The sequence below is a fragment of the Haliotis rubra genome, unplaced genomic scaffold (assembly GCF_003918875.1).
Source record: "Haliotis rubra isolate DU_JTF1 unplaced genomic scaffold, ASM391887v1 Scf433, whole genome shotgun sequence".
In the NCBI taxonomy this organism is placed as follows: domain Eukaryota; kingdom Metazoa; phylum Mollusca; class Gastropoda; order Lepetellida; family Haliotidae; genus Haliotis; species Haliotis rubra.
Genome location: NW_025767117.1, coordinates 192,953 through 337,131, shown reverse-complemented (window position 1 = coordinate 337,131; position 144,179 = coordinate 192,953). Strand labels below are relative to the sequence as shown.

Here is a 144,179-nt window from a genome sequence, read left to right as displayed (position 1 = left end):
GAAAGTAGTTTTGATTTTCTAACTTGATGAAAACAAACTATAATCTCATTAATTCTAACAGACTTTACGATTTTCAAAAATGGCGGCGCCCTGTCTGGAACATCCTACAGTCTGAGGATAAATGCTATTTAGGTTTGTTTTCACCGAGTTACAAAATCAAAACTACTTTCTACTGGTGGTAAAATATGTATTTGATTGATGGCCAATAGGATTTTGCATGACATAGCGTATAACATAACAATTTCTCTCGTGGCAGCGAGGTGGGTGTCAATATAATACCACTTACAATATTATTGTTACTTCGACCACAAGCTCACTTCCGAGGAAGAAATCGTTATGTTACAAGTTGTGTCATGGAAAATCTTTATGGTCATCAATCATATACATATTTTACTACAACTAGTAAGTAGTTTTGATTCTTTAACTTCCGTAAAGCGATCTGAACACAAGTAAGATATCGTTTCCGGCTTCCACAACGCTCGCTTCGCACTCACAAACATAACCCATTTAGCACGAACTGCGGGGTCCTGTGGAAATCTGTGCATGGTGACACCATCGCCCGACCCCTAGGAGCAATTGACGACAAAGCAACGATTCGGCATGTCGTCGTTGATGTCGAGAAATCATCAAAATGATGAGCGTGCTACACACTTTCTATACAACTAACTGAAAATCGTTCCTCATATGACGTCACTGCAGTGCTCTGGCGACAGAGTTACGTAACCTGTCTGTGGTTTCGTTGGCGGGCGAGAGGGAAGAAGGCGACTTTTTGGCCACTTTTAATCGCTCGGTATTAATTAACCACAAGTTTTTAAAGAATAAATTTGGTGTTCCGCATAAGACTAACCACAAATCTTTCATATGTAATGGTTAAAAGAGTAACAAAAAACAAAGTTTAGTGGTTCTTTAAAGACAATAACACCTTGATACAATTTGGCAATTATAATATTAAAATATGTGTTTTCTACTGGTATGACATTTCCTCAAAAAAAGAAATGTTCATAGATAAAGTCTTCTGTCTAGATAAGGTACATCATATGTACACCCACCTATCTAGGTATCCCATGTGTTAGGCATGCGTGGAGAGCAACCTCTTCGTGGTGAGTGCTGGGTAACACTAAAGTACTGTCGGAAATAGAAACAAAATGTTTTTAGGCTGTTACTCTGTATCCCTAAAATTGACACAATTGCAAATGGCATATGTCGAAATAACCCACATTGGCCTAACTGGGCGTTCATTTGGATGCGTAATACGATATCCAGAAAAGCATGTTTACTCTTAAAATCGGGCAAAACTTAGAAAAAAATACGAATAGCTGCTGAAAACAATAGATCAGACTATAGATGGCAATTAGGTCGCTCAGCCAGGTATGACGACGGACCGTCGACTCACATGGCATGAAATATACGTGCTGCCTACAGGCACAAGGGGTCATCTCAAAGATAGTTTGTGCTTTTTCATGTGTTGACTATGTCTCATCTATTGATTAACATCTTACATGTCTCTCGTTCTTTCATATAGTTTCATATAGGTTATGTTGAGATATGTAAAAGAGTATGATACCCGAAAACCATAGAAACGCATCGTAGTATATAGGTGGCATGACCACCCGAACATTGACAGGACTGGATATTATTTGTAAATTGTTATGACGTGCCGTGTACCTCTAGAGTATAATTGCCCTAAAGGATTATCTTTTCTCCTATACCAACCGTTAGGCAACATAACAACACATTTGACAGTGGGACACGCTGTGCGCTGCACGGAATCCTGGAATCCTACTCGCTGTATAAGACTCTCTGGAAGAAGGCAAATATATCCAAGCTTTAACTTGTGGAATAAACATAGAATTTGAACTTAATAAAGGCCAGAAGCAAGCAGAATGCCACTCGGGGATGACAAGCGTTCCCATCGCACCACACTGTGCCAAATGCTTGATCGTCTGGGGAATCAGACATATAGGGGGCACAATCCAGTTAATTGTTCCTTTCCAGGTCACAGTGAAGCAGTCAACAGCAGCACAACCGGGGCTGCTATAACGAGAATTAAATACCTCTAGTTTGGTATTGTAATAGGTTGCAAACCTATCAACTTCATGAGGGCCCCATTTGGCGTTTACATTATCAAATATGTTTTTGGCAATGCCCTAGTCGTCATAGTCGACCATCCGACTTAGGTAATCTGCTGTTTGGTTCTCATAACGTGGAATCAATTGTAATTGTAGGTTAATCCCATTCTTCACACACAAGTCAAATATTTTCAAAGCTAGAGACTGTAAGTGAACCTTCATGCTACCTTTCTCAATAATTGCAGCAACATTTTTGTTGTCTGTAAACCACTTGACACTTTGGTGTGATAAACTAGTCACAAAACTCTGCAAAACCATAAGCACTGCTTTCAGCTCCCGCCACGTCGAGCTACGCAATGCCTCATCCCTTGACCACAGCCCATGAGAAGGGACATAATCTACTTCCACACAGTAACCACCGAATCCAGTATCACTGGCATCTGAATATACAAGTCTCTTCGATACTGTTGTCTGAACTAGATATCTTGAACAATACTTATTTATGCAATCTGACCAAAACTTCAACTGTTTGATACTCGAATCTGACAACTCAATAAAGCTCTGCCACGACGGAGCTGCAACCACGTCAATACTCAAAAATCTTGTCATCAGCTATGAAATTGGACCCATCACAATTTTCATAGATATTATCTGACCAACAACAGAAGCTATGTATTTAATTGGAAAACGCCTGTGCTTAGACTGCAATAACCCAGTAATGTCCTTCAGTACCTTATTCCTTTTCCCATCTGGAACGCTCATTGTCATAGACAGTGTGTCAATCCTGAAACCTAACCACTCTATTGACTGCAACGGCAACCAAAGAGACTTTTCAACCTTGGGAACGAAACTTGATCTAAGTAAGTCCTGTTTAACAGCTGCACCTGACATGTGAGCTTCGTCCTGGGTAGAACTTGAGAGAATACCATCATCTAAGAAAGTTACTATTCTGTATCCCTCATACCTCCATTTCTTAACCAACTGTCTTGTGACTTTGGTGAACACATATGGAGCCGATGTTAACCCAAACGGGAGTACAAGGAATTTATAGTAGTGAACGACTCCTGTTTGATCAAACCATGCGAATCCGAGATAATCTGTATGAGGGTGGAAAATATCTATGTGGTGATAAGCGGAATGGATATCAAATTTTATGAGCCAATCATTATTTCTGATGTAATTTGCAGCTGTATGCCAGTCCTCATATTTTACACTCTGTTTGTACACATAGCTGTTAAATTCTATGAAGATCAAGCATCAATCTCTTCTTCCCAGAAGACTGGACTGAAACAGACAGTGGACTGACGACAGTGGGAGGAGTATCGCACTCGCATATAAGGCTTTTCTTTTTTAACTCATCAATGGCTTGTGTCACAAAATCTTTGTGTTTGAAAGCTGATTGATTGTTTTTTATAAACACTGGAGGTTGCTGAAAGCAAAATGGGATTTTATAACCTTTAGCAATCAAATCTACAACAAACTGTGAAGAACCAATATTTATCCAAAATTGCAAACTGTTTTTGAGACGCCCTTTAACCACAATTTCCGATGTACCCTGTTCATACTCATAATAATCATCTGTTAGAGTCTTGGAAAAACACAAATCATCGACAACACCATGCCTATACTCAACTGACAAGCCTTGTGAACTATTGATTCCCTTGTGCTGATTCTCCAGCTGTGAACGTCGACAATCTCTGGGTTGACATGTTTTGGGGACAGTCTCTCCTGAAGTGACTGAAGTCACCGCATGTGAAGCAAGCTCCTGTCTTTTGACCTTTGACTCGAAAAAGCTGATTGTTGATTGGTTGAATATGTTGAACAGAAGAAGCAGGCAAAAAAGCAGTTTGCACGGGACGAGTATAGGTTGCCGATCGCCTAGCTGGCCTACTTCCATAGGGCGTTTGACGTGCACGTTTCTGGCGTAATTTACGCACAGCCTTGTTTTTCGGCCCTCGCAATTTTCCGATCGTCGTCGGAATCATCCGCCAGTTCGTTAGAAACATAGTTCCGAACAGTCTCCCAACCGCCCTCAGATGAATCTGCTAATTTTATCAGTTTATTGCGTTTTTGAAGCCTTGTGATTTCTGACGTGATCAACGTTTCACAGTCCTCGATACGTTGGTTTTGAATAGCGGCCAGAATTTGATTTAGTGAATCTATAGTCTCTTCATTGAAATTATGTTGAATTTTGTTACCCTCCCGACTCCAAACATAGTCTTTTTCAGCACGCAGTTTCTTGACCTCTTTGGTAGTCTGCTGAAATTCTTCTCTCAATGCTCCGATGCGGTCATTGAGCGACAGTTCAAATTGAGCTTTGTTAGACTCTAATTGCTGAAGTATTGCATCCAGTTTGGCGTCCGTGTCCATATTATGCATGACGCAATGGCCGTGCTTGCACTAGAGCGAGAATGAACAATTCAAATCTTAATCCCCTTAAATACCCCTGTTTAGCGCCACCTACTGGCGCAGACGTGTCTACTTACATCAAAGCTCCACACCACTAGGAGAAAGTAACTTCCTTCTTAAAACAATAGATCAGACTATAGATGGCAATTAGGTCGCTCAGCCAGGTATGACGACGGACCGTCGACTCACATGGCATGAAATATACGTGCTGCCTACAGGCACAAGGGGTCATCTCAAAGATAGTTTGTGCTTTTTCATGTGTGTTGACTATGTCTCATCTATTGATTAACATCTTACATGTCTTTCTTTCATATAGTTTCATATAGTTTATGTTGAGATATGTAAAAGAGTATGATACGCGAAAACCATAGACACGCATCGTAGTATATAGGTGGCATGACCACCCGAACATCGACAGGACTGGATATTATTTGTAAATTGTTATGACGTGCCGTGTACCTCCCCAGTATATTTGCCCTAAAGGATCATCTTATCTTAGCTGATATCTCTCTACCCCCCGAGGTTTTGCTTTTGAGACGGCACCTCCTATCTGTTTCTTTTTATAGTGTCAGTGAGACTGCATGGTAGCTACATCCTTAATAGTATCGGCATAAAAGTTATTATTTTTTACGTCAGCTATCTTTTATAATGCATCTACGTCTAATTTCAAATTGGGCATTTAAAAAGTGTCCTTTGTAATACAATATCGTCGCACACTAATTTTCATAAAGCCATGGTCTGTTCCCAAAAAACCGCATTGCTCATTTCTGCACTAATTTCCCCTCAGTCAAGTCCTTTTTTCTCCGTTTCCTATCTCTGTACCACCGATACTGTAGTAAGGCCGAACCTAGTTTAACATATATTTCACACTTTCACATCTCAGCTACATAAATTGTAGAGATAAATGAGAAAATACAGGTTTTTTTCTATTTCCGACAGTACTATACTAGCTCTTTCCGGATGACCCGGGGCAGAATAGGTCAACAGCACCCCATTGCTGGTCGCAATTAGCGAATAAATTGGGCAGGCTGTTTCCCCTGTGTCGGTGGAGGAAGGGATTGTGGTGGTTGGGGGCACAGGTGCCCGGGTCATTGTCCCTTAAATTGCCCAACACACAACTTAAGCCATAGCTTCCCCTTGGCGGATGGTAGAATGGGCCTTGTTCTATCAATGGACTGGCCACGTGGTGGCCTGTGTTATGGCCTGTGTAATACAGTTTGCTACTGTAACATATACCCTTCGTTTAAGTCTACGGTAAGGTATCTGGTGGCTCAGAAATGTTTGGTAAACAAGGAACAATACACATTCCTGTTTCGTTCAATACGTCTTTCATGTGTCTTTAACAACTGTCAGGTGTCTTGTCATAGTCAGTATATAATGAGTTATGTGATAGTGAGCATTTTGCAACTATTCTAGAATCTGTTACTACCTTAGCTAACAGAACTTGTAATGTAATCTTAAGAAGGTTGATTGGGATTCGTTCAATACTTTATGTGAGGCTAGCATAAATTTGGAATTACATATTGATGAAACGGACCAAATCAAATCATTTGGGGTGGGGGGCGGGGATAAATTGTTATTGTCATGAAATCTATCCAAAAGACATACCATCTTGGTATCCGACGTGTTAACAAAATTACCTATCTGACATAACGGAGGCCTTTCTATCTACGCATCCCACATGTTAACACAATTACCTATATGACATAACGGAAGTCCGTCTGTCCAGGTACCACATGTGTTAACACATGTACCAATGTCACGTGATGGAACTCTTCCTGTCTGGGTATTCCACATGTTAACACACCTACCTATCTGACATAACAGAAGTCTTTCTGTCTAGGTATTCCACATGTTAACACACCTACCTATCTGACATAACAGAAGTCTTCCTGTCTAGGTATTCCACATGTTAACACACCTACCTATCTGACATAACAGAAGTCTTCCTGTCTAGGTATTCCACATGTTAACACACCTACCTATCTGACATAACAGAAGTCTTCCTGTCTAGGTATTCCACATGTTAACACACCTACCTATATGACATAACAGAAGTCTTTCTGTCTAGGTATTCCACATGTTAACACACCTACCTATCTGACATAACAGAGAGTCTTTCTGTCTAGGTATTCCACATGTTAACACACCTACCTATCTGACATAACAGAAGTCTTTCTGTCTAGGTATTCCACATGTTAACACACCTACCTATCTGACATAACAGAAGTCTTTCTGTCTAGGTATTCCACATGTTAACACACCTACCTATCTGACATAACAGAAGTCTTTCTGTCTAGGTATTCCACATGTTAACACACCTACCTATCTGACATAACAGAAGTCTTTCTGTCTAGGTATTCCACATGTTAACACACCTACCTATCTGACATAACAGAAGTCTTTCTGTCTAGGTATTCCACATGTTAACACACCTACCTATCTGACATAACAGAAGTCTTTTCTGTCTAGGTATTCCACATGTTAACACACCTACCTATCTGACATAACAGAAGTCTTTCTGTCTAGGTATTCCACATGTTAACACACCTACCTATCTGACATAACAGAAGTCTTTCTGTCTAGGTATTCCACATGTTAACACACCTACCTATCTGACATAACAGAAGTCTTTCTGTCTAGGTATTCCACATGTTAACACACCTACCTATCTGACATAACAGAAGTCTTTCTGTCTAGGTATTCCACATGTTAACACACCTACCTATCTGACATAACAGAAGTCTTTCTGTCTAGGTATTCCACATGTTAACACACCTACCTATCTGACATAACAGAAGTCTTTCTGTCTAGGTATTCCACATGTTAACACACCTACCTATCTGACATAACAGAAGTCTTTCTGTCTAGGTATTCCACATGTTAACACACCTACCTATCTGACATAACAGAAGTCTTTCTGTCTAGGTATTCCACATGTTAACACACCTACCTATCTGACATAACAGAAGTCTTTCTGTCTAGGTATTCCACATGTTAACACACCTACCTATCTGACATAACAGAAGTCTTTCTGTCTAGGGTATTCCACATGTTAACACACCTACCTATCTGACATAACAGAAGTCTTTCTGTCTAGGTATTCCACATGTTAACACACCTACCTATCTGACATAACAGAAGTCTTTCTGTCTAGGTATTCCACATGTTAACACACCTACCTATCTGACATAACAGAAGTCTTTCTGTCTAGGTATTCCACATGTTAACACACCTACCTATATGACATAACAGAAGTCTTTCTGTCTAGGTATTCCACATGTTAACACACCTACCTATCTGACATAACAGAAGTCTTTCTGTCTAGGTATTCCACATGTTAACACACCTACCTATCTGACATAACAGAAGTCTTTCTGTCTAGGTATTCCACATGTTAACACACCTACCTATCTGACATAACAGAAGTCTTTCTGTCTAGGTATTCCACATGTTAACACACCTACCTATCTGACATAACAGAAGTCTTTCTGTCTAGGTATTCCACATGTTAACACACCTACCTATCTGACATAACAGAAGTCTTTCTGTCTAGGTATTCCACATGTTAACACACCTACCTATCTGACATAACAGAAGTCTTTCTGTCTAGGTATTCCACATGTTAACACACCTACCTATCTGACATAACAGAAGTCTTTCTGTCTAGGTATTCCACATGTTAACACACCTACCTATCTGACATAACAGAAGTCTTTCTGTCTAGGTATTCCACATGTTAACACACCTACCTATCTGACATAACAGAAGTCTTTCTGTCTAGGTATTCCACATGTTAACACACCTACCTATCTGACATAACAGAAGTCTTTCTGTCTAGGTATTCCACATGTTAACACACCTACCTATCTGACATAACAGAAGTCTTTCTGTCTAGGTATTCCACATGTTAACACACCTACCTATCTGACATAACAGAAGTCTTTCTGTCTAGGTATTCCACATGTTAACACACCTACCTATCTGACATAACAGAAGTCTTTCTGTCTAGGTATTCCACATGTTAACACACCTACCTATCTGACATAACAGAAGTCTTTCTGTCTAGGTATTCCACATGTTAACACACCTACCTATCTGACATAACAGAAGTCTTTCTGTCTAGGTATTCCACATGTTAACACACCTACCTATCTGACATAACAGAAGTCTTTCTGTCTAGGTATTCCACATGTTAACACACCTACCTATCTGACATAACAGAAGTCTTTCTGTCTAGGTATTCCACATGTTAACACACCTACCTATCTGACATAACAGAAGTCTTTCTGTCTAGGTATTCCACATGTTAACACACCTACCTATCTGACATAACAGAAGTCTTTCTGTCTAGGTATTCCACATGTTAACACACCTACTTATCTGACATAACAGAAGTCTTTCTGTCTAGGGTATTCCACATGTTAACACACCTACCTATCTGACATAACAGAAGTCTTTCTGTCTAGGTATTCCACATGTTAACACACCTACCTATCTGACATAACAGAAGTCTTTCTGTCTAGGTATTCCACATTTTAACACACCTACCTATCTGACATAACAGAAGTCTTTCTGTCTAGGTATTCCACATGTTAACACACCTACCTATATGACATAACAGAAGTCTTTCTGTCTAGGTATTCCACATGTTAACACACCTACCTATCTGACATAACAGAAGTCTTTCTGTCTAGGTATTCCACATGTTAACACACCTACCTATCTGACATAACAGAAGTCTTTCTGTCTAGGTATTCCACATGTTAACACACCTACCTATCTGACATAACAGAAGTCTTTCTGTCTAGGTATTCCACATGTTAACACACCTACCTATCTGACATAACAGAAGTCTTTCTGTCTAGGTATTCCACATGTTAACACACCTACCTATCTGACATAACAGAAGTCTTTCTGTCTAGGTATTCCACATGTTAACACACCTACCTATCTGACATAACAGAAGTCTTTCTGTCTAGGTATTCCACATGTTAACACACCTACCTATCTGACATAACAGAAGTCTTTCTGTCTAGGTATTCCACATGTTAACACACCTACCTATCTGACATAACAGAAGTCTTTCTGTCTAGGTATTCCACATGTTAACACACCTACCTATCTGACATAACAGAAGTCTTTCTGTCTAGGTATTCCACATGTTAACACACCTACCTATCTGACATAACAGAAGTCTTTCTGTCTAGGTATTCCACATGTTAACACACCTACCTATCTGACATAACAGAAGTCTTTCTGTCTAGGTATTCCACATGTTAACACACCTACCTATCTGACATAACAGAAGTCTTTCTGTCTAGGTATTCCACATGTTAACACACCTACCTATCTGACATAACAGAAGTCTTTCTGTCTAGGTATTCCACATGTTAACACACCTACCTATCTGACATAACAGAAGTCTTTCTGTCTAGGTATTCCACATGTTAACACACCTACCTATCTGACATAACAGAAGTCTTTCTGTCTAGGTATTCCACATGTTAACACACCTACCTATCTGACATAACAGAAGTCTTTCTGTCTAGGTATTCCACATGTTAACACACCTACCTATCTGACATAACAGAAGTCTTTCTGTCTAGGTATTCCACATGTTAACACACCTACCTATCTGACATAACAGAAGTCTTTCTGTCTAGGTATTCCACATGTTAACACACCTACCTATCTGACATAACAGAAGTCTTTCTGTCTAGGTATTCCACATGTTAACACACCTACCTATCTGACATAACAGAAGTCTTTCTGTCTAGGTATTCCACATGTTAACACACCTACCTATCTGACATAACAGAAGTCTTTCTGTCTAGGTATTCCACATGTTAACACACCTACCTATATGACATAACAGAAGTCTTTCTGTCTAGGTATTCCACATGTTAACACACCTACCTATCTGACATAACAGAAGTCTTTCTGTCTAGGTATTCCACATGTTAACACACCTACCTATCTGACATAACAGAAGTCTTTCTGTCTAGGTATTCCACATGTTAACACACCTACCTATCTGACATAACAGAAGTCTTTCTGTCTAGGTATTCCACATGTTAACACACCTACCTATCTGACATAACAGAAGTCTTTCTGTCTAGGTATTCCACATGTTAACACACCTACCTATCTGACATAACAGAAGTCTTTCTGTCTAGGTATTCCACATGTTAACACACCTACCTATCTGACATAACAGAAGTCTTTCTGTCTAGGTATTCCACATGTTAACACACCTACCTATCTGACATAACAGAAGTCTTTCTGTCTAGGTATTCCACATGTTAACACACCTACCTATCTGACATAACAGAAGTCTTTCTGTCTAGGTATTCCACATGTTAACACACCTACCTATCTGACATAACAGAAGTCTTTCTGTCTAGGTATTCCACATGTTAACACACCTACCTATCTGACATAACAGAAGTCTTTCTGTCTAGGTATTCCACATGTTAACACACCTACCTATCTGACATAACAGAAGTCTTTCTGTCTAGGTATTCCACATGTTAACACACCTACCTATCTGACATAACAGAAGTCTTTCTGTCTAGGTATTCCACATGTTAACACACCTACCTATCTGACATAACAGAAGTCTTTCTGTCTAGGTATTCCACATGTTAACACACCTACCTATCTGACATAACAGAAGTCTTTCTGTCTAGGTATTCCACATGTTAACACACCTACCTATCTGACATAACAGAAGTCTTTCTGTCTAGGTATTCCACATGTTAACACACCTACCTATCTGACATAACAGAAGTCTTTCTGTCTAGGTATTCCACATGTTAACACACCTACCTATCTGACATAACAGAAGTCTTTCTGTCTAGGTATTCCACATGTTAACACACCTACCTATCTGACATAACAGAAGTCTTTCTGTCTAGGTATTCCACATGTTAACACACCTACCTATCTGACATAACAGAAGTCTTTCTGTCTAGGTATTCCACATGTTAACACACCTACCTATCTGACATAACAGAAGTCTTTCTGTCTAGGTATTCCACATGTTAACACACCTACCTATCTGACATAACAGAAGTCTTTCTGTCTAGGTATTCCACATGTTAACACACCTACCTATCTGACATAACAGAAGTCTTTCTGTCTAGGTATTCCACATGTTAACACACCTACCTATCTGACATAACAGAAGTCTTTCTGTCTAGGTATTCCACATGTTAACACACCTACCTATCTGACATAACAGAAGTCTTTCTGTCTAGGTATTCCACATGTTAACACACCTACCTATCTGACATAACAGAAGTCTTTCTGTCTAGGTATTCCACATGTTAACACACCTACCTATCTGACATAACAGAAGTCTTTCTGTCTAGGTATTCCACATGTTAACACACCTACCTATCTGACATAACAGAAGTCTTTCTGTCTAGGTATTCCACATGTTAACACACCTACCTATCTGACATAACAGAAGTCTTTCTGTCTAGGTATTCCACATGTTAACACACCTACCTATCTGACATAACAGAAGTCTTTCTGTCTAGGTATTCCACATGTTAACACACCTACCTATCTGACATAACAGAAGTCTTTCTGTCTAGGTATTCCACATGTTAACACACCTACCTATCTGACATAACAGAAGTCTTTCTGTCTAGGTATTCCACATGTTAACACACCTACCTATCTGACATAACAGAAGTCTTTCTGTCTAGGTATTCCACATGTTAACACACCTACCTATCTGACATAACAGAAGTCTTTCTGTCTAGGTATTCCACATGTTAACACACCTACCTATCTGACATAACAGAAGTCTTTCTGTCTAGGTATTCCACATGTTAACACACCTACCTATCTGACATAACAGAAGTCTTTCTGTCTAGGTATTCCACATGTTAACACACCTACCTATCTGACGTGACAGAAGTCTTTCTGTCTAGGTATTCCACATGTTAACACACCTACCTATCTGACATAACAGAAGTCTTTCTGTCTAGGTATTCCACATGTTAACACACCTACCTATCTGACATAACAGAAGTCTTTCTGTCTAGGTATTCCACATGTTAACACACCTACCTATCTGACATAACAGAAGTCGTTCTGTCTAGGTATTCCACATGTTAACACACCTACCTATATGACATAACAGAAGTCTTTCTGTCTAGGTATTCCACATGTTAACACACCTACCTATCTGACATAACAGAAGTGTTTCTGTCTAGGTATTCCACATGTTAACACACTTACCTATCTGACATAACAGAAGTCTTCCTGTCTAGGTATTCCACATGTTAACACACCTACCTATCTGACATAACAGAAGTCTTTCTGTCTAGGTATTCCACATGTTAACACACCTACCTATCTGACATAACAGAAGTCTTTCTGTCTAGGTATTCCACATGTTAACACACCTACCTATCTGACATAACAGAAGTCTTTCTGTCTAGGTATTCCACATGTTAACACACCTACCTATCTGACATAACAGAAGTGTTTCTGTCTAGGTATTCCACATGTTAACACACCTACCTATCTGACATAACAGAAGTCTTCCTGTCTAGGTATTCCACATGTTAACACACCTACCTATCTGACATAACAGAAGTCTTTCTGTCTAGGTATTCCACATGTTAACACACCTACCTATCTGACATAACAGAAGTCTTTCTGTCTAGGTATTCCACATGTTAACACACCTACCTATCTGACATAACAGAAGTCTTTCTGTCTAGGTATTCCACATGTTAACACACGTACTTATCAGACATAACAGAAGTCTTTCTGTCTAGGTATTCCACATGTTAACACACCTACCTATCTGACATAACAGAAGTCTTTCTGTCTAGGTATTCCACATGTTAACACACCTACCTATCTGACATAACAGAAGTCTTTCTGTCTAGGTATTCCACATGTTAACACACCTACCTATCTGACATAACAGAAGTCTTTCTGTCTAGGTATTCCACATGTTAACACACCTACCTATCTGAAATAACAGAAGTCTTCCTGTCTAGGTATTCCACATGTTAACACACCTACCTATCTGACATAACAGAAGTCTTTCTGTCTAGGTATTCCACATGTTAACACACCTACCTATCTGACATAACAGAAGTCTTTCTGTCTAGGTATTCCACATGTTAACACACCTACCTATCTGACATAACAGAAGTCTTTCTGTCTAGGTATTCCACATGTTAACACACCTACTTATCTGACATAACAGAAGTCTTTCTGTCTAGGTATTCCACATGTTAACACACCTACCTATCTGACATAACAGAAGTCTTTCTGTCTAGGTATTCCACATGTTAACACACCTACCTATCTGACATAACAGAAGTCTTTCTGTCTAGGTATTCCACATTTTAACACACCTACCTATCTGACATAACAGAAGTCTTTCTGTCTAGGTATTCCACATGTTAACACACCTACCTATCTGACATAACAGAAGTCTTTCTGTCTAGGTATTCCACATGTTAACACACCTACCTATATGACATAACAGAAGTCTTTCTGTCTAGGTATTCCACATGTTAACACACCTACCTATCTGACATAACAGAAGTCTTTCTGTCTAGGTATTCCACATGTTAACACACCTACCTATCTGACATAACAGAAGTCTTTCTGTCTAGGTATTCCACATGTTAACACACCTACCTATCTGACATAACAGAAGTCTTTCTGTCTAGGTATTCCACATGTTAACACACCTACCTATCTGACATAACAGAAGTCTTTCTGTCTAGGTATTCCACATGTTAACACACCTACCTATCTGACATAACAGAAGTCTTTCTGTCTAGGTATTCCACATGTTAACACACCTACCTATCTGACATAACAGAAGTCTTTCTGTCTAGGTATTCCACATGTTAACACACCTACCTATCTGACATAACAGAAGTCTTTCTGTCTAGGTATTCCACATGTTAACACACCTACCTATCTGACATAACAGAAGTCTTTCTCGCTAGGTATTCCACATGTTAACACACCTACCTATCTGACATAACAGAAGTCTTTCTGTCTAGGTATTCCACATGTTAACACACCTACCTATCTGACATAACAGAAGTCTTTCTGTCTAGGTATTCCACATGTTAACACACCTACCTATCTGACATAACAGAAGTCTTTCTGTCTAGGTATTCCACATGTTAACACACCTACCTATCTGACATAACAGAAGTCTTTCTGTCTAGGTATTCCACATGTTAACACACCTACCTATCTGACATAACAGAAGTCTTTCTGTCTAGGTATTCCACATGTTAACACACCTACCTATCTGACATAACAGAAGTCTTCCTGTCTAGGTATTCCACATGTTAACACACCTACCTATCTGACATAACAGAAGTCTTTCTGTCTAGGTATTCCACATGTTAACACACCTACCTATCTGACATAACAGAAGTCTTTCTGTCTAGGTATTCCACATGTTAACACACCTACCTATCTGACATAACAGAAGTCTTTCTGTCTAGGTATTCCACATGTTAACACACCTACTTATCTGACATAACAGAAGTCTTTTCCTGTCTAGGTATTCCACATGTTAACACACCTACCTATCTGACATAACAGAAGTCTTTCTGTCTAGGTATTCCACATGTTAACACACCTACCTATCTGACATAACAGAAGTCTTTCTGTCTAGGTATTCCACATGTTAACACACCTACCTATCTGACATAACAGAAGTCTTTCTGTCTAGGTATTCCACATGTTAACACACCTACCTATCTGACATAACAGAAGTCTTTCTGTCTAGGTATTCCACATGTTAACACACCTACCTATCTGACATAACAGAAGTCTTTCTGTCTAGGTATTCCACATGTTAACACACCTACCTATCTGACATAACAGAAGTCTTTCTGTCTAGGTATTCCACATGTTAACACACCTACCTATCTGACATAACAGAAGTCTTTCTGTCTAGGTATTCCACATGTTAACACACCTACCTATCTGACGTAACAGAAGTCTTTCTGTCTAGGTATTCCACATGTTAACACACCTACCTATCTGACATAACAGAAGTCTTTCTGTCTAGGTATTCCACATGTTAACACACCTACCTATCTGACATAACAGAAGTCTTTCTGTCTAGGTATTCCACATGTTAACACACCTACCTATCTGACATAACAGAAGTCTTTCTGTCTAGGTATTCCACATGTTAACACACTTACCTATCTGACATAACAGAAGTCTTCCTGTCTAGGTATTCCACATGTTAACACACCTACCTATCTGACATAACAGAAGTCTTTCTGTCTAGGTATTCCACATGTTAACACACCTACCTATATGACATAACAGAAGTCTTTCTGTCTAGGTATTCCACATGTTAACACACCTACCTATCTGACATAACAGAAGTCTTTCTGACTAGGTATTCCACATGTTAACACACCTACTTATCTGACATAACAGAAGTCTTTCTGTCTAGGTATTCCACATGTTAACACACCTACCTATCTGACATAACAGAAGTCTTTCTGTCTAGGTATTCCACATGTTAACACACCTACCTATCTGACATAACAGAAGTCTTTTTGTCTAGGTATTCCACATTTTAACACACCTACCTATCTGACATAACAGAAGTCTTTCTGTCTAGGTATTCCACATGTTAACACACCTACCTATCTGACATAACAGAAGTCTTTCTGTCTAGGTATTCCACATGTTAACCCACCTACCTATCTGACATAACAGAAGTCTTTCTGTCTAGGTATTCCACATGTTAACACACCTACCTATCTGACATAACAGAAGTCTTTCTGTCTAGGTATTCCACATGTTAACACACCTACCTATCTGACATAACAGAAGTCTTTCTGTCTAGGTATTCCACATGTTAACACACCTACCTATCTGACATGAACAGAAGTCTTTCTGTCTAGGTATTCCACATGTTAACACACCTACCTATCTGACATAACAGAAGTCTTTCTGTCTAGGTATTCCACATGTTAACACACCTACTTATCTGACATAACAGAAGTCTTTCTGTCTAGGTATTCCACATGTTAACACACCTACCTATCTGACATAACAGAAGTCTTTCTGTCTAGGTATTCCACATGTTAACACACCTACCTATATGACATAACAGAAGTCTTTCTGTCTAGGTATTCCACATGTTAACACACCTACCTATCTGACATAACAGAAGTGTTTCTGTCTAGGTATTCCACATGTTAACACACTTACCTATCTGACATAACAGAAGTCTTCCTGTCTGTCTAGGTATTCCACATGTTAACACACCTACCTATCTGACATAACAGAAGTCTTTCTCTCTAGGTATTCCACATGTTAACACACCTACCTATCTGACATAACAGAAGTCTTTCTGTCTAGGTATTCCACATGTTAACACACCTACCTATCTGACATAACAGAAGTCTTTCTGTCTAGGTATTCCACATGTTAACACACCTACCTATCTGACATAACAGAAGTCTTTCTGTCTAGGTATTCAACATGTTAACACACCTACCTATCTGACAGAGCTGAAGTCTTTCTGTCTAAGTATTCCACATGTTAACACACCTACCTATCTGACAAAGCTGAAGTCTTTTTGTCTAGGTATTCCACATGTTAACACACCTACCTATCTGACATAACAGAAGTCTTTCTGTCTAGGTATTCCACATGTTAACACACCTACCTATATGACATAACAGAAGTCTTTCTGTCTAGGTATTCCACATGTTAACACACCTACCTATCTGACATAACAGAAGTCTTTCTGTCTAGGTATTCCACATGTTAACACACCTACCTATCTGACATAACAGAAGTCTTTCTGTCTAGGTATTCCACATTTTAACACACCTACCTATCTGACATAACAGAAGTCTTTCTGTCTAGGTATTCCACATGTTAACACACCTACCTATCTGACATAACAGAAGTCTTTCTGTCTAGGTATTCCACATGTTAACACACCTACCTATCTGACATAACAGAAGTCTTTCTGTCTAGGTATTCCACATGTTAACACACCTACCTATCTGACATAACAGAAGTCTTTCTGTCTAGGTATTCCACATGTTAACACACCTACCTATCTGACATAACAGAAGTCTTTCTGTCTAGGTATTCCACATGTTAACACACCTACCTATCTGACATAACAGAAGTCTTTCTGTCTAGGTATTCCACATGTTAACACACCTACCTATCTGACATAACAGAAGTCTTTCTGTCTAGGTATTCCACATGTTAACACACCTACCTATCTGACATAACAGAAGTCTTTCTGTCTAGGTATTCCACATGTTAACCCACCTACCTATCTGACGTGACAGAAGTCTTTCTGTCTAGGTATTCCACATGTTAACACACCTACCTATCTGACATAACAGAAGTCTTTCTGTCTAGGTATTCCACATGTTAACACACCTACCTATCTGACATAACAGAAGTCTTTCTGTCTAGGTATTCCACATGTTAACACACCTACCTATCTGACATAACAGAAGTCTTTCTGTCTAGGTATTCCACATGTTAACACACCTACCTATCTGACATAGCAGAAGTCTTTCTGTCTAGGTATTCAACATGTTAACACACCTACCTATCTGACAGAGCTGAAGTCTTTCTGTCTAAGTATTCCACATGTTAACACACCTACCTATCTGACAAAGCTGAAGTCTTTTGTCTAGGTATTCCACATGTTAACACACCTACCTATCTGACATAACAGAAGTCTTTCTGTCTAGGTATTCCACATGTTAACACACCTACTTATCTGACATAACAGAAGTCTTTCTGTCTAGGTATTCCACATGTTAACACACCTACCTATCTGACATAACAGAAGTCTTTCTGTCTAGGTATTCCACATGTTAACACACCTACCTATATGACATAACAGAAGTCTTTCTGTCTAGGTATTCCACATGTTAACACACCTACCTATCTGACATAACAGAAGTCTTTCTGTCTAGGTATTCCACATGTTAACACACCTACCTATCTGACATAACAGAAGTCTTCCTGTCTAGGTATTCCACATGTTAACACACCTACCTATCTGACATAACAGAAGTCTTTCTGTCTAGGTATTCCACATGTTAACACACCTACCTATCTGACATAACAGAAGTCTTTCTGTCTAGGTATTCCACATGTTAACACACCTACCTATCTGACATAACAGAAGTCTTTCTGTCTAGGTATTCCACATGTTAACACACCTACCTATCTGACATAGCAGAAGTCTTTCTGTCTAGGTATTCAACATGTTAACACACCTACCTATCTGACATAAGCTGAAGTCTTTCTGTCTAAGGTATTCCACATGTTAACACACCTACCTATCTGACATAAAGCTGAAGTCTTTTTGTCTAGGTATTCCACATGTTAACACACCTACCTATCTGACATAACAGAAGTCTTTCTGTCTAGGTATTCCACATGTTAACACACCTACCTATCTGACATAACAGAAGTCTTTCTGTCTAGGTATTCCACATGTTAACACACCTACCTATCTGACATAACAGAAGTCTTTCTGTCTAGGTATTCCACATGTTAACACACCTACCTATCTGACATAACAGAAGTCTTTCTGTCTAGGTATTCCACATGTTAACACACCTACCTATCTGACATAACAGAAGTCTTTCTGTCTAGGTATTCCACATGTTAACACACCTACCTATCTGACATAACAGAAGTCTTTCTGTCTAGGTATTCCACATGTTAACACACCTACCTATCTGACATAACAGAAGTCTTTCTGTCTAGGTATTCCACATGTTAACACACCTACCTATCTGACATAACAGAAGTCTTTCTGTCTAGGTATTCCACATTTTAACACACCTACCTATCTGACATAACAGAAGTCTTTCTGTCTAGGTATTCCACATGTTAACACACCTACCTATCTGACATAACAGAAGTCTTTCTGTCTAGGTATTCCACATGTTAACACACCTACCTATCTGACATAACAGAAGTCTTTCTGTCTAGGTATTCCACATGTTAACACACCTACCTATCTGACGTGACAGAAGTCTTTCTGTCTAGGTATTCCACATGTTAACACACCTACCTATATGACATAACAGAAGTCTTTCTGTCTAGGTATTCCACATGTTAACCCACCTACCTATCTGACGTGACAGAAGTCTTTCTGTCTAGGTATTCCACATGTTAACACACCTACCTATATGACATAACAGAAGTCTTTCTGTCTAGGTATTCCACATGTTAACACACCTACTTATCTGACATAACAGAAGTCTTTCTGTCTAGGTATTCCACATTTTAACACACCTACCTATCTGACATAACAGAAGTCTTTCTGTCTAGGTATTCCACATGTTAACACACCTACCTATATGACATAACAGAAGTCTTTCTGTCTAGGTATTCCACATGTTAACACACCTACCTATCTGACATAACAGAAGTCTTCCTGTCTAGGTATTCCACATGTTAACACACCTACCTATCTGACATAACAGAAGTCTTTCTGTCTAGGTATTCCACATGTTAACACACCTACCTATCTGACATAACAGAAGTGTTTCTGTCTAGGTATTCCACATGTTAACACACCTACCTATCTGACATAACAGAAGTCTTTCTGTCTAGGTATTCCACATGTTAACACACCTACCTATCGACATAACAGAAGTCTTTCTGTCTAGGTATTCCACATGTTAACACACCTACCTATCTGACATAACAGAAGTCTTTCTGTCTAGGTATTCCACATGTTAACACACCTACCTATCTGACATAACAGAAGTCTTTCTGTCTAGGTATTCCACATGTTAACACACCTACCTATCTGACATAACAGAAGTCTTTCTGTCTAGGTATTCCACATGTTAACACACCTACCTATCTGACATAACAGAAGTCTTTCTGTCTAGGTATTCCACATGTTAACACACCTACCTATCTGACATAACAGAAGTCTTTCTGTCTAGGTATTCCACATGTTAACACACCTACCTATCTGACATAACAGAAGTCTTTCTGTCTAGGTATTCCACATGTTAACACACCTACCTATCTGACATAACAGAAGTCTTTCTGTCTAGGTATTCCACATGTTAACACACCTACCTATCTGACATAACAGAAGTCTTTCTGTCTAGGTATTCCACATGTTAACACACCTACCTATCTGACATAACAGAAGTCTTTCTGTCTAGGTATTCCACATGTTAACACACCTACCTATCTGACATAACAGAAGTCTTTCTGTCTAGGTATTCCACATGTTAACACACCTACCTATCTGACATAACAGAAGTCTTTCTGTCTAGGGTATTCCACATGTTAACACACCTACCTATCTGACATAACAGAAGTCTTTCTGTCTAGGTATTCCACATGTTAACACACCTACCTATCTGACATAACAGAAGTCTTTCTGTCTAGGTATTCCACATGTTAACACACCTACCTATCTGACATAACAGAAGTCTTTCTGTCTAGGTATTCCACATGTTAACACACCTACCTATCTGACATAACAGAAGTCTTTCTGTCTAGGTATTCCACATGTTAACACACCTACCTATCTGACATAACAGAAGTCTTTCTGTCTAGGTATTCCACATGTTAACACACCTACCTATCTGACATAACAGAAGTCTTTCTGTCTAGGTATTCCACATGTTAACACACCTACCTATCTGACATAACAGAAGTCTTTTCTGTCTAGGTATTCCACATGTTAACACACCTACCTATCTGACATAACAGAAGTCTTTCTGTCTAGGTATTCCACATGTTAACACACCTACCTATCTGACATAACAGAAGTCTTTTCTGTCTAGGTATTCCACATGTTAACACACCTACCTATCTGACATAACAGAAGTCTTTCTGTCTAGGTATTCCACATGTTAACACACCTACCTATCTGACATAACAGAAGTCTTTCTGTCTAGGTATTCCACATGTTAACACACCTACCTATCTGACATAACAGAAGTCTTTCTGTCTAGGTATTCCACATGTTAACACACCTACCTATCTGACATAACAGAAGTCTTTCTGTCTAGGTATTCCACATGTTAACACACCTACCTATCTGACATAACAGAAGTCTTTCTGTCTAGGTATTCCACATGTTCACCTACCTATCTGTCTAGGTATTCCACATGTTAACACACCTACCTATCTGACATAACAGAAGTCTTTCTGTCTAGGTATTCCACATGTTAACACACCTACCTATCTGACATAACAGAAGTCTTTCTGTCTAGGTATTCCACATGTTAACACACCTACCTATCTGACATAACAGAAGTCTTTCTGTCTAGGTATTCCACATGTTAACACACCTACCTATCTGACATAACAGAAGTCTTTCTGTCTAGGTATTCCACATGTTAACACACCTACCTATCTGACATAACAGAAGTCTTTCTGTCTAGGTATTCCACATGTTAACACACCTACCTATCTGACATAACAGAAGTCTTTCTGTCTAGGTATTCCACATGTTAACACACCTACCTATCTGACATAACAGAAGTCTTTCTGTCTAGGTATTCCACATGTTAACACACCTACCTATCTGACATAACAGAAGTCTTTCTGTCTAGGTATTCCACATGTTAACACACCTACCTATCTGACATAACAGAAGTCTTTCTGTCTAGGTATTCCACATGTTAAACACCACCTACCTATCTGACATAACAGAAGTCTTTCTGTCTAGGTATTCCACATGTTAACACACCTACCTATCTGACATAACAGAAGTCTTTCTGTCTAGGTATTCACACATGTTAACACACCTACCTATCTGACATAACAGAAGTCTTTCTGTCTAGGTATTCCACATGTTAACACACCTACCTATCTGACATAACAGAAGTCTTTCTGTCTAGGTATTCCACATGTTAACACACCTACCTATCTGACATAACAGAAGTCTTTCTGTCTAGGTATTCCACATGTTAACACACCTACCTATCTGACATAACAGAAGTCTTTCTGTCTAGGTATTCCACATGTTAACACACCTACCTATCTGACATAACAGAAGTCTTTCTGTCTAGGTATTCCACATGTTAACACACCTACCTATCTGACATAACAGAAGTCTTTCTGTCTAGGTATTCCACATGTTAACACACCTACCTATCTGACATAACAGAAGTCTTTCTGTCTAGGTATTCCACATGTTAACACACCTACCTATCTGACATAACAGAAGTCTTTCTGTCTAGGTATTCCACATGTTAACACACCTACCTATCTGACATAACAGAAGTCTTTCTGTCTAGGTATTCCACATGTTAACACACCTACCTATCTGACATAACAGAAGTCTTTCTGTCTAGGTATTCCACATGTTAACACACCTACCTATCTGACATAACAGAAGTCTTTCTGTCTAGGTATTCCACATGTTAACACACCTACCTATCTGACATAACAGAAGTCTTTCTGTCTAGGTATTCCACATGTTAACACACCTACCTATCTGACATAACAGAAGTCTTTCTGTCTAGGTATTCCACATGTTAACACACCTACCTATCTGACATAACAGAAGTCTTTCTGTCTAGGTATTCCACATGTTAACACACCTACCTATCTGACATAACAGAAGTCTTTCTGTCTAGGTATTCCACATGTTAACACACCTACCTATCTGACATAACAGAAGTCTTTCTGTCTAGGTATTCCACATGTTAACACACCTACCTATCTGACATAACAGAAGTCTTTCTGTCTAGGTATTCCACATGTTAACACACCTACCTATCTGACATAACAGAAGTCTTTCTGTCTAGGTATTCCACATGTTAACACACCTACCTATCTGACATAACAGAAGTCTTTCTGTCTAGGTATTCCACATGTTACACACACCTACCTATCTGACATAACAGAAGTCTTTCTGTCTAGGTATTCCACATGTTAACACACCTACCTATCTGACATAACAGAAGTCTTTCTGTCTAGGTATTCCACATGTTAACACACCTACCTATCTGACATAACAGAAGTCTTTCTGTCTAGGTATTCCACATGTTAACACACCTACCTATCTGACATAACAGAAGTCTTTCTGTCTAGGTATTCCACATGTTAACACACCTACCTATCTGACATAACAGAAGTCTTTCTGTCTAGGTATTCCACATGTTAACACACCTACCTATCTGACATAACAGAAGTCTTTCTGTCTAGGTATTCCACATGTTAACACACCTACCTATCTGACATAACAGAAGTCTTTCTGTCTAGGTATTCCACATGTTAACACACCTACCTATCTGACATAACAGAAGTCTTTCTGTCTAGGTATTCCACATGTTAACACACCTACCTATCTGACATAACAGAAGTCTTTCTGTCTAGGTATTCCACATGTTAACACACCTACCTATCTGACATAACAGAAGTCTTTCTGTCTAGGTATTCCACATGTTAACACACCTACCTATCTGACATAACAGAAGTCTTTCTGTCTAGGTATTCCACATGTTAACACACCTACCTATCTGACATAACAGAAGTCTTTCTGTCTAGGTATTCCACATGTTAACACACCTACCTATCTGACATAACAGAAGTCTTTCTGTCTAGGTATTCCACATGTTAACACACCTACCTATCTGACATAACAGAAGTCTTTCTGTCTAGGTATTCCACATGTTAACACACCTACCTATCTGACATAACAGAAGTCTTTCTGTCTAGGTATTCCACATGTTAACACACCTACCTATCTGACATAACAGAAGTCTTTCTGTCTAGGTATTCCACATGTTAACACACCTACCTATCTGACATAACAGAAGTCTTTCTGTCTAGGTATTCCACATGTTAACACACCTACCTATCTGACATAACAGAAGTCTTTCTGTCTAGGTATTCCACATGTTAACACACCTACCTATCTGACATAACAGAAGTCTTTCTGTCTAGGTATTCCACATGTTAACACACCTACCTATCTGACATAACAGAAGTCTTTCTGTCTAGGTATTCCACATGTTAACACACCTACCTATCTGACATAACAGAAGTCTTTCTGTCTAGGTATTCCACATGTTAACACACCTACCTATCTGACATAACAGAAGTCTTTCTGTCTAGGTATTCCACATGTTAACACACACCTACCTATCTGACATAACAGAAGTCTTTCTGTCTAGGTATTCCACATGTTAACACACCTACCTATCTGACATAACAGAAGTCTTTCTGTCTAGGTATTCCACATGTTAACACACCTACCTATCTGACATAACAGAAGTCTTTCTGTCTAGGTATTCCACATGTTAACACACCTACCTATCTGACATAACAGAAGTCTTTCTGTCTAGGTATTCCACATGTTAACACACCTACCTATCTGACATAACAGAAGTCTTTCTGTCTAGGTATTCCACATGTTAACACACCTACCTATCTGACATAACAGAAGTCTTTCTGTCTAGGTATTCCACATGTTAACACACCTACCTATCTGACATAACAGAAGTCTTTCTGTCTAGGTATTCCACATGTTAACACACCTACCTATCTGACATAACAGAAGTCTTTCTGTCTAGGTATTCCACATGTTAACACACCTACCTATCTGACATAACAGAAGTCTTTCTGTCTAGGTATTCCACATGTTAACACACCTACCTATCTGACATAACAGAAGTCTTTCTGTCTAGGTATTCCACATGTTAACACACCTACCTATCTGACATAACAGAAGTCTTTCTGTCTAGGTATTCCACATGTTAACACACCTACCTATCTGACATAACAGAAGTCTTTCTGTCTAGGTATTCCACATGTTAACACACCTACCTATCTGACATAACAGAAGTCTTTCTGTCTAGGTATTCCACATGTTAACACACCTACCTATCTGACATAACAGAAGTCTTTCTGTCTAGGTATTCCACATGTTAACACACCTACCTATCTGACATAACAGAAGTCTTTCTGTCTAGGTATTCCACATGTTAACACACCTACCTATCTGACATAACAGAAGTCTTTCTGTCTAGGTATTCCACATGTTAACACACCTACCTATCTGACATAACAGAAGTCTTTCTGTCTAGGTATTCCACATGTTAACACACCTACCTATCTGACATAACAGAAGTCTTTCTGTCTAGGTATTCCACATGTTAACACACCTACCTATCTGACATAACAGAAGTCTTTCTGTCTAGGTATTCCACATGTTAACACACCTACCTATCTGACATAACAGAAGTCTTTCTGTCTAGGTATTCCACATGTTAACACACCTACCTATCTGACATAACAGAAGTCTTTCTGTCTAGGTATTCCACATGTTAACACACCTACCTATCTGACATAACAGAAGTCTTTCTGTCTAGGTATTCCACATGTTAACACACCTACCTATCTGACATAACAGAAGTCTTTCTGTCTAGGTATTCCACATGTTAACACACCTACCTATCTGACATAACAGAAGTCTTTCTGTCTAGGTATTCCACATGTTAACACACCTACCTATCTGACATAACAGAAGTCTTTCTGTCTAGGTATTCCACATGTTAACACACCTACCTATCTGACATAACAGAAGTCTTTCTGTCTAGGTATTCCACATGTTAACACACCTACCTATCTGACATAACAGAAGTCTTTCTGTCTAGGTATTCCACATGTTAACACACCTACCTATCTGACATAACAGAAGTCTTTCTGTCTAGGTATTCCACATGTTAACACACCTACCTATCTGACATAACAGAAGTCTTTCTGTCTAGGTATTCCACATGTTAACACACCTACCTATCTGACATAACAGAAGTCTTTCTGTCTAGGTATTCCACATGTTAACACACCTACCTATCTGACATAACAGAAGTCTTTCTGTCTAGGTATTCCACATGTTAACACACCTACCTATCTGAGGTATTCCACATGTTAACACACCTACCTATCTGACATAACAGAAGTCTTTCTGTCTAGGTATTCCACATGTTAACACACCTACCTATCTGACATAACAGAAGTCTTTCTGTCTAGGTATTCCACATGTTAACACACCTACCTATCTGACATAACAGAAGTCTTTCTGTCTAGGTATTCCACATGTTAACACACCTACCTATCTGACATAACAGAAGTCTTTCTGTCTAGGTATTCCACATGTTAACACACCTACCTATCTGACATAACAGAAGTCTTTCTGTCTATTCCACATGGTATTGACATAACAGAAGTCTTTCTGTGTTATTCCACATGTTAACACACCTACCTATCTGACATAACAGAAGTCTTTCTGTCTAGGTATTCCACATGTTAACACACCTACCTATCTGACATAACAGAAGTCTTTCTGTCTAGGTATTCCACATGTTAACACACCTACCTATCTGACATAACAGAAGTCTTTCTGTCTAGGTATTCCACATGTTAACACACCTACCTATCTGACATAACAGAAGTCTTTCTGTCTAGGTAGTCCACATGTTAACACACCTACCTATCTAACAGAAGTCTTTCTGTCTAGGTATTCCACATGTTAACACACCTACCTATCTGACATAACAGAAGTCTTTCTGTCTAGGTATTCCACATGTTAACACACCTACCTATCTGACATAACAGAAGTCTTTCTGTCTAGGTATTCCACATGTTAACACACCTACCTATCTGACATAACAGAAGTCTTTCTGTCTAGGTATTCCACATGTTAACACACCTACCTATCTGACATAACAGAAGTCTTTCTGTCTAGGTATTCCACATGTTAACACACCTACCTATCTGACATAACAGAAGTCTTTCTGTCTAGGTATTCCACATGTTAACACACCTACCTATCTGACATAACAGAAGTCTTTCTGTCTAGGTATTCCACATGTTAACACACCTACCTATCTGACATAACAGAAGTCTTTCTGTCTAGGTATTCCACATGTTAACACACCTACCTATCTGACATAACAGAAGTCTTTCTGTCTAGGTATTCCACATGTTAACACACCTACCTATCTGACATAACAGAAGTCTTTCTGTCTAGGTATTCCACATGGTATTCCACATGTTAACACACACCTACCTATCTGACATAACAGAAGTCTTTCTGTCTAGGTATTCCACATGTTAACACACCTACCTATCTGACATAACAGAAGTCTTTCTGTCTAGGTATTCCACATGTTAACACACCTACCTATCTGACATAACAGAAGTCTTTCTGTCTAGGTATTCCACATGTTAACACACCTACCTATCTGACATAACACAGAGAAGTCTTTCTGTCTAGGTATTCCACATGTTAACACACCTACCTATCTGACATAACAGAAGTCTTTCTGTCTAGGTATTCCACATGTTAACACACCTACCTATCTGACATAACAGAAGTCTTTCTGTCTAGGTATTCCACATGTTAACACACCTACCTATCTGACATAACAGAAGTCTTTCTGTCTAGGTATTCCACATGTTAACACACCTACCTATCTGACATAACAGAAGTCTTTCTGTCTAGGTATTCCACATGTTAACACACCTACCTATCTGACATAACAGAAGTCTTTCTGTCTAGGTATTCCACATGTTAACACACCTACCTATCTGACATAACAGAAGTCTTTCTGTCTAGGTATTCCACATGTTAACACACCTACCTATCTGACATAACAGAAGTCTTTCTGTCTAGGTATTCCACATGTTAACACACCTACCTATCTGACATAACAGAAGTCTTTCTGTCTAGGTATTCCACATGTTAACACACCTACCTATCTGACATAACAGAAGTCTTTCTGTCTAGGTATTCCACATGTTAACACACCTACCTATCTGACATAACAGAAGTCTTTCTGTCTAGGTATTCCACATGTTAACACACCTACCTATCTGACATAACAGAAGTCTTTCTGTCTAGGTATTCCACATGTTAACACACCTACCTATCTGACATAACAGAAGTCTTTCTGTCTAGGTATTCCACATGTTAACACACCTACCTATCTGACATAACAGAAGTCTTTCTGTCTAGGTATTCCACATGTTAACACACCTACCTATCTGACATAACAGAAGTCTTTCTGTCTAGGTATTCCACATGTTAACACACCTACCTATCTGACATAACAGAAGTCTTTCTGTCTAGGTATTCCACATGTTAACACACCTACCTATCTGACATAACAGAAGTCTTTCTGTCTAGGTATTCCACATGTTAACACACCTACCTATCTGACATAACAGAAGTCTTTCTGTCTAGGTATTCCACATGTTAACACACCTACCTATCTGACATAACAGAAGTCTTTCTGTCTAGGTATTCCACATGTTAACACACCTACCTATCTGACATAACAGAAGTCTTTCTGTCTAGGTATTCCACATGTTAACACACCTACCTATCTGACATAACAGAAGTCTTTCTGTCTAGGTATTCCACATGTTAACACACCTACCTATCTGACATAACAGAAGTCTTTCTGTCTAGGTATTCCACATGTTAACACACCTACCTATCTGACATAACAGAAGTCTTTCTGTCTAGGTCCACATTCCACATGTTAAACTTTCTGTCTAGGTATTCCACATGTTAACACACCTACCTATCTGACATAACAGAAGTCTTTCTGTCTAGGTATTCCACATGTTAACACACCTACCTATCTGACATAACAGAAGTCTTTCTGTCTAGGTATTCCACATGTTAACACACCTACCTATCTGACATAACAGAAGTCTTTCTGTCTAGGTATTCCACATGTTAACACACCACCTACCTATCTGACATAACAGAAGTCTTTCTGTCTAGGTATTCCACATGTTTAACACACCTACCTATCTGACATAACAGAAGTCTTTCTGTCTAGGTATTCCACATGTTAACACACCTACCTATCTGACATAACAGAAGTCTTTCTGTCTAGGTATTCCACATGTTAACACACCTACCTATCTGACATAACAGAAGTCTTTCTGTCTAGGTATTCCACATGTTAACACACCTACCTATCTGACATAACAGAAGTCTTTCTGTCTAGGTATTCCACATGTTAACACACCTACCTATCTGACATAACAGAAGTCTTTCTGTCTAGGTATTCCACATGTTAACACACCTACCTATCTGACATAACAGAAGTCTTTCTGTCTAGGTATTCCACATGTTAACACACCTACCTATCTGACATAACAGAAGTCTTTCTGTCTAGGTATTCCACATGTTAACACACCTACCTATCTGACATAACAGAAGTCTTTCTGTCTAGGTATTCCACATGTTAACACACCTACCTATCTGACATAACAGAAGTCTTTCTGTCTAGGTATTCCACATGTTAACACACCTACCTATCTGACATAACAGAAGTCTTTCTGTCTAGGTATTCCACATGTTAACACACCTACCTATCTGACATAACAGAAGTCTTTCTGTCTAGGTATTCCACATGTTAACACACCTACCTATCTGACATAACAGAAGTCTTTCTGTCTAGGTATTCCACATGTTAACACACCTACCTATCTGACATAACAGAAGTCTTTCTGTCTAGGTATTCCACATGTTAACACACCTACCTATCTGACATAACAGAAGTCTCTTTCTGTCTAGGTATTCCACATGTTAACACACCTACCTATCTGACATAACAGAAGTCTTTCTGTCTAGGTATTCCACATGTTAACACACCTACCTATCTGACATAACAGAAGTCTTTCTGTCTAGGTATTCCACATGTTAACACACCTGTTAACACACCTACCTATCTGACATAACAGAAGTCTTTCTGTCTAGGTATTCCACATGTTAACACACCTACCTATCTGACATAACAGAAGTCTTTCTGTCTAGGTATTCCACATGTTAACACACCTACCTATCTGACATAACACACCTACCTAGTCTTTCTGTCTAGGTATTCCACATGTTAACACACCTACCCTATCTGCAATAACATGGCAATCAAGAAGAGCTCAGTCTGACAGCATTCTGTAATCATGACCATGATTATAATCATCATCGCAATCGTCCTGGCAATTCAGTTCAAATTCCGCCAAACAACGATTGGTGATACGGGATATATCGTGATCTTATGTTATAAAAACGAACATTTCAATAAATAATTGAACTCGACGGCTATCGCCGGTGAATTACAATGGTTACAATTTCTTGGTATATTTCGCCAGCGTTCAGTCTCTACTGGTAAATTGATGATTCGATGTCCGAAATAACATAATGGGCCGAGAGGCGTAGGCAGGTAATAGGAGGTATTTTGAAAACGGCGGCAGATCTTTGAACAGTTTATAATAATTACCCTTTTAACCTTTATTAATATCTTCCCTCCATTGCTGTATAACATAATCTTTAAGAGTTGATTCGACCATTGAGACTAGCCACTGTTTACAAACACAGATAGGATAATCAAATCCATAAGTTAAGCGACAACCGTTTAAAATACCTTTTATGTGAGATATCCACACATTGTTATAACAGAGATTGAGGGTGTGCAATTTGAAAAGTTGAAGGATACGCCATGATAAAATACGGGAAAGATGCGGTTTCCAAAATGTGATCATCGTTTTATCTATTGTAATGTTCACAGAGAAACGACCCAGTTCGCCATTAACCATACATTTGATAATTGTAAACCAGTTGCAAACGTAAGAAATTTAGGGTGATTTCTTTTTCAATTTATACAATATTTTCATAACCCTATATTTCGCTCCCATGTAAGGCAATAGGTAGTATTCAAATATCGAACAGATTGATTACAGTTATTACTGAATACCAAGTGCCAAATTGAGGTTTCTTGATTTTTTCAGTGGAGCGAACATGGCGATATTATCTATTTTGTTAGCTAAAAACTATGTTTTTCCCCTGAAAGGCTCTAAGAAACTGTGGCTGCTTTTCATCCACAAAACATTTTTCAACTTCCAATCTGTCCAGATAACGAGGTTTTTATGGTTAATTGGTGGTCATCTGATGTTGCATTGCATTCGCCCTGTCATTGAACGTAGCCCCACAAGTGAACCGCTTACCTTATTCATGACGGGCGACATCAACATTCTGACTTCAACCTGATGTTAACAGCTCATATTCCGGACGCCAAGCTGTCTAGGTTAGAAAACCACACTTGACCGGATAGCGTTTCTTAATTTAATTTGCTATATTTCCGCCAGTAGTGGTATTTGCTATATATTGACCGTTCTGACTATACAGTCTATTTACAGAAGTAATGTATGTGTAATCAATGGATCAATGGTTTTCACATTGTAATGGCGTTTAGTGTGGATAGGAGCCATGAAGGTTTGTGGACAAATCAAGAGTAAATACTGTAATAAATAGTAATACTAATGGCTATATATGAAGCGGATGTTTCCACGCAGAATATGTGTATTTCAACAGCGCATGCTTGGTTAAAGGTTATTAAAGAGCAAATGCATAATTTTCCCGGATACGCCAAGCTGCTTGTGAAACGCAAGAAGGCTAACAGTCATATGACTTATCCCACCGGGTACCCATTTACTGCTGGGCAATTCAAGGCCTAAGGCGAAACCACATGTGTCACGTGTGCTTCGTTGTAGGGAGGACAACTCCTGGAAACTCTCAGGGGTCAAGCTACCAAAACACGGTCACCCATCCAAGGACTGTCTGCTACCAATGTTGTTTAACTTCAACCTACTCTATGCACAGGACCACATATCACAAATGGTCATAATCAATTTTCTATATCAGCAGTAGATATTATATATGTAGAATCTGAGTAAAATAGCCCTTAAACGAGCATGGCCCTTAAATACCAAACACATACTGTGCGTGCCATTGTAGTTCGTCCCAACAAAAACGTTAAATAATAAAAGACGGGTCGCGAGGAAAAGTGGGTTGGGGAGGTGAGAAACTAGGAACAAGGTTGAGGGAGGGCGGTGAGGTAGGATTAAAGTCTAACACATCGAGAGGTTGTGTTGAGGCGGTAGTGTAAGTAGAGCATCAGGTGGTGTTAAGGCAGTGGTATAGGTAGGCCATCAAGTTGTTCTGAGGCAGTGGTGTAAGTATACATCAAGTTGTTCTGAGGCAGTGGTGTAAGTATACATCAAGTTGTTCTGAGGCAGTGGTGTAAGTATACATCAAGTTGTTCTGAGGCAGTGGTGTAAGTATACATCAAGTTGTTCTGAGGCAGTGGTGTAAGTATACATCAAGTTGTTCTGAGGCAGTGGTGTAAGTATACATCAAGTTGTTCTGAGGCAGTGGTGTAAGTATACATCAAGTTGTTCTGAGGCAGTGGTGTAAGTATACATCAAGTTGTTTTGAGGCAGTGGTGTAAGTATACATCGAGTTGTTTTAAGGCAATGGTGTAAGTATACATCAAGTTGTTCTGAGGCAGTGGTGTAAGTATACATCAAGTTGTTCTGAGGCAGTGGTGTAAGTATACATCAAGTTGTTCTGAGGCAGTGGTGTAAGTATACATCAAGTTGTTTTGAGGCAGTGGTGTAAGTATACATCGAGTTGTTTTAAGGCAATGGTGTAAGTATACATCAAGTTGCTTTGAACCAGTGGTGTAGGTAGGGTATCAAGTCGTTTTGAAGCAGTAGTGTAAGTATGGCATCAAGTTGTTTTGAGGCAGTGGTGTAGGTTGGGCATCAAGTTGTTTTGAGGCAGTAGTGTAAGTATGACATCAAGTTGTTTTGAAGCAGTGGTGTAGGTTGGGCATCAAGTTGTTTTGAGGCAGTGGTGTAAGTATACATCAAGTTGTTTTGAGGCAGTGGTGTAAGTATACATCAAGTTGTTTTGAGGCAGTGGTGTAAGTATACATCAAGTTGTTTTGAAGCAGTGGTGTAAGTATACATCAAGTTGTTTTGAGGCAGTGGTGTAAGTATCCATCGAGTTGTTTTAAGGCAATGGTGTAAGTATACATCAAGTTGCTTTGAACCAGTGGTGTAGGTAGGGTATCAAGTCGTTTTGAAGCAGTAGTGTAAGTATGGCATCAAGTTGTTTTGAGGCAGTGGTGTAGGTTGGGCATCAAGTTGTTTTGAGGCAGTAGTGTAAGTATGACATCAAGTTGTTTTGAAGCAGTGGTGTAGGTTGGGCATCAAGTTGTTTTGAGGCAGTGGTGTAAGTATGACATTGAGTTGTTTTGAAGCAGTGGTGTAGGTTGGGCATCAAGTTGTTTTGAGACAGTAGCGTAAGTATGTCATCGAGTTGTTTTGAAGCAGTGGTGTAAGTATACATCAAGTAGTTTTGAGGCAGTGGTGTAAGTATACATCGAGTTGTTTTAAGGCAATGGTGTAAGTATACATCAAGTTGCTTTGAACCAGTGGTGTAGGTAGGGTATCAAGTCGTTTTGAAGCAGTAGTGTAAGTATGGCATCAAGTTGTTTTGAGGCAGTGGTGTAGGTTGGGCATCAAGTTGTTTTGAGGCAGTAGTGTAAGTATGACATCAAGTTGTTTTGAAGCAGTGGTGTAGGTTGGGCATCAAGTTGTTTTGAGGCAGTAGCATAAGTATGGCATCAAGTTGTTTTGAAGCAGTGGTGTAGGTTGGGCATCAAGTTGTTTTAAGGTAGTGGTGTAAGTATGGCATCAAGTTGATTTGAAGCAGCGGTGTAAGTACGGCATCAAGTTGCTTTAGGGCACTGGCATAGGTTGGGCATCAAGTTGTTTTGAGGCAGTGGTGTAGGTTGGGCATCAAGTTGTTTTGAGACAGTAGCGTAAGTATGACATTGAGTTGTTTTGAAGCAGTGGTGTAGGTTGGGCATCAAGTTGTTTTGAAGCAGTAGTGTAAGTATACATCAAGTTGTTTTAAGAGAGTGATGTAGGTTAAGCATCAAGTTGTTTTGAGGCAGCGGTGTAGGTAGGAAATCAGGGGTTTTTTTAGGTAGCAGTGTAAGTATACATCAAGTAGTTTTGAGGAAGTGGAGTAGGTTGGGTATCAAGTTGTTTTGAGGCAGTGGTATAGGTAGGAAATCAGGGGGTTTTTTAGGTAGCAGTGTAAGTATACATCAAGTTGTATTGAGGAAGTGGAGTAGGTTGGGTATCAAGTTGTTTTGAGGCACTGGTATAGATAGGTCATCACGTTGTTTTTAGGCAGTAGTGTAAGTATACATCAAGTTGTTTCAAGAGATTGATGTAGGTTAAGCATCAAGTTGTTTTGAGGTAGTAGTGTAGGTTGGGCATCAAGTTGTTTTGAGACAGTAGCGTAAGTATGTCATCGAGTTGTTTTGAAGCAGTGGTGTAAGTATACATCACGTAGTTTTGAGGCAGTGGTGTAGGTAGGGTATCCAGTCGTTTTGAAGCAGTAGTGTAAGTATGACATTGAGTTGTTTTGAAGCAGTGGTGTAGGTTGGGCATCAAGTTGTTTTGAGACAGTAGCGTAAGTATGTCATCGAGTTGTTTTGAAGCAGTGGTGTAAGTATACATCAAGTAGTTTTGAGGCAGTGGTGTAGGTAGAGTATCCAGTCGTTTTGAGGCAGTAGTGTAAGTATGACATTGAGTTGTTTTGAAGCAGTGGTGTAGGTTGGGCATCAAGTTGTTTTGAGGCAGTGGTGTAGGTATGACATTGAGTTGTTTTGAAGCAGTGGTGTAGGTTGGGCTTCAAGTTGTTTTGAGGCAGTAGTGTAAGTATGACATTGAGTTGTTTTGAAGCAGTGGTGTAGGCTGGGCTTCAAGTTGTTTTGAGGCAGTGGTGTAGGTTGGGCATCAAGTTGTTTTGAGGTAGTAGTGTAAGCATGTCATCGAGTTGTTTTGAGGCAGTGGTGTAAGTATACATCAAGTAGTTTTGAGGCAGTGGTGTAGGTAGGGTATCAAGTCGTTTTGAAGCAGTAGTGTAAGTATGACATTGAGTTGTTTTGAGGCAGTGGTGTAGGTTGGGCATCAAGTTGTTTTGAGGCAGTGGTGTAGGTTGGGCATCAAGTTGTTTTGAGGTAGTAGTGTAAGCATGTCATCGAGTTGTTTTGAGGCAGTGGTGTAAGTATACATCAAGTAGTTTCGAGGCAGTGGTGTAGGTAGGGTATCAAGTCGTTTTGAAGCAGTAGTGTAAGTATGACATTGAGTTGTTTTGAGGCAGTGGTGTAGGTTGGGCATCAAGTTGTTTTGAGACAGTAGCGTAAGTATGTCATCGAGTTGTTTTGAAGCAGTGGTGTAAGTATACATCAAGTAGTTTTGAGGCAGTGGTGTAAGTATACATCGAGTTGTTTTAAGGCAATGGTGTAAGTATACATCAAGTTGCTTTGAACCAGTGGTGTAGGTAGGGTATCAAGTCGTTTTGAAGCAGTAGTGTAAGTATGGCATCAAGTTGTTTTGAGGCAGTGGTGTAGGTTGGGCATCAAGTTGTTTTGAGGCAGTAGTGTAAGTATGACATCAAGTTGTTTTGAAGCAGTGGTGTAGGTTGGGCATCAAGTTGTTTTGAGGCAGTGGTGTAAGTATGACATTGAGTTGTTTTGAAGCAGTGGTGTAGGTTGGGCATCAAGTTGTTTTGAGACAGTAGCGTAAGTATGTCATCGAGTTGTTTTGAAGCAGTGGTGTAAGTATACATCAAGTAGTTTTGAGGCAGTGGTGTAAGTATACATCGAGTTGTTTTAAGGCAATGGTGTAAGTATACATCAAGTTGCTTTGAACCAGTGGTGTAGGTAGGGTATCAAGTCGTTTTGAAGCAGTAGTGTAAGTATGGCATCAAGTTGTTTTGAGGCAGTGGTGTAGGTTGGGCATCAAGTTGTTTTGAGGCAGTAGTGTAAGTATGACATCAAGTTGTTTTGAAGCAGTGGTGTAGGTTGGGCATCAAGTTGTTTTGAGGCAGTAGCATAAGTATGGCATCAAGTTGTTTTGAAGCAGTGGTGTAGGTTGGGCTTCAAGTTGTTTTGAGGGAGATGTATAGGTAGGGTATCAAAATATTTTGAGGCAGTGGTGTAGGTTGTGCATCAAGTTGTTTTAAGGTAGTGGTGTAAGTATGGCATCAAGTTGATTTGAAGCAGCGGTGTAAGTACGGCATCAAGTTGCTTTAGGGCAGTGGTATAGGTTGGGCATCAAGTTGTTTTGAGACAGTAGCGTAAGTATGACATTGAGTTGATTTGAAGCAGTGGTGTAGGTTGGGCATCAAGTTGTTTTGAAGCAGTAGTGTAAGTATACATCAAGTTGTTTTAAGAGAGTGATGTAGGTTAAGCATCAAGTTGTTTTGAGGCAGCGGTGTAGGTAGGAAATCAGGGGTTTTTTTAGGTAGCAGTGTAAGTATACATCAAGTAGTTTTGAGGAAGTTGAGTAGGTTGGGTATCAAGTTGTTTTGAGGCAGTGGTATAGGTAGGAAATCAGGGTTTTTTTTAGGTAGCAGTGTAAGTATACATCAAGTTGTATTGAGGAAGTGGAGTAGGTTGGGTATCAAGTTGTTTTGAGGCACTGGTATAGATAGGTCATCACGTTGTTTTTAGGCAGTAGTGTAAGTATACATCAAGTTGTTTCAAGAGATTGATGTAGGTTAAGCATCAAGTTGTTTTGAGGTAGTAGTGTAGGTTGGGCATCAAGTTGTTTTGAGACAGTAGCGTAAGTATGTCATCGAGTTGTTTTGAAGCAGTGGTGTAAGTATACATCACGTAGTTTTGAGGCAGTGGTGTAGGTAGGGTATCCAGTCGTTTTGAAGCAGTAGTGTAAGTATGACATTGAGTTGTTTTGAAGCAGTGGTGTAGGTTGGGCATCAAGTTGTTTTGAGACAGTAGCGTAAGTATGTCATCGAGTTGTTTTGAGGCAGTGGTGTAGGTATACATCAAGTTGTTTTTTAGGCAGTGGTGTAGGTAGAGTATCAAGTTGTTTTGTAGGCATGTGGTTGTAGGTAGAGCATCAAGTCGTTTTGAAGCAGTAGTGTAAGTATGACATTGAGTTGTTTTGAAGGCATCAGTTGTTTTGTGGTAGTAGGTACAGGTAGAACATCAAGTTGTTTTGAGGCAGCAGTAGGTGTAGGTTGAAGCAGTAGTGTAAGTATTGAGTTGTTTTGAAGCAGTGATGTAGGTTGGGCATCAAGTTGTTTTGAGGCAGTAGTGTGAGTATACATCAGGTTGTTTGTTTTGACATTGAGTTGTTTTGAAGCAGTGGTGTAGGCTGGGCATCAAGTTGTTTTGAGGCAGTAGTGTAGGTTGGGCATCAAGTTGTTTTGAAGCAGTAGTGTAAGTAAGTATGGCATCAAGTTGTTTTGAAGCAGTGGTGTAGGTTGGGCATCAAGTTGTTTTGAGGCAGTAGCGTAAGTATGACATCAAGTTGTTTTGAAGCAGTGGTGTAGGTTTGGCTTCAAGTTGTTTTGAGGAGTGGTATAGGTATCATCAAAATCTTTTGAGGCAGTTAGTGAGTAGGTTGGGCATGAAGTTGTTTTGTGGCAGTAGTGTAAGCATACATCCAGTTGTTTTAAGGCAGTGATGTAAGTTGAGCATCAAGTTGTTTTGAGGCAGTCGTATAGATAGGACATCAAGTTTTTTTGAGACTGTAGTGTAAGTATATATCAAGTTGTTTTAAGAGAGTGATGTAGGTTAAGCATCAAGTTGTTTTGAGGCAGTAACGTAAGTATACATCAAGTTGTTTTGAAGCAGTAGTGTAAGTATGGCATGAAGTTGTTTCAAACCAGTGGTGTAGGTTGGGCATCAAGTTATTTTAAGGCAGTAGTGTAAGTATGGCATCAAGTTGTTTTGAACCAGTGGTCTAGGTTGGGCTTCAAGTTGTTTTGAGGTTGTGGTATAGGTAGGGCATCAAAATGTTTTGAGGCAGTGGTGTAGGTTGGGCGTCAAGCTGTTATAAGGTAGTGGTGTAAGTATGGCATCAAGTTGATTTAAAGCAGTGGTGTAGGTAGGGCTTCAAGTTGTTTTAAGGCAGTAATGGAAGTATGACACCAAGTTGTTTAAAAGCAGCGGTGTAGGTACGGCTTCGAGTTGTTTTCAGGCAGTGGTATAGGTAGGAAATCAGGTGGGTTTTTTGGGTAGTAGTGTAGGTATACATCAAGTTCTTTTGAGGCAGTGGAGTAGGTTGGGCATCAAGTTGTTTTGAGGCAGTAGTGTAAGTATACATCAAGTTGTTTTGAGGCAGTGGTGTAGGTTGGCATCAAGTTGTTTCAGAGGCAGTGTTATAGATAGGACATCACGTTGTTTTTAGGTAGTGGTATAGATAGGACATCAAGTTATTTTGAGGCAGCAGTGTAAGTATACATCAAGCTGTTTTAAGATAGTGATGTAGGTTAAGCATCAAGTTGTTTTGAGGCAATGGTGTAAGTATACATCAAGGTGTTTTGAAGCAGTGGTGTAGGTTGGGCATGAAGTTGTTTTGAGGCAGTAGTATAAGTATGACATCAAGTTGTTTTGAAGCAGTGGTGTAGGTTGGGCATCAAGTTGTTTTAAGGCAGAAGTGTAAGTATGGCATCAAGTTGTTTTGAAGCAGCGGTGTAGGTTGAACATCAAATTGTTTTGAGGCAGTAGCGTAAGTATGGCATCAAGTTGTTTTGAGGCAGTGGTGTAGATTGGGCATCAAGTTGCTTTTGAGGCAGTAGTGTAAGTATACATCAAGTTATTTTGAAGCAGTGGTGTAGGTTGGGCATCAAGTTGTTTTAAGGCAGTAGCGCAAGTATGGCATCAAGTTGATTTGAAGCAGCGGTGTAGGTACGGCTTCAAGTTTTTTTTAATGCAGTAATGTAAGTATGGCATCAAGTTGTTTTGAAACAGTGGTGTAGCTAGGGCATCACCTTGTATTGAGGCAGTAGTTTAAGTATACATCAAGTTGTTTTGACGTAGTAGTGTAGCTTGGGCATCAAGTTGTTTTGAGGCAGTTATATAAGTATGCATAAAGTTGTTTTGAAGCAGTGGTTTAGGTTGGGCATTAAATTGTTTTGAGGCAGTAGTGTAAGTATGCATCGAGTTGTTTGGAAGCAGTGGTGTAGGTTTTCAGGCAGTAGTGTAGGTTGGACATCAAGTTGTTTAGAAGTAGTTCTTTAGGTTGGGCATCAAGTTGTTTTGAGGCAGTAGTGTAAGTATGCATCGAGTTGTTTGGAAGCAGTGGTGTAGCTTGGGGATCACCCTGTTTTGAGGCAGTAGTTTAAGTATACATCAAGTTGTTTTGACGTAGTAGTGTAGCTTGGGCATCAAGTTGTTTTGAGGCAGTTATATAAGTATGCATAAAGTTGTTTTGAAGCAGTGGAGTAGGTTGGGCATTAAATTGTTTTGAGGCAGTAGTGTAAGTATACATCAAGTTGTTTTAAGGCAGTGGTATAGGTAGGCCATCAAGTTGGTTTGAGGCAGTGGTGTAAGTATACATCAAGTTGTTTTGAGGCTGTAGTGTAGCTTGGGCATCAAGTTGTTTTGAAGCAGTAGTGTAAGTATGGCATCAAGTTGTTTTAGGGCAGTGGTATAGGTAGGCCATCAAGTTGTTGTGAGGCAGTGGTATAAGTATACATCAAGTTGTTTTGAGGCAGTAGCGTAAGTATGTCATCGAGTTGTTTTAAGGCAGTGGTGTAAGTATACATCAAGTTGCTTTGAACCAGTGGTGTAGGTAGGGTATCAAGTCGTTTTGAAGCAGTAGTGTAAGTATGGCATCAAGTTGTTTTGAACCGGTGGTGTAGGTTGGGCATCAAGTTATTTGAAGGCAGTAGTGTAAGTATGGCATCAAGTTGCTTTGAAGCAGTGGTGTAGGTAGGGTATCAAGTCGTTTTGAAGCAGTAGTGTAAGTATGGCATCAAGTTGTTTTGAACCGGTGGTGTAGGTTGGGCATCGAGTTATTTGAAGGCAGTAGTGTAAGTATACATCAAGTTGTTTTAAGGCAGTGGTATAGGTAGGCCATCAAGTTGGTTTGAGGCAGTGGTGTAAGTATACATCAAGTTGTTTTGAGGCTGTAGTGTAGCTTGGGCATCAAGTTGTTTTGAAGCAGTAGTGTAAGTATGGCATCAAGTTGTTTTAGGGCAGTGGTATAGGTAGGCCATCAAGTTGTTGTGGGGCAGTGGTATAAGTATACATCAAGTTGTTTTGAAGCAGTAGCGTAAGTATGTCATCGAGTTGTTTTAAGGCAGTGGTGTAAGTATACATCAAGTTATTTTGAACCGGTGTTGTAGGTTTGGTATCAAGTTGATTTGAGGCAGTGGTATAGGTTGTGCATCAAGCTGTTATAAGGTAGTTGTGTAAGTATGGCATCAAGTTGATTTAAAGCAGTGATGTAGGTAGGGCTTCAAGTTGTTTTAAGGCAGTAGTGTAAGTATGACATCAAGTGGTTTAAAAGCAGCGGTGTAGGTACGGCTTCGAGTTGTTTTGAGGCACTGGTATAGGTAGGAAATCAGGGGGTTTCTTTGGGTAGTAGTGTAGGTATACATCATGTTGTTTTGGGGCAGTGGTGTAGGTTGGTATCAAGTTGTTTCGAGGCAGTGTTATAGATAGGACATCACGTTGTTTTTAGGTAGTGGTATAGATAGGACATCAAGTTATTTTGAGGCAGCAGTGTAAGTATACATCAAGCTGTTTTAAGAGAGTGATGTAGGTTAAGCATCAAGTTGTTTTGAGGCAGTAGCGTAAGTATACATCAAGTTGTTTTGAAGCAGTGGTGTAGGTTGGGCATCAAGGTGTTTTGAGGCAGTAGTGTAAGTATGACATCAAGTTGTTTTGAAGCAGTGGTGTAGGTTGGGCATCAAGTTGTTTTGAGGCAGTAGTGTAAGTATGACATCAAGTCGTTTTTGAAGCAGTGTAGTAGGTTGGGCATCAAGTTGTTTTAAGGCAGTCATGTAAGTATGGCATCAAGTTGCATTGAAGCAGCTGTGTAGGTACGGCTTCGAGTTGTTTTGAGGCAGTGGTATAGGTAGGAAATCAGGGTTTTTTTTAGGTAGTTGTGTAAGTATACATCAAGTTGTTTTGAGGCCGTGGAGTAGGTTTGGCATGAAGTTTTTTTGAGGCAGGAGTGTAAGTATATATCAAGTTGATTTGAGGCAGTGGTGTAGGTTGGTATCAAGTTGTTTCGAAGTAGTGGTACAGATAGAACCTCACGTTGTTTTGAGGCAGTGGTATAGATAGGACATCAAGTTATTTTGAAGCAGTAGTGTAAGTATACATCAAGTTGTTTTAAGAGAGTGATGTAGGTTAAGCATCAAGTTGTTTTGAGGCAGTAGCCTAAGTATACATCAGGTTGTTTGTTTTGAAGCAGTGGTGTAAGTATGGCACCAAGTTGTTTTGAAGCAGTGGTGTAGGTTGGGCATCAAGTTGTTTTGAAGCAGTAGCGTAAGTATGGCATCAAGTTGTTTTGAAGCAGTGGTGTAAGTATGGCATCAAGTCGTTTTGAAGCAGTGGTGTAGGTTGGGCATCAAGTTGTTTTGAGGCAGTAGCGTAAGTATGACATCAAGTTGTTTTGAAGCAGTGGTGTAGGTTTGGCTTCAAGTTGTTTTGAGGGAGTGGTATAGGTAGGGTATCAAAATCTTTTGAGGCAGTTGAGTAGGTTGGGCATGAAGTTGTTTTGTGGCAGTAGTGTAAGCATACATCCAGTTGTTTTAAGGCAGTGATGTAAGTTGAGCATCAAGTTGTTTTGAGGCAGTCGTATAGATAGGACATCAAGTTTTTTTGAGACTGTAGTGTAAGTATATATCAAGTTGTTTTAAGAGAGTGATGTAGGTTAAGCATCAAGTTGTTTTGAGGCAGTAACGTAAGTATACATCAAGTTGTTTTGAAGCAGTAGTGTAAGTATGGCATGAAGTTGTTTCAAACCAGTGGTGTAGGTTGGGCATCAAGTTATTTTAAGGCAGTAGTGTAAGTATGGCATCAAGTTGTTTTGAACCAGTGGTCTAGGTTGGGCTTCAAGTTGTTTTGAGGTTGTGGTATAGGTAGGGCATCAAAATGTTTTGAGGCAGTGGTGTAGGTTGGGCGTCAAGCTGTTATAAGGTAGTGGTGTAAGTATGGCATCAAGTTGATTTAAAGCAGTGGTGTAGGTAGGGCTTCAAGTTGTTTTAAGGCAGTAATGGAAGTATGACACCAAGTTGTTTAAAAGCAGCGGTGTAGGTACGGCTTCGAGTTGTTTTAAGGCAGTGGTATAGGTAGGAAATCAGGTGGGTTTTTTATGTAGTAGTGTAGGTATACATCAAGTTCTTTTGAGGCAGTGGAGTAGGTTGGGCATCAAGTTGTTTTGAGGCAGTAGTGTAAGTATACATCAAGTTGTTTTGAGGCAGTGGTGTAGGTTGGCATCAAGTTGTTTCGAGGCAGTGTTATAGATAGGACATCACGTTGTTTTTAGGTAGTGGTATAGATAGGACATCAAGTTATTTTGAGGCAGCAGTGTAAGTATACATCAAGCTGTTTTAAGATAGTGATGTAGGTTAAGCATCAAGTTGTTTTGAGGCAGTAGCGTAAGTATACATCAAGGTGTTTTGAAGCAGTGGTGTAGGTTGGGCATGAAGTTGTTTTGAGGCAGTAGTATAAGTATGACATCAAGTTGTTTTGAAGCAGTGGTGTAGGTTGGGCATCAAGTTGTTTTAAGGCAGAAGTGTAAGTATGGCATCAAGTTGTTTTGAAGCAGCGGTGTAGGTTGAACATCAAATTGTTTTGAGGCAGTAGCGTAAGTATGGCATCAAGTTGTTTTGAGGCAGTGGTGTAGATTGGGCATCAAGTTGCTTTTGAGGCAGTAGTGTAAGTATACATCAAGTTATTTTGAAGCAGTGGTGTAGGTTGGGCATCAAGTTGTTTTAAGGCAGTAGCGCAAGTATGGCATCAAGTTGATTTGAAGCAGCGGTGTAGGTACGGCTTCAAGTTTTTTTTAATGCAGTAATGTAAGTATGGCATCAAGTTGTTTTGAGGCAGTGGTATAGGCAGGAAATTAGGGGTTTGTTTTAGGTAGTAGTGTAAGTATACATCAAGTTGTTTTGAGGCAGTGGAGTAGGTTGGGCATGAAGTTGTTTTCAGTCAGTAGTGTAAGTATGACATCAAGTTGTGTTAAAGAAGTGATGTAGGTTGGGCATCAAATTGTTTTGAGGCAGTAGTGTAAGTATGACATCAAGTTGTTTTGATGCAGTGGTGTAAGCATGACATCAAGTTGTTTTGATGCAGTGGTGTAAGTATGACATCAAGTTGTTTTAAAGAAGTGATGTAGGTTGGGCATCAAGTTGTTTTGAGGCAGTAGTGTGGATTGGACATCAAGTTGTTTTGAAGTAGTTGTTTAGGTTGGGCATCAAGTTGTTTTGAGGCAGTACTGTAAGTATACATCAAGTTGTTTTGAGGCAGTAGTGTAAGTATACATCAAGTTGTTTTAAGGCGGTATAGTAAGTATGGCACCAAGTTCTTTTGAAACAGTGGTGTAGCTTGGGCACGACGTTGGTTTGAGGCAGTAGTGTAAGTATAACATAAAGTTGTTTTGAAGGAGTGATGTAGGTTGGGCATCAAGTTGTTTTGAAGCAGTTTTGTAAGTATGGCATCAAGTTGTTTTGAAGCCGTGATGTAGGTTGGGCATCAGGTTGTTTTGAAGCATTGGTATAGGTATGGCATCAAGTTGTTTTGAAGCAGTGGTATAGGTAGGGCATCAAATAGTTTTGGGGAAATGGTGTAGGTAAGGCATCAGGAGGTGTTGAGGCAGTGGTGTAGGTAGGGCATGAAATTGTTTAGGGGAAGTGGTGTAGGTATGGCTTCAGGAGGTGTTGAGGCAGTGGTATAGGTAGGGCATCAAAATGGTTTGAGGCAGTGATGTAGGCAGGGCATCAAATTGTTTTGAGGCTGTCGTGTATGTAGGGCATCAAAATGTTTTGAGGCAGTGTTGTAGGTAGGGCATCAAAATGTTTTGAGGCAGTAGTGTAGGTAGGGCATCAGGAGGTGTTGGATCTTCACAGGCAATTGCAGAGGGTACCTTCTTCTTTGCCTTTGCTCGCTACTGGTTTAGCTTTGAAAAGGTAATCTTTGCATTATAGGGAAATTTTAACCAAAATAATAATTACCCTCATAGTAATACTACTAATAATAATCAATTTATATAGCACCGAAAATCCATCTTGAATGTGCTCAGTGGCGCTGTACATGTGTGAGAGTTATTGAAAGGCTTGCAGAAAGAGATGAGTTTTCGAACAGATTTGAACTTTGTTGTTGTCATAGGCATCCTGAGTGATAGTGAAGACTGTTCGTCAGATGGGGAGCTGCGATAGAGAACACTCTATCACCCACTCCTGTTTTGCTGAGTGGAGCGGAGAGAAGGAACTGGTCGCCAGAGCGAAGACATCGCCTGGGTTTGTGGAGAGGGACAAGGTCCTTGAGATAAGAACAGGAATTGTCATCAAAGATGCAGTTATGGGTGAGGAGGAGAATCTTGAAGCTGATACGTTGTTTGATGGGAAGCCAGTGGAGAGATTTGAGAACTGGGGAGATATGGTCAGATCGTTTCGTTCTTGAGATTACTCGTGCTGCTGCATTTTGAATTCTCTAGTTTTGACATGAGTGAAGATGAGATGTTGAAACAGAGAGCGTTGGAGTAGTCAAGACGTGAAGTGACGAGAGTTTGCATCATGAGTTTAGTTGTGGCTGTGTCCAGGAGGTATTGTACCTTGCAGATGTTGCGAATTTGGAAGAAACAGGCCTTTGAGAGTTGGTTAACATGCCATTCCATGGACATGTTGCTCTGAAATGGTACCCCTAGGTTTCTGGTTAAATGTCTACAAAAAAGGTACATTTAAGTGAGGACTGTTTGTACTTGCATATGTTGTTACACCCCTTTCTGCAGCCACAAGAGACCATCTCCTGACAAGTGAGTGAGTGAGTGAATATGGTTTTACGCCGCTTTTAGCAATATTCCAGCAATATCACGGCGGGGGACACCAGAAATGGGCTTAACACATTGTACCCATGTGGGGAATCGAACCCGTGTCTTCGGCGTGACGAGCGAACGCTTTAACCACTAGGCTACCCCACCGCCCCTCTCCTGACAAGACGTTGATGCGTTATGAAGTGTCGTCCATTAGGAAACACAGTTACCACTTACCTGTTGTATCCAGAGTTACGGCTCTGAAAGAAGTGATTTACCCCAAATGTCCTGCACCGTAAGCTGTTTTTTACATGCGTTGGTGGGATGGCATGTGGAATGTTTGAGCGTTACTGCAAGGACTACCACATCAGTATGATCAATATGAAGTATGATGTGAATACTGGTTTCCTGATAGCTTCAAGGACAAATGAAGACATATTCGTCAAATGTTTTGACAGAGCCAGGTTTCAACTTTAGAACAGTGACAGTTGGCTCTTCTGATATTGCTGTAACATGTGCTTCTATATGTGCCAACAGGTCACGTTTTTGTACCAGTGCGAAAGCATCCATTTTCTAATAGGGATGGTGTCTGCATGTCATGCTGATCAGAATCATGTAAATTTCCACACGTGACTGACGCCTAAAGACTCACACTCTGATAAGAGTTCTACGTCACTCGTCATTGTTCCCAGCTCTTCTTGACCCATTTTCCGGCTCTTTTAATCAATCAAAGTTAAAATAGTAGGTACAAGGTACATACTGTTACTCGGCTTTGTTCTGTCCACAAACTTTCCTTTGTAAAGGTCTCAAACTGCTCTTTTCCTATTGGTCCCATTTTCACATGATGCAGTGGTCCCCAGCAAAGTGGGATATACATTTCGAACTTGGAGTATGTACGCTACAAGTTCCTGAAATGATTTAAAAGTAATTGACAAGATAAGACAAATACATAATGGCAAGCTATTGGCTTGCATGCTGCAGGGATGTCCTGTCGTAACATCGGTGCTTTAACCACATGTATGTTAGTCCACTTACGAGGAATCTTGTGGCCTACGAGGAACTACGTGTCGTCCAAGTCCTGGTAGACTGAAGAACACCAATGACCATGATGAACGGGTTTAAATTCGTCTGGCAAGACATCAGTATGATAAGCCATGCCGAAGAACTGCAATGGGGAGTGAGAGTCTCTCAGAAATCCATCAATGCCATCTGAAGGAGGCTGCGACGTCCCTTCCACACAGGTATTAACAGGCAGAAACGCCTGGTGTGGTGCAAACTCTAAGAACTGCAACTTGAGGAAATGGCGTTGGGTTCCATTGGTCTCTACACGTTGCCCACGGCCATTGTCGCTATACTGACGTCGTATCAGGAGATGAGCCCATCAGTGATGGCGTGGAGTTGCGTTTCGTATGGCTGCAAGTTGGATCTCATTATAGTACCAGGGAAACACAAGCGTCAACGTTTGCGACAGGAAATACTGATACGGCCATGGGGTCACATTTTGTTAACTTTGCCAATCGTCAGATATTCATGGATGACAACGCAAGGCCGTCTCGTGCCGTCATCGCCCTTGTTAGAGAGTGATTCAATCGAAACAATGCCATGGCCCGCAAGGAGTATGTAAGAGGCAACATTAAAAACAGAACGCCATTTTATGTCTACTGCACATGCTAAAACGGACATACACATATGTGCCTCCATATCTGATATTATTTGAGAAAATATTCTTGAAACTGATGACCAACTTTCTGCTTTTATCATTAAATGCACATGTTTAATGTAAACTTCATCTTAGCTACTTCACTAAAAAATGTGATCGACAGAACTCCAGTCAAGTAGTGTGATGGGGACTACTCCTGTCAAGTGGTGCGATGAGGACTACTCCTGTCAAGTAGTGTTATGGGGACTACTCCTGTCAAGTTGTGTGATGGGGACTACTCCTATCAAGAAGTGTGATGGGGGCTACTCCTGTCAAGCAGTGTGATAAGGACTACTCCTGTCAAGTAGTGTGATGGGGGCTACTCCTGTCAAGTAGTGTGATGGAGACTACTCCTGTCAAGTAGTGTGATGGAGACTACTCCTGTCAAGTAGTGTGATGGAGACTACTCCTGTCAAGTAGTGTGATGGAGACTACTCTTGTCAAGTAGTGTGATGGAGACTACTCCTGTTAAGTAGTTTGATGGAGACTACTCCTGTCAAGTAGTGTGATAAGGACTACTCCTGTCAAGTAGTGTGATGGGGCTACTCCTCTCAAGTAGTGTGATGGGGACTACTCCTGTCAAGTGGTGTGATGGAGACTACTCCTGTCAAGTAGTGTGATGGGGGCTACTCCTGTCAAGCAGTGTGATAAGGGCTACTCCTGTCAAGTTGTGTGATAAGGGCTACTCCTGCCAAGTAGTGTGATGGAGACTACTCCTGTCAAGTAGTGTGATGGGGACTACTCCTGTCAAGTAGTGTGATAAGGACTACTCCTGTCAAGTAGTGTGATGGGGCTACTCCTGTCAAGTAGTGTGATGGGGACTACTCCTGTCAAGTAGTGTGATGGGGACTACTCCTGTGTAGTGTGATACTACCCTGTCAAAGTAGTGTGGATTGGGGACTACTCCTGTCAAGTAGTGTGATGGAGACTACTCCTGTCAAGTAGTGTGATGGAGACTACTCCTGTCAAGTAGTGTGATGTCCTGTCAAGTATGATGGGACTACTCCTGTCAAGTAGTGTGATGGGGACTACTCCTGTCAAGTAGTGTGATGGGGACTACTCCTGTCAAGTAGTGTGATGGGGACTACAAGTAGTGTCAAGATGGATGGGACTACTCCTGTCAAGTAGTGTGTCAAGAGTGGATGGACTACTCCTGTCAAGTAGTGTGATGGAGACTACTCCTGTCAAGTAGTGTGATGGACACTACTCCTGTCAAGTAGTGTTTGGGGACTACTCCTGTCAAGTAGTGTCATGGGGACTACTCCTGTCAAGTAGTGTCATGGGGACTACTCCTGTCAAATAGTGTGATGGAGACTACTCCTGTCAAGTAGTGTGATGGAGACTACTCCTGTCAAGTAGTGTGATGGGGCTTACTCCTGTCAAGTAGTGTGATGGGGCTTACTCCTGTCAAGTATTGTGATGGAGAATACTCCTGTCAAGTAGTGTTATGGGGACTACTCCTGTCAATTAGTGTTATGGGGACTACTCCTGTCAAGTGGTGTGATTGGGACTACTCCTGTTAAGTAGTGTGATGGGGCTTACTCCTGTCAAGTAGTGTGATGGGGACTACTACTGTCAATTAGTGTTATGGGGACTACTCCTGTCAAGTGGTGTGACTGGGACTACTCCTGTCAAGTAGTGTGATGGGGGCTACTCCTGTCAAGCAGTGTGATAAGGGCTACTCCTGTGTAGTTGTGTGATGGAGACTACTCCTGTCAAGTAGTGTGGTGGAGACTACTCCTGTCAAGTAGTGTGATGGAGACTACTCCTGTCAAGTAGTGTGATGGAGACTACTCCTGTCAAGTAGTGTGATGGGAACTACTCCTGTCATGTAGAGTGATGGGGGCTACTCCTGTCAAGAAGTGTGATGGGGACTACCCCTGTCAAGTGGTGTCATGGGGACTACTCCTGTCAAGTGGTGTGATGGAGACTACTCCTGTCAAGTAGTGTGATGGAGACTACTCCTGTCAAGTAGTGTGATGGAGACTACTCCTGTCAAGTAGTGTGATGGAGACTACTCCTGTCAAGTAGTGTGATGGAGACTACTCCTGTCAAGTTGTGTGATGGAGACTACTCCTGTCAAGTATTGTGATAAGGACTACTCCTGTCAAGTAGTGTGATGGGGGTTACTCCTGTCAAGTAGTGTGATGGGGACTACTCCTGTCAAGTGGTGTGATGGAGACTACTCCTGTCAAGTAGTGTGATGGGGCTACTCCTGTCAAGCAGTGTGATAAGGGCTACTCCTGTCAAGTTGTGTGATAAGGGCTACTCCTGTCAAGTAGTGTGATGGAGACTACTCCTGTCAAGTAGTGTGATGGGGGCTACTCCTGTCAAGTAGTGTGATGGAGACTACTCCTGTCAAGTAGTGTGATGGAGACTACTCATGTCAAGTAGTGTGATGGAGACTACTCCTGTTAAGTAGTGTGATGGGGACTACTCCTGTCAAGTAGTGTGATGGGGACTACTCCTGTCAAGTAGTGTGATGGAGACTACTCCTGTCAAGTAGTGTGATGGGAACTACTACCTGTCAAGTAGTGTGATAAGGACTACTCCTGTCAAGTAGTGTGATGGGGTTACTCCTGTCAAGTAGTGTGATGGGGACTACTCCTGTCAAGTGGTGTGATGGAGACTACTCCTGTCAAGTAGTGTGATGGGGCTACTCCTGTCAAGCAGTGTGATAAGGGCTACTCCTGTCAAGTTGTGTGATAAGGGCTACTCCTGTCAAGTAGTGTGATGGAGACTACTCCTGTCAAGTAGTGTGATGGGGCTACTCCTGTCAAGTAGTGTGATGGAGACTACTCCTGTCAAGTAGTGTGATGGAGACTACTCCTGTCAAGTAGTGTGATGGGACTACTCCTGTCAAGTAGTGTGATGGGGACTACTCCTGTCAAGTAGTGTGATGGAGACTACTCCTGTCAAGTAGTGTGATGGGGACTACTCCTGTCAAGTAGTGTGATGGAGACTACTCCTGTCAAGTAGTGTGATGATGGGATGGGGACTACCTGTCAAGTAGTGTCTACTCCTGTCAAGTAGTGTAATAAGGACTACTCCTGTCAAGTAGTGTGATTGGGGCTACTCCTGTCAAGTAGTGTGATGGGGACTACTCCTGACAAGTGGTGTGATGGAGACTACTCCTGTCAAGTAGTGTGATGTCAAGTAGTGTGGGGGCTACTCCTGTCAAGCAGTGTGATGGGGGCTACTCCTGTCAAGCAGTGTGATGGAGACTACTCCTGTCAAGTAGTGTGATGGAGACTACTCCTGTCAAGTAGTGTGATGGGAACTACTCCTGTCAAGTAGTGTGATAAGGACTACTCCTGTCAAGTAGTGTGATGGGGGCTCCTCCTGTCAAGTAGTGTGATGGGGACTACTCCTGTCCAGTGGTGTGATGGAGACTACTCCTGTCAAGTAGTGTGATGGGGCTACTCCTGTCAAGTAGTGTGATGGAGACTACTCCTGTCAAGTAGTGTGATGGAGACTACTCCTGTCAAGTAGTGTGATGGGGACTACTCCTGTCAAGCAGTGTGATAAGGACTACTCCTGTCAAGCAGTGTGATAAGGACTACTCCTGTCAAGTTGTGTGATGGAGACTACTCCTGTCAAGTAGTGTGATAAGGACTACTCCTGTCAAGCAGTGTGATAAGGACTACTCCTGTCAAGTAGTGTGATGGAGACTACTCCTGTCAAGTAGTGTGATAAGGACTACTCCTGTCAAGCAGTGTGATAAGGACTACTCCTGTCAAGCAGTGTGATAAGGACTACTCCTGTCAAGTTGTGTTTTGGGGACTACTCCTGTCAAGTAGTGTGATGGGGACTACTCCTGTCAAGTAGTGTGATGGGGCTTACTCCTGTCAAGTATTGTGATGGGGACTACTCCTGTCAAGTAGTGTGATGGGGCTTACTCCTGTCAAGTAGTGTGATGGAGACTACTCCTGTCAAGTAGTGTGATGGGGGCTACTCCTGTCAAGTAGTGTGATGGAGACAACTCCTGCCAAGTAGTGTGATAAGGACTACTCCTGTCAAGCAGTGTGATAAGGACTACTCCTGTCAAGTATTGTGATGGAGACTACTCCTGTCAAGTAGTGTTATGGAGACAACTCCTGCCAAGTAGTGTGATAAGGACTACTCCTGTCAAGCAGTGTGATAAGGACTACTCCTGTCAAGTATTGTGATGGAGACTACTCCTGTCAAGTAGTGTTATGGGGACTACTCCTGTCAGTTAGTGTTATGGGGACTACTCCTGTCAAGTGGTGTGATTGGGACTACTCCTGTCAAGTAGTGTGATGGGGTTTACTCCTGTCAAGTAGTGTGATGGAGACTACTCCTGTCAAGTAGTGTGATGGGGACTATTCCCATCAAGCGGTGTTATGGGGACTACTCCTGTCAAGTAGTGTGATGGGGACTACTCCCATCAAGTAGTGTGATGAGGCTTAGTGCAGTACTTTCAAACATAAGAATTTGTTCAGGAAAAGCATAAAATTAGCTGTATCTGAAAATCAACCAATATCGCAGAAGACAAACTTCCATGGCTGGAAGCTGGAAAAGGCTGTTCACCATAAACAATAGGACCACGTAATCTTCCTCATGCAATATGTTTGTTTACCAGAAAACAACAAAATCATTTTGTAAATATTTTCAAGTGTTTTATTCTAATGACAGTTCTCTTAGTGTATAATGCATAGGCTCATATATTCTTCATCCTGTCCAGCACTATTTTTATTTGGTAATCTATATTAGCACCCTTTGTCAGTAGTTTCTGGACCAATGTCAAATACATATTTGTGGTGAGTTGAGTACAAGCTCTGTGAACCTACTACTGCATGGCAATACACTTATAGCATCCAGCTATTTAAGTACATAAATATGCCCACAAATACAATTATGCTGGTACAATGTGATATCAAGTAGAATTGGTGGGATTGTCTATTATTACAATGAAGTATACAAAACAGGTGTATACAAGTGTACCAACGCATCTTCATGTAGCCAACACTTTCATGCCAAACCATAACATACAAAGTCACTCCTATTCCTGAAGTACTGAACATTACGATCAGTATTTATCACTTAGGACCATACACCAGTCCCAGGAAAACACTCCATGAGCTATCTCTGGCAAGTCATGTTTACCCTTGTTTTACTGGATATATTGGTCAATATGCCAAAATTCCGAAAACAAAATGTTTTCTTTGGGGATATAAGGTTAATATGTAGTCTTGAAATATGTAACCACCAAAATTTAAAATTCCATCCACCAAAATTGTATTATACCAATACAAAGTTCTGGGAGGGACAATGGTTTAGGCCAATATGGCCAGTGATAGGAGAAAAATGAAAAAAACATCTCACATTATTGTTGATTTGGAAGTTTATTTCCTAAACTTTATCCTACCTCAACTGTCACTAAGTACAATTTTAAGGTAAAATAATTGAAAATAACTATTTCATTATGACTTCCAACTGACTTACACAGCTCTGTAAGTTAAGAGTGCTATGACACACACCTAAACTATAGGCACACACAATTTGATACAAGCTAGTCATTCTAGCTAGTGACGTTGTAATGTCCCCAGTACCATAATAGCTGCACTCTGTTAGAGAATGCCTGCATGTTACACTATTTCAGCTCAGTGTGAGTGAAAACCCACAGTGATACAGTTTTCTCTAACATTGAGGAAACAGACGATCGGTGGTGCTCCAGATCCAAGCTAGCAGTCAATGGCACAAGGCAACACCCTGAGCCAACTAACTTGTTCAGAATGAATGTGGGAAAGTAACGAACATCTAATTTGATGCCAGAGGCATTAATGTCTTCCCTTGAAAACCTTCCCATGGCCTGTGCCACACAAACCAGTGATTTGCCTAAAAACTAGCAATCAAAGACAACTGGGCAAATAATATTATAAATTAGACAATCAATGTTTACATACATGTATACAAATAAATATATTAAATAATCTAAATGAAAGACTACATAGGTTCTTCAAAGAAAACAAATGCATTTGCTCAGGTCTTACTTGAGTCACAACATATCAGAAAACAATCAAAGATGAGATTGCTTTAACTTTCCTGAATTGCACCTAGGTAATCCCACTATGAGGTGAGCTTCCAATAGTTTACCTATAGAGTGTTTCCACCAGTGATGGGTCTTCTGTGACAAACGTACCACACATGTATCAACAGTCAAACATCATAATCTCAAGGATACATGCCAGGAGAAAGTGTGTGGGAGAAGTGTCTTATTCAGCAACCATCATGGCGGTCAGCTTCAAACAGGAAGAAACTGTAGTGAATGAGTGAGTTTAGTTTTACGCTGCACTCAGCATTATTGCAACAATATGGTGGGAATCTGTAAATAATCAAGTCTGGACCAGACAATCCAGTGATCAACAGCATGAACATCGATCGACGCAATTGGGATACAATGACATGTGTCAACCAAGTCAGCGAGCCTGACCACCCGAACCTGTTAGTCACCTCTTACGATAAGCATGGGTTACTGAAGACCAATTCTAACCTGGATCTTCACGGGTGGAAGAAAATGGAAGTGCTGGAGATAGGGAGCCAACAGTCCTAGGACCAATAGCCAGGAGGTTACTCAGTTGAAAGACCAACAGATCCTGCTTCTATAAAGAGGCACAACTCTTAGATGACATGTCAATTGTTGGCTTACAACAAACATTAAATGAACAATCAGACATAAATGATCTGACCTGTCAGTACTTAGATAGACAAGGAATTCACTTTAACTAACATCAACTTTCTACGGTTATAATGAATTTTCTACTGGATGAGTGGCACAGGTGCAAGTGTGACAGAGACGTGAATCTGAAGAGAAAGGGAAAAGATTTGGAGAGCAATACATCCTTTGTGACAATACCATTGAGATATTTCTCTATTTTCTTTCACATATGTTGTATGCAAGATTAATACAGTATTGGAACGAAAATATGTAGATAACTTAGTTTTTAAAAGAATCCAATCTTTTAAATAAACACAATCTCACAAACATCAGATCTTTCACTGAGATACAATGTCTCTCTGCATGGTGTCACACTGGAGTGAAATATCTGATAAGAATCACATTATACTAAACATGTTATTGGTCACTAAAATATATAAGCTATGTGTTTACTCAAATTTGCAAACTTTGTCACCATGCCGACTCATCAGAAGAGACAAGCTATGTGAAGTAGCATATTATATTGTCATGCCAGTGGAGTAATATTTAAGAAATATTACTTAAAGCCATATCAGCAATTTAGCAGCTATTTGTGACAAAGTGGAGTATGAACATACAGTTATGTTGGTGGGTATCACCACAACTGTATCAAGACTGTCAGGATGCCACAGAAGGCCAACATTCATTAGCATAGTAGACATAACAACAACCCTCAGATACATGTAGTAATATCATTGTTGCCTACGTGCTACATATCTATACAGTAAACCTGCTAAATAAACCATTCCCTTCAAAACAAATGAATAACTCATACTGTCAAATCGGACTATTCTAATCCTTTCTTCACTATCTTTAAATCATAGGTTAAAGCCGACTAGAGTATCATATTGCATTATCCTCAGTAGGGGCCACTGGTTCCTTGCATTTGGACCTGTTCAGGAATCTTAACATGGCATCTCATCGCTGCAAAGACACATTTCTAATTAACCTGTTTTTGTTTCAAACATACTACCCATCAAAAGTTTAGACTCACTTAAAGCACTCACTATATGTTATGTATATATACATGGTAACATCGAAGATGAATTTCTCCACTAACTTGGGGGAACCAACTGCAAACCTTATGCAGATGAATTGCACGACGATCATGCATCAAATTGCTGAAAAGCTTGTACAAATATCGTGCATGTGAACAGCTGCATTTTGGTGTAACATTTTGTTAAGAATTCGCCAATTAGTTTCATCATTTATTTTTTTTAACTCATGACAATAATCTTTTCAACGTTACGAATTGGTTTTACGATACATCAGTTCATGTGTAAACAGTTCCTTTAAAAGTATGGAAATCTAGTTTCGTGTGAGTTGACTGAAGTATGTGTCTACATTACATGTCTACATGTCTACACTAGTGAGTCTCAACTTTTGATGGGTAGTATAATTTAGAAACTACTACATTTGAAAGCCTCACTTGATTCATATATATGATAAGAATAACAGCAAGGACATATCTCTGTTACCATGGAAACCATGAACCAGTCACATCATCATTACCAGTGTTCAAACTGATGCATCTCGTTGAAAGTGTTCCACTCCACTGGAAGTAATTTATGATCAATTCAGATCATATTACCCACTGTTTAAATCTAGCGAATAATTTGAGGTGCTTTCACCTGATGGAATCTGTAACTATAACTATTACTATAGATACTATTTTTCATATTTAAGGAATATGCAACAAGCAATAATGTTTTTTGATGGATTCAAAACAAGACAACTTTTCACAGTAACCATGGTAATCAAATAACATGTGAAAGAAAGGGCAAAGAGCAAAGAATTTTAGCAGAAAATTGAACCAGGATGATAGAGAATAACACTGTTAATATTTTCCACTTCCAACACCGAAAAAGATGATGCTCGATAATGTAACATTATGATCACATAAAACATGAACACTAACATCTCAAAGTAAACCACAGGAAAGTTCTTCCAAAAAGCAAACATTTCTCTCAGAACACAACAAACAGAGGATGCAATAGGTAAACCACAAAATTCATTTTACTTTGAAGTCTTGTTCAAAATGTCATTGAAATACTTCAACATTTCAACTGATGATGCAGACTTATGGATGAGGGTCTTTGCCTCTGTATCAGCCATGTTATAAATAAAATACAAGTCACCTCTACAGAGTCATTTCATTCTTTAAAATATGTTTTAAAACAATACACACAACAAATTCACACAGATTAGAACAAAAGAAGAAGAATTCAAATTTCAACTTCATCAATCAAGCAGCAACAATATTAGGGAAGATATTTCAGAAGCATGCTAAATGTTGACAGGTCTTATTACTGCAAACAGACATGTTGAGTGTCTAGAGGTTACATTATCATGTAATCAGTCGTAAGAGAGAGATCCTCTCTGTAGAGCTGTAGGTCCCCAGACCTTGATTGGACTGCAGAAAGCAACGGCTGTTTTGGCACTGGCTAGCCCAGGAGCGACCTATACACCAGTCAAACTGGCTAAAACACTGGCCTGCTTGTTGACCAGTTTGAACATGTTCCCATATTTTCTGGTTGTGAAAGTTAGCCAAGAACATCCTACCAACAGTGTCTCCAAAACTTACTGGAAACATGTGTTTGAAGTCAAATTTGGTTTCCATGGCACTAATGAGCACAGGCATGCAAAATGATCAGCATACATTATTTTGCAATCTCTCTATGCCTGTGGACTAGAGTCATCAAGAAATAACAAGGGCTCCTGGCTCAAACAAGTACCATGGAACTGGGACACGGCAACACACCAACATGAGTCAAAGTCAAATATGTTGTCATGGAAACAAAAAAATATATATTCTAAAAATGCCTAAATGGCAAAAGGCAGCAGTCAACAACATGGTCTTGTGTGTGCAGTTTCATGAAAGGATACCTACCACCACATTGGTTGTGGAGAAATGGTCTGGTGCAAATTCTTTTCATTGAAATCGAGATAGAAAAAATGCAAAATATCCAGAAACATAATGATCATGGATCGACGGAAGGACGGACTAACAGACCAGGTGTCTGCTATATCAACCATAAAATATTCCCAGGGAATAATAAGTTTGGTGGGATTCAAGATATGTTTTTTAAATTGTGCATGTACACTGACTTCTCCTCATGACAACATGGTCACGACCTGTGACAACAATTATTAAGTTGTAAAGGTTTGATCAAGGTCAACATTTAGAATATTGCTAAAAATGGAACATATAGCTTAGGACCAACTACACATATGCCAGTTTAAATACATTTTGAAAAGAAAACAACAAATATAGGCATCACAGTAACTGTTTTCTAACTGTGCAAAAAGTGACTGCCACTGGGGCAATGTTTCACATTAGATCAAAATCTTTGAACAATTTCTAGAAAGACCATAGCTAAGACCATTCCTGGGAATGTTTGTTTTAAATCCTTAGGCCTTGTAGTTTTACATGAAAAGTAAAAAATCCAACACTAGAAAAACAGGGGCCATAATAGTTTTTACATATTTGAATAATGTAAATGTGGTGAATCATTATAAGATATTATAGCAACATAGCAACACAACTGCCATAATCAACTCCATAGCCCTTGTAGTTTCAGAGATATTGCAAATGGAAATGTTGTGCAATAGACAATGCATCACAACACAAACATTAAAACATTCAAACCCAGCCTGTCAAACCAAACCTCAGACTGTTCACGTTGTATAAATATATATAAGAAACAGTTTCAGACTTTCCAATTTGTGACTTTCAGACTTTCCACACTGACTTTTGTGAAATACATGGTATTCTAAAACATCACAAATATGTCCATGTAAGCTTAATAATGATTGATCTATGTAATGAGGGCCTGAAATAACCACTCAAGCATCAGTAGACATAAGCCCATTTCCATAACATGTATCAACATTACATTTTAAAGCATCAGTTTCAGTCTTGCTTTCAGTAAAATTTTTGGTTACAAATTAACTTCAAAGAAAAAACATCCTCCAAAGTTGTTCTAGATCAGTTCTCCATGACATGTTCATTGTTGCCTCGCCCGCCTTCTGGCACATCCTGAAACTGCTGATACCACTGATGAAGTTCACGCAGCTTCACCGACACAGACTCACGCTGCCGTTCCGCCAACAGTGACCGCAGCTCGTGGTCCATGGGAGCATCACCGGGAGGGTACACAAAGAAGGGTTTGTCTCTTATGATTCGGTTCTGGTTGAAGGCACAAGTTTTGAGATGTTCCCCGATGGGATTATGGCCAGAAAACTGCCACTGTTCCACTGGGCTGAAGGCTGTGCTGAAGCGCCACCTCTGATATGAATAAGAGTGAAAGTTGTTTACCATTAATGAGTCACATCACAGAAGATTGGTATACCAGACAAACCAGTAGTGGATAATATGAACATGATGAGTAACCATTCCTGCCATCAAACAAACATTTCTTAATGAGTCAACTCTTCCTATACTGACCAGAATTCCAAAGGAACAATAACTAAATATTTATCAACACCAACCATTCAAAAATGAAATTGTTTGAAACTGGTTTGAAGAATTCTTGAGTTTTATCATGGCCACTGTCACATGGTTCTTAGGGACACTGAGGCACAGTAAGGGCACAGACACAGACAACTTCCTTGAGTAGCATTAGAAGTTGCTGCGATGAACAACGGGGAGAATTCTATGGATATACCATGTATACAACTTCTTTATTATTAATATGAGCGACGTTTCGGTGTAGCTATAGTCTGTTTGCAGTGAAAGCGTACCGATGAATTTCACTTTACACCAAAAAGTAAAACAAATAAAGTGAAATTAAGACTGCGAATCCTCATGATTTTAACTTGCCATTGTAATACAAACCAGTAATATTTTTTGCTTTAAGTGAAATTCATCAGTATGTTTTCACTGCAAACAGACTATACTTAAACTGTTAGAGATCACTTGCTTGATAATGGTGCTAGTAGCTACACAGAAACGTCGCTCATATTAATAATAAGGAACTCTCCCCTTTGTTCATAGACACAGACCACTGAACCTCACAAACAAGAGGATCTTTACATAAACAGGGAGTATTGTGATGGGGACAGTCAGGGAGAGAGAATACATCACAGTCACAATTTCCAGATTGTATTATTGAGTCTGAGCTGAGAACCGGTCATCTTCCAAGGGCAAGGGAGGCAACTGACTATATAAGTCCAGTTTAAGACCTGAATAAGGCTCACATTTTGGAGGCATGTTTTTGTGTAAGATAAACAAATTCAATCAAAATTGTGTACAGAAACCAACATCTGGGTCCTAAAGTACATGCAACTATCATGAAGATTCTGGTCATTTGCAGGATTTACAAAAATATGTCAACTTTCAACAGGGCATCAACAGAAACATCTTTCTGTGTTTATAATGACCTTGTTTAAGTGGTGTGCTACAATCTACATGCACTGGGTGTAGGCAGGGAATGTGAAATTTTCTTTCATTAACTTCATCTTGACATGGCACCACATTTTGTTTGAAGTAAATGTAAGTGATATGAAAGGTGGAATCTGGTCAATAGGTGTGGAAGGAACATAACCATGATAACTGATAATAACATTGTTACCACGGGTACCATGGGTACCACAACGTTTGAGCCTAGTTTCAATTCCAGTCAAGTTAGGTAATGGTGGAAACTAGACTTTTAACTCTCTTGCCTCAGGAAGAAAGGAACCCCAGAGGTTGACAGGAGGAGGACAAATCAAGTTAAGAGCTAGAACTGTAACATTAGTGGCCGTCTATAAAACCGTGAACAAGTAAATTACATGGTTTCTACATCCCCCCATCCTTGCCATGGTTTTAATTGTAAAACTCTTACATAAAGCATAATACAAAGTATTTCTCTAAATTTTCGGAACTCTTGGATATTCATAAAACGGCTATGTACACACAAAATATTGACATTTTCTGTAAAGCCTAAACTCATCAGAAGAGGACGTAACATGCATGTGAGACGGTTCCCCGTTACGTGTACAAGTGACTACCTGAGAGGGGGTCAGTCATTCGAGGTCACTGAGAGGGGGGACTGCCTGACCACAGGGAAATTCTGCATGTCACACAAAAATGTGTCTATAAGTGTTATTTATGCTCATGTTAAGCTATTATGGACATACAGTCTTGACTTACATTACAATATGACTGCCAAGTGACCTTCTGCTCTGCATCCTTGACCTTCTCCCAGACCTGTATGACTATGCCACGTTCATCCAGCAGACTGCAGCAGATGTCACGAAGCAGTTTACAAGTGAGGGCCAGGTTACACAGGCTGAACGAGTCTAAGTGTCTGGCAATGTGCTGCAGCACCTCGAAGGGAAGCTTCAGAAACTCCATACCTGTAACCATGACAACAAACCTCTGATACATACAGGTATTTCAAGTCAAAATCCATAAATTCATATCTTTAAATACACAATACAAATTATCAAAAAATGAATGAATGAGTGAGTGAATGGTGTTTATTGCTGCAGTCTGTATAGTTACCATGGTTACACTCATATATCAGTAATCAAATCAGGATCAGGCAAACCAGAGGCTGATTGTATGAGTAAAACTATATATATATATATATATAAAATATGAGTCAGATATTTCTTCTTGCCAAATATAAAGGAGATTTGGCAAGAAGAAATATCTGACTCATATTTTATATATCCATTGCTTATACACCTGCAGAAATCACTAGTTTTATATTATATATATATATATATATATATATATCAGCCAGCTCCAGTGAAATGACACATTTAAGTATTTTGTACAGAACGTAGAAATTGGTACATATGCTTATATCTTATACATCATAACATGCTGAACAAATCAAATGTACATTTAATCATTCACATATGGCTCAGATATATAAGTCCTAATCCTACACAAAGTTCCCAATAGATGTTATCAATCAGTCAAGCTGAAGCTATCATTATTCATGGCAGTATGATCAGTAGAGGACGTAACGTGTACGCGAGACGGTCCCCCGTTATGCGTACAAGTGACTACCTGAGAGGGGGTCACTAATTCGCGTGACTGCCTCATCACAGACAGTGAAATTCTGCATGTCACACAAAAACACGTCTAATAGTGTTATTTATGAAAATAATAAAACAAAATTTGCTACAGGCATTGATAGGTGTTCAAGTTATTGATTGACACAAATGAAAACGTAAAAAGAAAATACTGGAAATTTTAATATAAATTGTATATTTATATACTTATCCTATCTCACAACTTGCACCCCTCTCTCTTTTGCTTCGACTTTTAGTGGAACGACTGTAAACTTTTTTCCATAGGCCTCCTTGTCCATTCGCCCGTGCACTCCATGCTGCTCACCTTAATTAGCTTCCTAGTTTCTAATTAAGCTTGCAGCATGCTCCACTAATTGCCCACATGACTACCTTGAATGATCATTCTCATATTGGAGCCAACGTTGTAATCTGAGTTGTGGGGAGGCCTGGCGGGCATCCATCGCGTGAGATAGGATAAGTATATAAATATACAATTTATATTAAAATTTCCAAATATTTAAACTTATCCTATCTCACGACTTGCACTTATCCCACGGTTGGACGGCAGGCTGCAGATTACCCTTCTGTCTGGATAGTGCGAACAGCTGGTCTTGGAGCTGTGTGGACTGACCGTAGACAACCATAGATAGCAACGTACAAGGGAGGCCTGTTACGCATGCACGCAACTCCTATACTTGTAGTGGGTTCTCCGGAACCCCTTGTCTTACTAAGCACAACGACTCCCAGGGAGATGGGTGCTCCCGAGCGATGTGGTGTTCCGCCGCAACCTTGTACAAGACAAGGGACGCAACTCGGAAAGTAGGCCCCGCCTCGCCACGATTTACAAGGTACCCCCGTAATTAATGTCTTGCGACTAGAATCGGGCCAGCATCTGCTTCAAGAAGGCCCCAATTGTAGCAGATTTGCCGAGCCTGTCGAGCCTAGATGATTTATATACCAAACCACTGTCGAGGAAGCTCATTATGGGCTTTGTAATTCGGGTAAAAAGCCACGAGGCCGTGGAAATTCCAAATGGTAGTACTTTCCATTGGTAGTGATTCCCGTTGAACACGAAGCGAAGGTACTTCCGGTGCTCTGGATGTATCGGAACTTGAAGATAAGCATCCTGAAGATCTAGGCTGATGAGGAAGTCTCCCTTCTTCAGGATGGTGCGTAAAAGGTTGATCGACACCATCCTGAAGTGAGGCGGTGGAAGTAGGAATCGGGCATTGAACAACTTCATATTGAAGATGAGCTGGAGTTTGTTGGAATTTTTCTTTGGAACCAAGAAGATGGGGGAGTAGAATCCTGGAGTGACGGGCGTTGGACCTAGGAGCTCTATCGTGAGTTTGTCCGGTTCAGTGAACTGTGGGAAGACAGTTGGCTGGTTGAACGCGGTTGGCCAGGCTCCAAACAAACTGAGACAGTCGAGGGGATATGTACCGATGATCTGGATGATGATAGTGTCGATCTAAGGTCCACTGGTAGTGTAGATGGGACAGGCAACGAAGAATTGTCGATCACAACCACCCGCGAGTGATCTGACTCTATGGAAGGAGGTGATTGATCCGTAGGTAATAGGTGCTGAACGTCCTCAGATAAGTAAGAATCTAATAAAGCGTCCATAAAATCCTCTTGAACCACAGACGTCGCTCTCTTCGTGAAGGTACGATTTTCTGTCGCTGTAAGTTAGTGTAACTTGATACGCTTGGCAAGAGTGGGATCAGATTCTGTTGACTTCCTGTCCCTATCGGCAAACACGAAGGTAGGCCTTAAAAGCCTCATCTTTTAGTGAATTACACTTGCCACATCGTTTGTTCCTGTTACATTGTCCAATACAGTCACTGCAAGACGAGTGAGGATCGAGGGACGAATAATTCGTCTTGCATTGAGCACAAACTTTCCTTTTCCTTGACTGACTATCAGTTTTCCCCATGATGTTAGGGTGAAATAATGTCCCTAATATACAGCACGTCCACACAGTCGTGCGACAAGAAAGAGAATGATCATTCAAGGTAGTCACGTGGGCAATTAGTGGAGCATGCTGCAAGCTTTATTAGGAACTAGGAAGCTAATTAAGGAGAGCAGCATGGAGTGCACGGGCGAATGGACAAGGAAGCCTATGGAAAAAAGTTTACAGTCGTTCCACTAAAAGTCGAAGTAAGAGAGAGAGGGGTGCAAGTCGTGAGATAGGATAAGTTTAAAAATTGAAATAGTCAAATTTTGAATTTTCAAATTAATTAGGGTCAAGCGCTTCAGTTAGTACGGAGGAGTGCACCCGTCTCGCGTACAAGAGACGATAGACCGTCTTGCGTACATGTTATGTCTCTGACTGATGATAATAGATGTTTTAGCTTATAGTGACACATGCGGCTCTACTATGATGACCAGCCAAAATAACATGTAAGTCTATTACAGTGCTATAAAGATCTTCATAATATTGGATTGACTTCTCTGAGCATCATCACTGGTTTCAGTAAGAAGATAATTGGAAAGAACATCTAAAGATCACTCAATCACTTTACTTATGTGATGTAGTAAAGTAGTAGTAGTAAATATCTTAGCAAGTGTATCGCCTTGTACTGAAACAGAAAAATTGCATTGTGCATCCTATCGTTGCATGAAATCTCATGAAGGATTGGTACCTCAGTATTTAGTTTCACCATTATATACACACCTGTATCATTCCAAGCAGGAGCATCTGGTTTAGAGAGGCGGGACTGCACAGATATTGGAGAGTAGGCTCGGTATGAGGTGAATACTTCCATATCCAGGTGATCACCGGCAGGCTTGGGAGCACAGTCCGAGGTAGACTCCGACTCCACACTGTGCTGTGAGGTCGTGGTGGTCTTGTATTGCACACGGGGTAACAAATGATGATCATAATCATATTCATTGACAGGTGTCTGATTATTGTGTTCACAATCTGGGCTGACATTTTGAGTTAGACAGTTTGTGTCCATATCATCGGATTCGGGCTTGTCACATTGAACTTTGGTGGTAATTGAAACATTGCTCTCAACTGTTTCTGCTAAACCATAGCTTTCTAATAATGCACTATGTACAATAGACACACCATGTTTACTAGGCTGAAAGCGCCGAAAGGAAAATGTACACCCAAGATATGCCAGAGGACATCTTTGTTCCATCCATCCATTCAAGCAACTTTGGATATCATTGTGAACATTCTTAAAGTGCCATGCGTACTCATCTCGACGGAATTCCTGAGCACATAAAAACGTGAACATTTCAGGAGGTTTGGGTTGGTACTTTGTGATGCAGTCTATGTTGATGTCCACACCAAGGACATCACAGAGCCGTGTATCATTGTCTAGTTTCCTTGTCAGGTGCTTGTTGTTGTTGTTTGTTGTGGCTGTTTCATCCACATCTTGAGCAGGTGGAAGGCTATCAGTGTCAACAGGTTCTTCAGTATTATCACACCTGGAGACATCTGGCATCGGATTAGACTGTTCACTGGGCACTTGGTTGGTCTTCTTGTTTCCTTGCTCACTAGTCTCATTAATATTCTTCAGAGAATGGCTTGAATTAGCCATATGGTTGGAAGCGAGATCGAGTGTTGTTGAAAGACATTCGGCAGTTTGTTTGGTGGCTCTGATAAGTCGACTACACACGCTACGTTGCAGCCCTGGGGGATAGTTCCCCAGGTTCCATGGCGTATTACCACCTTCGTCATCAGACACATTTCTTGAAGTTTCTTCTGATGTGAGCATGTCAGATTCCATTGAGCTACTTCGATGACTGAAAGGGGCTGCTGGGTATCTAGTGGTGAGGCGATTTCGCAATATTCTCTTTGTCTTTTTGGGAGCATTCAGTGTTTCAACCAACATCCTTTGGTCCCGCATTGCCAATGCAACATCCAGCTGCCCACAATGAACTTTCAGAATATTGGAAGGCAGTGGCATCTTTTTCTTATCTTCCACAGAATACATTGGCCATCGGTTCCATTCAATGGGACAACACAGAACACTAGCAGGACACACTTCAAGATGAATTCCTAGTTTCTTCCGCTGCATAACAAGAGGGCAACCATAGAGGAAGTTGATGCATGCAACTCGTTCGTCTGGACACAGGCTGGAGTGTTCTGACTGTAGACATTGATGAAACCTGGCTCCACAACCAACTTCACAGACAGCCATTGGGCAGCTTGTGGTGTAGTCAGCCTTGACCGCACAATGGCGACTGACACAACCTTCACAGTGGACGTGAGACATGGTTACACACACTATTCACACACTATATCTCCCGTGGTATATGACCCATACTGACCAGTCAGTTATCTTCAGTCACAGCAGTGGACCGTCTGGGTTAAAAAAATAAAACAGAATTTCAGAATTGGTACAGATTATAAAATGTATAGTTCCATCATGTCAGGGTATGATTGTATACAAATAGTGACAGTGCCAACAAGGAGAATATCACAATACTTAACCAAAAGTTTACCATGTGTTGCCTGTCATCAGCCCAAAGTTTGCCAACAGAACTGCTTCTTCTGGCACTTTACCAAAATACAGAAAAGCTAAGTGAGTGAGTGAGCCCAACAAGCTAACTGAACAACATCAACTCACACTGTTGAATTTAGTGCACATGTACCCACTCATACCAAAAGGTTATGGAAACAAACAGATTGGGGTAAAATGGTAATAGATACTTACAAAGATTACACTTAGCCATGGTGCCATATGATTTTAGTTCACTAGGGACACCTACATGTGGTCATATTGTCATTTGGCATACTCATCATGCTCATACCACCAGATCCTGGTCAGAATTGGTTTTTTGCTTGTCATCAGTTCCGGGTATTGATGCTCATGATGTCAATCGTTGAAGTGTCTTGTTGTTCAGAAACAATTACTTACGGATCAATGTCATTTAGGAGGACAATTGCTAAGTGCAACGTTATCGTGGTTGCACAACAAACAGACAAAACCAACCAGATATTGAAGCTTACTAAATGAAATGAGTGCGTGCAAACATAAAAACAGATCCACACATCAGAAGTTTAGTTCTTATGCATAAATGACAGGGTATTTCATAATTTGTTGAGGTTGATTCTATGAACGAAAAGCAAAAGAGGGAACAATGAAGGAATAAAAGCATCACAATAAGGAACTAAGAAGGCTCAGGCTTTGTTACAGGTATCTCAAGGATGAGTCAGCTTTTGAATCATATCTCAGAAAATGTGAAAGTTCCATAACAGTTTCCTCTAGCCAATATATTCAACAACAATCTGCACCCTAGGACTCAGTCAACTTTTTTATGTGAAAAATAAAAATATATGAAGAATTTTAACACAATAAAATGTAGAAGAATACCCTGACATGTGCTGAAAATGTGGGGCACAACACACTAAGACCTGGTCACATTAACCTTCCTTATTGTTACATACCAACTCACTCTTTGCAGAAGGGCATTGTTCCAATAGTGTACCCAGCAACAAAATGTCACAAATTAAGTCACAGATAAACTCTGTGCTGATTAATTCTACAAGCCCTCAAAGAAAGCTAGCTGTACCCAAAGTGAATGATAATGAGTTTGTTAATACTCAGTGACCATTTATTCTTTCATTCTGGAACCTAAATAACTATAATCTATCAAGCTATCCTGTTAATGTCATATGAAATTACATTATCAAAATAATAAGTTTTGCACTAACATTGTGCAGCTCTGTTGTGGATGATCAAAGTAAATACAATACAAACAAAGAGAGGTGCAAAAAGAGTAATCAACAAAGTTCCTTCAGTTACTTCCGTGCAGAAAATGTTACCGCCTGGCCTAGAAGTATGATGATACCAGAAATCGCCATATAAAGTATGACAGTGCAAAGTCATGTTTGGTTATGTACTTTCGCTAAAAATGTGTTTCCTTCAGGTTTTCATTTAGACTTTTCCATTTATTTTCAGGTCAAGTATATTCTGGATCCCGAAGTAAGCAATTCTACATCGAAATGAAAACATCTTGATTACCTTGAGTCATCGTAAAATCTTTCGTTGCATTTTTGTTTGATGTGGAAGAGGACACAGCTGATGAACACGCGATGTCCCACATAAAGATAACAAATGTCTTTTTTAAAACCTAAGTTACACCTAAAACCAAGGAGGCATAGTCTCTTTCAATCATAAGTCTGAGTCTTATTCAACGATTATCTGTACCTAAATTGCTTTCCTCCGTTATCGTTGAGGACATCGATAAATATTTATAAGGACATTACGAAAACAACGCTCAGCAGACAAAAATAAATAATTTGATTACCAGAGCTGTATAACTGCATTAACACTACTAAGACAGCATTAAAGACGCATGCAACGTAGGTGTTTGAAAATTACTCTACATGTACACATTTAAACTTTAGGAATATATTTATCCAATGGAAAATGTTTTATCATTCATTTCCTCATAACCGGAAATAGTCATTTGTCATGAGCAGCTTCCGTGTTTAAACAACAAGGTGCTTTTAAGTGGAAAACATTGACTGATAACTTGGATATTTGCTCGTTTTGAGTAGGTACCACAGACAATTTATCTGTAAACCAATAGGCGTAATTGGATTTATGAAACTCTTTCACAAGTTGAACGTAGATAAACTCGAATGTGGGCTATAGGCGAGTCACAGAACAGCGACAGGAAATGATATTTATTTTAGGAAATGATATTTTCTCCTGTCACTTTTAAATTAACATGAAATAATCAATTTTTTAATGAAATTATTTAGTAATGTTTCCACTGCCCTACTCATATTGTATTGACTAAATTTCAGAGTCTGCATTGTTCCATACGCATTTTGAGACAATGAAATCAAGAAAAGTGCAAACTAATAGAATGTCGCTGTGGTAGGAGACAGTAAATAACAATAATCAATGAAGCAGCAGGAACACAACAACTGGCACAAGCCCAGCCAGCAAAGCCTGCTCGTCATGGAACAATGCTTAGAGTAAAACAACCCTTGGCCTCCCAACCCTTTACGATGATTAGGGTTAGGTTAAACTTTACCTTAGGTCACTGTAATCCAATGATATCCAGGAAGTAAAGAATTCCTCCCCCATCCCAAATAATATGTATCAGTTAATATATCCTAAAATTATTAACAAAACCTAGCACAACAATCAATAGAGAACTCACAAAACTACCTAAAAACCCAAAATTAATTACAATATATAGGATGGAACCACATTGTATGATACGGGCCCCAGGGACGGTGATGTCACAAAACAAATATTGGGGAACGGAAGGAACTCTTTCCTCCAGAAACAATGGTGCGAAAAAGATGCACAATTGTGCATTGTTTCTTGTGCTTGCATGTCATTGTCAGTGCAGTGCTAATGACCCGTTAAATAAACACTTATCAACAGGTGATGGTGCTCATGGTTCTGAGGTAGAGTGTCCACTAATTGCATGGTTATGGCCCGGGAAAGCGAAATCTGAACCAAACCTCCTCAATTTAGGTGTCGCTTTCGTGGGAACGGTCAAGCTACAGTGAACACTGAATTTAGCATTCCCGGGACTCTCAATACACAAGATAAACAAAGAAATGTGAGTCGTCGTCTGATACTGTAGTCATGGTAGAAATAAATAAATAAATAAAAGTTGATAAAAAATTATAACAGTTGACAGAACTTTGACAAATTCACCCAGGAACAATAAGGTTCTTTTAACAATGATCATAATTCATTACATGAATTACTAAAACTATAGTTAAGTAGGGTCATGTATGTGCTGAAACTTGAAACAACTGAAACTTCATCTCAGTTAAGAGGCTCACAGAATGAGCATTGGGGGCGCACGCTAATCTGAAGTACCGTAATCCAATGTTTTCATAGGAATTCGCTTTCGCGGCACTTCTAGCACAACTTTGGTTTTCGCTTTACCGGGAATAGGGAATATTGAAATTTCGCTTTCCCGGCCGACACCAATTGCATCACTATTTATCTTTTATGAGTCAGTAATCTGGCAAAGCGTGTTCAGCGCTAATTAATATGAAAAATTATGTTCATTCATAACCCATTGTTTTTCACAGGGATATCTGTCAAGATGACTTTAATGGAATTCTTCGGGTGTACATTCATTGCCTTTGGTCCCCCATTGGCAATGTTTGTATTCACTATTGCCAGAGATCCCCTCAGAGTGATTGTACTGATAGCAGGGTAAGTGTATTGACAACATTCAACCAGAATAGCCAGGTAAGCGACTTTACAGTCAAGTAGGGTGCAAGGTAAATGTTGACAATATATTAAACCAGGATAGCAGGGTAAATGGCCAGACAACATTCAACCAGGATAGCAGTTTGAATGATTTGACAACATTCAAATGGATAACAGGGTAAATGATTTTAACAGCATTCTACCAGGATAGTAGTTTGAATGATTTATCAACATTCAACCAGGATAACAGGGAGGGGTAGATGATTTTAACAACATTCCACCAGAATAGCAGGGTAAATGATTTTAACAACATTCAACCTATCAACCAGGATAGCAGTGTAAATGATTTAACAACATTCAATCAGGATAGCAAGGTTAGTTACCTGATAATATCTTGTATAATTTTTGTCTACCAGATTATTGGCATTGTGACATATTTCTTTCAGAGCATTCTTCTGGTTACTAGCACTGCTGATATCCTCCATACTGTGGTATGCTGTAGTTCCTCTCCAGAATGATCTGGCCTTTGGACTGGTTTTCTCAGTCATTTTCCAAGAGCTGTTCAGGTTCCTCTTCTACAAACTTTTAAGGTAAATATTGCTTTTGGAAGATTTCCTATAGTAATCAAACCAGTACAGATACAGCCTTGTGTCCTGAGCCAGGGTTTGTGCTGATATTGGGTAGAAGAAATATTTGGAAAGTTAGCAAGTTGTCTGGTCTAATTTGATTTCAACAATAGCATGTTTTAGATTTATTAAAACACCAAAGTGAACTGTGGTTGTGAATTCATTTACAAGAAGATGCTAACGATACAAAACCCTACCCGATTCCTCTAAAGTATCCTTGACTCACTTGGGTATACAGGTTATCATATGGTAAGATGTTATCAATGTTAAGATGTTATCATATGGTAAGATGTTATCAATGTTAAGATGTTATCATATGGTAAGATGTTATCAATGTTAAGATCCATGAAGTCTGGTGCCCCCTCTATGAGTGAGTGAGGTTAGTTTTACGCTGCACTCAGCAATATTCCAGCTATATGGCGCCAGTCTGTAAATAATCAAGTCTGGACCAGACAATCTAGTGATCAACAGCATGGGCAGCGATCTACGCAATTGGGATATCATTACACATGTTAACCAAGTCAGCAAGCCTGACCACTCGACCCCATTAATTGCCTCTTACGACAAGCATGGGTTACTGAAGATCAATTCTAACCCGGATCTTCACAGGTGCCCCCTCTATGATCTCACTCACCTGGTGTGATGAAAGCAGAGGCAGGATATAGAACCTTTGTCTTACCTTGATATTTTCTGTGAATGTTATGTATTTATTTGATCTTATTTAACCACTTGTTACTTACATTCTGTGTTTCCAGGAGAGCTGATGAAGGCCTACAGAAAGTTAGTCAGACAGCTCAAACTGAAAACGTCACTCCAAAAGACATATCCAATAAACACATTATGGCCTATGGTAAGACTCATGATCTCTGAGGATCATTGAAGTGATGTGGATGTGACTGGGGAGACTCAGTATCAAGAATACTGGTGTATATTGAGTACTGATACTATAAGTTGGTCCCTCGGGGCCTTCTATGTTTGTTCTATGTTTGTTTATGTTCTCTGACCCCTTCAGGCTCAGGGAACATAAACAAACATAGAGGGTACATCAGCCCATGGGCCCCAAGGGATCAGTGAACAACATATTTATCTTACCACACACCTCAATGTTAATTTTGAACTGTTTGAAGCACGGCTATCGGATCATAATAAGGAGTTGCTGAGTTAGGCAATACTAGAATCTAGCAGACATAAAGAAAAACAAATTTAGAGTTATCTGCCTTCCATCGATTTGCATTTGCAACACATTGGTAATTTCCGTACATCATGTGACTCAATTATTTGAGATAAAGAATTACTAACACGAAGTACCAAACGAATTCCCACAGTTCAGCATTCCCAGCGGGTAACAACAGAAAATGTTGTAAGTGAGGTACATTGAAAAGAATAGAAGAGCACTCAGCCCATCAGAAAACGACATTTATGTGTGAGGTAAGATAAATATAGATGGCACAATAGTCAGCAGTACTAAACACACTATGTACGTATCTGTAACTATCTTTGTGTGGAACACTTGGTATATCCCACTGGATAACGGCATACTAGACCTACATCGCTACATGTTTCACGTTGTCAACATTTTAAGGAGACATGAACATGAAACAATTCTGTATTAATGGATGTTTATAATAATTTTGGAGTATATGCTTTCTATGCAAATCATCATATGCAGTACAATAATTGAAATATATTATTCATGTTCTAAAGAGCCATAAGAACACACTTATCCAATGTTTTCTCTGCCCGGTATGTTCACAGATCCACCTGTTTCTATATGTTTAGCAATGAGTCACTCACTCCAAGGCAGTCCTGAAGGTATTGCCAGGAATAATATTCATATATGCTTCAATGAAATGATGTCTTAATTACACAGAGAATAAGTACCGGTACATGTTTTTGAGGCACTATGCACTATCCCAGTCCTGTTCATGCACAGATTCTGTGCATGATATCTAATGATACTGGTATGCTGTTGAACCTTTCCAACCCAAGTTACCCTTCCATTACTGAAAGGAAAGGATCATTATGACATTTCCCTGGGTGACAAGTAGAGCGCATAAATACAAGTTTTATCCAAAACAGTCAGGCCACGTTAGTCCGGAACATCCTCTGGTATGTTGGTACACTGTTACACCATATCCTCCATCCTCTGGTATGTTGGTACACTGTTACACCATATCCCCCATCCTGTGGTATGTTGGTACACTGTTACACCATATCCCCCATCCTCTGGTATGTTGGTACACTGTTACACCATATCCCCCATCCTCTGGTATGTTGGTACACTGTTACACCATATCCCCCATCCTCTGGTATGTTGGTACACTGTTACACCATATCCCCATCCTGGTATGGTATGTTGGTACACTGTTACACCATATCCCCCATCCTCTGGTATGTTGGGTTACACCATACTGTTCCACCATATCATCACCATCCCCCATCCTGTGGTATGTTGGTACACTGTTACACCATATCCCCATCCTGTGGTATGTTGGTACACTGTTACACCATATCCCCCATCCTGTGGTATGTTGGTACACTGTTACACCATATCCCCATCCTGTGGTATGTTGGTACACTGTTACACCATATCCCCCATCTTGTGGTATGTTGGTACACTGTTACACCATCCTGTGGTATGTTGGTACACTGTTACACCATACTGTTACACCATATCCCCCATCCTGTGGTATGTTGGTACACTGTTACACCATATCCCCCATCCTGGTGTGTTGTTGTTGGTACACTGTTACACCATATCCCCCATCCTGTGGTATGTTGGTACACTGTTACACCATATCCCCCATCCTGTGGTATGTTGGTACACTGTTACACCATATCCCCCATCCTGTGGTATGTTGGTACACTGTTACACCATATCCCCCATCCTGTGGTATGTTGGTACACTGTTACACCATATCCCCCATCCTGTGGTATGTTGGTACACTGTTACACCATATCCCCCATCCTGTGGTATGTTGGTACTGTTACACCATATCCCCATCCTGTGGTATGTTGGTACACTGTTACACCATATCCCCCATCCTGTGGTATGTTGGTACACTGTTACACCATATCCCCCATCCTGTGGTATGTTGGTACACTGTTACACCATATCCCCCATCCTGTGGTATGTTGGTACACTGTTACACCATATCCCCATCCTGTGGTATGTTGGTACACTGTTACACCATATCCTCCATCCTGTGGTATGTTGGTACACTGTTACACCATATCCCCCATCCTGTGGTATGTTGGTCCCCCACTGTTACACCATATCCCCCATCCTGTGGTATGTTGGTACACTGTTACACCATATCCCCCATCCTGTGGTATGTTGGTACACTGTTACACCATATCCCCCATCCTGTGGTATGTTGGTACACTGTTACACCATATCCCCCATCCTGTGGTATGTTGGTACACTGTTACACCATATCCCCCATCCTGTGGTATGTTGGTACACTGTTACACCATATCCCCATCCTGTGGTATGTTGGTACACTGTTACACCATATCCCCATCCTGTGGTATGTTGGTACACTGTTACACCATATCCCCCATCCTGTGGTATGTTGGTACACTGTTACACCATATCCCCCATCCTGTGGTATGTTGGTACACTGTTACACCATATCACCCCATCCTGTGGTATGTTGGTACACTGTTGGTATCCCCCATCCTGTGGTATGTTGGTACACTGTTACATCCCCCCATCCTGTGGTATGTTGGTACACTGTTACACCATATCCCCCATCCTGTGGTATGTTGGTACACTGTTACACCATATCCCCCATCCTGTGGTATGTTGGTACACTGTTACACCATATCCCCCATCCTGTGGTATGTTGGTACACTGTTACACATAATAGATTCCTAACTGTTGTTGCTATGTTGATTTCAGTGTCAGGTTTAGGGTTTGGCATCATGTGTGGGGCGTTCTCCCTGATCAACGTGTTAGCAGACATGGTGGGTCCAGGCACAATTGGTATCCATGGAGATTCTCACCTCTTCTTCCTCACATCAGGTAAATATTTACTAACCTTTTACCCTGTGTGATTTCCATTTGACGTAGGTCTCAAATAATTAATGTATTCTTGTGTTCTTTCTAATTCCTACATAGACTAATTGGTTACTAGTTATTGGATTCACTTCTCAGTGTGTGGAAAATGTTAAGCCACTTATACCAAATGGGACTACATTCACCATGTGACTGTCAGGGAATTTCAGTCAAGTGAATTCTTTGTCTGCTCACCTTCTTGATCATGAGCGGACTGTAGTGAAAGTTGTGCAGGATCTCTTGCCTTTGAGTGAGTGAATGAGTGAGTTACAATTTTAAGTAACATCGGCAGTAACTAATGTTTGAGTGAGTGAATAAGTGAGTTACGATTTTAAGTCACATCGGCAGTAACTAATGTTTGAGTGAGTGAATAAGTGAGTTACGATTTTAAGTCACATCGGCAGTAACTAATGTTTGAGTGAGTGAATGAGTGAGTTACGATTTTAAGTCACATCCGCAGTAACTAATGTTTCAATATAGTCGTTACTGACCATGTCATTTGAAAGCTATTTCTTTCCAATTCATTACAATCTGGTTCACACACAAACTACTTTCACTCATTCCCATACACAAGAACTTTCACTCATTCCCATACACAAGAACTTTCACTCATTCACATACACAAAGAACTTTCACTCATTCACATACACATGCAGAACTTTCACTCATTCACATATACACAAACAACTTTCACTCATTCACATACACACAAAGAACTTTCACCCATTCACATACACAAGCAGAACTTTCACTCATTCACATACACATGTAGAACTTTCACTCATTCACATATACAAAGAACTTTCACCCATTCACATACACATGTAGAACTTTCATTCATTCACATACACATGTAGAACTTTCACTCATTCACATACACATGTAGAACTTTTCACTCATTTCATATACACATGTAGAACTTCTCACTCATTCACTTTCCATACACACATTGCAGAAGAACTTTCACTCATTCACATTCCACTTTCACTCCATTCATTCACATGCAGAACTTTCACTCATTCACATACACATGCAGAACTTTCACCCATTCACATACACAAAGAACTTTTTCATTCCATTCACATTCCATTCACTCCATTCCATTTCTTCTCATTCATTCACATTCCATGTCCATTCCAGAACTTTCTTCCTCATTCACATACACACAAAGAACTTTCACTCATCCATTATTCCACACCAGAACTTTCACTCATTCACATACACATTCCAGAACTTTTCCATCCATCCATTTCACATTCCTTTCTCCATTCTCATTCACACACACAAAGAACTTCCATTCACATTCACATGCAGAACTTTCACTCATTCACATACACATCCAGAACTTTCATTCCTCATTCACATACACATGCAGAACTTTTCACTCATTCACATTACACAAACAACTTTCACTCATTCACATACACACAAAGAACTTTCACTCATTCACATACACATGCAGAACTTTCATTACACTGCAGAACATTCTCATTCACATACACATGCAGAACTTTCACTCATTCACATACACACAAAGAACTTTCTCATTACTCATTCACATATACATGCAGAACTTTTCACTCATTCACATACACATTAGAACATATTCACACACACATGCAGAACTTTCACTCATTCACACTTACACATGCAGAACTTTCACTCATTCACATACACACAAAGAACTTTCACTCATTCACATATACACATGAAGAACTTTCACTCATTTTACACAAAGAACTTTCACTCATTCATTCACATACACACATGTAGAACTTTCATTCACATACACACAAAGAACTTTCATTCACATACACACATGCAGAACTTTCACTCATTCACATACACATGCAGAACTTTCACTCATTCACACTTTCACTCATACACACACAGAGAACTTTTACCTCATTCACATACACACAAAGAACTTTCACTCATTCACATACACATGTAGAACTTTCACTCATTCACATATACAAAGAACTTTCACTCATTCACATACACATGCATAGAACTTTCACTCATTCACTTACACATGCAGAACTTTCACTCATTCACATACACATTAGAACTTTCACTCATTCACATACACATGCAGAACTTTCCATTCACTCATTCATACACATGTAGAACTTTCACTCATTCACATACACATGCAGAACTTTCACTCATTCACATACACATGCAGAACTTTCACTCATTCACATACACAAAGAACTTTCACTCATTCACATACACATTCACTCACTCATTCACATACACATGTAGAACTTTCACTCATTCACATACACATGTAGAACTTTCTACTCATTCACATACACATAAAGAACTTTCACTATCTCATTCACACACATGTAGAACTTTCACTCAGAACTTTCACACATCAGAATTCACACTTACATTCACATACACATGCAGAACTTTCACTCATTCACATATACACACAAAGAACTTTTCACTCATTCACATCACATACATACAATGTAGAACTTTCACTCATTCACATACACATGCAGAACTTTCACTCATTCACATACACATGAAGAACTTTCACTCATTCACATACACATGTAGAACTTTCACTCATTCACATACACATACAGAACTTTCACTCATTCACATACACAAAGAACTTTCACTCATTCACATACACATGCAGAACTTTCACTCATTCACATACACACAAGAACTTTCACTCATTCACATACACATGCAGAACTTTCACTCATTCAGAACTTTCACTCATTCACATACACATGCAGAACTTTCACTCATTCACATACACACAAAGAACTTTCACTCATTCACATACACACAAAGAACTTTCACTCTCATTCAAAGAACATCACATACACAAAGAACTTTCACTCATTCACATACACAAAGAACTTTCACTCATTCACATACACACAAAGAACTTTCACTCATTCACATACACATGCAGAACTTTCACTCATTCACATACACACACATCATTCACATACACAAAGAACTTTCACTCATTCACATACACACAAAGAACTTTCACTCATTCACATACACACAAAGAACTTTCACTCATTCACATACACACACAAGAACTTTCACTCATTCACATACACACAAAGAACTTTCACTCATTCACATACACATGTAGAACTTTCACTCATTCACATATACAAATCTGCCTTTTTTCATGTAGGAAATGGTCATTATACTTGTAGTACAGAGGGTCAGTGGCCTCTTACTGAAGTAAATTATCTGTCTGTCTATCTGGCCACCCTTTGTCACAGTGTTGCCAAAGAACGGTTTCGCATACTGATTTGATGATGTTCTTGTATTTCAGTCTCTACTGAACGAGAGGACAAAGCACCGCCCAGAACCTCTCTACCTCGCCAGCACCGTGCCAGCTTACTTCATTATGATCCTGATGGCCGTTGTGGCCTTCTTCATGGCTGGAGGATCCCTCAAGAATGTACAGAATGCCTTCAAGTGCAGGAAAGGGCGATATGAAATGGAGTGAAGGGTAAACAGAGTCCACAAAGCATTGTAACGTCATCATGTGAGGTGAACTGTCTGAAACTAGCCTCTCCACCATCACTAGACACCATTACCCTTTTTGACAAGTTTATTGTACACTAAGAACATTTGTGTATCTGTGGAAACACATAGGCTATGTTTACTTACAGAGGATGTGTCTGTGATGATGCCCAGGAATATCGGTAGACTTGAACATATATTATTTCTTTTAATTTCAGGTTTGAAATTATGATTTTAGATGGTGTTATGAAAAATCTTTGTGACATTCTTATATTGTCATCACTAATAACTCGTGCTTTGAAAAATCCAGAAACCACCTGAAGACCTCGATATTGTGTGGAGTGTGCACAGTTTGTCCACTTCGCTAAATCTTCTAATCCTGTGCAGAGTGGCATTCATTAGCCAAACCTGAATCTTCTTGTCATGGGTTAGAATTTTAAGGTCATCCTGTTTGTGATCCTTGGTTTGCGTAGATTGATGCTCATGCCATTGGTCACTGGATTGTCTGATCCACACTTGATTATTTACAGAGCTGGAATATTGCAGAGTGTGGCGTGAAACTAAACTCACTCACTCACTGAGACCTTAATCAGCCTGGTTCCATTGTTCGTGGCTTTCAGAGAAATAATCAATTCCGCAATTTGACCTTGTTCCCAGCTTTAATTCTCCCCCCTTATGACTTATGATTGGAAATACTGTTTACTGCGGTGTTAAACCAATACAACCAAGAATAGTTTGCTGTGCATTAAATTATTACCTCCATTGCATTCAAACCAGTTACAACTCTGTGTCAGGAAGGTCTGACATCATTACTCATTCAGTCTAAAGCTGTAGAGAACTCTTCGTCATCTGAGATTTCCACAGCTGGATTTGACAAGGTGTTACTGTATTTTTGTTCCACAAAAAAAGAGATATATTTGTCTAATCTTATGTTCACATCTTTACTCTTATTGTATATATTCCATTTTAATTATGTTTTACACAACTGTTGTACAGAATTGTATATTGTATGTTGGTGATTGTTTGTACAGTGCCTGGTAATATGTTCCTACATTTACATAGACATGCTAGATGTCACTTCAAGCCACTGCCAGAACTGACAGCAGGATAATCTATCGTTGCCTGTATTGTCAGCCTCCTAATGGTATGTAGCAGTAGGTTGTAAGTGACTTGACAATATTTGCTCATTCATTGTCATGTCTTATCCCCTTTTTGCTAGACATTTTAAAAATTTCAACCTGTATCAGACCCTCTGTCAAGTTCTGTTCACTTGGTTTCTGCCATCATTATCCCTATGAGATGAGTCTGTTTGACTTGGACAATCTGCTTATGAAGCCAAATGCTATGAGCAGTTTATCGTCAACAATAGAAATCAAATCTTTCCTCATCTGGGATGACCAGCTCTTGCTCTGTAGATGTTGGATTTCTTTCTTCCATGGACAGGGGAGATCAGTGCTGAACAGTGTGGGGTCACACACCAGGATGACCACTGTTCTTGACAAGGTCAAGCCTGTAGTAACGTCTTGCTTGATGTTAATTTGGGGACATGATGGCTTCTGAGTAGGAACAGTGCATGTGCTTGATTGGGTAGACATTTTGAAAACTCTCATATCTGATCTTTATGCTTTATACATTAGGGATGGATATGCTCTCAACCAACACTCAGATCATGTGATCAGATTTAGGTGAAGGTGTATCTGTTAAACAGTGCAAATCATTTTGTGTAGCATTTTGCATTGACATGACACTTTTGTCATCTATTTCATGATTGTATCTTCTTGAAAGGTTTGGAAGAATGCCTTGTGTGATCCACTGTATTCTTACCGATGTACCAGATTACATACTTCCTTAGTTATGTTCTTTCCTGCATTGCATGCAAGGTTCTCTCCCTTACTTAGTTACAGGATCTCCTAGTAATCCCACAGTTACCCCAACTGTCAGCCGAGTGTTTGTCAGCATGGAACACAGTGTGTATTTTTTTTTTAGCCGAGTGGTACCATCACCGATCGGCATCACTTTGAGTGTTTTCCCACAGTTAATCATTCACAGCAGCAGGATGACTGACATACTGTCTAAATCTGCTGTGAAATTCTACAACCCTGACCGACTTGTGTGTGATGAGAAGATGTTATTTCATGGACATTTTCACTGTGTTAATGTTAATCATAGAAAGACGTTGTCAAGGTGACATGAAGTTTCATCAATGAGAATGGGATCAATATTTCCTGAAGTTTTACCATGTCTGTCACAGATATGTTGGCCATAAGCTAAATCTAGTCAGTCTTAATATTTGGGTTTATTTCATAATTGGGGAGACATATCAGAATGACACATATTGTGTGTAGGGAACTTCTTGAAATGGTGGGGAGAACAGTTACACAACAACGATACTCAAGTTTTCATTCAGTGTTTTGAAAATACAGTTATGACCATGATGAATATAAGCAGAAAGAACAAGTCTAGAAATTGTTATTAAACATTTTTATTTTTTGTGAATACTTATGTTGATGAAGTGCTAAAGAAGGTAGGCATCCAAGATATCTGCATGGTATGCCTTGTTAATTTGACAAACATAAACATTGAGTGCAAGTAACTTGACCACTGTCATACAGTAACAGCTAAGAGTATCAAAACATGTTTTTAAAGAAATAGTTTTGCTTGATAAACGTCTGGTGTATACTTGCCAATGCTTATTCAGTCATGACCATTTTCTAATAATTATGTTTGTAATGTGATAAATATTTTGTTTTATGTAGTGAGAACATGTTGACTGGATAGTGTGATACATTCCATAAGAATGCTGTATTGTATTTTGTTAATAACATGAATTTCTGACAAAAATAAAGTGCTGTACAACTTACTATATATTGTTATAATGTTGTCATTACCAAAGTCGTAACAGTAAGAGATAGGTTTGTCAATTATTTTGCCCTTAGAGCTGGATTTCCTACACAAAATGTTACTGACATTGCTGAATCACGTCGGCACCGAGCCCGCCGCACCTGGTTTAGTAGTGTACAAAAACAGATATACAACCACTGTGTGATGATTCTGTACAATAAATATAATATGGCTTAACCATAAGCAGACTGCTGCGATGACTCTTTAATACTTCAACTGCTTGTATCTTATCTACTATTACACAGTTCATTTCCTGCGTACCAGCTCGTATATAGCCCTTCCAAATGATGCTAAGACATTTATTTCAAGGTACTCTAAGGCATTCCTATACTAAATGTGGATGAAACGTCATTAAAATCACACCAATGAAGCAACTATCTATAAAGAGGGTTTTAATTTGAACAATTTTCAAAAACACGAATTTTACACGTAGCAAATTAGCCCATCATATTAGTTAACGAGAATGGACAGATCAGCAGCTATAGACAGCTGAATAGGTGCTGGATCTCCTTGCAGTATGTGTATGTTAGTTTAGCCGATGAAGATGGAACAAAAATGTCAACATACAAAGACGACATAACGGGACTATCGTGACTTCCTGGACAGTGCTGCGTGTGTATTTACAAAACAAAACTCGCTGATAATAGCGTATCCTCGCCTCAAAGCGCTTTCGAATGTTTATGAGAATTAGAAATAGTCTAAAAGCAACAAATCATATGTAATTAAACACGATCCGGTTCAGCGCGACCATGGCGGCAGCCAGTATGACGTCAAGACGTATACGATCTTGTTTGTTTTTTTCCACGTAGTCTATCCCTCCAGCTGCAAGACAAGTATATACAGCTTGTTAGTAATGAGCAGGATAACACACTTGTGTGTAAGGGGGCACATCTCAACCGTCCATTTTGGGCAATCATATTAATTTGTTATGAATCTGGGACGCCCTAGCCTATCTCAATACCTTGTAAACCATCACCAGTACCTCCTAGGTAACCATAGTTGCCATTTATATAAGAAGTGTTGAACCACACAGATAACTATTGTTACCACTAATATAGAACGTGTTGAACCTCATAGGTAACCATGGTTACCACTAATATAGAAAGCGTTGAACCTCACAGGTAACCATAGTTACCACTTACTTGGAAAGTGTTGAACCTCACAGGTAACCATAGTTACCACATACTTTGGAAAGTGTTGAACCTCACAGGGATAGTTATCACAAGGAATATGTTTCAAGTAGATAACGTAATAGGAGCAGATGATTTACGCCCCAGGATCCAGGGCCTAGATTTTCGAAGCTCTCTTAGCGTTAAGATGGTCGTAAGTGCCATACATTCACATTAACTTACGACTGTCTTAGCGCTAAGAGAGCTTCTAAAATCTAGGCTTTCTCAAAGCGATCGTAGCGCTACGACTGTCGTAACTCCCATACTTTAACATAGACTTACGAATGTCGTAGCGCTACGATCGCTTTGAGGAACGGGGCCCCGATCCACAAAGCGTTCGTAATGTTACGACCTGTCGTAACCCTATTGTTTATCACAGGCTTACGAATGTAGCGCTACGAACGTTTTGTGGATCGAGACCCAGTCCCTTATGTAAAGCGATTCATTAGCTGCCTGTAAGTATCGGACTCAAAGTGGTTGTAAGAACAACGATCTTCGTTGTACGTTGATAAACTATCAGCCAAATCTACTTTGTAAACGCCTGATCCGCTTGTGATTCTATTAGACAAGACAAGCATGAACGCTCTGACCCAAGGTGTACACGTGTATGAATGTGACTGAGATCCTTACCTGGACACACCTGGCACAGATTGGGACACGTGGTTGCATAAGCAGGGCAGTCAGACGCCCCAGCACCGTCACATGCAGCAGGATCCTTGTCCTCACATTTAACTGTAAACAAACAATTATTATCATTATGTTTTACATGAATGCAGCAGAAGGGGATTGGGTGGTCCTGGCACAGTCAGGCTCGTTAGCCTCTTTATTCGATCAGGCATTCTTGCCTACTCTACACACAGCCTAGACAGCCCTGCCTGGAAGTGCTGCCTAGTCGATCCCAACAAGAACATTCGAAGAACGTATAGATCTCCCAACACTGCCCCCTTCTGAAATGCCCAGAGTGCCAAACTGGCTGTGCTACCGGTGGAGAACCCAATTATTCTCCTTTCCTGAATCTTGCCAATCACATTGGCTGTCACAAGTGACAGAAAAATTTAATAACATAAATAATTTCATTAGTTCTATAAAACAGAACAAGATCAGGTTTGCCTCTTCGGCTGTATGTGGGCGTTTTAAAAATAATAATGTATTATTTCTCATGCCGCCCTAGACATGTTCAATGTCGTTATTATATATTTACCGTACTTATCCAAATGCTAGTTTCTGCTCAAATACGCATTATTTGTTTCCCGACTAGTGGATCCGTATGCTTTCCAATTATCGCTCTGAACGCCCTGGGGAGTACACAGTTTATTGGTTAATTGATTTGTAAATTACGCATACCTATCACATTCTATTCAGCGAAACTACTATGGCTAACGAACGGTTATACAAGGGACGGGAGGTACATTTTATGTAGTGAATAAGTGACGCCGGTTTGGACGTTTCATCATAGTGTATGCCGGTTTGGACGTTTCATCACAGTTTACGCCGGTTTCGACGTTTCATCATAGTGTATTTCGGTTTGGTCGTTTCATCATAGTGTGCGCCGGTTTGGTCGTTTCATCACAGTTTACCCCGGTTTGGACGCTTCATCATAATGTATTCCGGTTTCGATGTTTCATCATTGTGTGCGCCGGTTTCGACGTTTCATCACAGTTTACGCCGGTTTGGACGTTTCATCATAATGTACGCCGGTTTCGACGTTCCATCATAGTCTATGCCGGTTTGGTCGTTTCATCACAGTTTACGCCGGTTTGGTCGTTTCATCATAGTGTGCGCCGGTTTGGTCTTTTCATCATAGTCTATGCCGGTTTGGACGTTTCATCACAGTTTACGCCGGTTTGGACGTTTCATCATAGTCTATGCCGGTTTGGTCGTTTCATCACAGTTTACGCCGGTTTGGACGTTTCATCACAGTGTGCGCCGGTTTGGATGTTTCATCATAGTCTATGCTGGTTTGGACGTTTCATCACAGTTTACGCCGGTTTGGTCGTTTCATCATAGTATATGCCGGTTTGGACGTTTCATCATAGTGTATGCCGGTTTGGACGTTTCATCATAGTGTATGCCGGTTTGGACGTTTCATCACAGTTTAAGCCGTTTGGTCGTTTCATCATAGTGTGTGCCGGTTTGGTCATTTCATCATACTGTGCGCCGGTTTGGACGTTTCAACATAGTGTGCGCCGGTTTGGTCGTTTCATCATAGTGTGCGCCGGTTTGGACGTTTCATCATAGTGTGCGCCGGTTTGGTCGTTTCATCATAGTGTGCGCCGGTTTGGACGTTTCAACATAGTGTGCGCCGGTTTGGACGTTTCATCATAGTGTGCGCCGGTTTGGACGTTTTTCAACGCCGGTTTGGACGTGTGCGCCGGTTTGGTCGTTTCATCATAGTGTGCGCCGGTTTGGTCGTTTCAACATAGTGTGCGCCGGTTTGGACGTTTCATCATAGTGTGCGCCGGTTTGGTCGTTTCATCATAGTGTGCGCCGGTTTGGTCCTTTCATCATAGTGTGCGCCGGTTTGGACGTTTCATCATAGTTTATGCCGGTTTGGTCATTTCATCACAGTTTACCCCGGTTTTGACGTTTCATCATAGTGTGCGCCGGTTTGGTCGTTTCATCATAGTCTATGCCGGTTTGGTCGTTTCATCATAGTGTACGCCGGTTTGGACGTTTCATCATAGTGTACGATGGTTTGGAGGTTTCATCATAGTGTGCGCCGGTTTGGACGTTTCAAGATAGTGTGCGCCGGTTTGGTCGTTTCATCATTGTGTGCGCCGGTTTGGACGTTTCAAGATAGTGTGCGCCGGTTTGGTCGTTTCAACATAGTGTGCGCCGGTTTGGACGTTTCAACATAGTGTGCGCCGGTTTGGTCATTTCATCATAGTGTGCGCCGGTTTGGACGTTTCAACATAGTGTGCGCCGGTTTGGTCGTTTCATCATAGTGTGCGCCGGTTTGGTCATTTCATCATAGTGTGCGCCGGTTTGGACGTTTCAACATAGTGCGCGCCGGTTTGGTCATTTCATCATAGTGTGCGCCGGTTTGGACGTTTCATCATAGTGTGCGCCGGTGTGGTCGTTTCATCATAGTCTATGCCGGTTCTGACGTTTCATCATAGTATGCGCCGGTTTGGACGTTTCATCATAGTGTGCGCCGGTTTGAGCCGGTTTGGACGGTGGGGTGGTTCGTACCCCCTGAATCCGCTCTCTGGATCCGCCAATGCCACCGGATCGTGACAAGACCTAGACAAGCCACTCCTTGCTCCTGTTCCTCCGCTTGATTTGATTGCACTGGAATTGTATATCAGACATACGGTGCTTGTGTAATTGCCGTTTGACTGCTGCATTGGATGCAATTTTTGGGAAATAAATTTGATAATATTGGCTTTTTATATTGCGCTGTCTCCAGGCCACGAAGGTATGCTCATACCGCTAACACATTATTACCCAAGACAACCCAAACTGCCTGTTGGGCGCTAGAAGGTTATAGTCACATGAATTTTCCCACCGAGTACCCATCTTCTGTTGGGTGAACAGAGGCAATTTTGAACAAACTCACATGCCTTTGGTGAGACCACATGTATTACATGTGCTTCGTTGTGGGGCAGGACTGAAGCCCTAGAAACTCTCAGGAGTTAAGCTGCCAAATACGGTCACCCATCCAAGACTCCCTGATTTGTGACCTGAGCTCTATGCACAGGGCCATACACCACCACACCGATTTATCAATGTAATCCTAAACGAACCTTTGCAAAGTAAGAATATGTTTGATTATTGACCAATATGTATTTCATTTCTATTCCATCACTTCAATCAGTTTGCTTTCTTTGTTATTCACCATTGTTACGTCCTGTTAGTCGCATCTTTCTGCTTAACAGGAAATACATTTTGTCTAGTCTGTCAGTCACATGTTTAACCACAACGGTAACCGGCATCGCGGTCTTTCATGTTACCATGGAGATTTTAAAGCTTACGTTGGCACTCATCTCCGACATAGAAAGGATACGGCTTGCACGTGCATGTACAGTTGGCTCGTTGAACCGTGGCGGCGTTTAGGCATGTTTTGTTGCAATCTGAAAAGAAAAACGACAGTAGTTTCATCCAACACATTCAGGAATTTTTATTTTTATTATGTAATTTAATCATGGCATCTATGACATCCACAGCGGTCGTTGGGTTTGTTGTTTCCTCCGCTGTATCGACAGGATACCGTCAGTAAAATACCATATTTCCTCTAATAAGCGCCGGGCCTCTAATAAGCGCCTGGGGTAAAGCAGCTCACTAACAATTACGGTAATTACGGAAAGAGCGCCGGGTCTGGAAGTCTGTTGAAAGAATATTAGAGAAAATACGATAGTTGGACACTATGTCTGTATACGTTTTGATCGTATTCTACTGGTAGTAACTATTCACAATGTCGAAAGTATTGTTAATGATGGTCCAAGTCATGTAGTATGAAACATTGAGCCATGACCGCAGAAGAAGACCCTACAACGTTTATTTATCGTGTTATATATTTTCACGTAATATATACTAGATAAATGTTCTTGAAAAGGCTTGCTCACTGCACAATCTGTCTTGTAAATGTTCGTCGCCACACTCCATGCCGGAATCATTTTTTTTATATGGAAGATTGAATCCTCCAATATTACCACTGAAAACAAACCAGAATAGTGTTATGTTAAGTGTGTACCACACTCTCGAAATAGGATTCAGTGTTAAATTATGTGTTCACTCTCGAAGTAGGATTCAGTGTTAAATTATGCGTTCACTCTCGAAATAGGATTCAGTGTTAAATTATGCGTTCACTCTCGAAATAGGATTCAGTGTTAAATTATGTGTTCACTATGGTATTAAACTGGATTTAAGTTTAGTTCTAAACTAAACTGACGGGCAACAGAAAACACACATCCGTATTTGTTTGCAGCTGCAATCGAAACAAGATTATGTTTCACATCTTTGACATTAATTTTATGATAATCTGAGGACCAAAATGTATGTTTTCTCACTCATAAATGGTGTACATTATAATATTGTGAAATAATTCTGCTAAGTTCATGCTGGTGGATCTAGAACGATTAAATACGCCTTGTGTTTTGTAAAGAATAATACGATTCAATGCAACATATTTTTAATCGGTATCAGGCAAAGCGTGACGTTTGGTAATATTTACTTTATATTTGAGTACTGGCATTTAGCCAGAGTTCCTGTGATGCCAACACACAAGAAATGGTTATTGGATGGTGATATATTTGACAGGTACTTGGTTTGGACTTTGTGGTTTGGACCTGCAGTCAACATAGTAATGGTTTGAATGTTTGTAGGTTTTTGTCAAATCCAAGCGTACACTATCTTTAACCCTGTAATTGACTCAAGTAAACATGAATCTGCTCAAGGGTGAGTCCTGATTGTTTCCAATACCATGACGAATTAGACCACAACTTTCCTCCAAATAGAAATGTAACTCATCGTAGGCGGTAAGGTAATAGTCAATGTTGAATTCAACTGATTCTCATTGGACACTGATAGAAACCATTCACACACACCCACTTTCATCTTCAGTGTATTCTACCTTTATACATCGGTTTCAGAAAAAATGTCATCATCGCATTATATACCGTAATATATATAGGTAATATTATAATCTTAGGAAGCTGAGTTAAATTTTTGTCATTAATCTTCTTTGGCATTGTGATGTGTATATATCATACAGACCAAGCCTCATTTACAAAAGAAACTACATGTATATACGATTCATGTCTCCATGTACAGTGATAGTAATGTAGGTGACGATTATCACTCTTAATGGTAATGTTGATCTGGTAAAAGGAAATGTTATGGTGCTGAGGTAATACGCAAGATTAAGGTGTTAGTCAAGCGTTCAACTTCAAGAACATTTGATTACTACGAGAAAAACGATAGAATATAGAGATTAAGTTGCATTCTACTTACGCTGGTCCGTAGTTGCACACATAGAATTTGCTCGAGTCACACATGGTATACCCGCATCCTATCTTCTGGGTGTCAGCCCAAACTACCTGGAACATAGTACATGTATTCACTGTAATGATAATTATGTATTGCATATTCTTCATAGTATACTATGATAGTATTCATAGAAGCAAGAGTTTTGATTTACTAGGGGTAAGGTATGACTGGTTCCATTTTCTTGTTGAATTAAATTTGGAAAACAAATTGCAAAGATGATTAACCTTCTTTACAGACATCACATACTTTTCTTCAAGAGCGGAAATCAAATCAAGAAATGGGTGAACACAGTGTATGTTTGTATGCGTCAGCCTTTGTCTCAATATTCAGTTGACTGCAGCATGAACTTCAAGTGATGCATTTTATGCATGGTCACCGTTTGGCTCAATCATGAAATTTGTATTTTAGCAATTTTTGTGCAGAATAATGTACTTTGTAACTCAATTACTTTTTCATCTTAAAGATACTTTAAAATACAAACTGGTCCCTTAGTAAGTAACGCGAAATCAAAGCTACAAAACGCTTGCCACATCCATAAGAAATTACTGCTAAAAGTAAAATCGATAGTACAGTTGTAACAATGTTATGAGTGTGTGTTTATGAATTACTGTCAAATACTGATGACACCAGGTGTTCACAAAAAGGTTTGCATATCCTGTCCCATCGGTGGCACACGTCTTAAATATGCAAATGTTAGGCGAGTGTTCTTCTGTAAGACACGAGATGGAGGGTACAAATCAAAACAGGGAATTGCATGACACATCATTCTTGTCACTGATGTGTCAAAGTTGTCCTCCTGTTGTCTGACATGAAACGTTTTGAAACTTTCACCCAGGCTTTGAAACCTTAATTGGACGCCTTTAATTATATGATGCTTTTGAAATGTTTACTGAGGCTTTGAATGTTGTAATCTTAATTGGACGCCTTTAATTATATGATGCTTTTGAAAGGTTTACTGAGGCTTTGAATGTTGAAACCTTAATCGAACATGCTAGATTTAAAAGAAATGTAAACACCAAAGGCTGGAGTTATTGGTATACATACATACTATATATACCTTTGTAAAAAGTCTGTGGCTTCCTGTACATACTTTATATACCTCTGTAAGTATTGACTGTCATTCACCTGATGAAAGGGCAAGTATTAGCCCAGAAACGTCGTGTATAAATGTTGTACATCCAGATCAAGTGTTTTATATTATTGGTAAAGTGTTCAACATAAAAAGAAAGCTGACTATTGGAAAGATGAAGTCATCCCCTTTGTCATACAGCCTTGAGGAGAGGTCTTTTTCACCCTTTTCCCATGGATCTGGATATGAAACACTGGTCTTTATTTCTTAACTGTTCGGTTAAAACAAAAGAAAACAGCTCGTCAAACCCAACCTATAGTTGTATCTGATTTTGCTATAACCTGGTTTTGACTTCAGCTGCGAACGCAGAAACAGGTAACTTATGACAACGGAGAATTCAATGTTTAAGAATGATGTGCCATGCAATCCCTGCAAAACATGAAACTGCTACTATACATTTATTTAGATATTGCACCTGGGTGTAGTGTCCGATGTTTCCGAAGACGTTCCCTGGGCCTCCATATGTGAAGTCCTTCTCCTCTTCATACCACAGGTCCACTGCACGCTTCCAGGACGTGGGGTTTGTGGCAAGGTTCTGACCCAGGTTCATAGAACCTATAGATGGTAACGGACTTGGGTGAGTATAATAAAGGACAATTATATATGCAGTTCAAGTAACACGAGGACGCCAATGCAGATTTGTGTGGGGTTTGTACTGTTTATGATCACACTGCGTCACATGGTTACATTTCAGTGTCACTCTATAGATAAACCTTCAACTAAAGTTCAGTTTTCCTGTCGGTTTTCCGCTCATACATTGAATGGATACACTAGATTACCATTGCCATGGTCAATCTTGTAAATGAGGTTAATATTAACTTTTGTAAATCATGAGATCAACAGGCTTTCCTCAAAGGAATAACCATTGTCATTTGGCTTATCTCCACGTTTCAGATTATGGAACTCTAGTTGTCAAATAATCTATTCACTCATAAGAGAAAGGCTAATGGTGTATAGTTTCTGTTAAACGCAATCCCTTTCCTCAAATCTCCATCATTGTTGCTGCCTAACATTCGGTTTCACACCAATATATATTCTGTTAACCTTCATGCCCTGGGTTGTTCAGAGAATGAGCCACACTATCATGTCTCTTAAGATAAATCTCTGCCAATGCTGGATATCTACAAGGTGTTGGACAGTCTCACTACATTCATTACGGAATCTACATTTCATTGTTAGTTATATTTGACGTAGCATGTCACATTGATGGTTAAGTAGGAAGTGACTGGTCCTGAGCAGTAAACAGAAAGCCTAATGTTTCTCTTTTCAGTTCTATTAAACCTATTGGACAATATAGTTTACCGGTGCAATATATAAGAGAAGTATGTTTATTCAGGAGCTTACTCGCATGCAATACGGGGGAGATGTCTAATGTATTATCAACTCCTTGAAAAGACTTCAGTTATTTCATATATAAGTGCTACTAGCTACAGGAAATGTATTAGAAGCGTTAGGGCACGCAGCTGTTACTGAAATAGTAACAGTACAAACAAAGCATTAAGGGAAAACATTTCGCACCTGCTTCTTTCTGCACGGCCATTTTTGTTGGTTTGTTTATTACATGACTTACCACATAGAGCACCGGATTACAATGCGCGCTGACAAGTTCAAACAAACACATGCATCACTCTTTGCCATGCTTGGGCAACTAGTATATATTAGTGTACTGTTTTAACACTTTGAGGGGAAGGCTGAAGGTAACACAGTCTAGTGCCGCAAGACCAAATGTCTAAACTACAAGTTTGGCTCTCGGAGTCATAGTCTGTAGTTATAGAAGTAGTAGACACATGCAGACGGAGCCCAAGCAATCTGTCGAGAGTGTTCTGCATTGTACCTGGTATTGACCTCTGTAGGTTTTCGTCGTGATTCAAGGTGCAGACGTCTGCCCAGCGTTGAGCTATCTCTGCAATCTGGTCATCCCAGGACTAGGAGAAAGTCATATTTAGAAACAATTATCAGAAACAACAGGCAATGACATCGTGCGATAAACGCCTTCCTCAGATCAGTATGCCGACCAGACAGCACCATTAAACATTACTTCCTGTCAACACAGGCACAGTCTCAAACACAAACAAATATGGTTATCAGTTACTTAATATCTATTTTCATGTTTGTTTCAACACCAAGCTTTTCTATCAAATTCATGACATCAGCGTGTACTAATATTAAACTGTTGCCAGACTAAACAGAATGTTTTGTGAACAACAAAATACAGACCATATATTTCAAACAATATTAATAGGTTACATGCTGTTTCTATCGATATTTCTGTGCTGTTTATTGTGGTTTTACTTTACAGCTGTGTTGCCAGCGGCCACGTACCAACTTGAGCATGTTTGAAGCGGGGGGTGTGACGTTGTTCCTGTAGCCGTTGTGTAGATCAACTATTTGCATTTTCTCGTCTGCGGATACTCCTGAAATGAAATTGTTCTTTGCAATGTCCCTTTTGCACGTACTGGCTTTCTTGGTTTCGTATGATATCAAACACTGTCTTCCAAATTGAGACGATTATGTAATATAAGTGTATACAGCTTCCTTCGTCTGATGTTGTTTTTTTTGGTGGTTTTTGTTGTTGTTTTTGTTGTTTTTTTCTATCCATAATATCTTTAAATGACTTGTATTATAGCTAACAATTTGGTACTTGATGGTAGCTAACAAAGCTCTTGATGAGGCAAACTACCCGCCGAGTGTCACGTTGCCATGACCTGTACTTCAGAGAGATCGTGGTTTCATGTCGTCATGACCTGAACTTCAGGAACATCTTCCTTTCACGTCGACATGACCTGAGCTTCAGGTACATCTTCCTTTCACGTCGACATGACCTGAGCTTCAGGTACATCTTACTTTCATGTCGACATGACCTGAACTTCAGGTACATCTCGGTTTCACGTCGACATGACCTGAACTTCAAGTACATCTCGGTTTCATGTCGTCATGACCTGAACTTCAAGTATATCCTGGTTTCATGTCGACATGACCTGTACTTCAGGTATATCCTGGTTTCATGTCGACATGACCCGAACTTCAGGTACATCTCGGTTTCATGTCGACATGACCTATACTTCAGGTTCATCTCGGTTTCATGTCGACATGACCTATACTTCAGGTACATCTCGGTTTCATGTCGACATGACCGATACTTCAGGTACATCTCGGTTTCATGTCGTCATGACCTGAACTTCAGGTACATCTCGGTTTCATGTCGTCATGACCTGTACTTAAAGGCATATCCTGGTTTCACGTGGACATGACCTGTACTTCAGGTACATCTTGGTTTCACGTCGACATGACCTGAACTTCAGGTACATCTTGGTTTCACGTCGACATGACCTGAACTTCAGGTACATCTCGGTTTCACGTCGACATGATCTGTACTTCAGGTACATCTCGGTTTCATGTCGTCATGACCTGTACTTCAGGTGCATCTCGGTTTCATGTCGTCATGACCGATACTTCAGGTACATCTCGGTTTCATGTCGTCATGACCTGTACTAAAGGCATATCCTGGTTTCACGTGGACATGACCTGTACTTCAGGTACATCTTGGTTTCACGTCGACATGACCTGAACTTCAGGTACATCTCGGTTTCACGTCGACATGACCTGTACTTAAGGCACAGGTTTCACGTGGACATGACCGGTACTTCATGTACATCTCGGTTTCACGTCGACATGACCTGAACTTCAGGTACATCTCGGTTTCATGTCGTCATGACCTGAACTTCAGGTACATCTCGGTTTCACGTCGACATGACCTGAACTTCAGGTACATCTCGGTTTCATGTCGACATGACCTGTACTTCATGTACATCTCGGTTTCATGCCGACATGACCTGAACTTCAGGTACATCTCGGTCTCATGTCGACATGACCTGTACTTCATGTACATCTCGGTTTCATGTCGTCATGACCTGTACTTAAGGCATATCCTGGTTTCATGTGGACATGACCTGTACTTAAAGCATATCTTGGTTTCATGTCGACATGACCTGTACTTAAGGCATATCTATACGTAATGGCCTATGTGACGAAAGCAGAGGATATTACCCTTTTTGAGTACCTATAAATTAATGGAGATTTAGGATTCAAACCTATGGTTAGCATCTCCTGTGTGTGTGTGTGTGTACGTGTGTGTATTTGTGTGCCTGTGTGTGTATGTGAGTGAGTGAGTTTTACGCAGCTCTTTGCAGTATTCCAGCAATATCACAGCGGGGGACACCAGAAATGGGCTTCACATATTTCACCCATGAGGGTAATCGAACCCGGGTCTTCGGAGTGACGAGCCAACGCTTTAACCATTAGGCTACCCCACCGCCCTGTGTTAGTATGTGTGTGGCTGTGTGTGTATGTATGTGTGCCTGTGTGTGTTGCTGTGTGTGCCTGTGTGTGCGTGTATTTGTGAGTATGTGTACCCTATAATACCTCAGTCAAAACTATGATTGCGAACTAATAATTTATAATAATGGCAGGCTGTCAACCATGCAAGTCACCGAGCGTGACCGCAACATCCATCGCGTCGCCTCTTACGGCTAGCATACGTAACTTGGGACCATTCAAAATACTTATTACCGTACATGTATATTACACATAGGAAACAAGAAATCAAATATTCTGTGTTGATCCCTATTATAAGATCAATGTACCTACCTGAATGAGATGCCTTGCTTGACTTCGTTCTGCAAGCCGAGTGGTTTGGTATTTGTTTGAACTTATCCTTGCAGGTGACCTATGACGAATAATCGAAATATATTACATATTTAACGACACCTGCATGAAAACTATTACCTAGGGTTTGCAAACATTTCCTTCGTCATACAAGCGTCAATGTATGGTAAATGTTTATTCGTATATAAAGTACAGTTCAGTTAAATCTACTGACCTCAAAAGCTGACGGTATTCAACACAGATGCATCTACCGTGTCTACAGATTGTTACAAGATACATTAACGCCCTGACAATTGTTACCCAAAATAGTATCATCAAGAATATCTAATTTAGTTCAAATAGCTATTCGAATATAATTTCAATAACTAAAGTTCTTCGATTTTCAGGCTCCTACAACGGAATTGCTAACAACATATTGTGTATTGTGCATTGCCTATGATAGAAGCTTATACAAGCAGGGGCGCTTTTACCACATAACTGGAAACTAGGTCTGAAGGGTGGTATTCAAATTAAACAATTTACAGGTATTATAAGTGCCTCACACTGCCTCCGTGGTGTAGTGGTTATAGCCCGTCCGCCCGGAGAGCGGAAGGTCGCGGGTTCGAACCCCGGCCGCGTCATACCAAAAGACGTTAAAATATGGTACTTGTTATTCCGTGCCTGGCGCTTGGCATTAATGGGTACAACAAGGACTGGTCGGCTCGGAGTCAATATAATGTGTCTGAGTGGGGTATTCGTGCTTAACTGCGGCATGGTATCTCAGTGGGCTAGCACTATAAAACCAGCTGGGCTAGTACAAGCAGCCGCACATACATACGCATGCACGTCGTCATATGTGCGAAATATTCTGAAGTGCGACGTTAAACCCCATTTCACCTAACCTCACCTATAAGTGCCTCAGCGACTGAACATCCGACGTTCACGAGAACATGTCAGGAAAGTATTTGGCAATGACAATCTAGGAAACATCATCTACGGCAGAATTATCATTCAAATGGTGGCCCGCTACCTGAGAGAAATAAAGCGTTCTGGGTCGCATGCACATGTTCTAACATCACAGAACGTGATGGAGTGGCGCCAAATGTACTCTCTTAGTCGTTATTCCTTGAGATTCCTGTCTGAGATGTATTGCCCCACTTGAACAAAAGCAATGTTTATCAACTGAAGTCATTTTCGAGTCCGATACCGTATGGATTTGCAAAATGGAAAATTTGCAAAGTTTTCACAGGTGATGCGGCCATCGGCAAAGTTGTGTCCTAACGGCACTGCTGGTCCGCCAATCAGAATACAAGCTTCAAAAGAACGCTATGGTAGGATAACCTGTACTCTTCGTTGTAGTATATGTATTGGGTATTGAATTGTCAAATGTTTAATCCCTACTCACACTTCTCTTGCTTCTGTGACCATGGATGTAGCCGACATCTGTATCCGGACGAACACCTCCCAACAAAGCTGATAGAAAATACAGAAGATTGCATCCTTGCACATTTAAGGTCAATATTTTCACATGATGAAAGAGAGAGAATTGTTTATCTACAGATAAAAAGGCATTTAACAGGGTGTCAATAAGAGGTACAAGTACACATGCACGCACGCACGCACGCACGCACACACGCATAGACAGACAGCCATCACTATCAGTGTCTGATGTTTGCGTGGAAGGTGAGCGTCGGGCGGCACTTGTCATAAACCCATACACAGGTTAGTCAATTGGTCACCTGCAAAAATACACGTGAACGTATAATACAGTCAAAACAGGGAATTGCATTGGACATTAATTTGTTTCACCGATGCGTCAGATTTGGACACGTCCTCAACAAACCAGTGTAAACTATTTGTGAATGCTTTACTGGGTCTTGGAATGCTGTAACTTTGATCGGACAACTTCTCAGTAACAGTCGTATGACGCTCTTGGAAATGTTGATGAAAAGAGCATGCTCGATTTGAACGTCAAACGTTGTGAAATGTAAACAAGGCTGGAGCTGTCGGAATAGTGCTCGTCATAAAATACAGGTTGACTATTTGAAAGATGAAGTCATCCTTCTTGTCTGTCTTGTGGAGAGTTTTTTATAACGAGACAGATCCGCAAGGAGGGGAGCACTAATGCTGGCCATAGGAATGCATAACTCTAAATGTTTTTGCCCTATATTATTAGATGTTATCAATGCAGAAGTCCAGCATTTCACATTCTGTTTTCTCATTAAAATTCAGATGACACTGGCTTTCATTCTCTACTTAATCCTGAACAAAAGACAGATGTGTAACTATATCTGTGCTCGCAGGTGTATTTACAAATGCCCCATATATCAAGATGGAATTTTTCTTTTGACAATACACTTGGGAAAACATTCAAAGTTGAAGGAAGAGTTAACCTTAACGCATCAAATTACACACCACTAGTACTATATATACATAAATACGTACACACAATTTCGCATTTACTTGCAATAATAATAATAAATAATAGCAATAAAGCCATTTCCTCGTCCATAAGAAATCTCTGGTGAAAGTAGATTCGATTGTACAATTGTGACCATATCATGAGCATGTGTTGAGGAATCATGCAGGTACTGATGATGGCAGGTGTACCACGATACTGGTGCTACACTTTTACATGAATGAGCATTAGAACCCTGGATATATATGTACGCCTTTGAGAAACTGATAATACATTTATATTGTCATATATGATATGAAACATAACTGTACAGGATTTATAAATATATCATTTACAAGCAATGTACAGAGAAGTGTCTTCAGTCTCAGATTACAATGGTCATTACCACAGGGCTTTGTTCACCTAAACAATCACACCATTGTTCTATTATTCAAACAACTTTTTAATACTTACCGCAAACACTCCGAAACAAGAGTGAGAAATAAGTTGGTAATCTGCAACTAACTTCCAAATAATCTAAGCTTTAATACATTAAAACTTATTATTTTGTTGAAAAAGAACATGATATATCCAAACTCTCGGCATGGCCATACACATAATATTATAGTCCTGGAATACATTCATCAAACTCCATTCAGTTACAGGTAATAGACATTAGCAAACATTTCCTACCCGTTAATGTTATTGCAACAATCAGATATCGTAGTGTTGTCATCGTCGCGATGGTCCTCGGCACTGCGTCGCACCAACAACACCGAATACTCCCGTGTCTCCAGAGAAGGTGTCTCTTTATAGCGTTGTCCAATCTGTGCTAAACTTTACTGACATCTAACGAGTTTCGTTGGCTGGAACATTATCATGTGATTTTGGTTACCCCGCGATGTTTATCTGGCAACAATACACACATCCAAACAAAACCTCTATCCCACATCACCTTGTAATAACAATTGCGAGTTCTCTATCGACCACTCCAGCTTTTTACTACTCACCTTAATACTCCATTGACTTCCACCGTGAATGTAGTCTGTTATAACTATTTATGGAGCATACTCTATAATCAAAGAAGTTAAAAGCAGGTTCCTTGGTGACGATACATTTTTAAACTAGTGGCAGGGTAATGAGAATGTCAAAGTGAGTATTTTGATAATATTACTGAGCTAAATGATTAGCTGTGGAAACTAAGGTTTCTGGTGTACCCTGACGATAGATATCCCCATAGATGAAAAACATGGATGATAGATTAACAGCTCCAGGTTAATATTAACAGTGGTGATTAATATCCATTGACACACCCTTCAATGCACAGGGCCTGTGCTTCTCAGTGATAAGCTAGAACCTATACACGCAGGCAACCTGAACTCAAGATAAACTACATGGAGAAATATTCCGTCACTAGGGGAACATTACTGTCACCAAATATACTATTACTAGAAGTTACTCTGCATCCAGCAAAATAGTCATGGTGGAGGTGACTTTACATTAACCAAAGTACAGATACTAAACTTGACAACGCGGATCCTAAACCTTACTTTACATTCGAAAAAGCACACATCCTAAACCAACTTTACATTCACCAAAACACGGATCCTGAGGCAAAATACCTATGTTATACATAACTTAACATCTACTAAAATACTGACGCAAGACGTAACTTAACATATACCGAAATACTGCTTCAAGACGTAACTTTACATCCACCAAAATAGTGGCACAAGACGTAACTTTACATCCACCAAAATAGTGATACAAGACGTAACTTTACATCCACCAAAATAGTGATACTAAATGTAGCATTACATCCACCAAAATACTGACGCAAGACGTAACTTAACATATACCAAAATACTGCTTCAAGACGTAACTTTACATCCACCAAAATAGTGGCACAAGACATAACTTTACATCCACCAAAATAGTGATACAAGACGTAACTTTACATCCACCAAAATAGTGATACTAGATGTAACTTTACATCCACCAAAATAGTGATACAAGACGTAACTTTACATCCACCAAAATAGTGATACAAAATAGTGATACAAGACGTAACTTTACATCCACCAAAATAGTGATACTAGATACATCTTTACACACCAAAATAGACGTAACTTTACATCCACCAAAATAATGATACAAGACGTAACTTTACATCCACCAATAATGATACAAGACGTAACTACATCCACCAAAAATAGTGATACTAGATGTAACTTTACATCCACCAAAATAGTGATACTAGACATCCACCAAAATAGTGATACAAGACGTAACGTAACTTTACATCCACCAAAATAGTGATACAAGACGTAACTTTACATCCACCAAAATAGTGATACAAAATAGACGTAACTTTACATCCACCAAAATAGTGATACTAGAGATCCACCAAAATAGTGATACAAGTAACTTTACATCCACAACCAAAATAGTGATACTAGATGTAACTTTACATCCAACAAAATAGTGATACAAGATAATACAAGACGTAACTTTACATCCACCAAAATAGTGATACAAGTGTAACTTTACATCCACCAAAATAGTGATACTAGATGTAACTTTACATCCACCAAAATAGTGATACAAGACGTAACTTTACATCCACCAAAATAGTGATACTAGACGTAACTTTACATCCACCAAAATAGTGATACTAGACGTAACTTTACATCCACCAAAATAGTGATACAAGACGTAACTTTACATCCACCAAAATAGTGATACTAGATGTAACTTTACATCCACCAAAATAGTGATACAAGACGTAACTTTTACATCCACATCCACCAAAATAGTGATACAAGACGTAACTTTACATCCACCAAAATAGTGATACAAGACGTAACTTTACATCCACCAAAATAGTGATACAAGACGTAACTTTACATCCACCAAAATAGTGATACAAGACGTAACTTTACATCCACCAAAATAGTGATACTAGACGTAACTTTACATCCACCAAAATAGTGATACTAGACGTAACTTTACATCCACCAAAATAGTGATACTAGATGTAACTTTACATCCACCAAAATAGTGATACAAGACGTAACTTTACATCCACCAAAATAGTGATACAAGACGTAACTTTACATCCACCAAAATAGTGATACTAGATGTAACTTTACATCCACCAAAATAGTGATACTAGATGTAACTTTACATCCACCAAAATAGTGATACAAGACGTAAAATCCACCAAAATAGTGATACTAGACGTAACTTTACATCCACCAAAATAGTGATACAAGACGTAACTTTACATCCACCAAAATAGTGATGTAACTTTACATCCACCAAAATAGTGACGTAGACTTTACATCCACCAAAATAGTGATACAAGACGTAACTTTACATCCACCAAAATAGTGATACTAGATGTAACTTACATCCACATCCACCTTTACATCCACCAAAATAGTGATACTAGACGTAACTTTACATCCACCAAAATAGTGATGTAACTTTACATCCACCAAAATAGTGATACTAGATGTAACTTTACATCCACCAAAATAGTGATACAAGACGTAACTTTACATCCACCAAAAAATACTAGAGTGATACTGAGATGTAACATCCACCAAAAATAGTGATACAAGACGTAACTTTACATCCACCAAAATAGTGTAGATGTAACTTACATCCACCAAAATAGTGATACTAGATGTAACTTTACATCCACCAAAAATACAAGTGATACATCCACCAAAATGTGAACTAGATGTAACTTTACATCCACCAAAATAGTGATACAAGACGTAACTTTACATCCACCAAAATAGTGATACTAGACGTAACTTTACATCCACCAAAATAGTGATACTAGATGTAACTTTACATCCACCAAAATAGTGATACAAGACGTAACTTTACATCCACCAAAATAGTGATACTAGACGTAACTTTACATCCACCAAAATAGTGATACAAGACGTAACTTTACATCCACCAAAATAATGATACTAGATGTAACTTTACATCCACCAAAATAGTGATACTATGCGTAACATTACACCCACGAAAATAGTGATACAAGACGTAACTTTACATCCGCTAAAATACTGAATATAAGATTACATCTTTGTGAAGACAGCCTTCTTAGGTGTAACTTTGTATACCCACAACGGGACAAGTTTACATTCCCCTGAAGTCTGCATTTCTAACTGTAAAATTAGGTCCTTCCTTTTCAGACAGACAGACAGAAATATTTATTCAGTAATGTGGGCTTAACGGCCTATAATACAATTGAAAGATACAATATTTTTCAATGCCACGTGATAATTTCAAGTATTAAGTTTAAACAGATGTTTCAAAAACAGAGCGACTGATTTAATAACATTAGAATCTATAGAGTGCAATACTCTTATCATGCTTTGTGTACATTGAGACATGGCATTCAGCAAGTACTTTTGCCGAATTTCATTATATTTTGTACACAATATTTTGTGCATAAAAACATAGTATTCATCTTCAATCGCTCCAAAATTACAATTTATACAGATACAACTAGTTACACATTGTCTATATTTCACCACTATATTTTCACCATGTGACGAGGCCTTCGTATAGGTAACCTTACACCGCCATAGCTATAGTAACAGTAAAGGCTACAAGTAAAGTAACACGATATTGGTTTATATTATTCCTGATATAATAATAATGATCTCAGATAGAATATATTCCTACCACTGCCTCAAAATGCCATGGAATTATGTTCATGGGTACTTCTTAGTAAGAGAAACCGCGTGCACAATTGATTCTATTTCCGGCTTAGTTTACGAGACAATATACACGGTATTCTTAATCCCAGCACATAAAACAACAAAGAGCATAACTGAAAAGATAATTTAAAAGTTAATTCATTGTGTATAGTGAGGTTTATTCGCAAGTCTATTTTTGCATTAACCAAATTTGTTGGCAACTTTCGTTCATTTAAATTCTCTGGAGGGATAGATTTTCACTTCCCAAAATACTCTTACGTAAAATGTGGTTAAGGTGGGTGAATGACGAATTTCGGATACACGGACACTCGTTGATCCGTACAATCCTAGAAAGATGTCCGGATAAGCGAGGTTCGACTTTAATAGTTATTATTTATTTAATAGTTAGGAGTTATTTAACGCCCTTACGAAGACAGGAAAGTTTTCTTTACCTGCAGATAGAGAAGAGAAGTGCATTTCGTGCATTTTTCTAACCGCTATATACACCGTGTTCTGTCAAGGCATTATCAAGGCTATCTCTATATACATTTGTTCTGTCGTCGAAAATATCGAGGCAATTTATAACGTATTCAAATTTGATTAATTGACTGCCATCCCCATATGACAATGACAATTTCTTGTTGATATTTAATCTGCAGAGACAGGAATGTGTTTGCTGATGATCACTTATTCAGATATATAGGCTTTAGCCGGAACATATCGCAGACAGACATATGTACATTAACAGCAGGACGAGCCCCTATGTGCAGAATATGTTGTCTGGAAGATCGAAACCTGCTGTTATTACGTATCTGATTTACCTGATGTGTCTTTCAAAGGATGACTCATGTTTGCAAAGATCAGAAAGGCCACAATGCTATCAATGGTATCTAAGGAATATATTTGAAATGTCCTCGATAGAACCGTTTGTTTATTTGTTACAAACGTATATTAAATTGTAGAAACCACATTACGGTAAAGTCCAAACAGACAAAGCCAGACAAGACTAACTGGTTGCCGTTAAGGCGGATAGCTTTATAAGGGGATGATATATGTTTATTTGATTAGTGATCGCGTGGAAGACCTGTACAAGCAAATGTTTGAAGTTGACGTCTGCCATTCCTCTGTGTGTCATGTCCTCGCCTATTTCGGGGATCTTTTTCTCCTTAACACCTGCTTGAAGTGCAGATATTAAAATAAAAGCATGTTGGTATTTTCAAGTTTTTTTCAAAGACATGTTGTTTGTTGCCCGGTAAAGGAACATTTCTTGTGACACACAGAACCATCTATAACAAACACACTAAATTAACCCCACAGAACTATTAAATGATTTTGTGATCCCGTTGTTACATCTGTCTGTTTTGTTTGTTCGTACGAGTGAGACACTGAATATTGCTTCCAGGTAGAACAACCATGCTGGTGTTTGTCCTGAGGCGACTTGGCTCAGTCCCAAAGGCGAACCAACTCTGACTGTCTTCTCAAAACTGCGCTCTTGCAGTACATTACGTTTCATCTTAAGTGAGTTGTTAATACATCCCAGACACTACATTTCTTGAATGAGAAGTAGAGCAATACTATTTCATCGTGCATAGGTTAACTCCTACAATGTTACCGCTCCATCGTACCCTTTGTTTATTGATATATATTTGACGATATCTTACCTTTACCTGATCCTGTCATTTATGTCATAGTATAATCTAACAATACGCGGACTCTCGCTTCAAAATAACCACCACTAACTTTCAGTGACCAGCTAACCATTATCATATGAAAAGAGAATCGTTCACCTTAAAAATCCAGTGTTCCTTATATATATTATGTACTAATGGACCCTTTTAAACAATGTCTGTTCTATAAGGAACTCAGCTTGAGTGATGGATATATTGTCACAGAGTCTCTTCTGTAACAAGCTCCGCCTGTACTGGTGGATATATTGTCACAGAGTCTCTTCTGTAAGAAGCTCCGCCTGTACTGATGGATATATTGTCACAGAGTCTCTTCTGTAACAAACTCCGCCTGTACTGGTGGATATATTGTCACAGAGTCTCTTCTGTAACAAGCTCCGCCTGTACTGATGGATCTATTGTCACAGAGTCTCTTCTGTAACAAGCTCCGCCTGTACTGGTGGATATATTGTCACAGAGTCTCTTCTGTAACAAGCTCCGCCTGTACTGGTGGATATATTGTCACAGAGTCTCTTCTGTAAGAAGCTCCGCCTGTACTGATGGATATATTGTCACAGTCTGTTCTATGAGTAACTCCTCCTATACTGCTCGATATATTGTCACAGAGTCTCTTCTGTGAGGAGCTCAGCTTGTATACTGTGGTATACTGTTGTCTCTGTCTGTACTGATGTCACTGAGGCTCTATTGTCATAACCTGTCCCTGTAAACTGTGGTATATTTTCACTTTGTTCTGTGAGTAACTCTACATGTACGGATGGATATATTGTCACAGAGTCTCTTCTGTAAGAAGCTCCGCCTGTACTGATGGATATATTGTCACAGAGTCTCTTCTGTGAGAAGCTCCGCCCATACTCCTGGATATATACTGGGGGCGAGCTGGGCGAGCTGGCTAAGGCGCCAGGCTAGTGATCCAGCGAGGTTGAGGTGGCAGGAGCGAGCCCATCTATGACAGGGTGTTAAAACCTTGGAGTCAGCTTTGTGTGCAGACTCTTTCCGTGTTGTCACAACCCCTAGTGTACAGAACACAACATTGTGCATTTAAGAGAAAGCACGAATCCGTTGGTATATGACCAGATGGTGGCCACATGAATACGTGCAAACACCCAGTTGCGGGTACAGCAACGCGCAGTGAACCTGGACAAATTACTGTGACTATCTGTCCCAGTACACCCAGCTGTGAATGGGTACGTCGTTAGGATGAGAAAGCCACAATAACTCGCTTGCGCCTAGTGGCTGCAAGAGTTGTATACTCCCCAGGAAGTTGAGATTGATAATGCGATGTGCCGTTGAGACTGACATCCAATGATCGAGGGAAAAAACACCAGCGCCTTGAGCATGTACTAGTTGCGTGGATATGTGCGCTATATAAATATCTATACTAATATTGTCACAGAGTTTCTTCTGTAACAAGCTCCGCCTGTACTGATGGATATATTGTCACAGAGTCTCTTCTGTAACAAACTCCGCCTGTACTGGTGGATATATTGTCACAGAGTCTCTTCTGTAACAAGCTCCGCCTGTACTGGTGGATATATTGTCACAGAGTTTCTTCTGTAACAAACTCCGCCTGTACTGAAGGATATATTGTCACAGAGTCTCTTCTGTAACAAGCTCCGCCTGTACTGGTGGATATATTGTCACAGAGTCTCTTCTGTAAGAAGCTCCGCCTGTACTGATGGATATATTGTCACAGAGTCTCTTCTGTAACAAGCTCCGCCTGTACTGGTGGATATATTGTCACAGAGTCTCTTCTGTAACAAGCTCCGCCTGTACTGGTGGATATATTGTCACAGAGTCTCTTCTGTAACAAGCTCCGCCTGTACTGGTGGATATATTGTCACAGAGTTTCTTCTGTAACAAACTCCGCCTGTACTGATGGATATATTGTCACAGAGTCTCTTCTGTAACAAGCTCCGCCTGTACTGGTGGATATATTGTCACAGAGTCTCTTCTGTAACAAGCTCCGCCTGTACTGATGGATATATTGTCACAGAGTCTCTTCTGTAACAAGCTCCGCCTGTACTGGTGGATATATTGTCACAGAGTCTCTTCTGTAACAAGCTCCGCCTGTACTGGTGGATATATTGTCACAGAGTCTCTTCTGTAACAAGCTCCGCCTGTACTGGTGGATATATTGTCACAGAGTTTCTTCTGTAACAAACTCCGCCTGTACTGAAGGATATATTGTCACAGAGTCTCTTCTGTAACAAGCTCCGCCTGTACTGGTGGATATATTGTCACAGAGTCTCTTCTGTAACAAGCTCCGCCTGTACTGATGGATCTATTGCCACAAAGTTTTTTCTGTAACAAGCTCCGCCTGTACTGGTGGATACATTGTCACAGAGTCTCTTCTGTAAGAAGCTCCGCCTGTACTGGTGGATATATTGTCACAGAGTCTCTTCTGAAACAAGCTCCGCCTGTACTGGTGGATATATTGTCACAGAGTCTCTTCTGAAACAAGCTCCGCCTGTACTGGTGGATATATTGTCACAGAGTCTCTTCTGAAATAAGCTCCGCCTGTACTTGTGTTAAAGTTTAATAATTCATATTCGACGATTCATATTGAAGTCTATAGCATGTTGTCAGATATGTATACATGTACTTAGTTAAATAAGGATAACTTTACACTAAATGCCATAGGCGTTTGATAAATGTCCACATAAGGTTTGTCATAGTAAGGGTAAAACTGTGATTTCGTAACTAGGCAGATTGTAAAAAGATATTGCTTGTGCCTCGTGACGACCCAATCTGCACGGTGATTGAGTGCATAAGTGAGTATTGTTTTAGGGCACTATGTAAGGCATATCGCCCCTGTGACATCGGAAACAGAACAGTATACTGGCAAATTTCACGGTACATGTGTTAAATACATACGAAAGAATTTCTAACACTTTTAGTGATGAGTTGTACGATAGTAAAATGAAAACGAGGTTCTCTGATCAAGGCTTTGTTGCTTGTACAGCTGTTGAAATAGTTTCTGAAAGATAACGTGGCTAGTTAGCTGTAACCAACAACATAACTTTGTGTTTTACACGAGGTCTGCGTTTATCGACACACGTATTTCGGGGACTAATCTCCTTCTGGCTTCGTCACATACAGACGCACACGTTGTTCCTATGACGACCAGTCAACACGACTTCGTGCCTGATGAGGTGCTATCAGTCCTGTACATGATTTATCATGTGAGTCATTAATAATTTTCTCCATTGTACAAATATTCCTCCGCGTTATCAAGGTCGACGTGACTTTGGCTGGGGTAGGGGCAGAGGAGATTCTCAAAATACTAATATCCAAAGAATTAAATCCATTCGATTTGTGATCAGTCTGTTTGGGACTTGCTTTTACTATCAAAGTAATTGCACGAATATATTGTGGTGACCGAATATGTATGCTGATATATAATGGCTGAATATACAAGCTGATACGTCACATCTGAAAAACAATCTGATATACTTACTATATAAGTTGAAATATCACGTCTGAATAAAGAAACCGAAATACATTATTGATATTGATACGTACGAGCTGATATACAATTGCGGAACAGAAAAAGCTGATATATCATGGATTCATATACAACCTGATAAACAACAACTGAATATGTAAATCTGATATATCATGGATGCATATACAACCCGATAAACAACAACTGAATATGTAAAACTGATATATCATGGATGCATATACAACCTGATAAACAACAACTGAATATGTAAATCAGATATATCATGGATGCATATACAACCTGATAAACAATACCTGAATATGTAAACTGATATATCATGGATGATATACAACCCGATCTGAATATGTAAAACTGATATATCATGGATGCATATATAACCAACCTGATGATAAACAAACTGATATAACATACAACTGAACAATGTAAAACTGATATATCATGGATGCATATACAACCTGATAAACAACAACTGAATATGTAAAACTGATATATCATGGAATATGTAAAACTGATATATCATGGATGCATATACAACCTGATAAACAACAACTGAATATGTAAAACTGATATATCATGGATGCATATACAACCTGATAAACAACAACTGAATATGTAAAACTGATATATCATGGATGCATACGACACCTGAATATTTAAAACCATGGATGATAAACAACAAAACAACAACTGAATATGTAAAACTGATATATCATGGATGCATATACAACCTGATAAATAAACAACAACTGAATATGTAAAACTGATATATCATGGATGCATATACAACCTGATGAACAAAAACTGATATATCATACAACCTGATAAACAACAACTATATGTAACCTGCATATACAACCTGATAAACAACAACTGAATATGTAAAACTGATATATCATGGATGCATATACAACCTGATAAACAACAACTGAATATGTAAAACTGATATATCATGGATGCATATACAACCTGATAAACAACAACTGAATATGTAAATCTGATATATCATGGATGCATATACAACCTGATAAACAACAACTGAATATGTAAAAGTGATATATCATGGATGCATATACAATCCGATATGCCATAACTGAACATAAAGATTATACACGTATATATGATTATACAATAGATTGATGACCAAATATAAAAGCTTGTTATATGCTACGGCTGAATATTACAAGCTGGTATATCGTGGCTGAATAGACAAACTCATATAGTATGGCTGAACATAAAAGCTGACATACCATTGCTGAATATAACAGATGATACATTACAACTGAATATACAAGCTGAAGTATAACAGCTGAATGTACAAGCTGCTATCATTGGAAATTCATATCCACGCACTAGTGCATGCTCAGGGCGCTGGTATTTCCCCCCCTCGATCATTGAATGTCAATCTCAACGGCACATCTTATTTATTATCAATCTCAAGTCCCTAGGCAGCATACAACTCGTGCTGTCACAAGGCGCACCGAGTTATTGCGGTTTTCTCATCCTAACGAGGAACCCATTCACAGCTGGTTGGACTGGGACAGATAGTCCAAGTTTACGGCACGTTGCTGTACCCGCAACTAGGTGTTTGCACATTTTCATGTGGCCACCCTCTGGTCATATACCAACGGATTCGTGGATTCTTTTAAGTGCACAGGGTTGTGTACTGTACACCAGGGTTGTGACAACACTGAAAGAGCCTGCACAAAGTTTGATCATGAACATTAGTTGAGAACTTCAAGTTCTCTATATAACACCTGAGCTAGCACATTAATTATTCAAACTGCTAAACCATGGTTGATTTTCAAAACTGGTGTAACAAAGCAGAAACAACTATGTTTGATCGCAGATATACGATGTCTCATACTTGAGTATAAAGGATGACATACCTATCTGAATATACCCTCTCACATGACATTATGACATTAGACAATTATGACAGACAAAGTTGAGTATAAAGGATGACATACCTATCTGAATATATCATCTCACATGCCATTATGACATTAGACAAAGTTGAGTATAAAGGATGACATACCTATCTGAATATATCATCTCACATGCAATTATGACATTAGACAAAGTTGAGTATAAAGGATGACATACCTATCTGAATATATCATCTCACACATGAATATATCATCTCACATGCAATTATGACATTAGACAAAGTTGAGTATAAAGGATGACATACCTATCATCTCACATGCCAATTATGACATTAGACAAAGTTGAGTATAAAGGATGACATACCTATCTGAATATATCATCTCACATGCCATTATGACATTAGACAAAGTTGAGTATAAAGGATGACATACCTATCTGAATATATCATCTCACATGCCATTATGACATTAGACAAAGTTGAGTATAAAGGATGACATACCTATCTGAATATATCATCTCACATGCCATTATGACATTAGACAAAGTTGAATATAAAGGATGACATACCTATCTGAATATATCATCTCACATGCAATTATGACATTAGACAAAGTTGAATATAAAGGATGACATACCTATCTGGATATATCATCTCACATGCCATTATGACATTAGACAAAGTTGAATATAAAGGATGACATACCTATCTGAATATATCATCTCACATGCCATTATGACATTAGACAAAGTTGAATATAAAGGATGACATACCTATCTGAATATATCATCTCACATGCCATTATGACATTAGACAAAGTTGAATATAAAGGATGACATACCTATCTGAATATATCATCTCACATGCCATTATGACATTAGACAAAGTTGAGTATAAAGGATGACATACCTATCTGAATATATCATCTCACATGCCATTATGGAGTGTTGTATTTGCTTTTACTAACATATAACATCACGGCAATGGATATGTGTGTGTCTGCTGCACTCTCTGCCTTAAGTAACTGTAAACGTTAATATATTGATGTTTTGTGTGTGTGTGTGTGTGTGTGTGTGTGTGTGTGTGTGTGTGTGTGTGTGTGTGTGTGTGTGTGTGTGTGTGTGTGTTCGTTCGGTCGTGTGTGTGTGTTCGTTCGTTCGTGTGTGTGTTTGTGTGTGTGTGTTCGTGTGTGTGTTCGTGCGTGCTAGATGAAGGCCAATTCTAGCACGGGTCTTCACTGGCCAATACTAGCTCACATGTAGCACATGCAGTGTCTCCTTTGGCAAGTGTCTGTATTCGAAATATGCCCATGTTCCCATCAGTGAACAGGTAACCGACAGGGTGAGATGGCCATGTGTCGCCTGTTACCCTTCTAGCCACTTGCAGGCAACTTCGGTTGTATATGTCTTAGGGAGCTGAGCATGAAAACTGACAACGAACCGATTGCGTCATGTCCATTCATTATGAATGGTGCAGTATTAATGAAGAAATAAATAAATAAGTGCAATGATAAGGGACAAGAATGTTTGATGTATCTGCCTCAACTAACTATGGATATTATTAAGATTGAAAGACATGTATGCTCTCCAAGTACATATTGGAATCTGAAATGGACTCAAATTGAGCAGATGGTCTGACGATATTGTTATCGAGTTTTAAGAGTACGGATAGTTATTTTAACCCGGCGCGCTGAGTCACTAACTGGGAAAGTAAGTGATTTCAGTTTTACTCCGCTTTTAGCAATATTCCAGCAATATGACGGCGGGGGATGGGCTTCACACATTGTATCCATGTGGGGAAGAGAACACTTTACCCACTGGGCTACCCAACCGCCACCCTAACTGAGATAACATATTACAACCACACTCAGCAAATAAATACATGCATGTGAATGAGTGCAGGTTGTGTGACACCGCAGTAACCCAGCAGGCTGTGGACATTTAATAGTCGAACTAGAGCCACACAAACCAGTGACACAAATCTTTCGCATGAATCAACTCTAGCGGCTTAGATGGAACCATTCAGCAAGACATACTGCAGTCGCCTCTTTACACCAGGATCAGCTTGTAAGGACCTACTCTGACCACAAGGAACATCAATACAGGAGTTGCTAAACCTATTGTCATCCGGTGCGTTGGGAAAATATCACCAGGCACAAATACTTTAATATTTTATATATATCAACGTTGAACTTCGATTCAACACACACATTTGTACCCTACGTATAACATTGTTCATGTGTGATAGACATCTCTGTTAATGTTGCGTTGGTAAAAATGACAATTCCCAGTATTATCTCAGCTTGACACTAAGGGACCACCTTCATAGTTAACTCCTCAACAATTGATCCAAACCTTCCAACTAAGTCAGATAATCTCTCGGCTATATCCGACGTCAATGGTTCACAATTGCCTTACCTGATATGGAGCTTAATGTCAGAAACACAGCAAGTGGCCGCCTTGGAAACGGAGACATCCTCCTTATTTGGAGAAAACTGTCTGATCTGCAAGTCTTCACTTTATCCAGTCTTTAGACAGTAACGCGATGCAATATTAAACGCCGATACAGTATGTCAAATTGCAGCTGAGCGGATTTAGATAATTATGCACCTCCTGAATGATATTTCGATCTGCAGGTTATCATTTGTTTGATGTGGAAATCACCTTCTGCTCATGCATTTGTAACAAAGTAAATGTTGTTTCCCATTGCACGACACCGCGTCGTTCACTTTACAAGATAAGGTCTCACAAAAGAAAAACTGCGGTAGCGACAGTCTCTATGTTTGCGGTAGCGACTAAGTATCTATCTTTGCGGTAACAGCCGCGTATCTTTGCTGTAATGTAATATTAGATACGACACATAACTAAACTTTCCTCGTCGTGGGGAATTTCCTCAGCTTTCAGATAAGGATCATGTGTCTTAAACGTTTATGCCATGGAGAAAGGAACCAAATCAGGGCGTTGGCGGCCAAGTATAATCCTCACGAAGAGTGCAACGTAAGATCAATAACACTGATAAAGGTTGAGTTCGTCAACCACGTCACACACAGATATCTTGTAAATGTACGATATTGTGAGCATTGCGGATATTGATATGCATGTACAGCACGAGCTCCTTACACTGATTATTCTCTGCGATATTGATATACATGTACAGCACGAGCTCCTAACACTGATTATTCTCTGCGATATTGATATACATGTACAGCACGAGCTCCTTACACTGATTATTCTCTGCGATATTGATATGCATGTACAGCACGAGCTCCTCACACTAATTATTATCTGCGGTATTGATATACATGTACAGCACGAGCTCCTTACACTGAATTATTATCTGCGATATTGATATACATGTACAGCACGAGCTCCTTACACTGATTATTCTCTGCGATATTAATATACATGTAGTACGAGGTCTTGTGGGAGTTCAGTCATCCAGATGAACATTTTTATACAAGATGCAGGATGTGAGATACAATGATGCACATCCTCAATAGCGAACGTTTCTATCTATACCACAGTATCCTCTGGGAACTAACACACAGCGGATGTTCACAATAGTGCTTAGCAGCCTCTGCAACTGTTTTTAAAGTGAGTGAGAGAGTTTGATTTGTATCAGTGTTCATGGTTTTATCACAATGCGGAAGCTTATGTCGGAGGAAAGCCCAAAGTGATGCGGTCACAGACGCACTGATACGCCTGGAGTCAAACACAGCCCACAGTGTAAGGTTTGTGGCGTGTCTAAGTGGTGCAACAGGTTTGACTCGACATCAGCATGTCGATATAGTCCTGGGGCTCCTTTCACGAAGCAACCTTTACTAAGGTTAACCTTAACTCCCATTCTTTAACTTTGCACTAAGGTTACCTTAGTGACTTAAGACAACCTTAGTGCTTTGAGAAAGGAGGCCCTGAACTGTTCAGCTGTATAGTTATCATAGTGGCAACGCCAGACTTTCAACTCAACAGGAGTGGTCCCTCTGTCTCCCCTGTCTGTCCATGGTACTGTTTGTATTACACATAATGGGTATGGTCCTGTATGGTGTTCCAGGTCAGGGTCTACACTGTCCTGTATGGTGTTCTAGATCAAGGTCTACACTGTCCTGTATGGTGTTCCAGGTCAGGGTCTACACTGTCCTGTATGGTGTTGTAGATCAAGGTCTACACTGTCCTGTATGGTGTTCCAGGCCACGGTCTACACTGTCCGGTATGGTGTTCCAGGTCAAGGTCTACACTGTCATGTATGGTGTTCCAGGTCAAGGTCTACACTGTCCCGTATGGTGTTCCAGGTCAAGGTCTACAGTGTCCTGTAAGGTGTTCCAGGTCAAGGTCTACACTGTCATGTATGGTGTTCCAGGTCAAGGTCTACACTGTCCTGTATGGTGTTCCAGGTCAAGGTCTACAGTGTCCTGTAAGGTGTTCCAGGTCAAGGTCTACACTGTCCTGTATGGTGTTCCAAGTCAAGGTCTACACTGACCTGTATGGTGTTCCAGGCCACGGTCTACACTGTCCGGTATGGTGTTCCAGGTCAAGGTCTACACTGTCATGTATGGTGTTCCAGGTCAAGGTCTACACTGTCCTGTATGGTGTTCCAGGTCAAGGTCTACAGTGTCCTGTACGGTGTTCCAGGTCAAGGTCTACACTGTCCTGTATGGTGTTCCAGGTCAAGGTCAACACAGTCCTGTATGGTGGACCAGGTCAGGATCTACAGTGTCCTGTATGGTGTTCCAGGTCAAGGTATACACTGTCATGAGTGATGTTCCAGATCAAGCTCTACACTGTCCTGTATGGTGTTCCAAGTCAAGTTCTACACTGTCCTGTATGTTGTTCCAGGTCAAGGCTTACACTGTCCTGAATGGTGTTCCAGGTCAAGGTATACACAGTCCTGTATGGTGTTCTAGATCAAGGTCTACACTGTCCTGTATGGTGTTCCAGGTCAGGATCTACACTGTCCTGTATTGTGTTACAGGTCACGGTCTACACTGTCCTGTATGGTGTTCTAGATCAAGGTCTACACTGTCCTGTATGGTGTTCTGGGTCAGGATCTACACTGTCCTATATGGTGTTCTAGATCAAGGTCTACACTGTCCTGTATGGTGTTCCAGATCAGGATCTACACTGTTCTGTATGGTGTATTAGATCAAGGTCTACACTGCCCTGTATGGTGTTCCAGATCAAGGTCTACACTGTCCTGTATGGTGTTCGCGGTCAGGATCTACACTGTCCTGTATGCTGTTTCAGCTCACGGTCTACACTGTCCTGTATGGTGTTCCAGGTCAGGATCTACACTGTCCTGTATGGTGTTCGAGGTCAGGATCTACACTGTCATGTATGGTGTTCGAGGTCAGGATCTACACAGTCCTGTATGATATTCCAGGTCACGGTCTACACTGTCCTGTATGGTGTTCCAGGTCAAAGTCGACACTATTCTGCATGTTGTTCCAGGTCACGGCCTGCACTGTCCTGTATGGTGTTCCAGGTCAAGGTCTACACTGTCCTGTATGGTGTTTCAGGTCACGGCCTGCACTGTCCTGTGTGTTGTTACAGGTCACGACCTGCACTGTCCTGTATGGTGTTCCAGGTCACGGTCTACACTGTCCTGTATGGTGTTCCAGGTCAAAGTCTACATTGTCCTGTATGGTGTTCCACGTCACTGTCTACACTGTCCTGTATGGTGTTCCAGGTCTGGGTCTACACTGTCCTGTATGGTGTTTCAGGTCAGGATCTACACTGTCATGTATGGTGTTCCAGGTCAAGGTCTACAGTGTCCTGTATGTTGTTCCAGGTCAAGGTCTACACTGCCCTGTATGGTGTTCCAGGTCACCGTCTGCACTGTCCTGTATGGTGTTCATGGTCAGGATCTACACTGTCCTGTATGGTGTTCGAGGTGAGGATCTACACAGTCCTGTATGATGTTCCAGGTCACGGTCTACACTGACCTGTATGGTGTTCCAGGTCACGGTCTACACTGTCCTGTATGGTGTTCCAGGTCACGGTCTACACTGTCCTGTATGGTGTTCCAGGTCACGGTCAACACTTTTCTGTACAGTGTTCCAGGTCAAGGTCTACACTGTCCTGTATGGTGTTCCTGGTCAGCATCTACACTGTCATGTATGGTGTTTCAGGTCACGGTCTACACTGTCCTGTATGGTGTTCCAGGTCAAGCTCTACAGAGTCCTGTATCGTGTTCCAGGTCACGGTGTACATTGTCTTGAATGGTGTTCCAGGTCACGGAGTACATTGTCCTGTATGGTGTTCCACGACAGGATCTACACTGTCCTGTATGGTGTTCCAGGTCACGGTCTACACTGCCATGTATGTTGTTCCAGGTCAGGATCTACAGTCCTGTATGGTGTTCGAGGTCACGGTCTACACTCTCCTGTATGGTGTTCCAGGTCAAGGTCTACAATGTCTTGTATGGAGTTCCAGGCCAGGGTCTACACTGCTCTGTATGGTGTTCCAGGTCATGGTCTGCACTGTCCTGTATGGTGTTCCAGGTCACGGTCAACACTGTCCTGTATGGTGTTCCAGGTAAGGATCTACACTTTCCAGTATGGTCTTCTAGATCAAGGTCTACACTGTCCTATATGGTGTTCAATGTCAGGATCTACACTGTCCTGTATGGTGTTCCAGGTCAGGATCAACACTGTCCTGAATGGTGTTCTAGGTCTGGATCTACACAGTCCTGTATGATATTCCAGGTCACGGTCTACACGGTCCTGTATGGTGTCCCAGATCACAGTCTACACTGTCCTGCATGGTGTGCCAGGTCACGGCCTGCACTGTCCTGTATGGTGTTCCAGGTCAAGGTCTACAGAGTCCTGTATGGTGTTCCAAGTCACGGTCTACACTGTCCTGTATGGTGTTCCAGGGCACGACCTGCACAGTCCTGTATGTTGGTCCAGGTCACGGCCTGCACTGTCCTGTATGGTGTTCCTGGTCAAGGTCTACACTGTCCTGTATGGTGTTCCAAGTCCTGGTCTACACTGTCCTGTATGGTGTTCCAGGTCACGGTCTACAGTGTCATGTATGGTGTTCCAGGTCAAGGTCTACACTGTCCTGTATGGTGTTCCAGGTCAAGGTCTACACTGTTCTGTATGGTGTTCCAGGTCAAGGTCTACACTGTACTGTATGGTGTTCCAGGACAAGCTTTACACTGTCCTGTATGGTGTCCCAGGTCAAGGTCTACACAGTCCTGTATGGTGTTCCAGGTCAGGGACTACACTGTCCTGTATGGTGTTCCAGGTGAGGATCTACACTTTCCTGTACGGTGTTCCAGGTCAAGGTCTACACTGTCCTATATGGTGTTCCAAGTCAGCATCTACACTGTCCTGTATGGTGTTCCAGGTCACGGTGTACATTGTCCTGTATGGTGTTCGACGACAGGGTTTACACTGTCCTGTATGTTGTTCCAGGTCACGGTGTACACTGTCATGTATGTTGTTCAAGGTCAGGATAAACAGTCCTGCATGGTGTTCCAGGTTACGGTCTACACTGTCCTGTATGGTGTTCTAGATCAATGTCTACACTGTCCTGTATGGTGTTGCAGGTCAAGGTGTACACTTTCCTGTATGGTGTTCGAGGTCAGGATCTACACTGTCCTGTATGGTGTTCCAGGTCACGGCCTGCACTGTCCTGTGTGTTGTTCCAGGTCACGGAATGCACTGTCCTGTATGGTGTCCCAGATCACAGTCTACACTGTCCTGCATGGTGTGCCAGGTCACGGCCTGCACTGTCCTGTATGGTGTTCCAGGTCAAGGTCTACAGAGTCCTGTATGGTGTTCCAGGGCACGACCTGCACAGTCCTGTATGTTGGTCCAGGTCACGGCCTGCACTGTCCTGTATGGTGTTCCTGGTCAAGGTCTACACTGTCCTGTATGGTGTTCCAAGTCCTGGTCTACACTGTCCTGTATGGTGTTCCAGGTCACGGTCTACAGTGTCATGTATGGTGTTCCAGGTCAAGGTCTACACTGTCCTGTATGGTGTTCCAGGTCAAGGTCTACACTGTTCTGTATGGTGTTCCAGGTCAAGGTCTACACTGTATTGTATGGTGTTCCAGGACAAGCTTTACACTGTCCTGTATGGTGTCCCAGGTCAAGGTCTACACAGTCCTGTATGGTGTTCCAGGTCTGGGACTACACTGTCCTGTATGGTGTTCCAGGTGAGGATCTACACTTTCCTGTACGGTGTTCCAGGTCAAGGTCTACACTGTCCTATATGGTGTTCCAAGTCAGCATCTACACTGTCCTGTATGGTGTTCCAGGTCACGGTGTACATTGTCCTGTATGGTGTTCGACGACAGGGTTTACACTGTCCTGTATGTTGTTCCAGGTCACGGTGTACACTGCCAAGTATGGTGTTCCAGGTCACGGTCTGAATTGTCCTGTATGGAGTTCCAGGTCAGGGTCTACACTACCCTGTATGGTGTCCCAGGTCAAGGTCTACACTGTCCTGTATCGTGTTTCAGGTCAGGGTCTACACTGTCCTGAATGGTGTTCTACATCAGGGTCTACCCTGTCCTCTCTGGTGTTCCAGATCACGGTCTACACTGTCCTCTATGGTGTTCTAGATCACCGTCTATACTGTCCTCTATGGTGTTCGAGGTCAGGATCTACACTGTCCTGTATGGTGTTCAAGTTCAGGATCTACACTGTCATGTATGGTGTTCGAGGTCAGGATCAACACTGTCCTGTATGATATTCCAGGTCACGGTCTACACTGTCCTGTATGGTGTTCCAGGTCAAGGTCTACACTGTTCTGTATGGTGTCCCTGGTCAGGATCTACACTGTTCTGTATGGTGTTCCAGGTCAGGATCTACACTGTCCTGTATGGTGTTCCAGGTCAAGGTCTACACTGTCCTGTATGGTGTCCCTGGTCAGGTTCTACACTGTCCTGTATGGTGTTCTACATCACGGTCTACACTGTCGTGTATGGTGTTCTAGGTCAGGATCTACAACGTCCTCTATGGTGTTCCAGGTGAGGATCCACAGTGTCCTGTATGGTGTTCCAGGTCAAGGTCTACACTGTCCTCTATGGTGTTCCAGGTCAGGGTCTACACTGCCCTGTATGGTGTTCCAGGTCACGGTCTACTGTCCTGTATTGTGTTACAGGTCACGGTCTACACTGTCCTGTATGGTGTTCTAGATCAAGGTCTATACAGTCCTGTATGGTGTTCGAGGTCAGGATCTACACAGTCCTGTATGGTGTTCCAGATCAAGGTCTACACTGTCCTGTATGGTGTTCCAGGTCAAGGTCTACACTGTCCTGTGTGTTGTTCCAGGTCACGGAATGCACGGTCCTGTATAGTGTTCCAGGTCACAGTCTACACTGTCATGTATGGTGTTCCAGGTCAAGGTCTACACATTCCTGTATGGTGTTCCAGGTCACGGTCGACACTGTCCTGTATGGTGTTCCAGGTCTGGGTCTACACTGTCCTGTATGGTGTTCCAGGTCACGGTTTACACTGTCCTGTATGGTGTACCAGGTCAAGATCTACACTGTCCTGTATGGTGTTCTACATCAGGGTCTACACTGTCCTCTCTGGTGTTCCAGGTCACGGTCTACACTGTCCTCTATGGTGTTCTAGATCACGGTCTATACTGTCCTCTATGGTGTTCGAGGTCAGGATCTACAACGTCCTCTATGGTGTTCCAGGTGAGGATCCACAGTGTCCTGTATGGTGTTCCAGGTCAAGGTCTACACTGTCCTCTATGGTGTTCCAGGTCAGGGTCTACACTGCCCTGTATGGTGTTCCAGGTCACGGTCTACTGTCCTGTATTGTGTTACAGGTCACGGTCTACACTGTCCTGTATGGTGTTCTAGATCAAGGTCTATACAGTCCTGTATGGTGTTCGAGGTCAGGATCTACACAGTCCTGTATGGTGTTCCAGATCAAGGTCTACACTGTCCTGTATGGTGTTCCAGGTCAAGGTCTACACTGTCCTGTGTGTTGTTCCAGGTCACGGAATGCACTGTCCTGTATGGTGTTCCAGGTCACAGTCTACACTGTCATGTATGGTGTTCCAGGTCAAGGTCTACACATTCCTGTATGGTGTTCCAGGTCACGGTCGACACTGTCCTGTATGGTGTTCCAGGTCTGGGTCTACACTGTCCTGTATGGTGTTCCAGGTCACGGTTTACACTGTCCTGTATGGTGTACCAGGTCAAGATCTACACTGTCCTGTATGGTGTTCTACATCAGGGTCTACACTGTCCTCTCTGGTGTTCCAGGTCACGGTCTACACTGTCCTCTATGGTGTTCTAGATCACGGTCTATACTGTCCTCTATGGTGTTCGAGGTCAGGATCTACACAGTCCTGTATGGTGTTCCAGATCAAGGTCTACACTGTCCTGTATGGTGTTCCAGGTCAAGGTCTACACTGTCCTGTGTGTTGTTCCAGGTCACGGAATGCACTGTCCTGTATGGTGTTCCAGGTCACAGTCTACACTGTCATGTATAGTGTTCCAGGTCAAGGTCTACACATTCCTGTATGGTGTTCCAGGTCACGGTCGACACTGTCCTGTATGGTGTTCCAGGTCTGGGTCTACACTGTCCTGTATGGTGTTCCAGGTCACGGTTTACACTGTCCTGTATGGTGTACCAGGTCAAGATCTACACTGTCCTGTATGGTGTTCTACATCAGGGTCTACACTGTCCTCTCTGGTGTTCCAGGTCACGGTCTACACTGTCCTCTATGGTGTTCTAGATCACGGTCTATACTGTCCTCTATGGTGTTCGAGGTCAGGATCTACACTGTCCTGTATGGTGTTCCAGTTCAGGATCTACACTGTCATGTATGGTGTTCGAGGTCAGGATCTACACTGTCCTGTATGATATTCCAGGTCACGGTCTACACTGTCCTGTATGGTGTTCCAGGTCAAGGTCTACACTGTCCTGTATGGTGTCCCTGGTCAGGATCTGCACTGTCCTGTATGGTGTTCCAGGTCAAGGTCTACACTGTCCTGAATGAAGTTTCAGGTCAGGGTCTACACTGCCAAGTATGGTGTTCCAGGTCACGGTCTGAATTGTCCTGTATGGAGTTCCAGGTCAGGGTCTACACTACCCTGTATGGTGTCCCAGGTCAAGGTCTACACTGTCCTGTATCGTGTTTCAGGTCACGGTCTACACTGTCCTGAATGGTGTTCTACATCAGGGTCTACACTGTCCTCTCTGGTGTTCCAGGTCACGGTCTACACTGTCCTCTATGGTGTTCTAGATCACGGTCTATACTGTCCTCTATGGTGTTCGAGGTCAGGATCTACACTGTCCTGTATGGTGTTCCAGTTCAGGATCTACACTGTCATGTATGGTGTTCGAGGTCAGGATCAACACTGTCCTGTATGATATTCCAGGTCACGGTCTACACTGTCCTGTATGGTGTTCCAGGTCAAGGTCTACACTGACCTGTATGGTGTTCCAGGTCAACCTTTACACTGTCCTGTATGGTGTTCCAGGTCAAGGTCTACACAGTCCTGTATGGTGTTCCAGGTCAGGATCTACAGTGTCCTGTATGGTGTTCCAGGTCAAGGTCTTCACTCTCCTCTATGGTGTTCCAGGTCAAGGTCTACACTGTCCTGTATGGTGTTCCAGGTCACGGTCTACACTGTCCTGTATGGTGTCCCTGGTCAGGTTCTACACTGTCCTGTATGGTGTTCTACATCACGGTCTACACTGTCGTGTATGGTGTTCTAGGTCAGGATCTACAACGTCCTCTATGGTGTTCCAGGTGAGGATCCACAGTGTCCTGTATGGTGTTCCAGGTCAAGGTCTACACTGTCCTCTATGGTGTTCCAGGTCAGGGTCTACACTGCCCTGTATGGTGTTCCAGGTCCAGGTCTACACTGTCCTGTATGGTGTTCCAGGTCACGGTCTACTGTCCTGTATTGTGTTACAGGTCACGGTCTACACTGTCCTGTATGGTGTTCTAGATCAAGGTCTATACAGTCCTGTATGGTGTTCGAGGTCAGGATCTACACAGTCCTGTATGGTGTTCCAGATCAAGGTCTACACTGTCCTGTATGGTGTTCCAGGTCAAGGTCTACACTGTCCTGTGTGTTGTTCCAGGTCACGGAATGCACTGTCCTGTATGGTGTTCCAGGTCACAGTCTACACTGTCATGTATGGTGTTCCAGGTCAAGGTCTACACATTCCTGTATGGTGTTCCAGGTCACGGTCGACACTGTCCTGTATGGTGTTCCAGGTCTGGGTCTACACTGTCCTGTATGGTGTTCCAGGTCACGGTTTACACTGTCCTGTATGGTGTACCAGGTCAAGATCTACACTGTCCTGTATGGTGTTCTACATCGGGGTCTACACTGTCCTCTCTGGTGTTCCAGGTCACGGTCTACACTGTCCTCTATGGTGTTCTAGATCACGGTCTATACTGTCCTGTATGGTGTTCGAGGTCAGGATCTACACTGTCCTGTATGGTGTTCCAGATCAAGGTCTACACTGTCCTGTATGGTGTTCCAGGTCAAGGTCTACACTGTCCTGTGTGTTGTTCCAGGTCACGGAATGCACTGTCCTGTATGGTGTGTTCCAGGTCACAGTCTACACTGTCCTGTATGGTGTTCCAGGTCAAGGTCTACACATTCCTCTATGGTGTTTCCAGGTCACGGTCGACACTGTCCTGTATGGTGTTCCAGGTCTGGGGTCTACACTGTCCTGTATGGTGTTCAGGTCACGGTTTACACTGTCCTGTATGGTGTACCAGGTCAAGATCTACACTGTCCTGTATGGTGTTCTACATCAGGGTCTACACTGTCCTCTCTGGTGTTCCAGGTCACGGTCTACACTGTCCTCTATGGTGTTCTAGATCACGGTCTATACTGTCCTCTATGGTGTTCGAGGTCAGGATCTACACTGTCCTGTATGGTGTTCCAGTTCAGGATCTACACTGTCATGTATGGTGTTCGAGGTCAGGATCTACACTGTCCTGTATGATATTCCAGGTCACGGTCTACACTGTCCTGTATGGTGTTCCAGGTCTGGGTTTACACTGTCCTGTATGGTGTCCCTGGTCAGGATCTACACTGTCCTGTATGGTGTTCCAGGTCAAGGTCTACACTGTCCTGAATGAAGTTTCAGGTCAGGGTCTACACTGCCAGGTATGGTGTTCCAGGTCACGGTCTGAATTGTCCTGTATGGAGTTCCAGGTCAGGGTCTACACTACCCTGTATGGTGTCCCAGGTCAAGGTCTACACTGTCCTGTATCGTGTTTCAGGTCAGGGTCTACACTGTCCTGAATGGTGTTCTACATCAGGGTCTACACTGTCCTCTCTGGTGTTCCAGGTCACGGTCTACACTGTCCTCTATGGTGTTCTAGATCACGGTCTATACTGTCCTCTATGGTGTTCGAGGTCAGGATCTACACTGTCCTGTATGGTGTTCCAGTTCAGGATCTACACTGTCATGTATGGTGTTCGAGGTCAGGATCAACACTGTCCTGTATGATATTCCAGGTCACGGTCTACACTGTCCTGTATGGTGTTCCAGGTCAAGGTCTACACTGTTCTGTATGGTGTCCCTGGTCAGGATCTACACTGTTCTGTATGGTGTTCCAGGTCAGGATCTACACTGTCCTGTATGGTGTTCCAGGTCAAGGTCTACACTGACCTGTATGGTGTTCCAGGTCAACCTTTACACTGTCCTGTATGGTGTTCCAGGTCAAGGTCTACACAGTCCTGTATGGTGTTCCAGGTCAGGATCTACAGTGTCCTGTATGGTGTTCCAGGTCAAGGTCTTCACTCTCCTCTATGGTGTTCCAGGTCAAGGTCTACACTGTCCTGTATGGTGTTCCAGGTCACGGTCTACACTGTCCTGTATGGTGTCCCTGGTCAGGTTTTACACTGTCCTGTATGGTGTTCTACATCACGGTCTACACTGTCGTGTATGGTGTTCTAGGTCAGTATCTACAACGTCCTCTATGGTGTTCCAGGTGAGGATCCACAGTGTCCTGTATGGTGTTCCAGGTCAAGGTCTACACTGTCCTCTATGGTGTTCCAGGTCAGGGTCTACACTGCCCTGTATGGTGTTCCAGGTCCAGGTCTACACTGTCCTGTATTGTGTTACAGGTCACGGTCTACACTGTCCTGTATGGTGTTCTAGATCAAGGTCTATACAGTCCTGTATGGTGTTCGAGGTCAGGATCTACACAGTCCTGTATGGTGTTCCAGATCAAGGTCTACACTGTCCTGTATGGTGTTCCAGGTCAAGGTCTACACTGTCCTGTGTGTTGTTCCAGGTCACGGAATGCACTGTCCTGTATGGTGTTCCAGGTCACAGTCTACACTGTCATGTATGGTGTTCCAGGTCAAGGTCTACACATTCCTGTATGGTGTTCCAGGTCACGGTCGACACTGTCCTGTATGGTGTTCCAGGTCTGGGTCTACACTGTCCTGTATGGTGTTCCAGGTCACGGTTTACACTGTCCTGTATGGTGTACCAGGTCAAGATCTACACTGTCCTGTATGGTGTTCTACATCAGGGTCTACACTGTCCTCTCTGGTGTTCCAGGTCACGGTCTACACTGTCCTCTATGGTGTTCTAGATCACGGTCTATACTGTCCTCTATGGTGTTCGAGGTCAGGATCTACACAGTCCTGTATGGTGTTCCAGATCAAGGTCTACACTGTCCTGTATGGTGTTCCAGGTCAAGGTCTACACTGTCCTGTGTGTTGTTCCAGGTCACGGAATGCACTGTCCTGTATGGTGTTCCAGGTCACAGTCTACACTGTCATGTATAGTGTTCCAGGTCAAGGTCTACACATTCCTGTATGGTGTTCCAGGTCACGGTCGACACTGTCCTGTATGGTGTTCCAGGTCTGGGTCTACACTGTCCTGTATGGTGTTCCAGGTCACGGTTTACACTGTCCTGTATGGTGTACCAGGTCAGGATCTACACTGTCCCTGTATGGTGTTCTACATCAGGGTCTACACTGTCCTCTCTGGTGTTCCAGGTCACGGTCTACACTGTCCTCTATGGTGTTCTAGATCACGGTCTATACTGTCCTCTATGGTGTTCGAGGTCAGGATCTACACTGTCCTGTATGGTGTTCCAGTTCAGGATCTACACTGTCATGTATGGTGTTCGAGGTCAGGATCTACACTGTCCTGTATGATATTCCAGGTCACGGTCTACACTGTCCTGTATGGTGTTCCAGGTCAAGGTCTACACTGTCCTGTATGGTGTCCCTGGTCAGGATCTACACTGTTCTGTATGGTGTTCCAGGTCAGGATCTACACTGTCCTGTATGGTGTTCCAGGTCAAGGTCTACACTGACCTGTATGGTGTTCCAGGTCAAGCTTTACACTGTCCTGTATGGTGTTCCAGGTCAAGGTCTACACAGTCCTGTATGGTGTTCCAGGTCAGGATCTACAGTGTCCTGTATGGTGTTCCAGGTCAAGGTCTTCACTCTCCTCTATGGTGTTCCAGGTCAAGGTCTACACTGTCCTGTATGGTGTTCCAGGTCACGGTCTACACTGTCCTGTATGGTGTCCCTGGTCAGGTTCTACACTGTCCTGTATGGTGTTCTACATCACGGTCTACACTGTCATGTATGGTGTTCTAGGTCAGGATCTACAACGTCCTCTATGGTGTTCCAGGTGAGGATCCACAGTGTCCTGTATGGTGTTCCAGGTCAAGGTCTACACTGTCCTCTATGGTGTTCCAGGTCAGGGTCTACACTGCCCTGTATGGTGTTCCAGGTCACGGTCTACACTGTCCTGTATTGTGTTACAGGTCACGGTCTACACTGTCCTGTATGGTGTTCTAGATCAAGGTCTATACAGTCCTGTATGGTGTTCGAGGTCAGGATCTACACTGTCCTGTATGGTGTTCGAGGTCAGGATCTACACTGTCATGTATGGTGTTCGAGGTCACGATCTACACAGTCCTGTATAATATTCCAGGTCACCGTCTACACTGTCCTCTATGGTGTTCCAGGTCACAGTCTACACTGTCCTGCATGGTGTTCCAGGTCACTGCCTGCCCTGTCCTATATGTTGTTCCAGATCAAGGTCTGCACTGTCATGTATGGTGTTCCAGGTCACGGTCTACACACTCCTGTATGGTGTTCCAGGTCAAGATCTACACTGTCATGTATGGTGTACCAGGTCAAGATCTACACTGTCCTGTATGGTGTTCCTGGTCAAGGTCTACACTGTCCTGTATGGAGTTTCAGGTCAGGGTCTACACTGCCAAGTATGGTGTTCCAGGTCACGGTCTCAACTGTCCTGTATGGAGTTCCAGGTCAGGGTCTACACTGCCCTGTATGGTGTCCCAGGTCACGGTCTGCACCGTCCTGCATGGCGTTCCAGGTCACGGTCTACACTGTCCTGTATCGTGTTTCAGGTCAGAGTCTACACTGTCCTGTATGGTGTTCTAGCTCAAGGTCTACACTGTCCTCTATGGTGTTCCAGGTCACGGTCTACACTGTCCTTGTATGGTGTTCTGGATCAAGGTCTATACTGTCCTGTATGGTGTTCGAGGTCAGGATCTACACTGTCCTGTATGGTGTTCGAGGTCACGGTCTACACTGTCCTGTATGGTGTTCCAGGTCAAGGTCTACTCTGTCCAGTATGGTGTTCCAGGTCAAGGTCTACACTGTCCTGTATGGTGTCCCAGGTCAGGTTCTACACTGTCCAGTATGGTGTTCTAGATCAAGGTCTACACTGTCCTGTATGGTGTTCCAGGTCAGGATATGCACTGTCCTGTATGGTGTTCCAGGTCAGGATCTACTCTGTCCTGTGTGGTGTTCCAGGTCAAGGTCTACACTGTCCTCTGTGGTGTTCCAGGTCACGGTCTACACTGTCCTGAATGGTGTTCCAGGTCACGGTCTACACTGTCATGTATGGTGTTCCAGGTCAGGATCTACACTGTCCTGTATTGTGTTCCAGGTCACGGATTACACTGTCCTGTATGGTGTTCTAGTTCAAGGTCTACACTGTCCTGTATGGTGTTCCAGGTCAGGATCTACACTGTCCTGTATGGTGTTCCAGGTCAGGATCTACACTGTCTTGTATGGTGTTCCAGGTCAGGATCTACTCTGTCATGTATGGTGTTCGAGGTCAGGATCTAAACAGTCCTGTATGATATTCCAGGTCAAGGTCTACACTGTCCTCTATGGTGTTTCAGGTCAAGGTCTACACTGTCCTCTATGGTGTCCCAGGTCAGGTTCTACAGTGTCCTGTATGGTGTTCTAGATCAAGGTCTACACTGTCCTGTATGGTGTTCCAGGTCAGGATCTACACTGTCCTGTATAGTGTTCCAGGTCAGGATCTACAATGTCCTGTATGGTGTTCCAGGTCAAGGTTTACACTGTCCTGTATGGTGTTCCAGGTCACGGCGTACATTGTCCTGTATGGTGTTCACGACACGGTTTACACTGTCCTGTATGGTGTTCCAGGTCACGGCCTGCACTGTCCTGTATGGTGTTCCAGGTAACGACCTGCACTGTCCTGTGTGTTGTTCCAGGTCACGGAATGCACTGTCATGTATGGTGTTCCAGGTCACAGTCTACACTGTCCTGTATGGTGTTCCAGGTCACGGTCTACAGTGTCCTGTATGGTGTTCCAGGTAACGACCTGCACTGTCCTGTGTGTTGTTCCAGGTCACGGAATGCAGACTGCGACCTGGAACATCATACAGGACTGTGTAGATCCTGACCTCGAACACCATACAGGACAGTGTAGACCGTGACCTGGAACACCACACAGGACATTGTAGATCCTGACCTAGAACACCATACAGGACAGTGTAGACCTTGATCTAGAACACCATACAGGACAGTGTAGACCGTGACCTGGAACACCATACAGGACAGTGTAGACCGTGACCTAGAACACCATAAATGACAGTGTAGATCCTGACCTGGCGCACCATACAGGACAGTGTAGACCGTGACCTGGAACACCATACATGACAGTGTAGACCTGATCTAGAACACCATACAGGACAGTGTAAACCCTGACCTGGAACACCCTACAGGAGAGTGTAGACCCTGACCTGGAACACCATACAGGACAGTGCAGGCCGTGACCTGGAACAACATACAGGACAGTGCAGGCCGTGACCTGGAACACCACACAGGACAGCGCAGGTCGTGACCTGGAAAACCATACAGGACAGTGTAGATCCTGACCTGGCACACCATACAGGACAGTGTAGACCGTGATATGGAACACCATACAGGGCAGTGTAAACCCAGACCTGGAACACCATTCAGGACAATGTAGACCTTGACCAAGAACACTATACAGGACAATGTAGACCTTGATCTAGAACACCATTCAGAACAGTGTAGACCCTGACCTGGAACACCATACAGGACAGTGTAGACCGTGACCTGGAACACCATACAGGACAGTGCAGACCGTGACCAGGAACACCATACAGGACAGTATAGATCTTGACCTGTAACATCATACAGGACAGTTCAGACCGTGACCAGTAACACCATACAGGGCAGTGTAGACCCTGACCTGGAACTCCTTACAGGACAGTGTTGACCTTCACCTGGAGCACAATACAGGACTGTGTAGATCCTGACCTGGAACACCATACATGACAGTGTAGATCCTGATCTGGAACACCATACAGGACAGTGTAGACCGTGACCTGGAACACCATACAGGACAGTGTAGATCCTGACCTCGAACACCATACAGGACAGTGTAGACCGTGACCTGGAACAACATACAGGACAGTGCAGGCCGTGACCTGGAAAACCATACAGGACAGTGAAGGCCCAGATCAAGGTCTACACTGTCCTGTATGGTGTTCCGGGTCACGGCCTGCACTGTCCTGTGTGTTGTTCCAGGTCACGGTCGGCACTGTCCTGTATGATGTTCAAGGTCACAGTCTACACTGTCCTGTATGGTGTTCCAGGTCACGTTCTACACTGTCCTGCATGGTGTTCCAGGTCACGGCTTGCACTGTCCTGTATGGTGTTCCAGTTCTGGGCCTTCACTGTCCAGTATGGTGTTCCAGGTCACGGTCTGAACTGTCCTGTATGAAGTTTCAGGTCAGGGTCTACACTGCCCTGAATGGTGTTCTAGATCAAGGTCTACATTGTCCTGTATGGTGTTCTTGGTCAAGGTCTACAATGTCCTGTATGGTGTTCCAGGTCTGGAACAACACACAGGACAGTGCATTCCGTGACATGGAACACCATACAGGACAGTGTAGACCGTGTCGTCGAACACCATACAGGACAATGTACACCATGACCTGGATCACCATACAGGACAATGCATGCCGTGACCTGGAACACCATACAGGACAGTGTAGATCCTGACCTGGAACACCATACAGGACAGTGTTGACCGTGACCTGGAACACCATACAGGACAGTGTAAACCTTGACCTGGAACACCATACAGGACAGTGTAGATTCTGACCTGGAACACTATACAGGACAGTGTAGATCCTGATTCTGAACACATACAGGATGACAGTGTAGAATCTAGAACACCTACAGGACGGGAATGACCTGGGACACCGACACAGGACAGTGTAGACCTTGACCTGGAACATTATATAGGACAGTAGACCGTGACCTGGAACACCATACAGGACAGTGTAGACCGTGACCTGGAACACCATACATGGCAGTGTAAACCGGGACCTTGAATATCATACAGGACTGTGTAGATCCTGATCTCGAACACTATACAGGACTGTATAGACCTTGATCTAGAACACCATACAGGACAGTGTAGACCGTGACCTCGAACACCATAGAAGACAGTGTAGACCGTGACCTGGAACACCGTTCATGACAGTGTAGTCCTTGACCTGGAACACCATACAGGGCAGTGTAGACCGTGAATTAGAACACCATACAGGACAGTGTAGAACCTGACCTGGGACACCATACAGGACTGGACCTGGAACACCATACAGGACAGTGTAGACTTTGACCTGGAACACTATACAGGACAGTGTAGACTGTAACCTGGATCTACACTGTCATGTATGGTGTTCGAGGTCAGGATCTCCACAGTCCTGTATGATATTCCAGGTCACGGTCTACACTGTCCTGTATGGTGTTCCAGGTCACAGTCTACACTGTCCTGCATGGTGTTCCAGGTCACGGCCTGCACTGTCCTGTATGGTGTTCGAGGTCTGGGTCTACAGTGTCCTGTATGGTGTTCCAGGTCACGGTCTACACAGTCCTGTATGGTGTTCCAGGTCACGGCCTGCACTGTCCTGTATGGTGTTCCAGGGCAGGGTCTGCACTCTCCTGTATGGTGTTCCAGGTCAGGGTTTACACTGTCCTGTATGGTGTTCTAGATCAGGGTCTACACTGTCCTGTATGGTGTTCCAGGTCAGGATCTACACTGTCCTGTGTGGTGTTCCAGGTCAAGGTCTACACTGTCCTGTATGGTGTTCCAGGTCACGGTCTACACTGTCCTGTACGGTGTTCCATGTCAGGGTCTACACTGTCCTGTATGGTGTTCTAAGTCAAGGTCTACACTGTCCTGAATGGTGTTCCAGGTCAAGGTCTACACTGTCCTCTATGGTGTTCCACGTCAAGGTCTACACTGTCCTGTATGGTTTTCCAGGTCAAAGTCTACACGGTCCTGTATTGTGTTCCAGGTCAAGGTCTACACTGTCCTGTATGGTGTTCCAGGTCACGGCCTACACTGCCCTGTATGGTGTACCAGGTCAAGGTCTTCGCTGTCCTGTATGGTGTTCTAGATCAAGGTCTACACTGTCCTGTATGGTGTTCCAAGTCACGGCCTACACTGTCCTGTATGGTGTTCCAGGTCAAGGTCTACACTGTCCTGCATGGTGTTCCTGGTCTGGGTCTACACTGTCCTGTATGGTGTTCCAAGTCACGGCCTGCACTGTCCTGTATGGTGTTCCAGGTCACGGTCTACACTGTCCTGTATGGTGTTCCAGGTCACGGCCTGCACTGTCCTGTATGGTGTTCCAGGTCTGGGTCTACACTGCACTGTATGGTGTTCTAAATCAAGGTCTACACTCTCCTGTATGGTGTTCCAAGTCACGGCCTGCACTGTCCTGTATGGTGTTCCAGGTCTGGGTCTACACTGTCCTGTATGGTGTTCTAAATCAAGGTCTACACTGTCCTGTATGGTGTTCCAGGTCACAGTCTACACTGTCCTGTATGGTGTTCCAGGTCACGGCCTGCACTGTCCTGTATGGTGTTCCAGGTCACGGTCTACACTGCCCTGTATGGTGTTTCAGGTCAAGGTCTACACTATAAGTTTCTCTCGAGTGTGATACGGTCTGATGTACGCCTCTTTGTAGCAGTGTTACCCGAGCCGTAAAGACTGTATTACCCGAGGGAGAAGCGTACAACGAATTTATCTTACCGCCATGTTAAATGTACAAGATATCATTTTATCATATTTAGAAGAGTTGTAGAGGAACCTGTTGGGCGTCAGTTGTTGGGATAAGGAAATAGATTTTCAGTACCGGCCAGTGACAGACAAACACAGTCACAAAGCATCAAGTTTTTTGTAAATAAGGACAAAGGCAGCAGATCAGTAGCAATGGACTCCTACATCAGTTGACAACGTGATTACAACAAACACCATTGTTCATTGGAATACCACAAGACGGAAAACTGAAAGTGGATGTGAAGACGTCGTTATAGTCAGGGGACTTTTTCCAAAGGGAAGGTCTGTGCTATAAGAAATGCAGCACTCACTAGACACGAACTCAGTGGTTGAGGAGCCATATTCATGCATGGGTACAAAGCGCTTCAATCCCTACTCACTTACTTAGTAACACTCCCGTTGTGCTTGTTATTGCTACGTTTAGATATCCAACACTTTGAAACTTCATTGTGTGAGTGAATGTGGATTCAACGCCATGGAAATATTTCAGTTTAATCACATGGTGCCACCTTTATGCTCAATGGCTGATAGTGGGGCCTACACACCCATGATCAAGGTCGAGGCGAATCTAAGATTCGAACCCATTATCAGCAGATCCTTTCAGTTTTACTTTGAACAATTTTTTAGATTACTTTTTTACACTGCTTTAACAATACTGCGATAATGTCCTCGCGAGAGACCGTGAGGAAGACCGGTACAACCTTAGACCATCCACATGTCCAGACTTTACCTACGGGGCTCTCTGCGGAGACACGTTATCAGATAGCCGACATCAATTCATGTAGTCTGGTAGTTGTTTCCTGGTGACCGCCTCCGTGGTGTAGTGGTTAGAGCGTCCACCCATTAATGGGTAAAACAAGGACTGGTCGCCTCGGAGTCAGTGTAATGTGTCTGAGTGGGGTATTCATGTTTCACTGCGGCATGGTATCTCAGTGGGCTAGCACTATAAAACTAGCTTAAGTCTGGGCTAGTACAAGCAGCCACACATACGCATGCATGTCGTCACATGAGCTTAAATATTCTTAAACCCCATTTCACCTCATCTTGTTTCCTGATCTAAAGAACCCACCACGGGATTGTTTATCAGCGCTGAGGTGAATTTCCATACAGCTTAAGGCCCATATATTAGCTTCCCAAATCAACATGACTACTATTGTGGTTGCTGAAATTTTTATCGAATATGAAATGATATTTTATGGATTTTGTTGTTATTGTGAATATGTGCAATCAGTACTTTCTAATGACATACTTTTTCCATTTTGGAATTCACACAATCCAGTATGCACTAGTACATTTCTCGGGATCACTCTGACATCTTTTGTGTTCATTCAGGTGTGGTTACCATGCTAACACACAAGGGGCAGCCAAATATTATACAAGCCGCTGATGGTATTTGACTGGACTGCTAAACATAACACCACTGCTTACATTTGGCTGTGCTTAGAAACCGATTCGCTAATGATGTCAGTTGGCATTTAGGTTCAACCAGCCATATTATAATGTGTTTTCTATATATATGGTAATCGACTATAAGCGATAACGCTGGCACAAACAATTACAATCTCATAAGCATGTGACAATACCTAACTGCTTTTTTCAATCAATTCTGTACCGATACTGTCAGTCGGGGTAGTAGAGCTCTGTACTTGAGTTACATAATGAATTATATGAATATATTAACACGTAGTGCTATGGTGATGTTGCTGTAGCGTACCATGGTGAATATTAAATCAATAACGCAAGATAATACCTGTACGTGTAATGACTAAAATATCGATAGAACCTCCAAATGTAACTGATTTGTGAAGATGTTATAGCGCGTTACTATGGTTTACCCATTTGTAATCAATAAACGGGTCAAGAAATGTTTAGAACATAATCAATATATCGAAAAAAGTACCTGGACATAGAGAGGCAAGGCCAAATTTCCTCATGCTTCCTCATACCTCTTACACAAATACAGCGTCCATGGAGTCAATTTGGAAGATGATTTACCACCTCCCCTTTGATTCCTTTCTGAGTGGCCGAAACCACGGGCAGCTGTTATGTACCTTGAGTCGCTTTTCCGTGCTGTCAAAACTCCAGGATAGTCCCTTATCTGTACTAAATAAACCATGATCGTCCTTTATCCGTACTAAAACCCAGTATCGCCCTTTAGCAGTACTAAAACCCAGGATAGTTCTTTAGTCGAACTAAAACCCATGCTCGTTCTTTAGCCGAACTAAAACCCATGATCGTCCTTTAGCCGAACTAAAACCCAGGATAGTCCTTTAGCCGAACTTAAACCATGATCGTCCTTTAGCCGTACTAAAACCCATGATCGTTCTTTAGTCGAACTAAAACCCATGATCGTCCTTTAGCCGCACTAAAACCATGATCGTCCTTTAGCCGTACTAAAACCCATGATCGTTCTTTAGCTGTACTAAAACCCATGATAGTCCTTTAGCCGAACTAAAACCAAGGATAGTCCTTTAGCCGAACTAAAACCCAAGATGGTTCTTTAGCTGTACTAAAACCTATGATCGTTATTTAGCCGTACCTAAACACATGATAGTCCTTTAGCTGAACTAAACCCATGATCGTTCTTTAGCCGTACTAAATTCCAGGATCGTCCTTTAGTCGTACTAAAACCCAGGATCGTCCTTTAGCCAAACTAAAACCCATGATCGTTCTTTAGCCGAACTAAAAACCATGATCGTCCTTTAGCCGAACTAAAAACCATGATCGTCCTTTAGCCGAACTAAAAACCATGATCGTCCCATAAAACCTGTGATATTAGGTTGTAATGAATGATCCAACCTATGTTGTTTCCACGTTTGTCCGCTCTTAACAAAACCCTCTCTCTTAATTCATCCAATCAACAAACTGATTTAATTTTTCAAGCCAACTAGGATATGTTGCAGTGTATATAGAACCATATTTGTTTGAAAGCCCAACAAACTGTGCCTCTTGCTACCGTGATAATCACGTCATGACCGCTTCCAGTCTATTCCAGTTCCATCACGTCTAAATATATCAACTAAATACAAACAGTTATAACACTCCAGATTAACCAGCGTCCGATCAGATCTGAGAACACAAAGATTCAGCGCAGTACAGCATGGAAACAGAGCGCACTGTTCTGATAACTCCCCAGATACAATTTTCCCATCTAATGACATGACTTCCGGTTGATAAAATGCTTTAGCAGGTGATTGATGTCACTCACTGAAACATATACATGCCGTATGTAGTGCGAGTGTATAACGGATAGTCACATGCCCCACCAACTGGTCCCTGCGCTTACCAATAGTCCATACAAACAAAGATGCGTTGTTCACATATAAACTTCCTACAGCATGCTTCAGCCACCACGCCGATTTCAAACGGCATAAAAATCATTTCACTCGCTTAATACTCTCACTCATAAAAGTTTTACCTACCTGATAAAATCAGAATCACACAGAAAGCGTATCGTGCATATGGGGACATAGTCAATTTAGGATTCTACATTCCGATCCACAGATGGTTTGACTGAAAAATCTATATTCCGAAGGCGGATTCCATATTCCCAAAATCTCACGTGTTTGTCACTGGAGCTATACGAGTACTATTGGCATGTATGAGTTTATAATGTCGTTCAACTTTATAAACTTGGCACCGCAGTGGTTCTACAGGTGTATCAATGCCTGTATTGACAACGCCGGGCATCGGCTGTAGAGACATCAGTTCACGTAGCCAGGGCCATGTAATACATGGGGACTCTCCCCTGTGGTCGCACACTGGAATAGACTGCTGCTGTAAGGAAACCACTTGACGGGGGTGAACGTCCTCCCTTCTGTGCTGTGTAAGGCTAGGACGTGTTTACCACGTGAAGTAAACTATATCAATATGGGCAGTGCACCCTTCCATCAATAGTCAACAAGGTATGGCATCTATATTCAGAGGTCATGCCTGCTGATTTACTTTGGTTGGTTTTTAGTCAGATAGTTTCAAAAGTATTTATGTTTGTTTTACATAGACCTACACTGAGTCTACATAGACTTTACACTCTAATGTATCTGTACCCAGAATATATAGACCATATACAACTTGCTGTACTAGTCGGTTCTAAAGCCAAATTCTCAAAAGAATATATGCTCTGTAATATGTACTGCTATGACCACGATGCCCACATCATTTTACATTGTGAATCTGTAATGAGCCAAAGAAATATTTTTTATATGACCCTACTTGACCTACTGGACGTGGAATTATATGTATTAATTGAAATGCTTGATGATGAAGATGCCCTTGTACTGTTTTGTGGTGCAAAACTTCACATCCCTGGCCTTCATGAAACAGCATGGCAAACCATCATACTACATTTTTCGAACTATATCTATTCTTTAAAGATTCCTTGATGTATACTTTCTGAACTATCATTGTTGTAAATAACCGTGCTTTGTACATATCATATGTACATATATGTAACTGACTGAAAACGGTATCGGCATCTATAGCGAAACGTCGTCATTGTACAATAAAGAAGATGATCATCCATAAACACTTATTCCTATCGCTTACAACTTCTTGAATGCCTCTGAAAACAGTTCGTTAGTATGCAGCTATACCAACCTGTGAAAATTCTGTTGTGGAGCAATCCAACACGTGCTTGATAGCGTTAACACCAAACCACGGGTTACTGTGAGGTCAGATATTGCGGCCATCCAATACACTATTTGGTCATCGTTGAACAGGATGCATGTGTCCATATATGACATCTACATGCAGTTAATTTCGACCATCAACCAACTGTCCTTTTTTATTCCTTTAATGCACAGAGCTCTTACGGGTTTTACGGTTTGGAAGTCATTGACATACAATGGACCAAGTCATCTAACCTGATCTTTTCGATCCACATAATCGCCTGTTACGGACAAGTGAGTGGGTGAGTTTGGTTTTACGCCGCTTTTAGCAATATTCCTGCAACATCACGGCGGGGGACACCAGAAATGGGCTTCACACATTGTACCCATGGTCGTAAGCGTGATGAGCGGACGTTGTAATCATTAGGTTAGCCTACTGCCCCTGTTACAGGCAAGTAGTGCGGACTTATACTGTCACGCGGGGTGGTATAGTGTTTACAATATGTATGATGGGCGTATTATTTGCACGTCCACATTCACCAACAACCACCGTTAATATTAAATCTGCTTCATCGCACAAAGCAAGTCTAATTCGATAGCGGTTACACACACATTTAGACAACCATATTGCCCGCGAGGCTGCCGAACAATGTAAAGCAGTGCAGTTACGTCTCCTCCAGTGTCGCTGTCCGATTCAGTCGCATACTGTCTGTAACCTGCCCTCCATACACCACCACAGACAGGACATTGTTAACCAAGACGGTTCATGGCAAAACTCATGTGGCTTTACCACTGCAGGTCTTTTAACGGGAACCCTGAAAGGAATAGCTTAATACAGTTGCACGAAAAGAACTACGGGTGAATTCTTGCCATTGCTATCCTGGAAAACGGACTGATTAGCATTTTAGTTTGACAGCCTTCCTTTTGACACCCAGTTTTAGCGATTGGGTTCGCCTGAGAATGTTCGTTTGTGATGAGAGTCCGATATATGCTGTTTGTATGTTTTGACCTGACTGGAAAAATCAGTTTTAGATTTCGTTATCCCAAATTACAGACTTTTCCATCATCGATATGTTGTTATTACACTGACAGAATGTGAGTCAAACATGCCACCTGCGTGCCCGACAAACCGTTTGGGGAAATAACCATGTGAAATACAAGTTGTACTGTATCAAACTGACTGACCTATTTCCATGGGAGTTCTGTCAGTGTTGCGTCAAATGTTAGTGTTTATGTTCCTGTCAGACGATGACGATATAGCCAGAGTATGCCGACGTATGAAAAAAATGGCGAATACGCTGGTGTACGTCGAATAAGTTATGGGTAAGTTGTATAGGTTAAACGCACGCTAAAGCACGCTGGTATATGTCGTAGTACGGTTAGGCCATCGGAACATTTTGGGCATGCACAGACTCATACGGCCTGTACAAGTTGTAGGTAGGTGATGCGATCGTTGACACACGTTCACACACGTTACTTGTATGTTCCTTGTATGTTTAGCGTACCCCAAACCTATTTCTAACCTATGAACAACGTTGATGTGGATACTGTGACAATGATGTTGATACTGCAATGTCTGGTGCAGTTATGATTTGAATCGTCGAGCGACAGCCTTTTCATAACCTACGACACGTGATGGTCGGTGATAGGCTGCCGCGCGCTGTGCATAAGTTAGACAGTCGTTGGGCACCCGTTCCAGGAAATATTATCTACTAGTAGCAGGTCTTTGTTAGCAGCTGTTAGCTGCTACTAGCAGTTACAAGACAGCGCCAGCACCCACGAGGTGTATGTTGACTCCTTAGGAGGGGTCAACCCTCAGTAGCCGGGCTCTTCATGATTTCTGTGCACTTAAGACCATTGTAGGTTTAAGGGCACAACAAACGTCCCTCTTGGACCTTCTTACCAAGTCTTTCCACTTCTTCTTTATGTCTTCAACATCTAATTATAGCACGCTTACGCCCAGACGTATGGCCGTTACGCCAGGCTTAGCTACACCGTGACTAAGCCTCGGTCGTGCATGCCGCGTAAAAAGGACGGCGCCGCTAAGCCTGGCGTAACGCTTTACGCCTGACGTAAGCTACTCCTGAGAAGAAGAAGAAGAAGAAGAAGAAGAAGAAGAAGAAGAAGAAGAAGAACGAAAAGAAGAAGAAAATTATTTTTTTATTAGAGTGTCACACACTTCATAAAAGTGTCCGGCCAACATTGACCTACGGGACACTGAATACATATGGGACATGTTGTATATAAAAGTAATATATTAAAAGGTTAATACAGTAAAATATCATAAAAGGTAAAAGATGCATAAAATATAGTAGACCCAATGAGATAATATTAAGTGGCTCATTTGTGAACATTCCTATGGGAAAACATGGAAAAAACCGTTGCGGCTATGAAATTTATATGGCATTCGTTGGATAATATGTAAATAGCTTTATCAACTGAGGATAAGGCATTGAAGGACCTATCATTTATGTCTAGTTTATTAAACAGCTCATATCTAATTACAGTATAAAAAATACATGAGATATGCATACAGAGGACGCCATGTAACTACCATGTAGCACAAAAAGAATGTGCTTACACTTTGAAATACAATAAAAGCATTTATAAGAGATATATTGAGGTTCTAGTAAAATGTTTCTCTATTCAATTGGTGACAGTCGTCAGAACGCAATGTTCTTCGCGGAAAATCATTTTATCCAATCACACGATGATTGGTTTATTGTAACAATGTTTTTAGAAGTGTCAAAAAATGTTTAGATTTAGTTCTTGTGTCAGACCAAACACTTACACGGTATTGCCAAGTTGTTAAAATCTATTCGCATCAAAATGCAAGTATTTGAACAAATTAACGTTTAGGAAACTACAGTTAATATAGATAGCAAATGAGATTAAATTATCAGTCATTTAGTCTCCTTCGGAAAGCATGAGTAAAATTTTTAAATGTGAGAACTGTAAAACCATTGAATCTGGTTTTGGGTAAAATTGCAGTCAAAAACAGAACAGAGGTTCCATCTGCTAGTTCAATAGAGAGCCAGATGAATTCCAATAACTGTTCTTCGTGCTCTGTCGAGGAAGAAGGCGCGACTTGTAAGCCTTCACTGGCATCAGATTCACCGAAACTATCTTAGAGTTTCTCTGGTACTGATATTGGCTTGTACACAGAAAGTGTACTAAAATCAGAACAAATTCATTCTACTCTTCTGAATCATTTACATTGAACAGATGGCTGAGATATTCTCCTTCAAAAGATGGCGTCATTTGCTTACCATGTGCTCCTTTTGCCAATGACAATCAAAAAGGTGCATTTGTTACATTTGTACTAGCGACTAATTCAGGACAGCCATCGTCCAAATATTTAAAAGTCCAAAAACTATGTAGTCAGGGCACGTGAGACTTTATTGTAATAATTTATATCACGCTAATCTGTATTCTTAATCACGACTGTAAATTCTTATCACTGTTGCATTGTACATTGACTTGTCAGCCAATTAATCACTGTATATGACATTTATAGCGTTAATCGGTCATCCCCTATCTGTCCATTGTAGAGTCGTCGCCTGTCCATAGTTGTCCAAAACTGTATATATACACTCACATCTATATTGTCAAAGAGTATGAGTCCGGTATTCCGACTGCCTGTGTAGGACGACCACGAGCAGGAGAATGCCGCTCGTAGGAAACGCCCTGGGGTTGAGCAGGTACTCCGCACACCTCATTTAAGTCTTGTATATTTGTTTGTCATGTAACTAAAGAAATTTGAACTCAACGTATCCCTTCGTCTTGTCAACGTATTGTACGTACGGACAGAATATTGCTATTAGAGGTCATGATGCTGGGAAAAGCACCTTTGTAGGGTTGTAGTCAAATGGGCCGAAGGAGAAAAAAAGGGCCGAAAAAAAGTCAAATGGGCCGAGGCCAAAAGTCAAATGGGCCGAAATCGAAAGTAAAAAAGGCCGAAAAAAGTGTTCAGTAAGAAGGAACCAGCACGCCTTCGAGTGTGATCAATGTCAGTCATGGACACACAGGGTTTGTGGCACAGGGATGACTCGTGAAGACTACTTTGACTTATGTAAGGCAACTGTTACCGAGACCAAGTCCACAGGAGAAAGAGTGCCAGGCAAACATACCCACAGCCACACAGCAGGGGCAGGCAAACTTGTCTCAGTCCAAGTAAGAGCTCAGGTGAGTAGTACTTCCTACTGATTGATTCCTAATTAGTAGTTAATTGAACCATAACTGTTAACGAACTTCCTTTATTGTTAATTGGAGATGTTAAGGAATCGAACTGATTCTTAATTAGATTCTTAATTAACCTTGTTGTTATAGGTGAAGAAGGCTGCAACACAAGACTTGTTCAAGTCTGGCAGGTCCATAGCTGAGGATGTTATTGATATTGTTATGATATTATGTTTTAAGGCGATATATGTCAATAAAAAATGAAAAGAAATTGTAAACTTTTTTTTGTTTGGCCCATATGACTAACAATAAGGCCCTTTTGACATTTTTTCACGGCCCATTTGACTTTCACCACGGCCCATTTGACTTTTGCCATCGGCCTATTTGACTTAGCACTTCTCGTCCCTTTTGCCCTTAGGCCCATTTGACTAGATCCCATTTTGTAGTCCTCTTGCATTATCGTGCAAAGCACAATGAGTTACTGTAGTATTGAACAGTCATCTGCAAAACAGCACAATTAGAAACAAATATTTATCACCAGTCATTCAAAATCAGCTTCTTGATGTTTGCTCATCACAAATTAGAAACCAGTTGGTTAATGACTGCAATTCACAGAAATGTTTTTATCTCATTGCTGACGAGGCAACAGATTCCGCAACCAGAGAACAAATTTCTATCTCTGTCCGACACATTTCATTGAACGACCAGGGTCAAACAATACTCGAGGAATCATTTTTAGGTTTCCCTGAGGCTGACAGTACAAAGGCAGGTGCAGTCTTTCCTGTCAGAACTAGACAAGTATGGGGTTACTAAATGCTATATGAGGGGTCAAGGTTATGATGGTGCCTCGAGCATGAGTGGGTATTTGAATGGTGTACAAGCCATCATAAGACGCCAGTATCCCGAGTCGGAAGCATTCTTTGTTCACTGTAAATCTCATTGTTTGAATAATGCTTCAAACTGCTCCATAACATCACCATGTCAACAGTACAAAGCATTGCCTTTGCGTGTTCGTATTCGGCAAAACGTCTCTTGGCATACACTAAGGAACTGGATATCAAATGAGAATGCCCAGGAAGCAATGGGGCGAAAGATTACTGAACTCTTTGAAACACGTTGGGCAAGTCGTGCGGGTTCGCTATCCACTTTCAAAGCATCATTCGATGATATATTCTAGCCACATAAAGAAACTGTGCACACAGAAAATTCCTTCAGGATTGGAATACAACACAGAAAAGACGACATGATGTAGACACTTCATAAGCTGAAGTATCGGGCCTCAACAACATGTCAAAAGAACATGAACAATATCCATAACGATGACGTCAGAAGTTCAAAATTTAGTCGGGGGTCACACGTCGAAGTCACAAAGTCAATAACGGGTATGACCACCATGCGCGTGAAGCACAGCAGTGCATCGACGACGCCTAGAGGATACCAAATTTTCCAAATGAAGGCGTGGGGAATGGTTTGGGACGTGGTCACTGCCGTCTGGAACCTGTGTCTGATATGAGTCACCCGAATCCATCTGTCCTGTCTTGGCGTCGTTACTCGGGGACGCCCAGAACGTGGGTGGTCGGCGACGTCATTACTGTTTCCCTAACTCCTGACCAATGCAGATATCGTGTTACGATGGCATTGGAAATGTGCTGCCACCTGTTGTTGGCTCATGCCTGCTCGAACCATTCCAATGGCTTCATGACGTTGAGCACATGTTAATCTTGGCATGATGTGCATGTGACTTCTCATGTGAATTTGTGAGCGTTTGAATGACCAAAGATCAAGCTTTCGACAGTGACAGCAATTTCTGAGTTTCACATGTTGTGTGCAGCTGTACAGACTGCACGTGCAGTAACACATTTCAAGTCCATACATAGGCCACCATCAATGACGTCACGTCGCCTGGCACCTGCATGAGCGTTTGATTGTCTCCAATACTTGCTATGTTCACACCTGTATTTATGCATAAAAAGGCTGTCTGCCTATCTATATTTTCTGCGAGCATAGTTTCTTTATGTGGCCAGTATAGTTTAAAGTTTGAGTGCCCTTGAGCAAGATGGCGACTCTAGAGCAAGGTCCCTTAGATGTTCCATTCAATATTTGGACTTCATCATTTGCCTAGTTGTTACACAACACATAATCCAGTACACAGTTGAGTTATCTCTCATGTTGCAGTCTCCGACCATTGACCGTATTCGTGCATCAAGCGAGGTCTTTGTTGTCAGCAGTTTGAGACAGATTCGTGATGACGAGTATGTATGGGAGGAACTTTTCAGTGAGGCATCTGATATGGCAAGCAAGTACATTATATCACAAGATGTGTGAGTCGTCAAACGATGCGCGACAATGCCCCTGCATCCACACCTGAAGTCCACTGAAAGAGGAATCTTTTTTACCCTTTGCTGGATCATATGGCTCAGTAAGTAGAGGACAGGCTTATCTGTCCCAATGGCCGATTCGAAGCTCGGAATTTTGTACCTACTTCGGTCCATAATATGACCGAGGAAATGGGTAGGCGAATATTCGCACAGTTCACTGAACTGAAAGAGAACTCACATGAGCAATAAACGGTAGAAATCAGGCGATGGCAATCACGTTGGCAAGATGTTCCAGCAGGGGAGACCATCGCGTTTGTTGGCAACATTGGACTTCGCAAAAGAAGATCTTTATCAAATATCCATGTTGCCTTCAAAACACTTGTGACAATGCCAGTGTCTTCGGCAACTGCTGAGCGTTCCTTCATGTGACGTGTTAAAACGTATCTCAGGTCAACAATGGTAACGGCTACTTCATATTCACAGGGATTTTGATGTCAACTTTGATAAGGTGATTTTGCAGAAGGGAAACCCCGCAAAATGGCACTTGTCTTCAAGTAGAGTTGGTGCATACAGTAACTGCTGCCAGCAGATCTGTTCCTGACTGTGTCAAACAATTTCATAGTTGATTTAGCTCTTCTTGTTCTTGTTCCCTTTACAACGTTCATGTACTTCTGAGAGTTCCGGTTTTATTGTCTTGTGGTTTATTGTACGTGTACTTTACGGGTCCATCCTTATCAGTTGCCCTGATATGGTGTTTGAAATAGTTACAAATTGTTTCACTGCGTTATTACTATTCCAGATAACGTTTGTTAGAGCCTGCTGTTTTAGTCAGTTTGCGGTAATCATTCATCAAAACCTAAGCTGTGTTTACAACTTAAACTATCCTAGCTACGCCCCTGGCATACGGGTACTGGAGACTAACAATTACTGTTACTACCAGCTAACAGTAACTACGTGAAATAGCATGACAATATTAGGCATCGTCATATTTCTCATCCCATGCACGCCATATTGAAGCGAGGCAACACCCAGTAGGCTGTGTTGTTTCTTTATGACATAAAACCTAACCCTAGTTCTTCCAGATGTGGACAAACTACATCTTGGTGAACTGTTATGTCTGCATGGGGTGTTATATATCTGTGTCGACAACAGCATTGACATAAAACCTAACCCTAGCTCGTCCAGATGTGGACAAACTGCATCTTGGTAAACTGTTACGTCTGCATGGGGTTGTTATATATCTGTGTTGTCAGTGAGGGTGGCTACAGCAACTTGCTCCAGGTGGAAAAGTTGATTATCTGAGACATCAGATAGCCAACATTTTGGAAAGGAATAACTCTCGCAAAACAACTAACGACAATCTCAACAATGCAGAAAAGAAAACATTGAAAAATTTACAATCCGATCAAGCCATCAACATCGCCCCAGCAGACAAAGGCAGAGCCACCGTCATCATGGACACCACCGAGTTCACCACCCTCACTGACAACAACCTGAACGACCCCTGCACCTACAAACAGCTGAAGAAAGACCCTACCACCCGTCTTCAACGAGACCACAAAACCCTCCTGAAAGAACTTTGGGACAAAAACGAGATAGGTCCGACTCTACACAAGCAGCTCACAGTTCCACATCCTAGACCACCCTACGCCCGAGCCACCATCAAGGTCCACAAAGACCCTATCAAAGCCCGTCTCCTAGTCTGCTCACGAAACACAGTCCACTACAATACTGCCAAGCATCTCGCCCATCTTCTTGCCCCACTAAGTAAATCAGCTAAATCCTTTATCTCGGACTCAACGGAATTCTGCAACAAGATCAGCACCATCACCCAGCCAGGGAAACTAATCAGTTATGATTTGGTGGATCTATTCACAAATGTACCAAGAGATGAAGCCCTAGCCACCATTAGAAGAAAAGTTGAAGACATCCACGCTGACCTAGACACCCATTCCGGAAAGTAGACGACACGTTTGTCATAATCAACCCCACCGATGATCGCACCTGCCTTCTGAATCACCTTAATGCCCAACACCCACACATGAAATTCACAATGGAAGAAGAAACCGACAACAAGCTACCATTCCTAGACGTCCAAGTAGAAAAAGGCAACAACAAACTCCACACAAGTGTCTATAGGAAACCAACCCACACGGACCAATATCTTCACTTCTCATCTAGTCACCCACTACAAGTCAAGAGAGGTATAATCGCCACCCTAGCCAGAAGAGCAAAGAACAACAGCTCCACAACCCAAGCCCTTGAAGTCGAGTTCGAACACCTTCACCATGTCTTCATAAACCTTAACGATTATCCAGCTAACCTAGTCAACAGAACCATCAACACCACAGTCAATCCAAAAGACAAACCACCACGTCAACAATCAGTCCCGTTCATCATCAGTATACCATACGTCGATACAATCAGCCACCATATCCGGAGACTACTTAAGAAGCAAGCCAACATAGATGCTGTGTTCCAGAGAGGCACATCAATTTAGCATATCCTACAAGCCAACGGTAAACCACCTACAAGCAACAAAGAAGACCCTTCAGGCGTTGTCTACCACATTCAATGCGACTGTGGTGACTCACACATAGGAGAAACGTGCCGCCCCCTAAACCTACGAACCAAGGAACATCAGACATCTGTAAAGAAAAACACTCCAAATCAGCCATTTCCGACCACACCCAAGCCCACCCGAACCATACCATACTTTGGAACAACATCAGCATCCTAGAAGCCAACCGGTCAGATTACAAGATAAAAAAACCCTCTATATTAGAGGCAATCAACATCAAATGACTCAATCCGGCAATCAACAGAGATCAAGGTTATTACATCCCCACGGCTTACGATCAACTAATCAAGCCTAATCAAGAATAACCCACCCTTTGTCTACTGGCTTCAATCATTCCTATCACAACAAGTCTCATGTCAACACACCGTACATCAACCTCTTCTATTGTATAAACCTATACCCGCCATATATATATTTCTCCTTGTGCAAATGTTGTGTATCAATTGCTTGATAACGGTGTTAGGATCTACACCGAAACGTCGCAACTACTACTGCAACAAAGAAGTTGTCTATCCATAAAAAGTGTTCCACTTAATATTTAACAGCGCATAACGCGATAGTTTGCCCGGTCAGCACCTCAGCAATTAGAAGTAAGACTGACTGACTGAGTTTGGTTTTACGCCGCTTTTAGCAATATTCCAGCAACATCACGGCGGGGGACACCACAAATGGGTTAGACGTAACAGTCCTGAACTTAAGACATGGAGATTGAAGAGTGGACGGCCGATGTTTTTACTCAAATGGACTCGTCGCAGCATGCATTTCATCCCGACGACAATGAGGATTTCAATTAACGAAGGAACAAGAAGCCGCTTGCTTTGGTGACCTTGTGACTGAAAATGACTTGCAGCATTTCCACGGGACTCGCATCCCAACAAACACCGGTTTCGATCTCTGGACCCAAGATGACGGCGACACATGGCGAACAAAATATATCAGTAGACATGGTAAGATGGCATTCGCATTGAGACTGGTTGTACTATTCTGCAACATAGGACAAAAATTTAAAATATTTACAATGAAAAGAACAATATTGTGTACAGACAAACGATATCAACGCCTTGCGCCTTGATTAGATATCAACGCCTTACACCATGATTACAGAGTATTACGGTCGAAAAAGGGAGAGGTGAAGGTCATTCACACGCTGTCCGAGTTTATTTCAATTCTTTTTTTTCAAATGACAACATTTGAAATAATATTTAGAATTTAATTGGTGCTTCAGAAAACTAATACATATATGATGTAAATTGATGCCTTTTATGGATTAATGACAAACTGAAGCGATGTATCTTAATATGGTTACAGACGGTGTTAGATCGGCGGCATAGCCGATAACATAAAACAACCCAAACGACGTATGTAAGGTGCACGCTGTGACATGTTCACCCTCTTAATATGTAATTGCATTACCAATGAGTATAACAGATGATAAAGGGTACACTTACAAGGTGTCCTGTGTGCCTCGCTTCGTGCTTGGGATGAGAAATATGGTCATGCCTAATATGGTCATAATATTTCATGTAGTCTGTTAGCTAGTAGTAGCAGTAATTGTTAGTCTCCAGGGGCGGAAAGGCTGTCTTTGTAACTGCTAGTAGCAGCTAATAGTTACTATGAAAGACCAGCTAGTAGTAGATACTATTTCCTGGATCGGGTGCGTTGGGCGTAAGTTGTGAACGCCGGCAACTCGCTAAGCATTCGTGGGTATAGGTTATCGAAACGTGCTTCATAAGTTACTAATACGTTTTGTATACGTCCAAATCGTTAAGAATACGCTGTGTATACGCCCAACATTGAAAAAAACATTGATAGTTCAGCGTATACCAGAGAGACTTTGACATACGTTGGCTAAATCATCAAGATGGGACAGGACCTTTAAAACGTGCAGTGGCGTCTACATAGAAAATGCATGGACGATAAAATGGATGGATGTTTTTGCTCAGTGACGTTGTCAACAACAGTTACCATTGTATGGAAATGTCTTATACACACCAACTTGCCACGAGCACTGGAAACGGTGTATGTCAGTTCCAGCTGAGTGTACAAGTGTCAAAAAGTAAATTAGGCCACGGATGGCCCAGTCGTTTAAGGCGCTGGGCAGTTCCTTAGACAAGCCAGAAACCTACCCATCAAATCGGTCGGATTATGTTTATGGGCTTGTCAGCACTCGCGC

General features: G+C 41.2%; 3 protein-coding genes and 1 long non-coding RNA gene across 4 annotated transcripts; 1 reads left to right on the top strand and 3 right to left on the bottom strand.

Moving 5' to 3' along the window:
- Positions 1-56,934: 56,934 nt before the first annotated feature.
- Positions 56,935-66,751, bottom strand: LOC124289122 (F-box only protein 30-like). The gene is made up of 4 exons (XM_046725725.1): positions 66,586-66,751; positions 63,279-64,922; positions 59,727-59,932; positions 56,935-57,881 (listed from the first exon to the last, which is right to left on the bottom strand). The coding sequence occupies exons 2-4, from the start codon at positions 64,831-64,833 to the stop codon at positions 57,582-57,584; spliced, it is 2,061 nt and encodes a 686-aa protein (XP_046581681.1). The 5' UTR covers positions 64,834-64,922; positions 66,586-66,751; the 3' UTR covers positions 56,935-57,581.
- Positions 66,752-67,026: 275 nt separating this feature from the next.
- Positions 67,027-79,822, top strand: LOC124289106 (gamma-secretase subunit Aph-1-like). The gene is made up of 6 exons (XM_046725707.1): positions 67,027-67,120; positions 68,634-68,760; positions 69,204-69,347; positions 70,139-70,233; positions 73,288-73,436; positions 76,745-79,822. The coding sequence occupies exons 2-6, from the start codon at positions 68,648-68,650 to the stop codon at positions 76,943-76,945; spliced, it is 702 nt and encodes a 233-aa protein (XP_046581663.1). The 5' UTR covers positions 67,027-67,120; positions 68,634-68,647; the 3' UTR covers positions 76,946-79,822.
- Positions 79,429-109,769, bottom strand: LOC124289102 (cysteine-rich venom protein kaouthin-2-like). The gene is made up of 12 exons (XM_046725703.1): positions 109,372-109,769; positions 95,885-96,057; positions 94,199-94,266; positions 92,797-92,875; positions 90,472-90,563; positions 89,984-90,074; positions 88,565-88,704; positions 86,985-87,070; positions 85,598-85,686; positions 85,007-85,105; positions 81,663-81,764; positions 79,429-80,685 (listed from the first exon to the last, which is right to left on the bottom strand). Exons 2-12 carry the CDS (start codon positions 95,925-95,927, stop codon positions 80,576-80,578), a joined length of 999 nt encoding a protein of 332 aa, XP_046581659.1. The 5' UTR covers positions 95,928-96,057; positions 109,372-109,769; the 3' UTR covers positions 79,429-80,575.
- Positions 109,770-110,748: 979 nt separating this feature from the next.
- Positions 110,749-135,785, bottom strand: LOC124289126. Its single transcript, XR_006901598.1, has 4 exons — positions 135,774-135,785; positions 131,298-131,299; positions 128,104-128,111; positions 110,749-110,869 (listed from the first exon to the last, which is right to left on the bottom strand). It is a non-coding gene; the product is annotated as an uncharacterized LOC124289126 (long non-coding RNA).
- Between the last annotated feature and the right edge of the window lie 8,394 nt (positions 135,786-144,179).

Coding starts and splice junctions, on each gene's coding strand:
- LOC124289122 (XM_046725725.1), bottom strand. CDS start 64,833: ATGTCTCACGTCCACTGTGAAGGTTGTGTCAGTCGCCATTGTGCGGTC. Junction 59,933..63,278: donor TCCTGCTTGGAATGATACAG/GTGTGTATATAA, acceptor TCATGGTTACAG/GTATGGAGTTTCTGAAGCTT. Junction 57,882..59,726: donor CTTGGCAGTCATATTGTAAT/GTAAGTCAAGAC, acceptor TATTCATATCAG/AGGTGGCGCTTCAGCACAGC.
- LOC124289106 (XM_046725707.1), top strand. CDS start 68,648: ATGACTTTAATGGAATTCTTCGGGTGTACATTCATTGCCTTTGGTCCC. Junction 68,761..69,203: donor GTGATTGTACTGATAGCAGG/GTAAGTGTATTG, acceptor TATTTCTTTCAG/AGCATTCTTCTGGTTACTAG. Junction 70,234..73,287: donor TAAACACATTATGGCCTATG/GTAAGACTCATG, acceptor TGTTGATTTCAG/TGTCAGGTTTAGGGTTTGGC.
- LOC124289102 (XM_046725703.1), bottom strand. CDS start 95,927: ATGACAACACTACGATATCTGATTGTTGCAATAACATTAACGG. Junction 85,106..85,597: donor TTTACAAGACAGATTGTGCA/GTGAGCAAGCCT, acceptor TTTTCTTTTCAG/ATTGCAACAAAACATGCCTA. Junction 80,686..81,662: donor TCTGTGCCAGGTGTGTCCAG/GTAAGGATCTCA, acceptor CTTGTCTTGCAG/CTGGAGGGATAGACTACGTG.